Below are 133,826 nucleotides of genomic sequence, written 5' to 3'. Positions count from 1 at the left end.
ACCGCACACCCCACCAGCCAAGGTCTCCGCGCCGCCCCCGCGGGGGGGGGGGGGGTGCGGGCGGGCAGGCCCTGTCACGTGTCCAGAGCGTCGCGCGGGGGCGAGGGCGCGCGGGGGCGGCCGGGCGGGCCGTGTAGCTGCGCGGGAAGCGGCCCCGAGGCGCGGCGCTGCGAGGGCGGCGGCGGCTGCAGCTCCAGGGCGAGCGCGGGCGGCGGGAAGTCGCGCACCTGGCGGCGGTACTCCAGGAAGGTGCAGGCCTTGGTGGCCAGCGCCACCACGTTCTTGCCGACGAAGATGGCCGAGACGCGGCTGTCCCGGGACAGCGCCAGGCTGGCGGCGCGCGCCAGCACGGCCACCACGTTGACGGTGACGAGGCTGAGCACGGGGTAGAGCATCATCTTCTGCGGCGCGATGTGCTCGCCCTGCATGCTGACCTCGCTGAGCGCCACGCAGGGCAGCACGAGCAGCAGCATGTAGCAGTAGAAGAAGGTCAGGCCCTCGGCCCACAGCGGCAGCCCGGTGCGCGGCGGCTCCCACAGGCCGGCCTGCATGTCCAGCAGGTCCAGCAGGTCCAGCGCCACCCAGAAGAGGCGGCCGCGCAGGTCCTCGCGCTTGCGGAAGGTGCGCACGTACTCCATGCGGTCGAGCGCCACGAGCAGCAGGAAGAGGCCGGGCACGCACACCGACAGCAGCAGCGTCAGGGCCTTGCGCGCCACCGGGTCCCCCGCGCCGCGCCGCGCCGCCTTGTAGTTCTGGAAGATGAAGTAGAGCTTGATCTCCAGCACGAAGATGTACAGGAACCAGAGGATCATGGCGTAGCCGCGCTTGGCCGTGCGCACCTCGGCGCCCACCCACACGGCCACGTAGCGCAGCACCAGCAGGAAGCACACGTCGCCCACCAGCACGATGATGCACACGCCGATCTTGCGCGGGCCCTGGTTCTGCTGCACCAGGTAGGCGTCCATGACCGCCATGCTGCCCACGATCACCAGCGTGGTCAGGCACACGTGCCGCCGGTCCGGGGGCGGCAGCACCATGGTGGGCCGCCCGGACCCCGGCCTGGGGGCGCGCGGCCCCCGCGAAAGACGGGGCGAGGCCCGGCAGCGGCGGCGCTCAGCCCGCGGACATGGCGCCGCGGGGCCCGTCCAGCCGCCCCGAGGGCGCCACGGCTCCCGGACCGCGAGCTCGGAACCTGGGGAGACCAGAGATGAAAGGTCAGAGCGCGGCGGAGCGGCCTCCCCCCCGCCCCTCCCGCGCACCCGGTGGCTCGCGCGCGCGCCCAGGCGCGTCCCGGCCCCGGAGTCGGCCGCACGGCCACCAGGGGGCGCTGCAGCCCCACCGGACACCCGCGCTCTCCTTCCCGCCTCCGCCGGCCAAGGAACGGAACGGAAGTGGCTTCTCCACGCCGCGCGCGCGCGCGTCCCCGTGGCCCGGTGGTTCATCCCTGCCGAGCCCACGCCGCCATCCCTCCGGCCCTGGCGGCCTAGGCCCCACGCCTGAGGCCGTTCCCGCGGGGACCCGGGCGTCCTCTCTCCCCGCGCCGCGCCGGGCGGGCCTGCGCCCTTGGGGAGTGGGGAGGCCCAGGCCCCATCCTGAGAGCCGGGATTCTGACCCAGGACTGAGAGGCGTCCAAGTACAGAGGGTTCCATCCCGCAAGCCTCTCCAAGCCTCCCTGCCCGGCCCTGCATCCTCCCTGCCCGGCCGACTGGTCACCCGGGGCCCACCCTCCACGGGCATGAGGACCGTTCTCTGCGCTGCTCCCACCACGGCTGCACAGCCTTGGAGGCGGGCGTCCTGGCCGCAGCCCCTGCCCCTGCCCCTGCCCAGCGCACACCCCGCGGCCTGCGCACTGTGGAGCGGCCCCTGCACTCCCTCCCCTGCACCCCCTCCCCTGCACCTTCACGCAAGACTCAGGTTGGGGTCCGCAGCCCGGGGCCTCCCGCACCCCTGGCACCAGTTGCTGTGGCTGCGCTGGTCGGGGTCCCACACCGGGCGGAGGGTCGCAGCCCTGGGCCGGCTCACTCCCGGGGGACACGGAGGCCCGCGCGCCCTCACGCACCCACAGTCACTCGCAGACTCACTTCCCGCCGCGACCCTCGCCCCTCCCCTCCACGGCGCCCGGCCCAGGGCGCTGTTCACTGTCGTGTCTGGACAGGGACATAAAGTGTGATGCCACCCGTGCCTGGGGAGCAATGCTGGGCCTGCTCTGATGACCACGCGGCCCTCACTGATTGGGGGACCCCCCAGGGACCCCAGCACTCAGCTCACACCTGCAATAGAGGGTGCTGCTGCCTCCCCGCCGTCATGCGCCCCTGCTCCCCACCCAGACACACCCCTTCTGCTCCCAAGGCTGGGCGGACAAGCTTGGCCCAGGGAACCCCCCACACACACCAGGACCCCCTTTGGCTGCGGCGGCGGCGGCCTGGGCATCCCCCACCCCCCCGTTCAGCGGGGCCAACGAGCCAGAGCGGCACCCCGCCCCCCGCCCCCCGCTCCCGCACCGCTAACCCCTTCCCGCATCCACTCCCCCTGTCCCCCCGCACCCGAGCGGGACCCCATCCCCAGGCGAGCGCGCGGAGCCGGCCCGGTCCCTGCGCGCACAGCCCAGAAGGGCCTGAACCCCCCGCCGCTGGCCCGGCCCCCGCCCTCCCGCCCCGGCTGCCGCGTCGCCGGGTCCCACACGCCCTCCGCCCCGAACTCACAGCCGGCCCCGGGCCTCTCGCCCGCCAGCCCCGCGCTCTGCTCCCCGGCACCAGCCTCCGTGCCCACGAGGGGGGAACCAGGGCTGCGCCCCGACCGCCCCCACCAGACCGAGGTCCGAGGCGGGGCTGCGCCTCGCTGCTGCGCCCAGGCCTCCGCGCGCCCGCGCCCCACCGCCCCCGCCGCCGCCAGTGCGAGCGCCCGGCCCGGCTCCCGCCCGCCCGCACCTACCCGCCCCCGGTCCGACGCTGCGCCCCGCGGGCCCCGAGCCTCCGCCGGGACCAGGCGCCTCCTCCGCGGTCCGCTCCGCTGCGGCCCGGACCCCGCCCGAGGCCCCGCCCCGCGCCCCACGAGCCCGGCCGCCGCGGGGATGGGGTCCGGCGCCGTTGCCACGGCGACAGCACTGCGCAGCGGCAGCGCGGGCGGCACTGGGGAGCCGGACACCCCCGTCCACGCGCAGGCCCGGGACCCGCCTCACCCGCAGCCCTGACACGGCCGGAGGGGGCGTCTTGAAATCCCGCAGCAGCCCCAGCCCCGACCGCCCACACGGTGCCCCCCTCGCCCGCGTCAGCAGGCCCGTGGGAGCCCGTTCCGCTCGCGGAGCTGACCCCGCCGAGCCTCTGCAGGGGGCGCTCGGTGACCCCCCCATTGGGTTACGCACTGAGCTCCGTGACCCTTTCTGAGGTGCATCCGATGTGTGTTCAAGGGAGGGGTCTGTTGTGGGTACACTGTGGCCCCAAACAGACACGCCCCCGCCCCCCCCCCCGCCCCCGCGCGCGGGGCCTTCTTTGGAAAGACTGCTGACTCTTGAATAGCGCGGTTCCCCGTAAAGGAAGAATTTTTTAAATGTATTTTTATTGGTTTCAGAGAGGAAGGGAGAGGGAGAGAGAGAAACATCAATGACAAGAGAGGGTCTCTGATCAGCTGCCTCCTGCACCCCCACACGGGATCGGGCGCAACCCAGGCCTGTGCCCTGAATGGAACGGAGACCCGGCTCACGGGTCAGCGCTGGGCCGGCGGGCGGGCGGCGCCTACTGCTCTTGCAGGTATTCCTGAGTATTTCATTCTCCTCGATGCCGCTGTACATGGGAGCGTTCTCTGGGTCTCGGGGTCTCTGTGGCTCTTGTATCCTGCAGCCTTACTGAGCTCGCTGACTCCCCCTATCGCTGGGGTGCGGGATCCCGCACTGTGGCCTCTACATGGGATCCCGGGCCTGCGAATAGAGGTGTTTGGTTTCTTCCTGGTGCCTTGCAGGCCTGGCTCCTGCTCATCGCCCTGGCTGGGCCCTCGGTGCAGGGCCCAGTGGGAGTGGAGAGGGTGAGGCCCTGCCTTGAGCTGGTCTTGGGGGGAGGCGTTGAGTCCGGCTCCGCCCAGCATGCCGGGAGCTGCAGAGTGGGGCAGATTCCTTTCAGGTGGAGGAACTCCCCTTCTGGTCCACCAATTAACTTTAACTAAAGTAGCCCGGCCAGTGCATCACCCTATGAACCAGGAAGTCACAGGTTCGATTCCCAGTCAAGGGCACAGGCCCAGGTTGCAGGCTTGATCCCCAGTGTGGAGTTTACAGGAGGCAGCTGGTCAATGATTCTCTCGCATCACTGATGTTTCTATCTCTCTCTCCCTCTCCCTTCCTCTCTGAAATCAATAGAAATTTATTTTTTTTAAATAGCCCTAACCGGTTTGGCTCAGTGGATAGAGCGTCAGCCTGCGGACTCAAGGGTCCCAGGCTCAATTCCGGTCAAGGGACACATCCCCAGTAGGGGGTGTGCAGGAGGCAGCTGATGATGTTTCTCTCTCATCGATGTTTCTGACTCTCTATCCCTCTCCCTTCCTCTCTGTAAAAAATCAATAAAATATATTTTAAAAAAATAAAGGTGATTCAACAGGGAAACAATAGTATTTTCACCAATTAAACATCTAAGTGCAAAAAAATTATCTCCAACCTAAACCTTACATCTTTTACAAATATTAACGCAACATGGATGATGGATCTAAATGTAAACCTGTAGCCCTGGCCAGTGTGGCTCAGTTGGTTGGGCGTGGTCCTGGGCACTGCCAGACGCATCCCCCGCTTGTGGGCTCCATGGCCAGCAGGGGGCGTACAAGAGGCAGCCGATCTATGTTTCTCTCTCAACAATGTTTCGCTCCCTCTCCCTTCCTCTCTCTAAAATCAATAAAAATATTTTTAGAAAATAAATGTAAAACTATAAAACTTTTAGAAGAAAATATAAAAGAAAAGCTGCATGACCTGTGGCAAGGCAAAAAACGTTTGGGTTTTAAAATATATTTTTATTAATTTCAGAGAGGAAGGGAGAGAGAGCTAGAAACATCAATGATGAGAGAGAATCCTTGATCGGCTGCCTCCCGCACGCCCCGCACTGGGGACTGAACGTGCAACCGGGCCTGTGCCAGCACTGGGAATCGAAACGTGACCTCCTGGTTCATGGGTCGATGCTCAACCCCTGAGCTACGCCGGCCGGGCCAAAAAATATGTTTAGACGTGACACCAGAAGCACCATCCATAAAGATCCACTGATCCACTGGAGACATAATGGAAAACTTCTCTGTGAGAGAACGAAAGACAGGTCACAGAGCGGGAGACGGTGTACGCAGATCACACATTGGACACAAGACGCACAGAATATCCTATGTAATGCTCCTATATAATAAAAGGCTAATATGCAAATTGACCAAACAGCGGAACAACCGGTCTCTATGACGTACACTGACCACCAGGGGGCAGATGCTCAATGCAGGAGCTGCCCCCTGGTGGTCGGGTAGCGCCACTCAGCCAGAAGCCGGGCTCATGGCTGGCCTATGCAATGGTGGTGGCGGGAGCCTCTCCAGCCTCCGCAGCAGCGCTAAGGATGTCTGACTGCCTAATCCAGCGGTTCTCAACCTGTGGGTCGCGACCCCTTTGGCGGTCGAACGACCCTTCACAGGGGTCGCCTAAGACCATCCTGCATATCAGAGATTTACATGATGATTCATAACAGTAGCAACATGACAGTTATGAAGTAGCAACGAAAATAATTTTATGGTTGGGTCACCACATGAGGAACTGTATTTAAAGGGCCAGAAGGTTGAGAACCACTGGCCTAAGCCATCAGTCGGACATCCCCGAGGGCTCCTGGACTGGGAGAGGGCACAGGCTGGGCTGATGGATTCCTCCCCCCCCCGCCCCCCCAGTGCATAAATTTCCTGCACCGGCCCTCGAGTATTTTAAAAGCTCTTACAAAGTCTAAACTCTGTGAACAGACACTTCACCAAAGAGGATGGCAGGTCAGCACGCGAGGAGCTGGTCGACTTCGGAAAATGCAGGTTTTGCTGATGCGATACCTCCACACCCATGAAGACGCTGTGAGCCAGTAACTGTTGGGGGTTATGGGGACACGGGGTTCAGAGTAAGTTAGTAGATTTAAGCCCAAATGCGAGAGTGACTCCGGTAATTCCAAATCCATAGAGTGTCCATCGGAAGACAATGCAGTCTACTTCTATAAGGCATTTAACACAGGGGCACAGATTAATGTTTCTCTCTCTCCCCCTCCTCCCTCCCTACCTTCCACTCTCCAAAAAACCAATGGGAAAAATATCCTTGGGTGAGGATGAACCAAAAAAAAAAAAGGGAAGAGCCCTCGCCGTGTGGCTCAGTGGCTAGAGCGTCCGCCTGTGGACTGAAGGGTCCTGGGTTCGATTCTGGTCAAGGGCACAGGCCCGGGTTGCGGGCTCCATCCCCAGGAGCGGGTGTGCAGGAGGCAGCCAATCAATGATTCTCTCATCATGATGTTTCTATCTCCCTCCCTCTCCCTTCCTCTCTGAAATCAATAAACATGTTTTGTTTGCTTGTTTGTTTGTTTGTTTTAAGGGTGGCCTGGCCGCACTAGGCTCCGCAGGCAGTGGCCCGTAAGAAGGAGGCATTCTTTTTATTTATTTGTTCTTGGCGCCCGTGACCAGAATCGAACCTAGGGCCCTTGAGTCGACAGGCCGACACTCCATCCACTGAGCCAAACCAGTCGGGGCAATAAACATGTTTAATTTAAAAAAAAAAAAAAAAAAAAGGAAGGCCCTGACCGGTTTGGCTCAGCGGATAGAGCGTCGGCCTGTGGACTGAAAGGTCCCGGGTTCGATTCTGGTCAAGGGCATGTACCTTGGTTGCGGGCACATCCCCACTGGGAGATGTGCAGGAGGCAGCTGATCGATGTTTCTCTCTCATCGATGTTTCTAGCTCTCTGTCCCTCTCCCTTCCTCTCTGTAAAAAAATCAATAAAATACATTTTAAAATAAATAAATAAAATAAAATAAATTTTTAAAAAAAGGAAGAAAAGACTGAGGAACCTTCCAGATGGAAGGAGGCCAGGGGGAGGGGCACCAAGTGAGCACACGGCGGGGCTGGGCCGGAGCCTGGTCGTCCTGGGGTGGGGGGAGCTGCAGGGCCTGCGGTCAGACGGCCGCGTGGTCATTTCCTGGCTTTGGGGGCGGAGCTGAGGTGCCACAGGAGGAAGCCATGACCTGGGGACACCCGGGGTGAGGGTGCGGCGCAGTCCGTCTGCAGCTGGTTCTCCGAGGGCGAGAGGGCCCGTGCCAATCCGTATGAGCAGACGCCTGCTGCGTGTGCATCGCACGGTGTGCATGTCACATACATGTCACGAGTGGTGGGAGGGGATGCGACGTGAATGTCCACCGAGGACGTGGGAGCTGTGGGAACTTCCGCCGCTTTATTTGCAGTTATAATTATCTTCATTAATTTTTTTGTTGATCCTCACCCGAGATTTTTTTCCATTGATTTTTTTTTTTTAAGAAAGAGTGGAGCCCTGGCTGGTTTGGCTCAGTGGATAGAATGTGGGACTGAAGGGTGTTGCGGGATCCCCAGGAGGGGGCGTGCAGGAGGCAGCCGACCATGATGCTCTCTCATCACTGATGTTTCTTTCTCTCCCTCTCCCTTCCTCTCTAAAATCAATAAAAATATTTTTTTTAAAGAAAGAGTGGGAGGGAGGGAAAGAGAGAGACACACACATCGATTGGTTCCCTCCCACACACACCCTGACCAGGCCAGGAATCAAACCCCCACCCCAGGTATATGCCCTTGACCAGCAATTGAACCCGCGACCCTCAGTGCTCTAACCATTTAGCAGACTGGCCAGGGCTGCAATTATTTTTGAGTGAAAAAAATTTTTTTAAATTTTGTTTCATTGCTTAAAATATTACAAAGAGTAGTACATATGGCTCCTTTTTTTTTTCCCTTGACCTTCCCCCGGCCTCCCTTACCCCCCAGTGTCTTGTGTCCATTGGTTGTGCTTTATGCTAAACACAATTCTTTACATTAACAGGTTGAAGGGAAAGCATTAGCAGATGCAGAAAGCACTAATGGAATTCAGTAGCTGCTCACGACTTATTAAGAAAAGGGCCCTCGGTGGAGGGCAGTGTCTGTCTGACCCCATGCGGTCTTGGGAAGAGGAGGCGGGCAGATGCCCGTGGACACGGCGCTGGGCACAGTGCGGGTCTGAGTGACAGGTCACCCAGGCGGGAATGGCCAAAGGCGGTGGCGGGAACTGGCTCGCTGTCCCGAGAAACACGACTCCACGTGACGCCAGCTACAGCGGTGCCTCCAGCGGACGGAGGCCAGATGGTAAGGGGACGCAGGAGCCTGTGACCTGGAGAGGGAGGCGCCTCCTAAGGAAAGCGGCCTGCCCTGGCCGGGCGCCCGGTGGCAGGGCATCGGCCCATGAGCCGAAGGGTCTTGGGTTCGATTCCCCATCGAGGGCACGCAGGGTGTAGGTCTGTACTCCAGCCCTGGTGGGGCGTGTGCAGGAGGCAACCAATCGATGAGTCTCTCTGACATGGATGTTCCTCCCTCTCTCTCTCCTCCCTCCCTCCTACTCTCTCTAAAAATCAAAGGAAAAAATATCCTCAGCTGAGGATTAACCAAAAGGACGAAAAAGTTAATTGTGAAAACCAAGATGCAAAATAGCGATGAGCTCGATTAAAACAAAGCCTGCATTTCTGCTCCACAAGGGAAACCACAGCAGGTTTGTAACAGGATGACGATGGGGCATTTATGACTCGCAAACCGACGAGATCCTTATCTCGACTCCTCAGAGCCTGCAGAGCAGCGTCAGGGAGACCGCAGTCCCCGACACGTGACCACGGGTGTGAGGAGGCCGTTGGCAGGGAGGAAGCCCACAGCGCGAGGCTCAGGTGCGGGGACCAGAGACACGGCCCGCAGACCAGAGAGCACGAGGGAGGGGTGCGGCCGGGGTGGGCTGGCAGGTGCCCTGGGTCTGCCCCTGCGTGGACACCCCACGCCTGCGCCCACGGGGCCTCGAGAGAAGAGCCTGCAGGGCAGGGACCGGCTTTATCACAGTGCTCAGCGGGAAACACAAACACTGCAGGAGTTAGAGCCCCAGTTCCCAAAGTGTGTGCCAAGGCACCCCAGTGCTGGAAGCCGGTCCATCCTTGCCGTTTGACACAGTCGCTGCAGGGAAGAAACATCTGCACAGCATGTGTTCCAAGGGACCTGGTGTCTATGGCATACTGTTCTTAATATGTTTGCTCCCCTTCTTAGCGCTGTGTGTTCTAACCATGGCCACCTCCCTGGGAAAGGGATTAACAAGACTAGGGAAGGGAATAAATCAGTAAAACCCCCTAGTGTTACAGAAATACCGTGTACTACTTATGAGGAACTCAGACTAAGACTGTTGGCTATAAATTTAGGACTTGCTGGCCCACATCCCCAGGGGTCTACCCACCAGAGAAAGTACCAAAGCCTATGCCCCTGAAAACCCGCCGACGCAGGGCAGTCCCAGGGAAGACCACCAGCGAGGCTAAGAGGACAACCATCAAACAGTTAAAGAAACACCGCTGCAAACAATGCAGGCAGCTCCTTATCTAAAAATCTAATGCGAGCTGTGCAAGCAGAAAGACTTCAACTAAGTGCCAGGCAGGTAGTTAGTCACCAGAGCCAGGAACAATCACGCTTAAGTTACAGAACCTTTAGGCCACAGAATAGGAAAACCTCCCTCAGTTACTTCCTTGTAGCTTCACAGTGGAGCAGGAGATAGTGACCTTGGAATGGAGATAACAAACTAGCCCTTATAATGGAACACAGAGACTACCCTTTGGAATAGAATGTAGAAGCATAGACAACAGATAGGATTAAAATCAACAGAGCTAGATGGAGATAAGATTTTTAGCAAAGGTCAGATAAGAAACTATAAACATAAAACAAGGAACTGTAGAAGGCCAAAGGAGGACCCAAAACATACCATGATGTAACTATAGAGGCATGCTTATAGAATCGAGTAGTATAAATACAGCGGTAACAGGACAATGAAAAAGAACCTGACTATGCTGATCATCTGAATGCTGTCTCCGTGTCCTTCATTCTTCGCCTACGCTGTCCACACCTTTGGGAACCCCTGGACCGCGGGGGCTGGACCCCGGCACCCCAGGGTGCCATAGGGCCTTCTCAGGCACTTTAAGGCGTTTTGGATTTTCGAGGAAAACACCACAGTGCTGGCCTTGCTAGGGGCCTTGTGAATGATTGCACTGAGTTCTTTTCTTTCATTTTTTAAAATATATTTTATTGATTTCTTACAGAGAGGAAGGGAGAGGGATAGAGAGTTAGAAACATCGATGAGAGAGAAACATCGATCAGCTGCCTCCTGCACAGGCCCCACTGGGGATGTGCCCGCAACCAAGGTACATGCCCTTGACTGGAATCGAACCTGGGACCCTTGCATCTGCAGGCTGATGCTCTATCCACTGAGCCAAACCGGCTAGGGCTGGACTGAGTTCTGAGTTCCAATCCTGGGTTGCACTGCAAGGCTGCTGTCACAGGTGGCACAAGGTGACTCGGGCGGCAGCACCCTAGCTGACTGAGCTTGAGAAGGGGTGCAGGGCCAGACACTCTGTTAGTAAGGAAGTGCAGCTATCAGAGAATTAAGGGTTTCGTTGTTTTTTTCCCAATAATATGTGCTATTGTTGCTTTGTTTTTGTTTTTTTCCTGAACTGCTACCAGGTCATTAGGACCTAAATACTCAAGTTGTTGGCTCTGTAAACAGCTGTTAGGTGTGTGTTTTGGCCGAGGGCGCTGGGAAAAATTGCTGAGCAGCCACGACGCCGTGGAAGAGAGTGTGGGAGCCTCAGAGGTGGGCAGTGCCGGCCAAAGACCTCAGCCCACACCTGGCCCCTCCCCACCACACACCAGCACCCTGGGGACCACAGTGGTGCCATCACACGCACACCTGGCTCTTGGTCCAGACAGCCAGACCCCCAAACTAGAAAGGGAAGTCCACGCACCAGTCACAGCAGCAGAGACGTGGACACACCCGTGGGCACAAGCCACGGGTGAAGCAAACTGGCCCATCCACACAATGCACAGTGCTCAGCCTTTTTCAGTTCTTGTTATTCCTCACCCAACGATACGTTCCCATTGATTTAGAGAGTGGAGGGGAGAAGAGAAACATCGATTGGTGGTTTAGGACTTGTCCCCCTAACCAGGCCCGGGGATGGAGCCTGCAACTGGGGTACGTGCCCTTGACAGGAACCGAACCTGCGACCCTTCGGTCGGCAGGCCGATGTTCTATTCACTGAGCCAAGCTGGCTAGGGCAGGGGTTCTCAAACTTCTTAAACAGGGGGCCAGTTCAGCGTCCCGCAGACCGTTGGGAGGCCGGACTATAGTTTAAAAAAAAAAACAAACTATGAACAAATTCCTATGCACACTGCACATATCTTATTTTGAAGTAAAAAAACAAAACGGGAACAAATACAATATTTGTGTTTGCATGTGGCCCGCGGGCCGGAGTTTGAGGACCCCTGGGCTCGGGCATCACTCAGCCTTTAAAAGGGGACGATGCCCGGCCGGTGTGGCTGAGGTTGGGCGTTGACCTATGAACCAGGAGGCCACAGTTTGATTCCCGGTCAGGGCACAGGCCCAGGGTGCAGGCTCCATCCCCAGTGTGGGGCGTGCAGGAGGCAGCCAATCCATGGTTCTCCCTCTCTGAAATCAATAAAAATATACTTTTTTTAAAAAACAAAAAAAGACAGACATCTGACACCTGCCACAACACAGAGGGGCCGTGAGGACATCGTGCTGAATGAAACAAGCCAGACACGGGACGAGCACTGTGACCCACCCACGCGGGTCCCTGGAGGAGTCACACCCTGGAGACAGACGGTGGACGGTGGGGCTCAGCCGGGGGAGGGGTGACGGGGCAGGGCCCAGTTTGGGGAGAAGGGGTGCTCTGGATGACGGGGTTCACTCCATCAGGGGCCTGGGCGTCCGCACAAGCCCACGTGCGCCCACCCCTCGGTCCGATGCTGCCAGGGCGCTGGGCCCGACCCTGGTTGTCCCTGGTTACAGAAGGTAAACATTCTGACTCAGTTATCTGACTTCCCGTTTCCTCTCTGAGGTGCCCGCCCTGGGATTTTGCTCATTTTGTGTTTTGTCTGTTTTTCACAATGAGTGATAGTTCTCTGTTCTCCACACCAAGTCTATCAGCTAAAAAGCCACGAATAAATCCTCCCGCTCCGGCCGGTCTGCACGCTCTGTGGCCTGCGGATAGCAGCCTCCTCACAGACCAGCCCCACTTCCTGCAGGGCTGTCCCGCTGGTCTCGGCTGGCTGGGGGGCAGGTGTCAGCCCTGGGGTGGGGGCAGGTGTCAGCCCTGGGGTGGGGGCAGGTGTCAGCTCTGGGGGGGGGCAGGTGTCAGCTCTGGGGGGGGGCAGGTGTCAGCTCTGGGGTGGGGGCAGGTGTCAGCTCTGGGGGTGGGGGCAGGTGTCAGCTCTGGGGGGGGGGGGTGCTGGGTGCGGGTCCTGGGTCAGGCCTGTGAACTGTCACGTCACACGAAGCAGGGGCGGAGGCTGCCTGGAGCTGGGGGCAATGCGCTCGCGTGGCCCCTCGGAAGTAGTCAGACACGGCAGCCTGTGTGGGGACCGACCTGCCACCTGCCCACCTGGTGCCCGCGTGGAGAGCTGCTCAGACCTCAGAGCGGCAGGGCCCCTGGGCTCCGGTCACAGCAGCCCTCGGAGGAGCCGGCGCCGTGGGGACTGCGTCCCGGGCCGGGCCCCTCGCGGGTCACGATCGGCCACTAAAGTCACAGGACACGGGTGCCATGATGGAGTGTATTCCCCACAGGTCAGTTTGAGGAGTGACAGTCCCGTAACAATAACTCTCGTCTGGGTCCCTATGAACCAAGGTCGCAGGGCCCAGGCCGTCCTGGCCGATGGCAGCCCCCACGAGGCAGGGGTTTCAGGTGGAAGGGTCCCGCTGGGGTCAGGATGCCTCAGGGCACCAGTGACCTCACACCGTCAGAGGGCCCGGCTGAGCCAGCAGGGATGACAAGACCTGAGAGGGGCTGGGGGGGGGCGCTGAGGGACCAGAGGGAGGGTTCCAGGCCAGGAGGGCGGGCACAGGCCCAGGCACTCCCTGGGGTCCAGCCCCACAAGGACAAGGCCAGGGGTGGCTCCTGACAGGCCTGCTGGCCACCACCTGGTCGGCCAGGGACTGGCTGAGGAGCTGTTGCCCATGTTGTGGGTCCAGCATCCCCCCCACCCCCTCCCCACCCCCTCCCCCACCCCGGGCAGGCAGGAGAAGCTGATGAGACTAGGAGGGGGTGGGGCCAGAGGCCCAGGAGTGGCCTTGGACCTGAGCTGGCCAGTGGCAGCAGCAGGAGGTAGCCTACCCACCGGCCCTTCACCTGCCCAGCAGCAGGTGGGGATCTGGGATTCGACGGCCCTGGGAGGTGGGGGGCTGCTGGGGGACAGGGCTGAGGCTGCCTGCGTCTCCGGGGAGGGGTTCCAGCAGTGGCACGTCCCGCACACAGATGTCTCTTTGTCAGGGCCAGCAGCCTCAGGCACAAAGCCCCTCTGTCCACGGTGGCCTCCCCCTCACCCGGCGCTGCCCCCGCCCCAGCTCCCATGCGCCTCCGCAAACACCAGGCGCAGGCCCCGCCCCAGCTCCCATGGCCCCCACAAACACCAGGCGCAGGCCCAGCCCAGGTGGCATGGCAGCCAGGATGAGGGACAGCAGACAGCCAGGGGGCGCCCAGGGCAATGCCTGCCCCCAGGGCCCTGGCACCACCCGGGCTACAGGCCACACCTGTCGCTCCAACGCCCGGCTCCTCTGGCCCCCACTGCCCAGGGTCCCTCCCCACCCGTGTCCAGACAGGGACGGCCGTTAGCTGGGCCTTGCAGGGAGGTCTCCGCTTCTGAGTCCTCGCTCGACCCACCAAGCCCACGGCCCCTGCGCTGGACGTGTCCTGACCCAGGCGGGGGGACGCCCATGCCGCTCCCACTACTGGTGCCGAGGGGCTGAGCTCTGTCCAAAGCAGGGAGGGGCCAGGGCCGGAGCCCAGGGTGCCGCTCCTCCGTGGGCCCCACGGCCACGCAGCAGGGCCTCAGCGTCTGGGCGGCGGGATCCAGATGAGGCCAGGCAGGGCTCCCGCCAGCCTGGCCAGCTGCTGCCGGCACTGCTCCTGGAGCTGGCACAGCATCTCCTCCAGGCAGGCCTCCCGGCTCCTCAGCACCCCGATCACCTCAGCAGCCCGCAGGCCCGGGCCCCCTGGCCCCCCAGCCTCGGTCCTCACCAGCCGGTGGGGCCTGTGGGGCTGGGCCCGGCCCCCACCTCGCGCCCAGGCCTGCCGCAGGGCTGCCAGCTCCCGGCCCACGGCCTCCTGTGCAGCCTGCCGAGCGGCGCTCCACTCCGGCCCCTGGCCTCCGACCTGCAAGGGGAGAAGCCGGTGACATGAGCGCCAAGAGCAGCCACAGCCCCGGGACACGGCTTCAGGGCCCTCGCACTCGGGGCCTGGCACGCCCCCAGGGGCCCCACGGCTCCCACGCGCCCTGATCCCACGGCTCCCAGGGAAGCAAGGCCAACCCCGCACCAGCTCCAAGGCCGGCCCTTCCGGGCCCTGCGTCACCCTCCCCCCACCCTGCACCCCGAGCAGCTGTGGGCTCCTGGCAACAGGGCAACAACCTGACCCCCCCAGTCCTGCAGGACCCACGCCCTCAGGGTCACCAGCTGCAGGCCCACCTCGCTCTCCCGGGTGGAGTCTGGGGGCACGACTTGGGGCCCATTTAGAGTTCAGACCCCCCCAGGACACACACCCCGGGGACACCCACCTCAGCCCCACCTGCCACTCCAGGGCAGCCCAGCCCCCGCCCCCCCCCCCCCCCCGTCCTGATTCCAAGAGGGGGAGGGGGAGGTGGGACTGGACAGAGGGACACTGGACTGAGGGTGCAGCCGGCTGAGGCCACCAGTGCTGGCGGGGAGGCTTCACCCATGGCCCCAGAGAACGCCCTGGCCCTGACCCCGGGGGTTCCCAGCAGGAAAGCATCAAGGGCCCTGAGCCAGGACAAGTGCCAGCCGTTCCTGTACAAATCCCCCGGCAGGTGTCAGCTGTCACCGCCTGGGGGGGGAGCGCCTGAACAGCAGCAAGACCCCCAGGCCCCTCGAGCCGGGCCCTCAGGCCACACTGAAGACTTTGGGGAAACCCGCCCACAGTTCAAGATGCCTCAGGTGCTGCCCCTCCCTGCCCACCAGCAGGTTGAACAGGCCCCTGGGACGGGAGCTGGGTGGGGCCCGCCAGTGCACCTCCTCCTCCTCCGTTGGAGTCTGACAACTGAGCACACCACCCACGCTCCGGAACCCACGTGAACTCCCGTGGTCTGTGAACGCGTGCCGGCAGCCCTGCGCCCTCACCCTGGCCGCCCAGGCCGCCCGCCGGGCTCCCACTGCCGCCTGGAGCTCCTCCTGCAGGGCCTGCAGCTCCCATGCCACCGGGCCCCATGCACCGGCCCTGCGCCCACGCCCTCGGAGACGGGGCGGGAACGTGGGCTGCGAGGCCTCCGGGGGGCAGGCCCCCAGGACCGTGTCCTGCAGAGAGAGACCCGAGTGAGGGCGGCACAGGCCTGGGCACCACACGCACAGCCCAGACCCAGCACCCAGCCGGGGGGGGGGGGGGGGGGTGCGGAGGCCCAGGCTACACAGCAAGCCGGGCAGCTACCAGCACCCAGGTGGCCTGCAAACCCGAGAAGTCAGCTCCCCCACAGCTGGCAGTGAGGGGACCACTGGACATTTGGAAGGAGCCCCAGGCACAGCACCGCGGGCCTCCCACTCCCCACGCCCTGGGTGGCTGTGGTCCAGGCCGGGAGGGAGGGAAGGAAAGAGGGAGGGAGGGAGGGAGGGAGGGAGGGAGGCGGCGGGTCTCAGGGTCCTGACCATCCACTGCCAGAAGACCAGCTCCCGCCGCCGCCACTCCAGCGCAGCCTCTAGGCGGGCGTTCTCGCTCTCCAGCCTCTGCAGCAGCTGCAGCGCAAACCAGAGAGCAGGCCACTCAGGCGTCCCCATCACCAGGCAATATGAGCCCGAGGTGCCAACACCATCAGCTGGGACACTGGGTGGTCTGCCTTAATCCCAGCACCTCCCTGGCCCCGCCCCTGTGGGCACAGAGCAGCGGGTTTGCATTCCTGCCCCGGGATGGCCCAGGGGTGGGAGAGGCCCCCCAACACAGGCAAGATGGCGAGCTTGGCAGACAGGAACAGGTCCCTCCCACCGCAAGCACCAGCCCTGACCTGCCGGCCGCCCTCCGGGTCCCTGAGCAGCTCCGTTTCGGCGACAGACAGGTGGCCGAGGCTGCGGTCGCCGTGGCAGCCACGGGTGTACGCGTGGATCTGGAACGAGCAGCACAGGGCCCGGCTGAGCAGGGCCCCTCAGGGCGTCTCACAGGTGAGGGGATGCACCTGCCAAGTCGGCCCCAGGCAGGACCGTCCTCCACTGCAGGGACCGCGCTGGCCCAGAGCCTGCAGAGCGAGGGGCCCTGGGCAGCTCCCCCACAGCCTCCCAACCCCACCCAGCTCCGGGGGCACAGGGGTGCAGAGGGCCACCTCTGCTTCCTTCCCTCCTCAGTTCGCCAAGTGCCAGGACCGTGTGGTGAGAGAAACAGCCTGTGGACGGGCTCGTGGTCCAGTGGGGCCGAAGGCGGGGCCCGGAGCAGCCTGTGTGGCCTGGGGGGCAGAGCGGGCTGCGCCGCCAGTGAGGCCGGAAGGTGGCCGTGCCCCCAGCTGCAGGAGTGGCTGGAGCCGAGGCCAGGCAAGAGGGAGTGAGGGGTCCCGGGGGGCCAGCCAAGCAGAAGACCCTGTGCTGGGATGGACATGCAGGCTGGAGGGGTCCCGCACCGAGGAGGGAGCCCAAGGCTACCTGCCCAGCCAACTCCCAGCCCAGAACTGGCACTGGACCTGTGGGGGACACCTGTGCCCACCGGCTGAGCCCTATCGGCCTTCAAGAACCTACAGGAGCTGCCCACCGCCCACCAGCCCACACCCAGGACACAGCGAGAGGGGCAGCTGCCCAGGCCGTGACTCCCCCAGGCCTAAGCCCGTGGCATTGCTCAGTGACACCAACCTGAGGCTTCTGGGAATCTCGGTGGACAGGACAGCCAAGCCCACCGGCTCCTGCCCCACCGGCTCCCTGCCCCACCGGCCCCCTGCCCCACCGGCCCCCCGCCCCACCGGCCCCCCGCCCCACCGGCTCCCAGTCCCACCGGCTCCCTGTCCCACCGGCTCCCTGCCCCACCGGCTCCCAGTCCCACCGGCTCCCCACCCCACCGGCTCCCAGTCCCACCGGCTCCCTGCCCCACCGGCTCCCAGTCCCACCGGCTCCCTGCCCCACCGGCTCCCAGTCCCACCGGCTCCCAGTCCCACCGGCTCCCAGTCCTACCGGCTCCCTGCCCCACCGGCTCCCTGCCCCACCGGCTCCCAGTCCTACCGGCTCCCCGCCCCACCGGCTCCCCGCCCCACCGGCTCCCCGCCCCACCGGCTCCCCGCCCCACAGGCTCCCCGCCCCACTGGCTCCTGCCCCACTGGCTCCCTGTCCCAGCCATGTCCAGCCCCACCTGCCCTAGGCCCCCTCCTGGAGCACCTGGAGCCCCAGGCTCAGGCTCCCCGCAGTGGCCAACCAGTGAGCCCCCCGGCCAGGCCCGGGAGGTCCTCATCAGCCAAAGGCCAAGGCCCCGCCCATGCAGGGCCTGGAGGGACAGGCCACAGGCAGGGAGAGGAGCCGGGCAGCCCGGAGCCGGGGGTAACTGCCCTGCGTGGACAGGCCTCCGGAGGCACTACCTTGCCCAGGAGGGCGCACTGCTCCTGCTGACTGGCCATCAAGTTTCGCCACCGAAATCGCAGCTTTCCCATCAGCCACTGCAGGCGGCGCACGTCCACAGGGCCGGCGGTGTCCACCCGCGGTGCAGGCTGGCCAGGGCTGGCCAGGGCCCCACACTGGAGAGGGAGCACAGGTCAGGCCCAGAAGGGGAACGAGAAAGGAGGCTGAGCGCCGTGGGGTCCCCAGGGTGCCAGGGGAAGAGCCAGGACCAGAGCCCGGGGGCACACTCCCTGCCCTGGAGGAGGGCGGGCAGAGGCGGGGCCCAGGGGCAGCCCTGCCTCTGTCCTCACCTGGGCAGCCAGGATGACAACACCGACCCCCCACACCGGGCTGTCCCCACAAGTCTGGCGGCCGCACCCGAGGTCTGGGCCACGGGTGGGAGGCTCACCCTCACCCCACACTCACCTCACACACAGGCATCTCGTCGCCCAGCCGCACGCGGGTCTGGGCCAGCAGCCGCTCGGGCAGGGGCTCCCGGGCCAGGAGCCAGGCGAGGGCCAGGAGCAGCTCGCGGCTGCCCTGGGACCCGTCCTCGGGGAGCCGAGCCAGCCCGAGCCGGGGGTAGCCCTGGGCGCGCAGCGCCGCCTTCACCCAGCGGGCCTGGGCCTCTGCGGGCAGGAGGCCAGCTCAGGGGGCGCCCGCTGCACCCCGGCCCTAAGGGACACCCCCACGACTCCCAAAATCAGCCTGGAGGGGCGGGGCTTAACCTGGGTGGAGAGGCGGGGCTTATTGGTGGGCGGGGGCTAAGTGGGACCTACGGGGCGGGGCTTGCGAGGGTGGGCGGGGCCAAAGCCTAAGGGGCGTGAACGCTTCCCCGAAAGCGGGTGCTACCTAGACAGGGCTCACACGGGATGGGCGTGGCGCGGGGCGTGGTTTACCCGAGTGGGCGGGGCCGTGACTCGTGGGTGGTGCCGAGCCCACCCGGGCGGGGCTGGAGGGGCGGGGCTTACCCGGGGCGCGCGAGGCCGAGGCGCGGTCAGCCCGCAGCAGCGAGAGCACGCGGAAGAGCAGCCGCCAGAGTGCGGGCGCCTGCGGGGACGGAGCGGGGCGGTCAGCAGGCCCGGGGCCTCCCAGCGTCCGCCCGGGGCCCCACCGGGCCTGGCCGCCTGCCCCGCGGGCCTCACCGCTTCCGGACGGTCGAACTTGGCGCGGCGGAAGATCTCGGGGCTGGGCCCGGCGGGCAGCGAGCGGCTCAGCGCGGCGATGGCCTCGGGCAGAGCCCCAGCCGCGTCCGCCAGGTGCCGCCGCCGCCCCATGCAGCCCGCGCGGGCCTTGAACGACCGCGCTCCGCCGCGGCGGGTGCCCGCGCCCAATCCCCGCGCCGGTGCCGCCTCTGCCGCTCCCGCGCCCAATCCCCGCGCGGGCCTGGCCACGCCCCCGGCCCCGGCCCAATGAGCGGCGGCCCCGGCGTGTGAGTGCCGTCCGTCCAGCCCGCTGCGGAGGCACTTCCGGCCCAGCTGAACCAATCGGCCTTCACAGCTCCCGGGGTCCGCTCTGTGCGGCCCAAAGCGGCCGCACCCGACCCCGCCGGCCCAGACCCCCATCAGCGCCTCCCCCGAGCGGTATCCTGGCCGCCGCCGCAGGGTCCGAGGCCGCGCTCGGGGCACCCCGGCCGCCGCGAGGGTCGCGCAAATGGGCAGCACCGACCTCCGCGGCGCCCTCTCGGGTCTGGCCGCCAGGGGGCGCTCGAGCCCGCAGCGCGCACCGGGACCGGGTGGCGGGGACGGGCCCTGGATACGCCGCCCCCCCCCCCGCAGCTCAGCCCCCCCGCGCCCCCCCCCGCAGCTCAGCCCCCCCCCCGCAGCTCAGCCCCCCCGCCCCCCCCCCGCAGCTCAGCCCCGCCGTGCTCGGGGCGGGTGGGGGGGGGGGCTCCGCCGGGAGGCCAGAGGCTCTCCCCGCAGATCCTCACGCCCAGCTTCCCGGCCCGGCCCGTACACCAGCCCCCTGTGTCCCGACCGCCAGCTCCCCCTCCCTCCCGCCCCCGAAGAGTCTTTGGAGGAACCTGGGAAAGCGGGTGGGCGGCCGCGTGTTCCCCCGACAGCCCGTCCCGGAGCCTGAGACGGTGCCCACGGACACGGAAGTCACCGCGGCTCTGTGCACCCGCAGCCCAGGCGGCCGGCTGTGCGGGAGCCCATCCCGGAGGCACTCGTGCTGCCCCGTCCGTGCACCGTCCGCACGTGTCCGGAAACGCGCGGGTGCAGGGACGGGGCGGGCGGCTGGGCCTGGAGGCCCGGGGCGGCGCACGAGGGAACTTTTGTGGACTGAGGCTGCAGCAGCCTGTGAACTGGTTACACGCCATTGAATGTGTGCAGGTGCCGTTTATGGCATGTAAGTGACACCTCAAAGCTGTAAATAAGACAGAGTGTGGGGGGGGAGGGGAGAGGAGAGAGAGAAGGAAGTCAGTCTTGACCCCCGCCAAACCCACAGAAACTGCGGACACGCCTGACCCCGTCTCCCTCCTAGTCCTCGCCTTTGCTCACCTGCCTCTCAGGCACAACCAGCTCTTCACCCCTGTGCCCCCATAACTGACCTCCTTCCCCAGCCTCCTCCTCAGGTGCCCTGGGTCCCCCGCCCTGGAACCCCCCTCCCCCCATTTACCAGCTCAGGGCGTGCGGCCTGCTCTCTGGCCCCCCATCAGTCCCGTCCCAGGTCCCAGGTCCAGCCTCAGCTCAGGCTGAGAACAGCACCGGCGTCCAGTCTGGCCCTGCCTTCTCGCTCCACAGCGGCCAGAGGCCTGGCTGACCGGCTCTCCCTGCAGGCCAGCGCTCTCCACACTCACCCCAAGTTGCCCCCTGGGGGACCTCTGCTGCCATCCAGCGATCCGTGTCCCGTCAGCTCGGGACACACTGTCCTGTGCCCCTGCTGCCCACTGTCCCAGCCCAGCCCACTCCGTCCGCTGAGAACCTCGCCTCAGCTGCCCCAGCCTCCCTAGCTCCCACCTCTGGGAATTCAGTGAGTCACTCCATCTTCCTTTTTTTTTTTTCTTAAATCCTCACCCAAGAATATTTTTTCATTGATTTTTAGAGAGAGTGGAAGAGAGAGAGACAGAGAAGCGTCAGTGTGAGAGAAACACATCAATTGGTTGCCTCCTGCACAAGCGCCAACCAGGGCCCGGATCGGGGAGGAGCCTGCGACCGAGGTACGTGCCCTTGGCCAGAATCCAGCCCGGACCCTTGGGTCATAGGCCAACGCTCTAACCACTGAGAACCAGCTACGGCCCGAGGCTATATTTTTATCGATTTTCAGAGGGAGGGAGAGAAACACATCTATCAGTTGCCTCCCATACATGTCCCGAGGGAGGATCGAACCCACAACCTAGGTACATACCCTGAGTGGGAATGAAACTAAACCTTTCGATGTCCGGGACGCTCCAACCAACTGAGCTGCCTGGCCAGGGCAAATCACCCGCCTGTCTGTCTCACACCCCTCACTGCGAGCTGCCTTTCAGCCCCGCCCGCCGCCCCCCCAGCCTGTTCGCCCCCCCAACCTGTCCGCCCCCAGCCTGTTGGCCCCCCAGCCTGTCCGCACCCCCCACACACACACCCCCTCCCCCGGCCTGTCCGCCCCCAGCCTGTCGGGCCAGGCCTGCAGGAGCCCCACCAAGGCCCTGGGGCAGCGGCCTCAGGCTGAGATCACCCCTCTGGCTCTCTCAGCAGAGAGGTCAGCAGAGACTCCGGAGGGAGGAGTGGCGGCTGCAGGCCGAAGGGGGAGTGGCGGGCTGGGGGGGGAGGCGGGGGGGGGGCAGGGGACGTGGGGAGGGCTCTGGGGTTGGCCAAGTCCCCAGCTGCGGCCGAACTGACATGGGAGTTTCCAAAAAGCCCCCAGTGGTCACTGCACAGCCAGTCCTCAAATGCCCCATTCGGCGGCGGCCACTGGGTAGTCCCGGGAACGAGGCCAGTGAGGGGCAGTGGTGTCCGGTGGGGAGATGAGTGAGGATGGGAACAGGGTTGGGTCAGCAAGAAGTGGGGAGGGCGGGCGAGGACACCCCACCACAGCTCCCCGAAGCTCAAAACCGGAACCAGCGCGAGCTCAGCTGACTCACCCTGCACTGGCCTCCCACTCCTGCCCCGGGGCCTGGTGTTCCCGCTGACCTGTTGGCTGCCCATGCCTTCCCCTCGCCCCATGGGGCTGGGCACCTTGGGGCCTGAGAGCTGGGCCCCATGGGGCTGCCCAGGGTGGCCAGCCACTCCCCGCAGAGGGCGCTGCAGCCTGCAGTGGCCCCTGCAGACCCCCCAGGGCACAGGGTGCCGCGTCAGGATCCCCCCCCCCCCCCAACAACAGGCACACACAGGCAGGCTTCCCGTTCGGGTTTATTGAGGGCGTGGGGTCTGTGGAGCCCCAGGAGTTACGGCTGGGCATCAGCCTGGAGGGGCAGCAGTCCAGGTCCAGGGGGCAGCCAGGGGTGGGGTCTCCACAACCTGCGGGGAGACAGGGGCAGAGGTAGGGGCAGGCTTCGCTCAGGACGGGGGGGTGGACGGGGGGTGGGCGGGGGGTGAAGGGCCATCCTGAGGGCTGGCTGGTCTGGGGATCAGGGTGGGGTGTACCTGGGTCTACTTGAAGGTGTGACTCTCAGCGCCACCTCGACCAAAGCCTACAGAGAAAACAGCGTGCAGGTGAGAGGTGGCCAGAGGCCTGGGCGGCTGGGTCCGGCGTGGGGGGCCCATGGGGCCTCGGGGAGCTTACCTTTGGGTCCGAACATGGCCGCGTAGCAGGGGTGGTTGCAGTAGGGCTTGCCTTCATGCTGCAGAGAGAGAGGCCATGAGGGGCTGTCCCCCCCCTTCTCCCCCACCCCTGCTGCCCTCAGGCCCCGCCTACCTCGGCATGGCCCCCCGAGGTCAGGGTCTTCCCGCACTTCTCACACTTGAGGCAGGGCCGGTGCCAGTCCTTCCCCAGGGACGTCACCCGCTCGGCTGCAAAAGGGCAGACAGGTTCCCCTGAGACGCTGCCCTGGGGCGCAGGGCGCACCCCTCCTCTCGCTCCCGCTCTCTGGCCACCTCCGCCCGGGCCCCACCCCAAGTCTCAATGGCCTTTGTGGGTTTTGTTTGTTTGTTTTTAAATATTTTTACTGATTTCAGAGAGGAAGGGAGAAGGAGAGACTCAATGATCAGATTCATTGATCAGCTGCCTCCTGCAGGCCCCCATTGGGGATGCAGCCCGAGGCCGACCTGTGGTGGCCTTGACGGGACCCTTCAGTTTGCAGGCCGATGCTCTATCCACTGAGCCACAGCGGCCAGGGCACGATGGCCTTTGGCCCTCCAGTCCCCGGGGTGCGGGTGCGTCCAGCCAAGCAGATGGGAGGGCGCTGGCCCTGGGCTGCGGGCGGGCCTGGGGGTCAGGAGGCCTGGCTGGGGCGGAGCCCTCAGACTCTGCACCCGCGGGGTGGGGCCTGCGGGGCGCCCTCTCCGTGGCCCCGCCGACTTCCCACTTCCTCCTGCGCCTCTCAGGGCGGGACCCGGCGGGTGGGACCCGGGCGCAGGGCGGGAAGGCGGCCCCCGCGGGGCCGCAGCGCCGGGGACAGCGCCCGGGGCGCGGGTTTCCGGGTCTGTTTTCACTCGGCGCGGGGCTGGGAGGGGCGGCCGGACCCCGCGATCCTTCTCCCCTCGGGGTCCCCGCCCAGGCTGCGCCCAGGAGGAGGAGGCAGGAGAAACCCGGACTAAAGATGGGGAGACCCGGAGGCGGGAGACGCAGGGCGTCTGCACACTCGGCGGCCGCGGACGGGGCGCTTTCCCGTGGCCGGGCTCGGGGGGGCCGCGGTGGGGGGCGGGGGCGCTCACCGAAGTACACCTCCTTCTGGCACTTGGGGCACTTGGGCATGGCGGCGGCGGCGCGGGCGGACGGACGGACGGCGGGAACCGGGAGGCGCGCGGACTGGGTGGGTCCCGCGGGGCGCTCGCCTTTCAGGGAACCTGGGACCCCGCCTCTGGGAGGTCCGCCCCTCGCGCCCCGCCCCCCAACTCTGGGCCGGGACCCAAGGACCTCGGCTCCAAGTCGGGGGGCGGAGAAAGGTCAGCCGGGCCCATCCCCACCTCCGGGCAGGCGCCGGGCTTGGCGGAGCGGACCGCTAGGCTCGGTGCGCGGGCGACCGTGGGGACCCCGGGGCCCAGCCCCACCCCTGGCCCCGGGCGGCGTCCGCCGAGTCCAGGATGTGCGCACGGGGCTCCCCACCGGCTGGAGCCCCAGGGGACGGGCGGGAGCGGGCGGGAGGGCTCACCTGTGAGAGGCCGGCAGGTGCGGCCACACCCCACTCCCTCCCAGTCCCTGGGGCAGAGGCTGGAGCCGCCGGGGAGCCCGCGGGGGGGGGGGGAGGGCGGGGAGGCCACCAGGAACTCCCCCAGGAACTCCCCCAGGCCTTCCCCACCCGGGCCCGCCCCTCCGCGGGACACCCACCCCCTGGGAATCCCATCGCGCAGTGGGGACGTCCCGGAGGGATTCGGAGAGGGAACTGCAGGGGGGCGGGTCCCCCCTTTCGGGAGACAGCACGGCTGGGCCCGGGGCTGGGGGGATGGTGGGCGCCCCACCTAGGCTGTCTCCAGAGTCCAGCCCCCGGGGTGGGGGTGGGGTGGGGGTGGGGGTGTCCTCTTCTCCGGGGAAGCGCCTAGGGGCGGGGCGCCCGAGTTCGCTGACCTGGACACGCTGGCCCACGCCTCCCCGTGCCAGGCAGAGACCTGGGGACCCGCCCACCCAGGGAATGGGGTGGGTCCAGGGGGCTGGGGCTGGGCCCGGGGTCCCCAGCCATCCTTGCACCGCCAGCGCCAGGGTGCAGGTGGGACACGGGGGACGCTCCCTGAAAATCCTCAACCCCGCTCCCGCCTTGTCACTCAGGCCCTCCCGGTCTGTGCTGGGGGAGGGGCTGTCCCCCCTGCTCCCAAGCGCCCGTGCCACACCCAGCTTCTTGGCTTCACCAGCCCTCCCCCCGCCTGCCCCAGCTTTCCCTCCCCTCTGCCTAGGGCTCCTCCCCGGGCCACCACCCCTACCAGCGTCCTCATCTCCCCTCAACACACCCATCCCCCAAAGCACATCATCCCTGGGCCCCTCTCCGCGTCCCTGTGGAGGGGACCACCTTCCCACAGGGCTCAGGGGCTCCTGGCCTCCCCCTCCCTGAAGCCCACCTGCCTGCCCCCAAGCCCTGCAGCCGGATCCTGGGAGCCCCCATCTCAACACCTCCACCCACCCCAGGAGCCCAGCTTGTATGAGGGTGGGAGCTCCCAGGGTTCATGGGTGATGGAGGCCACACCCCAGAGTCTCCTGTCTGTGAGGGTGCCACGCTAGACCCCATGCCCCATGGCCTGCGCCCCCACCTCTCTCAGCTGGCTCCCTCCTCCCCGGGACCCCCCCTCTGAGGCCGCCGTTCTGCCCCCTCTGGGGCTCTGTATTTAAAGGGCCAGAAGGTTGAGAACCACTGCTGTAGACGGAGCCGCCTGGCACCAAGGCCTCCGCCCAGCGCACCAGGGGGGCCGCTGCCTGGGATCTGCAGGTGGTGTGTGCAGCCTGTGTGCCCTGAGTGCTGTCATCTCCTGGCTCCGGATCCCCGAGCACAGGAGAAAGGAGGAGGCCAGTGGTCATGGGGGCAGGGCAGTGGGGGAGATGGGCTTCTGTCTCAGGCCCCGGGTCCTGGGACCCCTCAGTGGCTGGCTGTCCCCTGCCCTCGGGAGCAGGGTGCCTGCTCTGCCCTGGTGGGACCCCCAGTCTCCCGCCCGCCCACCCTCCCTGGTCTGCTCCTGCCACACGGGGGCCGCGGCCCTATCTGCCGGCACTTGGGCACCTCACTGTGGTCCCTGGAGCAAAGGCCACTGGCCGGACGCTCCCCGTGCTCCCGCCGCCCTGGGTGCCGCCCAGGCCTTCGCGGAGGCAGCGGCCGCGGAGCCACAGGGCGGGCCCTGAGTGCTGTCATCTCCTGGCTCCGGATCCCCGAGCACAGGAGGAAGGAGGAGGCCAGTGGTCATGGGGGCAGGGCAGGGGGGAGATGGGCTTCTGTCCCAGGCCACACAGGCTGCACACACCACCTGCAGGTCCCAGGAAGCGGCCTCCCTGGTGCGCTGGGGGAGGCCTTGGGCCAGGCGGCTCCGTCTACAGCAGTGGTTCTCAACCCTCTGGCCCTTTAAAGACAGTTCCTCATGTTGTGACCTGACCATAACATTATTTTCGTTGCTACTTCATAACTGTAATGTGGCTACTGTTATGAATCGTAGTGTAAGTATCTGATATGCAGGATGGTCTTAGGCGACCCCTGTGAAAGGGTCGTTCGATGAGAACCGCTGGTCTAGAGGGTCAGCCAGTGATGGGTGCGCGGACTTGTGCGGCCGCGTGTGTGTGTGTGTGTGTGTGTGTGTGTGTGTGTGTGTGTCCTTGTCTGTGGGCTCACCTGTGGCTGGGGGCACAGGCTCCTCTCAGACAACTTGGCTTCCCATATCTCTGCCCAGCCCACACCCCACCCACCCACCCACGCCCCAGCTCAGGGCAGGGGGGCAGTGCACCAGCGTCCGTCCTCCTCTCCCCTCCTCCCACTGCAACTCCAACCTCACCCTGTGTGGAAGCCCCCCCTTGAAAACCTGGGTGATGAGTCCTGCTGTTATTGCCGTTGCCATGGTCACAGGGCGGGAAACACAGGGGCAGGGGAGAGGGCCATGGCCTCGCCCTCTGGTTGGTACGCAGCGTGGTTTTTCCAACACTGGATTCACACACACACACACTCAGGGACACACACACACTCAGGGACACACACACACTCAGGGACACACACTCAGGGACACACAGGGACACACACACTCAGGGACACACACACACTCAGGGACACACACACACTCAGGGACACACACTCAGGGACACACAGGGACACACACACTCAGGGACACACACACACTCAGGGACACACACTCAGGGACACACACACACTCAGGGACACACACACACTCAGGGACACACACTCAGGGACACACAGGGACACACACACTCAGGGACACACACACACTCAGGGACACACACTCAGGGACACACAGGGACACACACACTCAGGGACACACACACACTCAGGGACACACACACACGCAGGGACACACAGGGATACACACACTCAGGGACACACACACACTCAGGGACAAACACTCAGGGACACACAGGGACACACACACTCAGGGACACACACACACTCAGGGACACACACACACACTCAGGACACCACTCAGGGACACACAGGGACACACACTCAGGGACACACACACACTCAGGGACACACACACACTCAGGGACACACACTCAGGGACACACACTCAGGGACACACAGGGACACACACACTCAGGGACACACGGGACACACACACTCAGGGACACACACACACTCAGGGCACACACTCAGGGACACACACACACTCAGGGACACACACTCAGGGACACACACTCAGGGACACACACACACTCAGGGACACACACACTCAGGGACACACACACTCAGGGACACACACTCAGGGACACACACACACACTCAGGGACACACACTCAGGGACACACAGGGACACACACTCAGGGACACACACACTCAGGGACACACACACACTCAGGGACACACACACACACTCAGGGACACACACACTCAGGGACACACACACACACTCAGGGACACACACACTCAGGGACACACACAAACTCAGGGACACACACACACTCAGGGACACACACACTCAGGGACACACACACACACACACACACACACACACACACACACGAGCCCTCCCAAAGCTTCATCCACAGGCTGGTGTGCCCCTCCAATTCCCCTGAGCCCCCAATCTTTCCCGCCTGCCCATGGAGTGGGGGGCCCCATACCAGCTCCGGGGGGCCGTGGTGGACAGCCCCTGCCTCCCCCAGACTCCATTTCCGTCTGAGGCGTGGCCTCTCGGCACCCCCCAGCCCTGGGCCCCACCAGGTGCAGGCCTCCTGCTTGTGCCAGGGTACCGGCCCAGGATGCAGTGGGGAGCGGTGCTGACCCGATCCACCTGGGTCCACTGGACGCAGGACCAGGGGCCAGTGCAGGGCCTTGTCAGGCCCTCCACCCCTGACCCCACTCTTTTGTGGGTGCTAGTGGCACATGTTGCAGGAACAAATGGAAGAACTGAACCCCCTCACATACCCCAAGGTGCGGCCCCAACTTGCCCGCCCAGTGCTCCCAGCAGCGGCCAGCAGGCCCCAGGGCCTTGTCTGCAGCATGAAGGACAGAGCGGCCAGGCTAGGACACAAAGCACCCAGCTGCGTGCCCCCGGCTGCTCCTGTGCCCAGAACACCAGCGCTGTGCCAGCACAGCAGGAGGGTACCGAGGGCCTGAGCTCTGGGGAGGCCAAAGCAGGGTCCTGGGTACAGAGCCAAGGCCGCCGCCACCTGCTCCCTTCCCTCTGCACCCCTCCCCATCCTCACAGGCCACTGAGGCTGGGCGGGGGCAGGCGGGAACCAGGCAGGACCTGCCTCCTGGAGGCCGCAGGCCTGGCGGCAGGGCTGGGCCAGTGACCTCTGAGGAATCCACACAGCAGCCGCCCACCCCACGGGGAAAGTTCTGCTCCTCAGGGCTGGGCAGCACGTGCTCCGGCCTCAGGCCTCACCCCCGAAGCCACGCCCAGCGCCCCGCCCTGGCCTCCAGGTCAGCTGCTCGGGCTGCTCGGTCCCAATGAGCCAGGGGTGTGGACAGGTGCAAGAATGTCCCCTGCTCTTGCACACACACAGGTGCCCTGAGCAGTCAATACGTGCCCAGGACGCAGAGCCTGGAGACCAGAGCAGCTCCTGCGGCTCCAGCCCTGCCGCCCCCCAGGCCTAGCCGAGTGAAGGACTCAGACATTCCCAGGGCCTATTTTCAGCAGCTTTTGTCTCCGGGGAACCCCTGTCTGCCCCAAGGTCTGGTCCCAGGGCAGGCCTGCTGGGCCCAACGCCCCTCTTGGCCCTGAGGCCTGGGGGAGGGGCAGACAGATGCCCTTTCCCAGAAAGGTTCTGCTGGGCCCACAGGGGAGAAAGGCTCCTCTCGGGAGGGCCTGGCATGCAGAGGGCGGGGGCGCTGCAGCCGTGAGCTCCCTCGGCCAGCCTGGGGTCCACAGAGAGGCCAGAGGGGCCCTCCCCACAGCGCAGCTGAGCCTGGTTCCAGGAATCTGCGTGCTGGAGCCAAAGCCCATGCAAAACTGCCTCGAATTCCACCCACACCAGGCCAGCTGCTGGGCCTGCTGGTGGGCCCCGAGCCCACCCCACAGCCAGGCCGGCCTGGGAAAATGTGCTGCCCACACCTGGCCCTGGAACCATCAGCCCGCGCCCGACCTCGCCCCCAGGGGCCCTGGCACTCAGCCCCGGGCCACAGCCAATGGGCAGCTGGTGCTCAGACCCAGGGCAGAGCACCCCACCCCCCACCCACCCTCCTAAGAAGTTCAGGGAGTCCAGTCTGAGCTGCATGGGGTCCACAAGGAGCAGGGGCGGGCTGCCCAGAGAATTGGGGGCCTCAGGGAACTGGGGTAGTGGGGGCACCCGCCAGAGGGCCCCACCAGCCCAGGTCAGAGGTAGGGGGTGCGGCAGGGACCTAGAGGGGCCCGGCCAGGAGTCATGGGAAAGCTGGACCAGTGGGAGGTGGGGGGCGGTTGGGGCGCAGGACGGTGAAGGAGGTCAGGTGTTGTGCGCAGCCCTGGGGTTTGGGGGTACAGCAAGGTGGTGGTCAGATGGCATTTCAGGGCCGCCTCGCTGGCTGAGCAGGGGTCAGGGGTCGTGCATCGCTTATTTTTTTTATTTTTTTATTTTTTAATATATTTTATTGATTTTTTACAGAGAGGAAGGGAGAGAGATAGAGAGTCAGAAACATCGATGAGAGAGAAACATCGATCAGCTGCCTCCTGCACATCTCCTACTGGGGATATGCCCGAAACCCAGGCACATGCCCTTGACCGGAATCGAACCTGGGACCTTTCAGTCCGCAGGCCGACGCTCTATCCACTGAGCCAAACCGGTTTCGGCATCGTTTATTTTTGTAAATATATTTTTATTTCAGGGAGGAAGGGAGAGGGAGAGATAGAAACATCAATGATGAGAGAGACTATTGATCCGGATCAGCCCACAACCCCGGCATGTGCCCTAACCAGGAATGGAACCGGAGAGCCTTCAGTCCGCAGGCCTGCGCTCTACCCACTGAGCCAACCGGCGGGGGCACGTCCCCTGCCTCTTGCGGATGCGGCCAGGGCTTCGGGAGCCGGAGGAGGAAGCACCTGTCTCGCTGGGGGGCCCCGTCCCCCACCTACGCGCCAGGGAAGCCTCGCCAAGCCCCACAGTAGCGGCCCCGCCCCGGTTTCCATAACAACCCCTTGGAAACAAATACGGCGGCGCGTCATCCTCCGCCCGCAGGAAACGGGGCGCGCCCTCCTTGGCCAGACGGTGGGGGCGGGAGTGCTCCGCGTTCAGGCGACCACTGCCCCCCCTCCCACGCGGGGCTGGGCGGGCCTTCCGTGCACGTGGGTCCCGCCACCCCCCTCCCCGCCCCGCCCCCAGTTTGGGGCCCGGCGCGCCCGGCACCGCGTCTCCTCCCGCATAGTTTCCATGCAGGCTCCCGAGGGAGGGCCCGGCTGCGCCCCCGCCGCCCCCCGCCGCCAGCGCAGGAATTTCCCATCGGACACCGGGAGCCGCCCCGGGCCGCGGCGGGGGCGCTCGGGGAGTCGGTTCTCCCTGGGGCGCTGGGACGGGGAGGGGCGGTGCCCGCCCCTCGAGCGCGCGTCGGCGTCCCTACCTGTCCGGCCCTGCCGGGGTGGGGCCGGGGTTACCTGCCCTCCCCCCCCCCCCGCCCTTCACCCCTGGCCGCACCCCCGGCTCCGGCCAGGTGGGGGGGACGCTGGGCGCCCGGCGGGGCCGGGCCTTACCGGACATCGGAGCCCGTCGCTCCGCCCCCAGGGACACGGATGGCTGCCCGTCGGACAAAGGGCCTGGCATCAGGTTCAGCCTGAGCCGCGAACTGGGTGGGCGGGGAGGGGCCGGTGTCCAGGGCCAGGGTGCGGGGCACAGGAGGGGCGGCCGTCCGCGGCTCGGAGATGACCAGACCCAGACGCCCAGGCCTCCGCGGAGGGAGAGGCACCTGGGGGCCGGTGCTGGGGGCCGGGGGGCCGGGGAGGTCTGCGCGGTCCCTGCCCCTGGGCGCCCTGGGGCAGGGAAGGCGCGCCCTCTGGCGGGGTGCCCAGGAGCTGCAGCTACAGGGAAATGTGCCGCCAGGAGCGGGCTCCTCGGAGCTCCCAGGGGGTCCGGTTGAAATGGGGAGAGCATTGCAGCCCCCGCCTGGGGAGGCCTCAACCACGCCGCCACTACCGCAGCCACAGACTCGGGGACGCTGGCTGGGCACGCTCTTGGGCCACCACCAGCGCTGAGGCAGGCTGGCCGCCATGGTAACCAGGTTGCTAGCCCAGCCGATGAAAGCCACAGCAGAGGGGGCAGACTCGGGATTCCAGGCTCAGTCCGGGCTGAAGGCCCCCTCACGCCATCCACCCCTCTGCTCACCTGTCTCCCCACCCCCCAGACCCACGTGGCATACCTCCTGCCACTGTGCCCAGGCTGGCCCCTCCCGCACCCTGGGGTCTCTGATGGCCCCAGGCATCTCCTGACAGACGCCCAGCGCTGGCATTTCCCGGGGTCCAGGCTCAGCCCTAGGCTCCAGGGAGGTGACCTCAGCAATCAAGGCCCCTCTCCACTCCTGGACCCCACTCCCAGGAGGCCTCCCACCACCCTGTGTGGGCCCCACAGCTCAAAACAGCCTCCCTCCCGCCACCGCCAACCTTGGGAACAGGACCTGCTGCCCCAGAAGCCGGGCCAGGCTCGCCGGGAGCCCTCGTGGGTGGGACGGAGACGGGGCCCTGTGCTGCGCTCAGGTCCCTCCCACAGCCAGAAGCACGGCGCTGGTCCAGCGATCCTCAAACATTTTATTGAGCAAAAGTCTGCGTTGCGTGTGAGCCACGGGAGGGTGGTGGGCGGTGCCTGGGAGGAGCGTGGGAGACAGCAGAGGGCCCGTCCGGGGACACACGGGGCGTGGTGTGGCCGCCCGGCCAAGGGTGATAAATAACAGTGGGAGGCGTGGGCAGCAGGAGGGGGAGTGTGAGGCTCGCCCAGGCCCGTGGGGACACGCGGGGCCAGGAGACAGACATGAAGACACGTGGGTCGCACAGGCAGGGAGGCCCAAGGACACACAAGGGGGTCGCGGTGCGGGCACAGGCAGGCGCCTCTAGGGACATGGGTGGCGGCCTCTTCTGGAGAAGCCCGTGGGCGTCCTCCTCCCCCAACACGCAGGCCCCGGACTTGGGCCCGGACCAACTGAGGCAGGACTGGGCCGCTGGGCACGGTCCCCCCGGGGCCCAGCAGTGGGCCCTGGGCAGGCAGGATCCTAGGGCTGGGCTTTGCCCTCGGGGTCCCTGTCGTAGATGTAGCTGCCCACAGCTCCAGTGTTCACTCCTGTGGAGAACGGCCAAAAGGGGGTGCTGGGGGTGCGGAGGGGGGGGAGGGGGCCCGGGTTCCCCACCCGCCGGGCCACACTCACCCTTGGGTCCGAAGAGGATTCCGTAGCAGGGCTTGTGGCAGTAGGGCTGGCCATCGTGCTGGGGGCAGGAGGGGGTAAGGTGGGGGTCCCCCGACTCCCCTGTCCCCACCCGCTCTGGTGGCTTCCTCCTCACACACATCCCGGGGCCGAAAGCTCCCAAAGCCAGGACCAGCCCCCTGGCTCGGTGGCGGGGGCCGGGGCGGGCCGACAGCGCGATGCCACCGAGCCTCCGCGCTGGCCACCAGGGGGCAGGCCCCACCGCCAGGCGCGGCCCTCGGGTCGGAGCCCCGGGGCCCCACCGCGCGCTCCTCCCAGGCCCCTCCCCAACGCCTGCCCCCCCCTCCCGCATCCCCTCCCGGGCGCCCCTCCCAGGCCCCTCCCCAACGCCTGCCCCCCCCTCCCGCATCCCCTCCCGGGCGCCCCTCCCCGGCCCCTCCCCAACGCCTGCCCCCCCCCTCCCGCATCCCCTCCCGGGCGCCCCTCCCAGGCCCCTCCCCAACGCCTGCCCCCCCCCTCCCGCATCCCCTCCCGGGCGCCCCTCCCAGGCCCCTCCGTCCAGCCCGCTCCCCCCCACACATCCCCACCCGCGCGCCCCTCCCAGGCCCCTCCACAAAGCCCGGCCCCCCCCCCCCACATCCCCTCCCGGGCGCCCCTCTCAGGCTCCTCCCCAACGCCCGGCCCCCCCACATCCCCACCCGCGCGCCCCGCCCAGGACCCTCCCGTCCAGCCCGGCCCCCTGGGCGAGCCTGTGCGCGTCCCTCACCTCCGCGTGCCCGCCCGGGGTCAGCGTCTTCCCGCAGCGCTCACAGCGCAGGCACGGCCGGTGCCAGTCCTTGCCCAGAGAAGTCACCTTCTCGGCTGGGGAGGGGGAGAGGGTGACCCGAGGCCCTGGGCAGGCAGCTCCCCAGGCGGGCCCCTCCCCAGGCGAGGCGGGGCTGGGCGCTCACTCACCGAAGTAGACCCTCTTGTTGCAGCGAGGACACATGTTGGGCTCCCCAGTGAAGGTGGTGACGCTGGAGGCTGTGGGGGGAGGCGAGTCAGGGCTGCCAAGGGGCTCCCGAACCTCCCCCTCCACGCAGAGCCCGGCCCACCTTTGCTGGGCCCCTTTGGGGGGCCACTCGCCTTCCGCTCCTCCGCTCGGGCCACGGGCACCTCGATGGGGCCAGTGACCTGTGGGCCCTCTACAGCGGGCTTCTCGTAGATGTAGGAGCCGGCACCCCCGATGTTCACACCTGGGGGGAGGCAGGCACGGTGTGTGGGGGGGTGGCCCGTGCCCTCGCCCACCACCCAGGGCTCACACCGCACCCAGCTTCTCAGAAAATGGCCCTCAGCCCGGCCAGCGGGGCTGTGATTGAGCATCAACCTATGAACCAGGAGGTCACAGTTCGATTCCCGGTCAGGGCACGTGCCCGGGTTGCGGGCTCCATCCCTGGTGTGGGGTGTGCAGGAGGCAGCTGATCAATGATTCTCTCTCAACCTTGATGTTTCTATCTCTCTCCCTTCCTCTCTGAAATGAATAATAATATTTATTTATTTTTAAAATATTTTTTATTTATTTCAGAGAGAGGAAGGGAGAGATTGAAACACCAATGATGAGAGAGAATCATTGATTGGCTGCCTCCAGCATGTCCCTATCGTGGATTGAGCCCGCAACCAGGGCATGTGCCCTTGACCGGAACTGAACCCAAGAACCTTCAGTCTGCAGGCGGATGCTCTATCCACTGAGCCACACCGACCAGGGCAATAATAATATTTTTTTAAAAAAAAGAAAGAAAAGGCCGAAACCAGTTTGGCTCAGTGGATAGAGCGTCGGCCTGCGGACTGAAAGGTCCCAGGTTCGATTCCGGTCGGGGGCATGTACCTGGGTTGCGGGCACATCCCCAGTGGGAGATGTGCAGGAGGCAGCTGATCGATGTTTCTCTCTCATCGATGTTTCTAGCTCTCTCTCTCCCTTCCTCTCTGTAAAAAATCAATAAAATATGTTTAAAAAAAAAAAGAAAGAAAGAAAAGAAAATGGCTCTCTACGGCCCATCCTATTGGGGTCAGGACCCTCTCCCAGGGGGCACCGTGAGCTGGGACAGTCCTGGAAAGGGCCCCCCAGGCCCCCCACACACACCCTCTCCCCGGCAGCCAGAGCAGAGCCAGCGGGGTGGCCACCTGGGCTCACCTTTGGGTCCGAACAGCGTGGCATAGCAGGGCTTGTGGCAGAACGGCTTCCCGTCATGCTAGGTGGAGGGCATGGGGCACGGGGTGAGGGCGGTGCCTGGGCCCACTGACCCCCGACCCGCGCGGGGGGAGAGCCATGTGGCCCCAGCCCAGCCCCAGAGGGAGGCTCACCTCGGCATGGCCCCCGGGCGTCAGCGTCTTGCTGCAGCGCTCACACTTCAGGCAGAACTTGTGCCAGTCCTTGCCCAGCGAGCTCACCTTCTCAGCTGGGGGGACAGGAGGTCAGAGCCCGCCATGCACCCCCTCTCCTCCTCAGGGCCCACGCTGTCCCCCTGGTCTGGGTGGCCCTCACTGCCCCAGGGCTGTGAGCTGGAGGGTCATCAGTAACCCCAGCATCACACCTGCCTCACCGTCTCCCTCACACACATCCCTGACCAGCCCCGAACCCCCAGTCAGGCTCCGGTGGAGCTGGCAGAGGCCCCGGTCTGGGGGAGAGGCCCTGAGCCTCCAGACCCCTGTGGGGAGGCCAGTTCCACCCCCAGGAGGGACCGAGGGACAGGAGCCTGCCTGTCTGCACTTGGCCCTGAGCGTCCCCACCCACTGCCTCCAGCTGCTGCTGTGGAGCCCGGGGTCTGGGACCAGCTGCTGAGGGTCGGCCGGCCCCCTCCCCATCCCCCCACACGGTGCTGGGGCTGCTTGGCCATCTCCTAACGAAGGGAAGTGGGGGGCTCTCCAGGGTGCATGGCAGGAAAAGGGCCGAGGAGAGGGCAGGAAGAAAGGCCGGGGAGCAGCCGGAATTCCGGGTGGGGGCAGGCGGCCAGCAGCTCTGTCCGCCTCACACAGAGGTGTTGCTGGGCCGGGCCTCCCCTAGGGTCCCTCAGTCCCCCACCAGGGCAAGGCGGGAGCTCGGGAGCCCAAGGCTGTTCGGACGGTGCCAGCCGAGTCCTCGCCCGTTCCCCTGGCCAGGTCAGGGTCACCACCGCCACCTGCACCTGGGGTTCTGGGACGTGGCCACTCAGGGCAGGGGATGACCCTTAGACCCAGGGACAGGTCAACAGCCGCACATTGCTGGCCGAGCTGGGGAGACAGACTTCACGGGGCCTATGGCTTGGAAAGGAACGGCCACCCCACCTGGCCGCACCATTGTTGGGGACACAAAGGCACAGTATCCCCGTCCCACTCTGCTCACACTCAGGTGTCGGCTACTGAGGAGAGGGTGCTGGGGCGCAGCCTGCTGGGCGGTGGGCAGGATCCCGCCCCCCCTCCGCCGCCAGCGCCTCCGGCCAGGACAGCCGCCAGCGGGTCTGAGCGCCTTTGTTTCCTGCTAGGAGCCCAGCCGCCCAGGCTGGCAGCGCATTTTTCCGCCTCATCTACAGGACTGTCCACCCAGCGGGAGGGCAGCTGGGGGCAAACCTGGCAGCAGGGTGGGCAGGAGGACCCGGGGGCTGTCTCCTGCCCTGCACCCCCGGCAGGAGCCCTCGCTGGGGTGGACCGAGGGCTGAGGGCTCCTGGGAGGCGGCGGCGGCAGGAAGCCCCTCGGCTCCCGGCCAGGCCAGCGGCTCTCCAGGCCAAATCCGGTCCCTCCCTCTGGGAACAGCAAACAACCGCTGGCCGCCGCCTCCTCCGGCCCCGGGCCGTCAGCAGGGAGGCCAGGAGGCTTCCCTCACTCGGCCTGTCCCCACCCTGGCCCCTGACCACTGCTCCAGGGTGACCAGGAAAGGGGCCCTTGTCTGTCCCCACCCGTCTGGCCATCCTGCCTTCTGGCCAGGTCTCCCCTCTTCGCAGGCGGGTGGGAGGGGCGGAGCGGGGATGGGAGAGCGCCAACCCCCGCCCCTCTGCCCGCTTCTGTCCTGGGCTGTTCTGACCGGGGGGCGGTCAGGGGAACTCGCTCGTGCCCCGCTCCGCCCGTGGGGAAGTCCTGGGGGACTCGCACCAAGGAAGCAGGTTGGGACACGCGGGGGAAGAGGCCAAGGCCGCCCCCGCGTGGCCCGAGTCCAGAGCGAGCCCGGATCTGCCCCGGCCCAGCGTGGGCTGAGGCCAGAGTGAGGGTGGGGGTTCTCTGGGGCCACGCCGGCCGGGCCATGTCATGTGTGCGCGGGTGGGCGAAGCGGGGTGCGCGGGAAAGGTCCCAGAAAGTCGGAGAGCGAGGGAGGCGCTCCGAGCACGGGGCCCGCCTGACCCGCGCTCCGCTCGGCGCCTCCCGAGACCGCGACGCGCCCGGGACCCGGGACGCTCCCCCAACTCCGGCCTCATCCCGGGGGCCACGCGCGCCCGCGCCCCACCCCCCACCGGCCGTTTCTGGGTCCGGGCGTGGCCGCCCCCACCCCGGCTCAGCTCCAGCCCCGGCCGCACCCGAACGGGCCGCGCGGCGGATCCGACGGGGGCCGCGCATCCCAGGGCGGCGGCCGGGCGCACGGGGCTCCGCGGGGCGGCGCGGGCTGCAGCCGAGGCTGCGCGGGGCGGGCCGGGCGCGGCCGGGCCGGGCACTCACCAAAGTACACGGTCTTGTCGCACTTGGGGCACTTGGAGGCCATGGTCGTCGGTGCACCCGGTCGGCTCGCGCCCTCGGCCCGCGCCCGTCTCCGCGTCGCCGCCGCCGCCTTGGCCGCCCCGCCCGCCCCGCCCGCCCCGCCCGCCGGGCTGTCCGCGCGCCCATTGGCTCCGCGGCCGGGGCGGGGCGTCGGGATCCCGCCCCCCGGGCTCCGTAGCCTGGAGTGGGGGCGCTGCCGGGGCGGGGGTGCACCTGCCAGGCGACGGGCCGGGGGCGGCTGGACCTGCCTGGCGCCCCCCGGCCCCGCGCACGAGGCGGCCTCTGCCTTGGTCTGACCGCGCCTTGCCTGTTTCCATGGCAACGTCGGGGCTGCGGGGCGGGGCGGGGCGGGGCGGGACAGGGAGTGCGCGGCCCCCTCGGTTGGGGGCGTCCGGGCCAGCGGGGCCTGGGTCCGGAAGGGCGTCCACTGGTCAAGCAGACGGACGCCCGACGGCAGGCCCGCCCGCCACACCCGGCCCAGGCGCCCGGGCTCCCCCAGAGGACCCCACCCCCACCCTGTCGCGCGCCCCTCATCCCTTTGTTGCTCGGTTTCTATAGCAACGGCCGCGCGGCGGGATCCGAGCCGAATTCCTGGCGGGTCGGCCACGCGGCCCAAGACCGCCCCCCCCCCGCGCCCCGCCCCACACCGTCCGTGGTGCCGAGGGCGCAGCGGGTGGAGGGCAGGGCGCCCGCCGCTTCCAAAAACAGCGCGAGAGAAGCTGCTGGAAGGGGCGGGGAGGGGGCGGCCGGCGCCGGGGCTCGCGGGGCTGGCTGGGGCGGAAGGTGTTCTATGCCCTCCAGGGGGTGGTAGGGGCGGACAGGGGGGGAGATGGGGAGCGCGGGGAGGGGCGCCCCACTCCGCTGGAGCCCGGCCGGCGCATCCCTCTCCTGGACCCACCAGCAGGGCCCAGAGCCTCCCACCTCCAGCCTCTTGGCCTCAGAGCGTCATGGAGGGGGAGGCGGGGGTGTGGGGGGGCGACTAGGGCCCTGCAGCCCTCCCCCTACAGGGGCTGCCGGCCACGCCCACCTACCCGCGCCCACCCGAGCCTGCAGGATCTACCCTAACCCCGCCGCACTCCCACCTGGGGGGACCTGGAGGACCCTCCGCCCTCCTCTCGGGGGCTCCCCTCACCATAGGCCCTTGTCTGGGCCCCCAGCCCCAGCTGAGCCTCAACCTGTCGGGCGGACAGACCCCTCCAGGCCCAGGTGACAGGACCAGCACCCCTCACCCACTCTCCTCTGCCGAAGACTGGGGCGGGGCCTGGCGCCATCCCTCACCAGTGGAGTGGAGGAGCAGCCAGTGTCCCCAACCTCCCGAACCCAGGGTTCCTGGCACCCTGCCCTGGCCAGCTCCTTGGGGTGGCTACCCCCCCCCCCCCCCCGCCCCTGCACACTCACACCCTACAGCCACTGAAACACAAGATTCCCCGGAGCCTGACCGACCAGCCTGACCAGCCCCCTCCGGGCCCGGCTCTGGCGCCGAGCCAGCCCAGGCAGAGGCGGGCAGGAGGCCTCGGTCCCTTCCTGGACAGGGTGGCCAGCTGTGGGGCTCACCCAGGTCACTCATTCTCAGCCTGCTCCTTGCTCAGGCCGGTTCAGGTGTCCCTGAATAATTTAATTCCTGGCCCGGTGCCCGCCAAGTGGCAGTTACCATGCCCCCGGCCAGGCTCCCTCCCTCCTGCCACTCCACCTCTGACAGTGGCAGGACTGACCGCTGTGGAGGCGGCCTGGCCCGCACAGGTGTCTGGGGGGAGGTCCCGGGCCCAGCCCTGCCTGGAGAGAGAACAGGGTGGGTCCAAGGAATGGCATCTGGCCCTGGCCAGGTGCCCTGGAGAGCACGGGACAGTGCCCTGCCCCCAGCCACAGCCCCAGGCCCCAGATCTCAGGCTCCCTCCTGCCCCAGGGCTATTCTGGACCTGGTGGGCAGGGTCACTGACCCATGGACACAGAGCAACAGCGTCCACCTGAGGCCACTGAGGGTGACAGGGACCAGGGAGGCTCCAAGTGAGCAGGCAGGGCCCTGAGGTGGCGGGGCCAGGCGTGGGGGCAGATCCCTCCCCTGGGGCCACAGTGGCATGGCATCCACCGGATCACCAGTCTTCCTGTGCCCCGTCGTCCTGGCAACATTGGCAGATGACATCAGGATCCTGGAGCTCCGTCTGCGGCACCCAGGCTGGGCTCCCCAAGGGTGTGGGGGGCTCGGCAGGCAGGGCCCCGTGGGGACCACTCTAGTCGGCATGAGATGGCCTTGGCCCCGGGGCGACAGGGCAGCAGCCCGTGCAGGGTCTCCAAGGATGGCGCACTCGGCCCTTGCTCCCCAGTGTGTGCCCACTCCCCACTCCTGGGCGGGGGTGGGGGGGTGGGGGGGTGGTACACCTCAGGGCCTGTCTGCCCAGCAGGAAGGGTAGGGGCCACATTGCTCAGGCCTGGGCGGCAGCAGGCAGGGAGGACGCCCTGAGCCTCAGGAGGGAAGGGGGGCTGGGGGGCCAGAGGGCAGGGCCTGGGCAGAGCCTCCCCCTCCCCCGGGGAAGCTCTCAAGGTCACCTTCTGGTCTGCATCCTGGGCAGCGGGGGCTGTGGGGGCAGGGCTGCAGGTTGGAGTGGGCCGGGGTGCTGAGCCGTCCTGCGACACCCCGGCCTGTCACCCGCCTTCCCTCACAGGTTGTCAGAAGGAGGCCCGGTGCCCCTTATCTCCCCAGCAGTGAGCAGTGGCTTCTATTTCCAGCCCCTGCCGAGATGTGCATGCCTCACGGGGAGGCTGGGGAGCGGAGGCGGGGCTCAGGCGGGAGGAGGGAGTCCGTCTGTGTCCCTCCCTCAGCCCCCTCCGGGCTGGGCTGGCGGCCGCAGGTGGGTGGGTGCGGGGGATGCCCAAGGTAGGGTTTCTGAGACGCCCTTGCTGAAATCTGAGTGAATTCCCATGAGGAAACCACACCCGCTGGGGTGGCCCCGGCTCCGTGGCGACAGCTGGGCAGGGCTCTGCCAGGAGCAGGACGGCGGGCCGGCCACCCCAGCTGTGCTGGCTGCCCCACGGCCACGGTGGATGGGGCCCTGGCCACCCACCCTGCCTCAGACAGTGTCCACTCCGCCGTGAGGGCCCGGAGCCCCACCGGCCCTCTTCCCAGCCCCTCGGGAGGGTGGTGGGCTGGGCCAGGCCCTGAAGGAGGCAGGTGTGGGCCGAGGTGAGGGAGGGAGGCCAGGAAAGCCAAGGGCCACATGCTGCTCCCCGGGGCTCCTGGGGGGGGTGGTCCTCTGGGCCTAGAGCCACCCACAGCGCACCGGGTGACCCGCCCGGCCAGCAGGCCCCGCCCGGCCTGTCCCCCCCCACCCCCCGCCCGGCCTGTCCCTCCTGGGCCGGCTCCTCCGAGGTGCCGGGGTGGGGGTGGGGGTGGGGGCTGGGGCTCGGACAGGGAGCGGAATAGAGACAAAAGACATAAGAAGGCCTACTTGTTTTTTTTCTTTTTTATGAGTTTTTTTTCCTTTGTTTTTTTTAATATGAAAATTACTTGAAAAGACAAGGGGCGGCCCGCCAGGCAGCTCGGCCGCCGGCTGCGCCGGCCCTGACGTTCCAGGTGTAAGGTACAGAGCTTAAGTTCATCTACAAAAAAGTAATAAAAATAAAATTTAAAACGGCACCTTCAACAGAACACAACAGGACTCCGGCCGCCGGGCCCCACGGGGTGGTGTGGGCGCTGGGCGGCCCCTCGCTCCGCTCCGGCCGAAAAGGAACACAAAGCTAAGATCGGCGCCCGCCGCCGGGAGTCAGCGTCGCCCCCACGCGGCCGGGCAGTGCCCCGCGGGGCGGGCGCCTTCTCTGCGGGTGGGGGCGGGAGGGCACTACCAAAACCGGGCGGGCGGTGGGCGCAGGCGGGGTGGGCCGTGGTCGGCGCCGGGCGCGGCGGGCAGGGCGGGCCGTGGTTGGCGCCGGGCGCGGCGGGCAGGGCGGCTAGTCCTCAATGACGATGGGCTCGTCGTTGACGGGCGCGGGCGGGGGCGGCCGCAGCGGCAGGGCCTGGCTCTGGCGCAAGGCGATGGGCTTGTAGGGCCTGCGGGCCGCGCGCTTGGTCTCCGAGGACGAGAGCAGCTTGCGGATTTTCCTGTGAGTGCAGAGCACCCGCGTGAGGAGGACGCATGCCTACCCCCCCAACCCCCCGCCTCCGCCCGTGTGGCCGGGGCCCCACCTGGTCTCCTCGGTGGCCATGTAGAACACGTCGTCAGGGGCGTCGATCCAGTTCATCCGCCGCCGCTTCACGGGGGGCAGGGAGCCCCCCCGGATGAGGCGCACTTTGGTGGGGTATGACTTCCCATTGAGCAGGAGGTTCCGGCTTGGTCCCTGGCCAAGGGGAGGTGTGAGGGGTGTCCCTGGGCCTCCACCCTGCACCCCCTGCCTGCCCTCCACGGGTCCCACTGGACCTCCTCCCCAAGCCCAGGGCCATGAGCACACGTGTGCCCTCCTCTTACCATGTGCCTGGTCTGTCCGTGGTTCGTCAGGCCTGACAAGAGGGGGACAGAACATGAGGCACGTGGTGCACTCACACTCTGGGCACCCTCGGCCTGCCTGTGGAGAGGCCACCAGGGCCCCCCCCCCCGCCCCCCGACAGCCCACACCCAGCGGGGCCTGGGACAGGCGCCTCAGCTGCCCTGGGTCTGGCCCAGCCAGCGGCCCCCCAGCTCCCGGGCTCCGAGGGCGTCAGCCTCAGAACCATAGCCCCGGCCCACACGCAGGCCGCGCCGCTGACTCAGCTGGCAGAGGAGGCCTGGCTACTGTGACCGGGCCCGCCCAGCACAGCTGCCCTCACAGATGGCCACTCCTCGGCCAGCATGCTCAGACCCCAGGTGGCCGGCTGCCCTCACGGACCCCAGGCTGGGGGGCTGGCGCCGCGAGCTCCCGCCAGGAGTCAGGACAGGCGCCGGCCCGGCTGCACCGAGGCCCGGCTGCACATGCATGTTGGTGAGAACCTGAGCCAAGTCAGGGCCACACCACCTCCCTGTGCCCATGTGAGGGCGTGTGTGTGTGTGTGTGAGCGCTCCCGTGTGTGAGCGCTCCCGTGTGTGAGCGTGCCCATGCGTGTCCCTGCATGAGTGTCAGTGTGTGTGTGTGTGAGCGTACCCGTGTGTGAGCGTGCCCATGCGTGTCCCTGCATGAGTGTCAGTGTGTGTGTGTGTGAGCGTACCCGTGTGTGAGCGTGCCCATGCGTGTCCCTGCATGAGTGTCAGTGTGTGTGTGTGTGAGCGTGTCCGTGTGTGAGGGTGCCCATGCGTGTCCCTGCATGAGTGTCAGTGTGTGTGTGTGTGAGCGTGTCCCTGCATGAGTGTCAGTGTGTGTGTGTGTGAGCGTGTCCGTGTATGAGTGTCAGTGTGTGTGTGTGTGAGCGCTCCCGTGTGTGAGCGCTCCCGTGTGTGAGCGCTCCCGTGTGTGAGCGTGCCCATGCGTGTCCCTGCATGAGTGTCAGTGTGTGTGTGTGTGAGCGTGTCCGTGTATGAGTGTCAGTGTGTGTGTGTGTGAGCGTGTCCGTGTATGAGTGTCAGTGTGTGTGTGTGTGAGCGTGTCTGTGTGAGCGTGTGCATGTGTATGAATGTCTGTGTGTGTCCGTGTGAGTGTGCCCATGTGTCCGTGTGTATGAATGTCCCTGTGTGACCGTGTCCACGTGTGAGTGCGCCCATGTGTCCGTGTGTATGAATGTCCCTGTGTGACCGTGTCCACGTGTGAGTGCGCCCACGTGAGAGCGGGGCCCCGGCGCTACTTACCCAGGTAAGTGCCTACCAAAAGGGCCGGGTTGCGGAGAGAAGAAAACACGGAGCGTTAGCGCGGGCGCGTGCCCGGGGGAGGCGGGGAGGCGGGGAGGAGGGGAGGAGGGCGCGTGCCCGGGGGAGGCGGGGAGGCGGGGAGGCGGGGAGGAGGGGAGGCGGGCGCGTGCCCGGGGGAGGCGGGGAGGCGGGCGCGTGCCCGGGGGAGGCGGGGAGGAGGGGAGGAGGGCGCGTGCCCGGGGGAGGCGGGGAGGCGGGGAGGAGGGGAGGAGGGCGCGTGCCCGGGGGAGGCGGGGAGGCGGGGAGGCGGGCGCGTGCCCGGGGGAGGCGGGGAGGCGGGCGCGTGCCCGGGGGAGGCGGGGAGGCGGGCGTGTGCCCGGGGGAGGCGGGGAGGCGGGGAGGCGGGCGCGTGCCCGGGGGAGGCGGGGAGGCGGGGAGGCGGGCGCGTGCCCGGGGGAGGCGGGGAGGCGGGGAGGCGGGGAGGCGGGGGCGTGCCCGGGGGAGGCGGGGAGGCGGGGAGGCGGGGAGGCGGGGAGGCGGGCGCAGAGTGAGGGGCAGGAGTGAGTGAGTGAAGGTCCCAGGTGGGGCTGGCCCTGCCCAGCGCTCAGGACCACACGCTCGACAGACGACACGGAAGCACCCCATTTTGGAAAAACCCACAAGTGCACACGGACTCCACGCGCCTGCGTGTTAATCGCTTTCATGAAAGGAGCCCGAAGCCCAGGGCGCCTGCTGACGGCCCCTGCGCCCGCGCTGCGGGCTTCCCCGGGGTCCCGGGGTCCCTCGAGCCACAGGGGCACTGGGGGGCCAGGGCGGCGACCCCACAGGGCATGCCCGCTGGGGCTCCCAGGTGCAGTGGGGAGGTGTGCCCAGGAGACGGCTGGCTGGCGGCCCCCACGCCAGCCCCGCCAGGCCCACGCCCCACACCCCACAGTGCTGAGCCTGGTCCCCCCCACTGCCTGGCTGGCCCCCAGAGCACCAGCCGCCCTCCAGCCAGGCCGGCCCAAGGTGCCAGGGTGCCATTGACTGCCCATCCCAGGGGCTGGCAGGAGCTCAGGACACGTTCCCCGAATCCTCCCTTTCCTCGTGGCTCCGTCCACCCTGTGTGGCTGCTGCTGCGGGCCGACCCGACCTGGGCTGGCCCGCTCCCCAGGGCAGGTGTCCCCAGCCCAGGCTGACGGCCCCACAGCCCTTGATGCCCTCCTCCAACTGAGGGGCAAAGGAAGGGCCTAGAGCCCGCAGGCAGGACCTGGACCTCCAAGAGCCCCTCCTGAAGCCACTGCCAACCCCACGCATGGTGAGAGGACCCCACGCGGCCTTCTTCCCGTCCCCAAGCTCAGTCCCCTTCCCCTGAGGGCACTGAGCCCCGGTGCCCACCTGAGCCTGGCAGCCCTCCCTGGCCACGCCAACCACACCCACAGCTCCGTCCATCACCCCCCCAGGCAGGGCGCACGCGAGCTGCAGGCACAACACGGCGACCACGAGAGCAGAGGCTGAGGGCATGCGGCAGTCACAGTGCGATGCAGACAGCGCAGCGGGCAGCGGGGCGCCAGGGCGACGCGCGAGGACAGTCCCTGGACCAGGCGCCGGCTGGAGGAGGGATGGCCCGAGGGCAGAGGCCCTGGGCCCGGAGTGGGCACCTGGGCCGCTGAAGCCCTGAAGCACTGAGCTCTTTGCCAAGTGGCAAGTAAAGTGGGGGCGCCGCGGCCTGGCCCACGTGGACTGCCCCACGGACGTGCCCTGAGCCCCGGCCACGCCACCACGCGAGCAGACACACAGCTCCGCGCAGCGGCCACCAGGCCTTACCCCTACTGGGCATCAAGAGGCGCTTCTTCATGTTGCCTGGCAGCGCCCGACGGCAGGGGAGAGAGGGAGAGAGAGCACGGTCAGCGGCGGGCAGGGCACAGGCGGGGCTGGGCTGCAGGCTGCGCTGGCCGCGCCCCCAGGCCCGCTGGCCACGCCCCCAGGCCCGCTGGCCACGCCCCCAGGCCCGCTGGCCACGCTGGCCGCCCGCGGGACTCACCGTCCACGCCGTTGTGCTGCTCGTAGCTCCTCTTGCCCAGGATGGTGGGCGAGCCGTTGTTGATGACGGGGGCCGACTTGGCGGGGGTGAGGCCGCTGAGCACCCCAGACACGCTCTTCACAGGGTGGGGCTGGGGGGGGCGGGGGTGGGTCTCTGTGGGAGCGACAGCAGGAAGCGTGTGAAGGTGGGGACGGCTGGGCCATGCCCATGGGGAGGACCCACCACCACACCCACATCCAGGCCGGTCCCCGCACCCCAGCCCAGCCGACTGGCGGACCAGGGCCAGGAGCACGGACTGCAGACAGAGACATAAGCCAGCAGGCCCGTCAGAGGCCTCCGCATCCAGGCCACCGGGGCTGCTGGCAGTGGGCTGGCCGCCGGCCAGAGGATGAATTAATGGCCCCAAGGCCGGGCCCAGGACGTGCCCCCCCAACTGCCGACTCTCAGGAGCTGCCTCCTCCCACAGGATGGGCGAGGCCGGGCAGGGCCACAACCCCAGAGAGCCACGGTGCCAAGCCACTCGGCCTGAGTGGGCACTTAGCTCACCGCTCCGGAATGTCCTTCATGGGCAGAAAGTCACCTCCACTGACTCAGGGGCCCCCGAGCCGGCCAAGCGCGAGCCCTGCCGCCCCCTGAGGCCCTGGCCCGGCCCCCTGTGGGCACGAAGCTGGACGGAGGCGCCGGCTGAGGTGCTCGGGGTCCCCAGGCCAGGAAGGCCCTCCCTGTGCAGCTGCACATACCCCACCCAGCACGCCTGCCCTCGGGGACCTCCTCCCCTAGGCGGCCACAGAAGATGCCACCCTGGCTCGGGCACCCAGGAGCAGCTGGGGGAGGGGAAGGGGGGTGCAGGGCAGGCTCACCAAGATACCGGAGCACGGCTTCCAGGGGCTTCCGCACGGCCTGCTTCAGCACCAGCGGGCTCTGCGAGGCTTCAGGCAGCCGAGCCGTGCCTGTGGGGCCAGCAGTGTGGGCGCCATGCGGGGTGTGTGTGTGTGTGTGTGTGTGTGTGCGTGTGAGCGTGCTTAGGACAGCACACCCCGCCCACACCCCTCTGCACACACACACACCCCTGCACACACCCCTGCACACACACACCGTCCTGCACACACACCCCTGCACACCCTCCTGCACACAAACACACCCTCCTATACACACACCCTCCTGCACACCCTTCGGCACACACACCCTCCTATACACACACCCTTGCACACACACACACACCCTCCTGCACGCACACCCCTGCACACACACACCCTCCTGCACACACACCCCTGCACACACACACCCTCCTGCACACAAACACACCCTCCTATACACACACCCTCCTGCACACCCTTCGGCACACACACCCTCCTATACACACACCCTTGCACACACACACACACCCTCCTGCACACACCCCTGCACCCACACCCTCCTATACACACACCCCTGCACACACACACACACCCCTCCTGCACACACACACCTCTCCTGCACGCAAACACACACACACCCTCCTGCACACACACACACGCCCCTCCTGCACGCAAACACACACACACCCTCCTGCACACACACACACACACACACACACACACGCCCCTCCTGCGCGCACCCCCTCCTGCAGGGTGGGCAGAGCCGGCGGGCGCACTCACACTCGGCCTTGATGGCCGCGCTGTTGATGGGCAGGCAGGGGTGCCGGGCGGCGTGCCAGGGGCGCAGGATCTCTCGGCACAGGCGGCGGGCGATGCGCGTGAGCTTGGTGGTGTGCAGGTAGAAGGCCTGCCGCGTCTTCATGGCGAACTTGGGGCTCCCGCTGCTCCGGGCTGGGATGCCGTGGGGGCTCTGCGGAAGGGGGCGCGCCGCCCCGACACAGCGCCATGACCGCGGGCCGGCCGCCCGGCGCGCGCGGGGCGGGGAGGGGCCCACTTACCATGTTGCTGCGGTTTGGTCCCGGCCTCTCTCCGTCTAAGCGGGTTGGCATTTTCAAGCCACCGTATTTCTTCCAATACGTCCAACAAGACGCGCAGAGGCGACACTGCATGTTAGGGGGACCCCAAGAATACCACTGGTAAGACTGGGCGGCTACGGACAACAAAGTTGAAATAGACGGATCCTTAAGCAGAACCAGTGACGGCAGAGGGCACCACACCGCGGCCGCCCGCCCGCCGCACCGCGCCTGCGTGTCCCCGCGTCCCCGGGCGGAGGGCTCCCTGGCGGCGTGCAGCCCCCGCCCCCAGGCCGGCTCGGTCCGACGGGGCGGGGCGGGCGTCCTGCGGAGGCGGGGCTCGCCGGCCGGGACTTACTGTAACAGCTCTCGCAGGCCCGGCCGGCCCCGGGGGTCTGGCCTGGAGCCCCCGCGCCGTTCACCACGCCCGCCTTGACGTTGTTCACGCTGATCTGGTTCGGGTTTGGCTTGTTACTTAGGGGAGGAAGAGAGGGGGCGCGGGCGCCGCCGTCAGGGCGCAGCTCCTCGGGGCCGGGCTCCCCGGCGCCGCCCATCCTCTGGTCCGGGTGCGAGCTTTCTCGCCCGCGTCCTGAAGGGCTCCGTGGAGGCTCAGGCCCTGGTCTACACGCCAGCTCTGCCGGCCTGGCGCTCGGCTCAGCCTGGAGGTGGACCCGGCCTGGGCAGCGTGCCACCTGGGAGGCCGAGGGAGAGCCAGGGCGGGGCCACCCCCACCAGGCACCTGGGCCCTCGACGGCCCCCCTGTGCCCACCCGGCCGAGGGCGGGGCGGGGGCCGAGCACTTACTAGTTGGGGATATAAACTTGCTTTAACTTGCTCTCTGCTTCGGCGGCTTTCAAGCGTTTCTTAAAACAAAACAGAGCGTCAGTGAGGCCAGCAGGCGGCCAGCGAGGTGCTGCCCGGAGGGAGCGGAGCTCCGGTGTCACCCCCACTGCCTGCCTTGTGGGGGTCACCCCAGAGCCCCTCAGGTTCTGCCACACGGAACCATGGTGCCCTGGGATGCTTATGTCCGAGGTCCCCAGCCCACCTGTGCACGTGCCTGTCCGAGGTCCCCCAGCCCACCTGTGCACGCGTCTGTCCGAGGTCCCCAGCCCACCTGTGCACGCGTCTGTCCGTGGTCCCCCAGCCCACCTGTGCACGTGTCTGTCCGAGGTCCCCAGCCCACCTGTGCACGCGTCTGTCCGTGGTCCCCAGCCCACCTGTGCCGTGTCTGTCCGAGGTCCCCAGCCCACCTGTGCACGCGTCTGTCCGTGGTCCCCCAGCCCACCTGTGCACGCGTCTGTCCGAGGTCCCCCAGCCCACCTGTGCACGTGTCTGTCCGAGGTCCCCAGCCCACCTGTGCACGCGTCTGTCCGTGGTCCCCCAGCCCACCTGTGCACGCGTCTGTCCGAGGTCCCCAGCCCACCTGTGCACGCGTCTGTCCGTGGTCCCCCAGCCCACCTGTGCACGTGTCTGTCCGAGGTCCGCCAGCCCACCTGTGCACGTGTCTGTCCGTGGTCCCCAGCCCACCTGTGCATGTGTCTGTCCGTGGTCCCCCAGCCCACCTGTGCATGTGTCTGTCCGTGGCCCCCAGCCCACCTGCTGCACATATCTGTCGGTGGTCTTCCACATGTAGTAATACTCGATGATGCTGGTAAGTGACTTCCAGGGCAGCTGGGGAGAGAAGGGCACTTGAGGAGGCCCCGTGCGCCCCAGGACACCGCCGGGAGCAGCCCCCCATTTCTAAACACACTTCTCCTCTAGGTCATGGCTCTGCCTGAGCCCCGACCCCTGGGCCAGCTCCTGGCCGAGGACGTCAGACCCACATCCCGCTGGTGAGCGTGCAGCTTCGCCAACGCAACTGCTGAACGCGCCGTGCGCCCGCGCTCAGCTCACGCCGGGCGCCCAGAGCTTCTCCCCGGAACGCCTGGTGCCCGGGCTCGTGGCGCCATCACAGGCCAGGCCCTGTGACCACGCAGGGCACCAGGCCTGGGCCCCGACTCAGCTCCGACTGCCGCCTCAGAGCGAGGCTCAGACCCGCCTGCATGGTGCCACCGGACCTGTCACAGGGGATCGGCGTGTCTGCAGGACGGGGTGCCACGGCCCGGCCCCCGAGGCTGCCGCTCGCCCCGCACACCCTGCTCTGGCCGAGCCCTCCGCCCCGTGCGAGCCGGCCGCCCCTCTAACTCTGCTTGTGGCCCGACAGGTGCTGCTCACTTGGCTCAGCGTTCTAGTCGCGTCTACCTCGCGGGCCGTCCGAGACGTGGACGTCAGCCACGTGCCCGCCACGCTCCTGGCCCGCCCGTGCCGCCCTCTCTGGGCTGCGGCCCCGCCGCCCCCTTGGTCGTTCCCCTGCCTCTGGCCCTCGGGATGGGCCGCCTGCCACCCATGGGCTCCTGGTCACCCCCCCTCCCCCCGCACAGACACAGCCGAGAGCGACCCCAGGCCCCTCGTCCTCCTTTCTGAGGGCAAGTGTTTCAGGAGACGGGGCGGGAGGGCCCGAGGGTGCTGGCCCACGTGAGGACAAGCCCCATGCTCCCGGGTACACACCCTGAAGGGACACATGTGGAGGACACAGCAAGGGGAGGTCAGCTGGTTAAAAACAACAAGCAGCCCGGCCGGCGTGGCTCAGGGGCTGAGCGTCGATCGACCTAGGAACCAGGAGGTCCCGGGTTCGATTCCGGGTCAGGGCACAGGCCCGGATAGTAGGCTCGATCCCCAGTGTGGGGCGTGCAGGAGGCAGCCGATCCATGGTCCTCTCTCATCACTGATGCTTCTATCTCTTTCCCTCTCCCTCCCTCTCTGAGATCAATAAAAATCTACTAAAAAAGAGAAAGATGGTGAGGACTGTGACACCCAGCCCTGACCCTCGCCCCGGGCGCGCGAGGAGCCGTGACAGCAGGGACGCGCCTGCGGGGCTGAGTGCACTCACGAAGTCCTGCTGGATGTCGGTGAAGTCCTTCCCGTACTTCTCCAGCGCCTCCTCGAACAGGCTGGCCTCCGAGGCCGACCACTCCTCCATCTCGTCCCGGCACAGCACGGGCCCGCCCTGCGGCACCAGCGCCGAGATGGCCTTGGCGACGTCGTACACGCTCCTGTGCAGCGTGTCCATGGCGTGGAACTGCGGCGAGACGCAGGGTCACTCGCCGGGCCTCCCACACCCCTGTGCCCACCCAAGGACCCACGGGGACCCCCCCCCGACAGAAGACAAGGAGAGAGCCCTGGGGGGGCTCAGGAGTGAGCGGGCAGTGATGAGGGTGGGGATGGGCTGGCCAGCCCTGGGCGGGGGGTCACACCAGCATGGGGAGCCCCGGTGGGCGATGGACCTAATTCTCGCTGCCACACCCCTCCCCCAGCTGGTGCAATGACTCCAGGGAGAGAGCACCCGGGCAGGGCAGATGCTACAGCCATGGGGTGGGGGGCAGAGAGCTGTCATGTCCACTGGTGGGAGGGTGTGTGTGTGAGTCTATGTGAGAGTGAGTCTGTATGTCTGTGTGAGCGTGCATGTGTGTCTGTGTAAGTGTGAGCATAAGTGTGAGCGTGCATGTGTGTGTATGTCTGTGCATGTGTGAGTGTGTGCGAGTATGAGTGAGTGTGCATGCGTCTGTCTTTGTGTGTGTGTGTGTGAATGTCTCTGTGTGTATGTGCGTGAGTGTGCATGTGGGTAAGTGTGTGATTGAGTGTGTGCATGTGTGCGTCTGTATGAGTGTGCACGTGTGTGTCTATGGGTATGTCTGTGTGTGCATGTGTGTCTCTGTGTGTCTGTGTGTGCATGAGTGTGTCTGTGTGAGAGTATCTGTGTCTGTGTGTGCATGTGCGTGTGAATGTCTCTGTGTCTGTGTGTGTTTGTGCGTGTGTGCAAGTGTGTCTGTGTATGTGAGTACGTGCGAGTGTGTGCAAATATGCATGTGTCTGTGTGAGTGTGAATGTCTGTGTGTCTGTGTGCACGTGCGCGAGTGTGTGCGCGCGCGCCAGTGTGTATGTGTGAGTGTGCATGTGTGTCTGTGAATGTCTGTGTCTGTGTGTGTGTGTGTGTGTGAGTGCGTGTGTGTGAGTGTGAATGTGTCTGCATGCACGCGCGAGTGTGTGCACGCAAGTGTGTATGAGTGTGCACGTGTGTCTGTGTGGATGTCTGTGTCCGTGTGTGTGTGAGTGTGCATGTGTGGGTATGTGTATGTGTGAATGTCTGTATGTGTCTCTGTGTGAGTGTGTATGTGCGAGTGTGCATGTGTGTGTGTGAGTGTGTGAATGCTTGTATGTGTCTGTGTGTGAGTGTGTATGTGTAAGTGTGCGTGTGTACATGTGGATGTGAGCGAGGGACCAGGTGTGAGGACGTGTGGGCCCCGGGCAGGGGCCCCTCCCACGGCGGGTGCTGGCCTGCAGGTGCCCTGGGTGGTGGTGCCTGGCCTCAGCTGCCCGCCGGAGCGCACTCACCAGGGTGATGTCCCGCGAGGCGGCCGCGGCGCTCATGTGCAGGCTGGGCTGCCGGACGGAGCTGCTGCAGTCGAGGGCCCGGGCGAAGGTGCCCACGGAGCTGGGGGAGGAGAGAGCTGACCCCGGGCCGGCTGGCGGGCCGGCTGGCAGGACGGCGCCAGGACAACCTGGGCACAACGGCTGGCACAGGAGTGGCCCAGGGACAGGAAGGAGTGGCACCCACTGGAGACGCCCTCGCACGGGGGCCCCTGCGGGACAGACCCCCGCCCACCCGCCCGGGGCCGGGCAGCGCGCTCACCGGGCCACCACCAGGAACTGGTCGATCTGCTTGTCCACGAGCGGGTTGTGGGCCTCCCACACCTTGGTCTCCAGCTTGGACTGGTCGCGGCCGTCCTCCTCGCCTGCGGGAAGAAGCGCCTGAGACCATGCTGCGAGGAGACCGGGGCTGCCCGATGCCTTCTGGGGCCGAGGCCTGCCTGCCCCGTGGGGACCACGTGACGGGAGGTGGCACAGCCTGACCACACGGGACACAGACCCGTGTGTGTGAGGCAGAAGGGACGGCGCTGCCACCACACCGCCTGCCGTCAGCCTGGCTGAGCGACTCCTACACCCGACCACATGGCAGGCAGACGACACACCAACCATCAGGAAGGGCATGTGTGTGCACGCGTGAACGTGCATGCAATCATGTGTGTGTAGAGGTGTAGAGCATGTGTGTGTATGAGCGTGACCATGTGCATGTGTGTGAACATGTGTGCAGGGTGTGTCTGTGTGTGACTATGTGTGAGTGTATATGTACGACTGTATGTGTGTGCCTGTCTGTGTAGGTGTGTGGCATGTGCGCACATGTAAGTGTGTCGGTGTGCGTGTGTGAGGCACATGCAAAAGTGTGCGGGAGGCAAGACCTCACAGAAATGAGACATCACGGCCATGGGAGGAAACGAGAGGCCGCGGCCTCACAAAGGTCACTCAGGAAGGGCTGGGCAGCTTCCCGTGGACGCCAAGGGCACCCTCGCTGGGATGTCCATTGGGAGGAGCCGGCCGAGGGCAGGCAGAGACCCCGGGGTCACACAGTGCAAGCCCGTCCTGAGAGCCCCGGGCAGGGGATGGGCAGGCAGGACCTGGCCGGCAGCGTGTGCACCCGGCCCCAGGGTGCCAGGCCCAGCGTGGGAGACGCTCCGATACGAGCAGGTGTCCCTGCTGCGCCGCCCGGGGCTCAGCCAACAGTCCTATGTCACTGCCAACACGGAAATGTTCCTCTGGCAGAAACGACAGCCGGGGGGGTGACGGGAGAGGAGGTGACGGTGGCCACAGCAGCAGCCATTTTCAGAGACGGGGAAACAGAGGGGCCAGCCCCCCGGCTGCAGGCGGCTGTGGGAGGCGGCCTTGACCGAGCTTGGCCTGTCCCAGCTCAAAGGGGCCCCGGCCTGGTGCCCGCAGGAGGGACGCAGGCTGCCCGTGTGCGGCCACCACTTTCCTTTCCATGTTTTTATTGGTTTTTTCAGAGAGAGGAAGGGAGAGGGAGAGGGAGAGAACATCAGCGACGAGAGAATCACGGTCGGCTGCCTCCTGCACGCCCTCCACTGGGGATGAGCCTGCAATCCTGGCAGGTGCCCTGACCAGGAACCGACTCAGCCACCTCCTGGTTCATAGGCCGACGCGCCCGAGCCCGCTGGCGCCCACCTTCCCTCAGCAGGTCCGTGATGTCCGCCTGGTACCGGTTGCCCACACGAATCTCCCCCTTGTCGGCCAGCAGCGTCTTCTGCTGCGGGTCGTAGACCAGGGAGTAGAAGAAGAAGTCCTGGAAGACAGCGCCGGCCGTGAGCACCCGGCCTGGGCCTCGCTCAGCCCCGCGAGGAGCGGCGACGACCGACGCCAGCCCCTGAGTGGCGGCTGGCTGGCGGGCACCGAGCGCGCCCTCCCCCTGCAGCAGGTGGGGAGGTCTCCTGGGAGCGTAAACAGCAGCCCAAACCCCAGGCCGCGGGTCTGACAGGTTCTGGGCACGGCGACGCGAAGACGCTGTTTTTCCTGCGGTCGTCACAGGAGACGCACACGCCAAGTCACAGAGCGCCCTGGACGCAGCCGAGCTGTGGGTGCAGCCGCCGCCCGCCCGCCCGCCCCGCCCGCCTCTGGCTGCCCCGCGCACACGCAGCCGCCTGCCGTCCACACCGCTGCGCCCACCCCCGTGCTCCCTGGAAGTGCCTGTGGCTGAGCCACAAGCGGGCGGCCAGGCCCGGCTCCTTGCCCACTGCCCACCCTGCAGCCTCCCCTCCCCTCCCTGAGGGCTTTCCCAGTCCCTGCTGTCCCCCGAAATTAACCAGCCCCTCGGTGTCACGCCTCCCAGAGGCCCGAGCGCCCTTCTGGGCAGAGTCCTGTTCACTACAGGCCCCTGCCCACCAAGACCCCAGCCCCCAGGACCCCGCCCCCAGGACCCCCGCCCCCCAGGACCCCCGCCCCCAGGACCCCCGCTTCCCAGGACCCCACCCCCCAGGACCCCCACCCCCAGGACCCCCACCCCCCAGAACCCCCGCTTCCCAGGACCCCCACCCCCAGGACCCCCACCCCCCAGAACCCCCGCTTCCCAGGACCCCCGCCCCCCAGGACCCCCACCCCCCAGGATCCCCGCTTCCCAGGACCGCCAGCCCAGGCTGAGAGGGGACATGTGAGTGACCCTGGCCTGGGGGCCCGGCTGTGAGCAGGGAAGGCTGCCAGTCACAGGGCCTCGGGGCACCCCTCTCCCCGCTTCCTGAGCCCAGGTGCCTCCATGCGGCTAGGCCCCGCACACGCACAGCGCATCTTGCTCCCGGCAGTCTCCCCGCCCTTGGCCTGTGGCTCCACGAGGGGGCGCCCCACACCCACGGCCGTGCCCGGCTCCATAGGCGAGAGGTCACCCAGAGCTGCCACGCGGGCCCCTGTGGACCGGCTGCAGACTGCCTGCCGGCGGCTCAGGACTCGGCTCGGCCAGTCCCTGCTGGCGGCTCCCCAGGTTCCTGACTGCGACCCGTCAGGCCCCGGCACAGCCCCTGGCCGCCCCCCAGGACCGCTGTCTCCGCCATCCGCCGTCACCGCCCCCCAAGCCCAGGGAGCCCCGCGAGGCCGGCTCTGTGGGGGCTGGACGTGCCCAGCGCTGCCCTGCACGTGACCTGCCCTCTGGGCCGCCACTGACCCATGGGCCTTGGCACCCGCCCTGCCAGGGGCAGCTCTCACGGGGACAGCTGTGCCCCGCTGAGGGGAGGGGGGCAGCCTCCAACACAAGCGCCCCGGCTCCTGCCCGAGGGACGAGGCTGGGCCCTCAGCCCGAGCCCACAGCTGCGCTGACGTGTTTGATTTTATAAACTCAGAGGCCCTCTCGCCACCGGGCAACAGGGCTCCGGTCACCACAGGCCCAGCCCTGCCCACCCCAGGCCCTCAGGTGGAGGTGCAGCGGGGGTGGGGGTGGGGGTTGCCCGAGACAGGGGAGCTGCAGGGCCAGGGAGGGGAGGGCTGGGCCCCAAGCCTGGGAGAAGCAGCCCCCTCCCCCGCAGTGGCCCTCACCTCCCGCTCCAGGTAGGACTTGAGCGACTCGGTCTCGTTGAGCAGAGTGACGCTGCACTTCCCCCTGCGGAGACAGGGGTGTCGGGAGGGCTGCCCGCCCGTGCCTGCCCCCTCCTGGTGCCCCCCCCCGGGCCCCCCCCCCCCCCCCCCCCCCCCCCCCCCCCCGGCTACCTGATGTGGGTGGCGGGCAGCGACTCCAGCTGCCGCGAGAGGAACAGCTCCCGGTGCCGCAGCTGGTGCCTGAGCTTCTCGGGCAGGTCCACCATCTCGGGGTTCTCCATCTCCTCCTCCATCTCCCCTGCAGCCGGGCGTCAGCGGGTCCCACACCTGGTCCGGCACCAGCGGGGCCGCAGCCCCCAGCCCAGCCCAGCCCAGCCCAGCCGAGGGCCCTACCTTCCTCGCCGTCAGCCCCGGACCCGGTTTTGTAGCAGACAGACAGGGCTGGAGGACAGACAGGTGGGGCAGGGTTAGCGCTGCCCACGGGCTGCGGGCACAGGGAGGCCTCCGCGTGGGCACCCAGCACACAAGGCCGGGGTGGGGTGCCCCTGAGGGCACGATGCGGGGCTGTGGGACGCCAAGGCAGGGCTGCCTGCCGGCCCCTCCCCACCCTGCGGGCCCAGGCCCCCGAGGAGGGGTGTGGGAGGAGGGGTGTGGGAGGAGGGGTGTGGGAGGAGGGGTGTGGAGCCGGGTTTCCAGCTGTGGCCCCTCCCCCAGGGCTGGCGGTGACTCTGGCTTTGACCTGGGTCCCCGGCCTCTGCTGCCCCCCAGTGGTGGCCGCAGGGAATCCCAGAGCCCCCTCAGTCGGTGGCGGGCGGGGGCTGGGGAGGCGGCTGCCCCAGGCAGTGCCCACACTCAGGCCTCCGCACCGCCCTGCCCATCCCTGGGCCACACAAGCACCCACTGGGCGCGGCACCTGCGTCACGGGGACACCGCCAGGCACTCGGTGGCCAGAGACCACGGAAGGTGGTACCAAACCGCACCGAGGCCCAGCCCAGGGCCTCCTCCCACCGGCTGCGGGCAGGGTCCCGGCCGTAACCACGTGCAGCCCCGGGACACGACGGACTCGCGACACGCGTGCAGGCCGAAGGCCAGGTGGCCCCGCCCCGTGTCGGGGACCAGGGACAGTCACGTCCGGGTCCCTGGGAGACGGTGGCCCCAGGAAACCCGCCCACAGCACGTGTGGGCCCGAGACACGCGGAGGCCAGGGCAGATCTGCCTCTGGGGGAAGCAGGTGCCCGGCCCACTGTCCGAGGTCGTGGCCGGGCCCTGAGCCGGGTAAGTCCCTGGAGTCAGGTGGGTGTGAGTGTAAACATCTAGAACACTCCGAGAGCCCTGGCTGGTGTGGCTCAGTGGATAGAGCGTCAGCCTGCGGACTGGAGGGTCCCGGGTTCGATTCCGGTCAGGGGCACATGCCTGGGTTGTGGGCTCGATCCCCAGTAGGGGACATGCAGGAGGCAGCTGATCGATGATTCTCTCTCATCATTGATGTTTCTATCTCCCTCTCCCTCTCCCTTCCTCTCTGAAATCAATAAAAATATATTTAAAAATAAAAAAATAAAACTCAGCAAGTGAGCAGGGCTCTCCATGAGTATAAACATGAGCGGCCCCAACCCCACTTCCACCCAAGGCCCCCCTGCATCCCCCTGCACCCAGGGCCCCACCCCCCTGCACCCAGGGCCCCCCCTGCACCAGGGCACCCCCCTGCACCCAGGGCCCCACTCCCCTGCACCAGGGCCCCCCCCTGCACCCAGGGCCCCACCCCCCTGCACCAGGGCCCCCCCCTGCACCCAGGGCCCCACTCCCCTGCACCAGGGCCCCCCCTGCACCAGGGCCCCCCCCTGCAGGCAGTGACACTCCCCTCCCCGGGACGAGCACGGACCGGGACCGCTCTCTGGAGTGGGCGGGGGAAGGGCATGCGCAGGGAGACCCCCCCGCCGCCGCCTGGGCCACACACTGCGGGACCCGGGGTGACAGCCGCGCAGCACCCCAGGCCACAGCTGCCGAAGGAGGGGGCCGTCCAGGGGGGGCAGGGGCACTCACTGGCGTGCTTGTCGGCCAGCGCGATGAGCGTGCTGGAGATGTCCCGCCTCCGGTAGAAGCACACCACCTTGGCCTCCACGTTCCCGTTGGCCGTCTGCAGCAGCAAGGGCGGCGGGGTCACCGGGCAGCTCTGCCCCCTCCTCCCTCCACGGACCCCCGCCTCCCCCCCCAGCCCCCTGCGTCCCCTCCCCCCGCCCCCTTCTCCTCCCCCCAGGGGACCTGGCTTCCGAGTTCCTCCCGCAGGCCCTTCTAGGGGCCAGAGCCTGATTGACCCCCGGCCGCCAGAAAGGTCAGCCATGACCAGGGGTCAGCCAGAGCTGCTCTGCCTTCTGGCTGAGGATCCACCTGCCCTGGCAGCTCCGAGGCGCCGGTGAGGGACGGGGGGGGGGCGGGGGGCCGGCAAGGGACAGGGGGCCGCTGACCGGTGAGGGACGGGGGGCCAAGGGACGGGGGGCCGCTGGCAGCTGTCCACCCAGCACCACCCCAGGCACCGGGCAGGGATGCGGGGGATCCGAGAGGCGGCCCGGGGCCCGTGGCGCCCGCCCAGCGCCGGGCAGAGCCGCTGTGGACACTCAGCACAGGGAACACGGAGGGCGAGGCAGGTCGCCGGGCAGGTGACCTCACAGGAGGACAGAGCTTTTCCGACCGACAGGAACAGAGGACGTTTTTCATGAAAACGCAGGCTCCCTCCACAGCCCCACCCCGCAGGGTCCCCGCGACAGCGCTCCCCACGCGGAGCGCACCGTGGCGAGGGGGCGGAGCGCACCGTGGCGAGGGGGCGTGTGCCCGCGTCTCCTCCACAGACCGGCCTCAGCAGGGGGGCCCCGAGCGCCGGGGAGCGCGAACCGGCTGCTTTGCCAGCACCTGCCGCCGCCAGCGTCTGGGACGCGCAGAGCCGGGGGGTGGGGGTGGGGGAGGCGGTGTGGGGGGTGGTGGCTGAGGGCACCCCCCCAGGCGCTCCCTCTATGTGACGCACTCGGCCCCATGTGCCCCGTGTCCCCGTCCCCAGCTGCGCCCGGGCACCTGCAGGGCCCGCCTGTCCCACTCGGGCGAGGAGGCCAGACATGGCAGCTGCCCTCCGGCTCCTTCCCGTGCGCTGCCCGTCCTCGCACCTCGGCCCTCCCGGAGCTGGGCTCCCACGGGCGCGGGGACAGCGGGATGGCCGGGGGGGCCCCTCGCCTGCGTCCTGAGCCCCGGGAGCCAGCGCGGGCGGCAGCGCTCCACGGGCCGGTCCTGAGGCCGCCCACGCTGCCCAGTGAGACCGGGGAGCAGGCTGAGTGGGGTCCCCGGCCCATGGGGTCGGCTGCCTGTCTCCTCTGCTTTCGTCCTTCGCTGAGGCCCGCACAGCCCGTCTTCAAGCCTAAGGTTCCTGCAATCTGGCTTCTGCTTCCAGGACGCGTCTCCTGCGACTGCTGCTGGGCAGGGCCGCCACCCAGGCCCCTGGGGAGCTCGCCCGCCCGCCCGCCCGCGGCCCCCCTCCTCCCCTCTCCTCCCGGGCCCCCCCCCCCCCGGCCCTCTCAGGGCCTCTCCTGGCGTCCGGAGGGGTCTGGGAGCTGCCCGGTGCCAGCCTGGCCGAGCTCTGCCCGGGCGGCGGCCCCTCCCCGCCCCCAGGGCCTGGCCGCGCCCCAGCCTGATGTCCCCGCGCTCAGGCCTCAGCCCCTCCTTCCCTTTTCCTCCCAAACAGCCGTTTCTCTAGTTTGTGAAGATCCGGTTCTCTCAGGACCACAATGTAAATGCAACCCGGGTCCGACCCAAGTTCGGAGGAGAAGACAAGAGCCCAGCATCCTGGGGGCCTGCCGTCCCGCCGTCAGCCCCGTCCCGCGGGAGGCCGGCGCCCCGGTTTCCTCCAGGACCTCCCTGGGGGGCTTCCTGCTGCTCCGGCCCCACGCTGCCGCCCCCCCACCCCGTGCCCCCCCTGCGGGACCCCGCCCGTGTGCAGCTCCCCGGGTGTCCCTGCCTGTCCCTGACCGGGCGCCTGTGCCCCTCGGGATGTGGTTTGGGGGGACGGGCAGGCAGACAGGGGCCAGGCCCCCGCCCGACAGTCCCCGCCCGACTCGGCTCAGAGGCGGGGGCGGCTTCTGTCTCATCGGTGAGAGTCGCCCCAGGGAAGGGTGCACCCCCTCCCCGCAGGGCCGGGCCACGCACACACTCATTCCCACACACGCATACGTGCACACACAGCACACACAACATACACACGTGCGCACACTACCTTGTTGAGCTCCTCGATCCTCCGGATCAGGTAGGGGTTGCTGGAGGAGTTCTCGAAGTAGACGTAGTCTGCAAACAGCACAGAGAACGTCACCTGCTGCACGGCCCCAGTCACGGCCCGCATCCCCCCCATGTCACAGCCCCCACCCCCCAGGTCACGGCCCCCCACCCCCCCATGTCACGGCCCCCCACCCCCCATGTCACAGCCCCCCATGTCACAGCCCCCACCCCCATGTCACAGCCCCCTACCCCCCCATGTCACAGCCCCCACCCCCCCATGTCACAGCCCCCATCCCCCCCAGGTCACAGCCCCCACCCCCCAGGTCACGGCCCCCCACCCCCCCATGTCACAGCCCCCCCAGGTCACGGCCCCCACCCCCCACATCACAGCCCCCACCCCCCCAGGTCACAGCCCCCTACTCCAGAGCCCTATCCCCCACATGGCTCACACCCTCAGATCTGGAACAGGAGGGAAGGGAGGAGGTGAAGGCCCCCAGCCACCGCAGCAGGCGAGGCCCCTCACCATCCTGTAGGCCCGGGTCCCGCCCGCACAGCTCACAGCCAATGGCCGAGTGAGAGGCTCACCTTCGCTGGAACCGGGGTGACGCCTCGATCCGCCCAAGTGCCAACACCGGGCCCCACTCGGCAAACTAACGACGAAGGCCCAGCCCAGCCCTGAGCACACGATGTCCCCGCGGGCTGCCTGGACCCCGTGGAGGGGCCCCAGCCGTGACCATGAACCTGCGGACGTGCACCTGGAGGACACACCTTGGGCCCACCTGCCGGGCCACTAAGATCGGCTCCTGGGCAGACGGGCTCCCCGCCCAGATCTGCGGGCGGCTGTCTAGGTGCCAGAGACTTTCCGACCTCGGGCCCCAGGGCAGCTGGAGCTGGTGAGCGCCCCAGGGCTCACCCGTGGGCTTTCACGTCGTGCAGCTCAGGTCTCAGTAAAGTGGTTTTATAAAGTCTCAGCCCGACCGAGCACCAAAGCTTTCACTCCAAGGACCTAGAGAGAGCCAGGTAACCCCGAAATAACGATCCACACTGCCCCGAACGGAACACGCCCGCGCTCCCCACAGCGGGGACCCAGGCCAGCCGCCAGACCTGCGGCGAGCCCAGCGTGGCCCTGGCTCCGGACGGGCTGGCAGACCCCGCGGCCTCCGCAGGCGGCGAGGGCACGAGAAAGGGCTTCGTGCCCACAAACCCGGCAGCTCGGACGAGACGGGCCATCGCTTCAAAGACGCACGGCCAGGCTCCCGCGGGAAGACCAGGCGACCCGCAGGGACCGAAACCTCCCCACGCCACCCGGAGCGCGCACCCTCGGCCCAGAGGGCGCATCCCAGCAACTCCAGCTCAACATTCCGGAAAGCAGAGGGGACCGTCCCCAGCAGGCCGCCCGCCAAAGCCGCTGCCGGTGGGCGGCTCACAGGCCCCCACCCTCTCACCAGCCGCAGAGCCACTGGGTCAGTGGGACCCAGGCTGCTCCAACACGGAGAGCCATGTCCACAGGGCACAGCGACCAGCCTCAAAGGGCAGGAGGTAAGACAGCGCCGCCCACGTCCTCTACAACAACCCACAGAATAAGCCTGATATGCGAGTGCCCCAGCTTTCACCAGTCGCTATGACACGCACTGACCACCAGGGGGCAGACCCTCCCGCTAGTACAGCGGTTCTCCACCTTCCTGACGCCGCGGCCCTTTCATACGGCTCCTCATGCTGTGGTGACCCGACCATAAAGTTATTTTTGTTGCTACTTCATCACTGTCATGTTGCTCCTGTTATGAATCGTCATGTAAGTATCTGATATGCGGGATGTATTTTCATTGTTACAAATTGGACATAATGAAAGCATAGTGATTCATCACAAAAACAATATGTAATTACATATGTGATTTCCGATGGTCTTAGGCGACCCCTGTGAAAGGGTCGTTCAACCCCCAAAGGGGTCGCCACCCCCAGGTTGAGAACCGATGGACTAGTAGGTTAGCCTGCTGCTGGGCCAATTGGGACTGAGACGGGCAGACACGCCCTGGAGCCCTCCGGCGGCCCCGCCGCCTGGCCTGTGCCCTCTCGCAATCTGGGACCCCTTGGGGGATGTCGGAGAGCCGGTTCCAGCCCGATCCCTGCAGGCCAGGCCGAGGGACCCGCCGGTGCACGAATCTGTGCACCAGGCCTCTAGCTCCTGATAAAAACTTTCTTTTTCTTGCCCCGGCTGGTTTGGTTGTGGAGAGAGCGTCGGCCCGTGGACTGAAGGGAGGGCCCTGGGTTCAATTCTGGGCATGTGCCTCGGCTGGCGACTCTCACATCCCTGTCTCTGCCCACACCTTCAACTCTCTCCAAAAATCACTGGGAGCATCCTCAGGGGGGATTGACAGCAAAAATGCATGTTGTGTTGTTTTGGTTTTTTGGTTAATCCTTGCCCAAGGATATTCTGTCCATGGGTTTTTAGAGATGGAAGGGAGGGAAGAGGAGGAGGAGGAGGAGGAGGAGGAGGAGGAGGAGGAGGAGGAGGAGGAGGAGGAGGAGGGACACATCGACTGGTTGCCTCTGTTCCCACCCCAACCAGGGCCCGGGATCGACCTGCACCCCAGGTGCGTCCCCTTGATCGGGAATCAAACCCGTGACCTTCAGCATGCGGGCCAGGGCTCCCGATAAAAACTCCTAAGCAAACGGGGTCACAGGAAACTTGAACGCGGTGAGGGGCCTCGGGGAACACCCACCGCCTCTCAGCAGGAACACACGCTCCGGGTCCGCAGGCCGCCCCGCCCCCACCGGTGCCTCCCACGCGTGCGCTCAGCACGTGTCTGCAGTGCCGGCCACGGCTGCTCCAGGAACACGGAACACCCCCATCAACTTCACGAAGGTCCAGCGGTCATTCAAGACCCAGCGTCCGCCCTGGCCCTGGGCGCAGCCGGCCGGTGCGATCCGCGGCGAGAGGGGCAGCAGGAGGCGGCGCCAATCCATGTTTCTCTCCCTTCCTCCAGGTAACAGTCCAGCTGTGTGTGCGCGCGTGCGTGCGTGTGTGCGTGCCAAGCAGAATTTTATTCAGACGAAAGGCTCTGCGAATGATTATTTATTTACATTGATTTATTGTGAGGGTATTACAGATGCCCCCATCCCACCCTGCTCCTGCCCCACCATAAACTATTCTTATTTTTCACTTTATTAATCCTCACCTGAGGCTATTTTTCCCATTGATTTTTAAAAATATGTTATTATTGCCCTGGCTGGTTTGGCTCAGTGGATAGAGAGTCGACCTGTGGACTGAAGGGTCCCGGGTTCGATTCTGGTCGAGGGCACATGCCCGGGTTGCAGGTTCGGACCCTGGTGGAGGGTGTGCAGGAGGCAGCCGACCAATGATTCTCTCTCATCATTGATGTTTCTATTTCTCTCTACCTCTCCCTTCCTCTCTGAGGTCAATAAAAATATGTTTTAAAAAAGAAAAGAAAAATACCCCCGCTGGTTTGGCTCAGTGGATAGAGCGTCAGCCTGTGGACCGAAGGGTCCCGGGTTCGATTCCAGTCCCAGGCCCTGGTCAGGGCTCCTGCAGGAGGCAACCAATCAATGTGTCTCTCTCACATCGATGTTTCTCTCTGTCTTTCCCTCTCTTCCACTCTCTACAAATCAATGGAAAAATATCCTTGGGTGAGAATTAAAAATAATAATAATAAAAAGTAGCCCTGCCAAAACCGGTTTGGCTCAGTGGATAGAGCGTCGGCCTGCGGACCGAAAGGTCTCGGGTTCGATTCCGGTCAAGGGCATGTACCTGGCTTGCGGGCACATCCCCAGTAGGAGATGTGCAGGAGGCAGCTGATCGATGTTTCTCTCTCATCGATGTTTCTAACTCTCTATCTCTCTCCCTTCCTCTCTGTAAAGAATCAATAAAATATATTAAAAAAAAAAAAAAAAAAAAAAAAAAAAAAAAAAAAAAGTAGCCCTGACCGGTGTGGCTCAGTGGATAGAGTATCCGCCTGCGGACTGGGGGGTCCCGGGTTCGATTCCGGCCAAGGGCATGTACCTGGGTTGCGGGCACATCCCCAGTGGGAGGTGTGCGGGAGGCAGCTGATCGATGTTTCTCTCTCATCGATGTTTCTAACTCTCTCTCCTTTCCTCTCTGTAAAAAAATCAATAAAATATATTAATAATAAGTAAAAAATAGGTTTTATTGATTTTGAGAGAGAGAGAGAGAGAGAGAGAGAGAGAGAGAGAGAGAGAAACATCAATGATGAGAGAGGACATTGACCAGCTGCCTCCCACATGCCCCCCACTGGGGATGGAGCCCACAACCTGGACACGTGCCCTGACCGGGAATCAACCCTGACCTCCTGGTTCATAGGGTGATGCTCAACCACTGAGCCACACCAGCCGGGCCCTGCCTCTTTAAAATTATATATATACACACATTAATTTCAGAGCTTCGATCTATGAACCAGGAGGTCATGGTTCGATTTCCCATTAGGGCACATGCGGGTTCTGGGCTTGAGCCCCATTAGGGGGCGAGCAGGAGGCACCTAATGGATGATTCTCATCATTGATGTTTCTCTCTCTCTCTTTAAAATCAATAAAAAATATATATTTTCTTAAAATCTACATTCCTTTAAAAAAAAAAGGCAAAACCGCAAACCATAGAAATTCTCCAAGAAAACAGGACAGGACCCTTGTGACCTTAGGCACCTTCTGTAGACGCGCAAACCACAAGGCACAGAAGCTGCAGAGCACGGCCTGGGCAAGTGCATGGAGGGCCTCACACTCAACACAACACACCACCAGCAGCTGGGAGACACGGGGAAGGGGACCCCCGCGCTGCTGGGAGACGCGGGGGAAGGGGACCCTCGCGCTGCTGGGAGACGCCGGGGAAGGGGACCCCCGCGCTGCTGGGAGACGCCGGGGAAGGGGACCCCTGCGCTGCTGGGAGACCCGGGGAAGGGGACCCCCGCGCTGCTGGGAGACGCGGGGGAAGGGGACCCCCGCGCTGCTGGGAGACGCCGGGGAAGGGGACCCCCGCGCTGCTGGGAGACGAGGGGGAAGGGGACCCCCGCGCTGCTGGGAGACGCCGGGGAAGGGGACCCCCGCGCTGCTGGGAGACGAGGGGGAAGGGGACCCCCGCGCTGCTGGGAGACGAGGGGGAAGGGGACCCCCGCGCTGCTGGGAGACGAGGGGGAAGGGGACCCCAGTGCTGGGAGACGCGGGGGAAGGGGACCCCAGTGCTGGGAGACGCGGGGAAGGGGACCCCCGCGCTGCTGGGAGACGAGGGGGAAGGGGACCCCCGCGCTGCTGGCGGAATGCAGATGGCGCGGCCGTTACTCAGGAAATTAAACGTGGAGCTGCTTCATGACCCAGCAATTCCACGTCCGGGAATTTATCCAAAGAAACCCAAACACTAACTCGGAAGACTGTGCGCACCCATGTTCACTGCAGTGTCATTGACAACAGCCGGGGCTTGGGAGCCGCCCACGGCCCAGCAATTCGCCAGGGGATGGAAGATGTGGTACAAACCCACGTGGAATACGACTCGGCCGTCAAAAAGGTGAGCCCGGCCAGCGTGGCCCAGGGGCTGAGCACCAACCCATGAGCCCGGAGGTCGCGGTCGGATCCCTGGCACAGCGCGGGCTGCGGGCCAGTGCGGGCGTGCGGGAGGCAGCCCATCGGTGATGTTCCTCTCTCATCAATGTTTCTATTTCTCGATCCCTCGCCCTTCCCCTCTCTCTCTAAAAAAATCACTAAAAAGGTATTTTAAAAAGTAAACAATTCCATCTTAAAAAAGAATGAGATCTTGTCATCTGCGACAGGAATGGCGCTAGCCCAGCGGGTCCCAGCGGGGCACGCCCCCAGAGGGGCCCTGCGATTCTAACGGGGCCATGGAGGACCGCCCTCGACAGTGAGCCTTCTGCCTTTCCTGTGGTTCTCGGGGCCCAAGCAGCCTGTGGACACAGACTGTGACAGATCTACGCCTCTGAGCTCCCTAAGACATGTTCTGAAGCTTTATTTGCTATTTTTTCACATCACTTCATATTTTTTTTTAACGGTTTCTTAGTGATTTCTTCTTCGGGACTTAACTATCCTTTCGCCCTTTTATTTTTCTCTTTCATGGGTGCCGTGCTCTGTGGAAGCTTGTTTAGACCAAGTTCCTGGCCTTTCAGGCTTCTCCACGTGAACAGGAAATAATAAGAATAATAAGAATTCTATGTCACAAGGCGGGGGGGGGGGGGGGGGGCACCAGGATTTTAGAGGTGCTTGGTGGGGGCCCTGACCGGTTGGGCTCAGTGGATTGAGCGTCGGCCTGCGGACTGGGGGGTCCCAGGTTTGGTTCTGGTCAGGGGCATGTACCTGGGTTGCGGGCACATCCCCAGTGGGGGCGGGGGGGGGGGGGTGCAGGAGGCAGCTGATCGATGTTTCTCTCTCATCGATGTTTCTAACTCTCTATCCCTCTCCCTTCCTCTCTGTAAAAAATCAATAAAATATATTTAAAAAAAAATGCGTAGGTGGGGTTTGGCCAAAAGAAGGTTGGGGACCACTGCCCTAGAAGGTACTATGCCAAGTGAAATGAATTAGAGGAAGAAAAATACTGTACGATCTTACACGTGGAATCCAATGAGCAAAATTAACAAACAAAACAAAAGAGTTATAAACAGCACAGACTGATGGGACTGGGTGGAAAGGGATTGAGAGGTAGATTGGGGTGACAGAAGAGTCCCAGGGTCTAACGCACGGCCGGGGAACCAGTCAGTGACACTGTAATAACCACGTACATGCAGGTGGCGCTGGAGACATCGGGGTCACTTGATAAACTGTACTAGTGCCCCGGTGCATGGAGCCGTGCACATTGAAAGGAAATGAATTAGAAGGTGGCCGGAGGGGCAGGACTGGGCAAGACGGGCCAGACATGCCCTGGAGCCAAGGTCCCTCCCAGCGTCTGTGGAGTGAGCGGGGTCCCTCGGCCTGGCCTGCAGGGATGGGGCCAAAACCGGCTCCCCGACATCCCCCGAGGGGTCCCGGAGTGTGAGAGGGCGCTCTGTAAACTTGCTGTCGTACAGGGTGTGGAATGCAAATGCAAGTGAGCAGTAAACCAGATTCGGGCCGACAGTGCCCCAGCAACAACATAACCCACGGCCGAAGGTGGAATCGCACAGCCCCGTGAGGAATCGGGCTCCCTCCTCTCTGGTTTCAGGGTGCGTCACCCTAGAACCACAGCTGCCAAGTCACTGCAGCTCGGCAGCTCCTGTGTTGAGTGTCTGCGCCCTCGTGGTCAGTGCGCGTCACAGCGACCGGCGGATGGTAGGAGGGATGCTTAGCATATTAGCCTTTTACATAGACTAGAGGCCTGGTGCATGAAATTCAAGCACAGGTAGGGTCCCTAGGCCTGGCTGCCAGGCCGATCAGGGTCTTCCAGCTGCCAGCCAGGGCCTCCCCTCTCCCGCTGCCAGCCGGGGCCTTCCTTCGTTCCACACCGACCCCTGGTGGTCAGCACACATCATAGCAAGAGATCAAACTCCCGGTCGAACTCCCATGGGGACAATTTGCATATTAGGCTTTTATATAGAGAGATATATAGATAACCACTATGTTGATACAAAATAATACAAAATAACATCACCTGCGAATGTAAAAAGGGAGGGAAGAAGGAAAGAAGGAAAGAAAATTACCCAATTTTAAAAAACAGGCCAGAGATCTGTGCAGACGCTTGACCAAGGACACATGGCCGGCAAATACAAACACATTAGCCCTGCCGGCCGCGTGGCTCAGTGGCCGAGTGTCGACCTAGGAACCAGGAGGTCACAGTTCGATTCCCAGTCAGGGCACATGCCCAGTTGTGGGCTCGATCCCCCGTGTGGGGCGTGCGGGAGGCAGCAAAACAAAACAAAAAAACAAACAAAAACACATGAGCCTGGGCTGGTGGCTCAGCCTGTTGGTGCGTCGTCCGTCCATCCGTCCGTCCATCCGTCCGTCCGTATGCCCAAAGGCTGCAGGCTGGACTCCTGGTCAGGGCACAGGCCTAAGCTGTGGGTTCAGTCCTGGGGTGGGGGGAGACACATGTATGCCAGGCAGCCTAGCAACACTTCCCTACACACTGATGCTTCTACCCCTTGCTCTCTAAAAACAAAAACAAAACAAAAATATCCTCAGTGAGGATTTAAAAAATAAAAACACAGGCGAAGACACCCCACGCCACTTACCACCAGGGCGATGGACGTGGCCGGTGGTGATGCCCGCACACCTGGCAGGACGCTGCGCCGAAAGAAGCCGACCAGGCCCAGACGTGACGGGCGGGACCCTCTCAGACAAACCACCCGCGGCACAAGACGCGAGATCCCGCGTCCACGTGAGAACGGACCGCTCAAAGCTGCACCCAAAGCTGCACCCAAAGCTGCACCCAAAGCTGCACCGGGCTGTGGGCTCCTGGGGAGTCAGGCCAGGAGGTGGGGCCCAGGGGGGTCACCGGTCCCTCACGTCAAATCGCTCCCTGCGCCTGGCCCGGCTGCGTGGCTCCGGGTGGAGCTTCGACCTAGGAGCCAGGAGGTCAGGGTTTGATCCCGTCAGGGCACAGGCCCGGGTTGTGGGCTCCATCCCGGGGTGTGTGTGTGTGTGGGGGGGGGGGCGCGTGCAGGAGGCCGCCAACCAGAGCTCCTCTCATCACTGCTGTTTCTCTCCCTCTCCCTCCCTCTCTGAGATCAATTAAAAAATAGATATAAAAAAGCACTCCTGCCAAAGCCGGTTTGGCTCAGCGGATAGAGCGTCGGCCTGCGGACTGAAAGGTCCCAGGTTCAATTCCGGTCAAGGGCATGTACCTGGGTTGCAGGCACTTCCCCAGTGGGGGATGTGCAGGAGGCAGCTGATCGATGTTTCTCTCTCATCGATGTTTCTAACTCTCTGTCTCTCTCCCTTCCTCTCTGTAAAAAATCAATAAAATATATTAAAAAAAAAAAAAAAAAATATTAAGCCTTTAAAAAAAAAAAAAAAAAAAAAGCGCTCCCGACCCGGGCACGGATCCCCACGGGACAGGAGCCGGCGCAGCCTGGACACTCAGCCTCCAGAACCCGACACATCCCCTTGTTTGTGAGCCACGAGGCCACGGCGCTGCCACGCCAGCCCGGGCGCTGACGGCACCCGCATGTCCACGCTGCACGGACGCCGGCCCCGGGAGGAAGGGGCCGCGGGGCGGTGGGAGCCGGGTTCCCAAGGCGCGTGCGTGCCGTTCCCCAACGGGGCCCAGGCCAGCGGGTGGCGGAGCGGGCAGCGCTCACAGGCCCTCCAGGCCGCGGACCGGACCCCCAGCTCCGAAGCGATGCGGTTAAGCAGGGGAGCGGGCCCTCCGAAGGCTCCCCTCCTGCGGCAGGCGGGGCCACACAGGGGGCCGGGCACAGCGCCCCTCCCGGGAGGAGGACCGAGGCCCACCCGCCCCAGAAACCGGGGCTTGCGGGGGGCCCTGGCGCACACGGGGAGAGCAGGCGGCGTCCTATGGGCATCTGAGGAGCCCAGCCCAGGACCCAGCGCCGGCAGCCACCCATCAGGCCCTCCCCACGGGCCACACCCCAACATGGGCAGCTGCCCCCAGCCAGAGTCCCCCCAACCCCAGCCACTGTGAAGACGCAGCAGCACCCGAGTCCCGGAAGGCTGTGCCAGCCCCACCTGCCGCGGGCTCACCCTGCCCTCTGGGGCGCCCACCCTGTCCACGGTCAGGGCACTGAGGAAGGCCATGCAGGGTGCAGGGGCGCCTGGACCCTAAGGGTCCTGCCCGGGGACACGCTCCCCACCCCTGACGGCCGCTTCTTTTTCTAATCCAGGAGCTGAAGGGCCACTCTTCCCATCAAGGCCCGGCGGCTCCGTGGCCGCGGCTCCGTGGCTCCGTGGCCGCAGCCTCCCTGCAGGCCAGTTCTAAGCCGGGGATTCACGTACACAAACGCCTCACCTGGTCCAAAGTTTAAAATAAAACGAAAGCGGCGTCTGTGAGAGCGGCAGGGACTGACGTAGGAGAGCAACAGGGCACAGTCCACCGTGGGGAGCGCCAGCGCCGGCCGCCCGCCCGCGGGAGGGTCTCCCGTCACTTTCTCGGGTGTATTTTTAAAAGAACAAACCACCCCACGGAACGGGTGTCCGTTTCCTGGGACAGAAGGAAAAAGGAAACCGGAGGGAAAAGGCGACGGCGACAGGCCCGTGGCCGCCCTGCAGCCCGCGGAGCCCCTGCCCCTGCCCCTGCCCCCCATCCGGGCCCCCCCGCCCCGCACACGGGCACCGCTGCAGCTGGCGGAGCCCCTGCCCCTGCCCTTGCCCCCCGTCCAGGCCCCCCCGCCCCGCACATGGGACGCTCCCTCGGACAGAGGCCTCTGTCCATGGCCAGGTCACTCCCCTGGGGAGACCAGGCCCTGTCCCCTCGCAGGCGGACCCACCGCACCCAGCTGGTCGGGGGCACAAAGCTGCAGCCACGCCTTCGCCCCCCAGGCCCTCCCCACCCCCCCGCCCGTCCCAGGCCACTGGCTTCTGCCAGAGGTTTTTCGCGTTTATTGGGGCCACACAGTCTTAGGATGTGATGCCCAGAAGCTGTTTAGCTGAAACTCAAATCTAGCCGGTGCCCCTGCTCCCTGCAGAAGCCGGCTCCTTCGGAAAAGGCTCTGTTCTCAGGGTCCCGCGGTGCCCCAGGCCAGAGTCCACTCGGGACGGAGCGGTCGGGCCTCCAACGCCCCTCCGCCGGCGAGATGCACTTCCCACAGGATGCTCACCTGCCGGCACCCTGCCCGCCGTGACCCGGCCCGGCCAGCACCCAGGGGGCCCGCCGTGACCCGGCCCGGCCAGCACCCAGGGGGCCCGCCGTGACCCGGCCCGGCCAGCACCCAGGGGGCCCGCTCAGAAACCCGCTACAGGCAGGGGCTCCCACAGGGAGCGGCAGGGACCCCAGGACCCCTCAGAGGGGGGCATGCAGACCTGGGACTGGCCAGTCCCCCCTGGAGGAGCCGTCCACACCCCGGGAAACCGAGGCACAGGAGGATCTGGGGGTGGTCAGGCCCCCACCGAGTTCTCAGCCAGAGAGACCCACAGGCCAGGGCCGCAGCCCACGCGAGGGGAGACCCTGAGTCCCCCTGCACCCCCCTCCCCGCAGGCACAGGCAGCTTCGGGCCCAGCACCCTGCCCTCCGGGGCCTCAGCGCCTCCCCCGGGGCTGGCTGCTCCTTCACTGACTCAACACGCAGGGCCAGGCTGGGGGTGGGAGGGGGGCACCGGCCAGAGGGGGTTCTGGCTGGAGATGGGGGGGCAGGTGGGCCGCAGGGGGTGGGCTGGGGCCCCAGGACCTTGTCACGTGGGCAGGAGCCAGGGGGGCCTCAGGCCAGGCTGGGGGGTCCCCGGGAGGTGCCTAGGATGTCGTGGCGGGGGGGGGGGGGCGGGGGGGGGCAGGATGGGGGAGCCCTGTGGCCAGCGCTGCGGATAGCAGAGGCCCCGGGGTCGGGGCGGGGGCTGTGATGGGGTTCCCTGGGGCGGGGCGAGGAGCACCCTGGGGATGACACTCCTGCCTCCCCCCAAAGGGGGACAGGCCCCCATCCGGCAGGTGCCACGTTCGCCCACCGCCCAAGGCCCCGCTGGACGGAGAGCGTGACCCCGAAACCCAGGGGTGGGCGGCCTGGGGCGGGGTGACGCGGAGAACACGAGGCTGGGCCCCCGCCGACACCCCGGCACCGGGCACCTCCTCCCGCCAGGCCGGGGCCCCGAGCCGGTCCTGGCCCCGCAGCGGGAGCGGCCCCCCGGCTCCGCCAAGCGCCCCCTCGGGGCTGGGGCGCCGGAAGGAAGCAGCGAAAGTTCGGGGCCTCCGGGGCCGGGGCGGGGACCCCGAGGCGCCGCTGGCGGAGCCCGGCCTGGCGGCCCATCGCAGGCCGCTCCCCGCCCCCCGCGCCGCGGCCACGGGGACCCCAGACCGCGGCCCCGGAGGCGGGCCACGTGCTCCCGCGGGGACCGGCCGGGGGGCCAGGCCCGGCCCGAGGATGCTCGGCGCCCCCGCCGCCCCCGCCGCCCCCGCGGCCACGCAGGCGCCCCAACAGGTGGGCCGCGCGCCCCGCACCCGCGCGGATGGGGAGGCGCCGGGGGCGGCGGGGCGCGGGCCGGGGCCTTACCTCCGACCCGGTACATGTTGGCGGCCATGTCCGGCGGCGGCGGGGCCGCGGGCAGCGCGGGCGGCGGGGCCGGGAAAATGGAGGCGCGGGCGGCGGGCGGGGGCGCGGGGCGGGCGGGCGGTTTAAAGGGGCCGCTGCCGCCGCCGCCGCCGCGGAGGCCGCGCAGGGACCGAGGCCGCGGGCGGGAGAGGAAGAGGCGGGGCCGCGCGGGGGAGGGGCATGGTTCCCGCCGCCTCCGGGCTCGGGCCTCCCCCTCCCGGTCCAGGCCGCTCCCCGTGCCCGGTGCCCCCTGTGCCCGCTCCCCCCTGTGCCCGGCGCCCCCCGTGCCCAGGTCCCTCCTGTGCCCAGATCCCCCCTGTGCCCAAGTCCCCCCTGTGCCAGGTCCCCCCTGTGCCCAGATCCCCCCGTGCCCAGGTCCCCCCTGTGCCAGGTCCCCCCTGTGCCCAGATCCCCCCGTGCCCAAGTCCCCCCTGTGCCAGGTCCCCCCTGTGCCCAGATCCCCCCGTGCCCAGGTCCCCCCTGTGCCAGGTCCCCCCTGTGCCCAGATCCCCCCGTGCCCAGGTCCCCCCTGTGCCAGGTCCCCCCTGTGCCCAGGTCCCCCCTGTGCCAGGTCCCCCCTGTGCCCAGATCCCCCCTGTGCCCGGTCCCCCCTGTGCCCGGCGCCCCCCGTGCCCAGATCCCCCCTGTGCCCAGATCCCCCCTGTGCCCAAGTCCCCCCTGTGCCAGGTCCCCCCTGTGCCCAGATCCCCCCGTGCCCAGGTCCCCCCTGTGCCAGGTCCCCCCTGTGCCCAGATCCCCCTGTGCCCAGATCCCCCCTGTGCCCAGATCCCCCCTGTGCCCGGTCCCCCCTGTGCCCAGATCCCCCTGTGCCCAGGTCCCTCCTGAGCCCAGATCCCCCCTGTGCCCGGTCCCCCCTGTGCCCAGATCCCCCTGTGCCCGGTCCCCTCTGTGCCCAGATCCCCCCTGTGCCCAGATCCCCCCGTGCCCAGGTCCCCCCTGTGCCAGGTCCCCCCTGTGCCCAGATCCCCCTGTGCCCAGATCCCCCCTGTGCCCAGATCCCCCCTGTGCCCGGTCCCCCCTGTGCCCAGATCCCCCTGTGCCCAGGTCCCTCCTGAGCCCAGATCCCCCCTGTGCCCGGTCCCCCCTGTGCCCAGATCCCCCTGTGCCCGGTCCCCCCTGTGCCCAGATCCCCCTGTGCCAGGTCCCCCTCGTGCCCAGATCCCCCTGTGCCAGGTCCCCCCTGTGCCCAGATCCCCTTGTGCCCAGATCCCCCCTGTGCCAGGTCCCCCCTGTGCCCAGATCCCCCCTGTGCCCGGTCCCCCCTGTGCCCAGATCCCCCTGTGCCCAGGTCCCCCCTGTGCCCAGGTCCCTCCTGAGCCTAGATCCCCCCTGTGCCAGGTCCCCCCTGTGCCCAGATCCCCCTGTGCCCGGTCCCCCCTGTGCCCAGATCCCCCTGTGCCAGGTCCCCCTCGTGCCCAGATCCCCCTGTGCCAGGTCCCCCCTGTGCCCAGATCCCCTTGTGCCCAGATCCCCCCTGTGCCAGGTCCCCCCTGTGCCCAGATCCCCCCTGTGCCCGGTCCCCCCTGTGCCCAGATCCCCCTGTGCCCAGATCCCCCCTGTGCCCAGGTCCCTCCTGAGCCCAGATCCCCCCTGTGCCAGGTCCCCCCTGTGCCCAGGTCCCTCCTGAGCCCAGATCCCCCCCTGTGCCCGGTCCCCCCTGTGCCCAGATCCCCCTGTGCCCGATCCCCCCTGTGCCCGGGTTCTGAGGCTCCCAGGGGAAAGCTGGAGGCAGAGGGGTGGCGCCCCCTGCACTGCTGGGAGCGAGGGACTGGTGCAGGGTGGGTGGGGTTTGCTCTGAGCAAGACCCCGGGTTCCTGCCCCATTTACTCAGATGGAGGGGGTCTGGGCTGGAGGAGGGACGGGGTCCAGTTGGAGGAACATGGAGTGGGAGCTTGGAGACCCCAGCTGTGTGCAGGGCTGGGAGTGGCGGCCCCTGGCACAGGCCCCTGGAGGCATGGCGAGGAGGGCGGGGCCCAGAGCGCCTGTGAGTAGAAGCCCAGGGTCCCAGGAGGGCCCGCCACAGCCCAGGGGTGCCGAGGGGGCGGGACCAGAGTTGTGATTGATGGGGGATATTGAGGGGTGAGGGGTGGGGGTGAGGGACAGGGGGAATGCTCCCCTCCGGCCCTGGGGGCTCCTCGCAGTGTGGCCTGCGTCGCGGGGAGATGGATGCTGCAGCGCAGGGTCTCCTACCAACACCCAGCATGCGACCAGCCCACAAGTGCCAGCAGCTGTGGGGACGAGCACCCAGCACCCCGTGCCCCCGAGACAGGAGGCTGCGCCGGGCACAGCACCCACCGCCAGGGAGGAAGCCCACAGTCTCCCTCCACCCAGGGAGGTGGCCAAGGCCCACGTTCGCGGCAGGGCCCGGGGTCTGAGGGAAGCCCCCCAAGTTCCAAGTCTCCCCAGGAGAGAGAAGGCGGGGCTCCTGCCGGGTCCACTCCTCCAGGCGATGCCAGGCCTGCCACCTGCTCCTCCGTGTCAGAGCCGGGCAAAGGGTCGGATTCACCGATTAGCCGCAGAGCAGACCCGGTCTGGGCGGAATGACCTATGAAGGCCACCCCTGCAGTTCAACAGACGCGGGAAGAGGCGGGCGTGAGGCTGGGAGACCTCGCAGAGGGCACCCTGGGCATCAGGAGCCCCGAGGTGCTCAACCACCAGCGGAGGAGATGGCGGGGAGAGGGGGTGCGGTGACACAAGCCCCTCCTGGCACAGGGATCTCGGGGCGCTGCCTGCAGGTCAGGAGGTGGAGGGCCCAAGGGTCTGTCCCCTGGTGGGCGAGCAGGCAGGCCCAGGGATGCTGGCTTTGCTGCTGGGGGCTCTGAGGGCCGGGCTGGCCTTCGTTCAGAGGGTGGGCCCGGCGGAGGGTGGAGGCCGAGTCGGCACTGGGGCCGAGGAGAGGCTCGTGGCGCAGACGCCCTGCAAGGCAGATCCAGGGCTCCCAGGAGCCCGAGAGCCTGCGGGCATGACCCACGGAGACCTGCCCATGGGCACCTCCCAGACAGGTACCAGCTGCTGGGCTGGCCAGTCACAGCCCCTTTGGAGCCTGAACAGGAGTCTGGGCAACGCAAAGCTAAGGCCCCTGGGAGCAGGAAGGCCTCCAGAAAACACCTTTAACCCTAGAACCGCCCTCGGCCCCCCCCCCCCCCCCCCCGCCCATGAAGGTCTTTAAAAATACAAAAGCCATTAGCATAACCAATGGGCACAGACAGACACTGGGGCAGTGGGGGCCTGCCCTGGGGTGGGAGTGGCGGGTGGGGGGAATAATTCGGGAAAAGGAGACGTGTGATACTTTGAACAATAAAATATGGTAAAATATATATATATGTTTTTCCTATATAATAAATATATATATATAATAAATATATAATCCTATATAATAAAGAGGTAATATGCAAATTAACCCTCACACCCTCACAAGATGGCTGCCTGTGACCAGGCTGGCAGGGGGGTTAGTGAGGGATGACCAAATGACTGAACAGCAGGCTGCATGAGGCAACCAGGCTGGTGGGGGGGCGGGTGTGCAGTTGGGGGCGACCAGGCTGGCACCAGGGAACAGTTAGAGGTGGCCAGGCAGGCAGGCAGGTCAGCGATTAGGAGCCAGTGGTCCAGGATACCAGTCCCCTAAGGGGTCCCAGACATCCCCCAAGGGGTCCCAGATTGGAGAGGGTGCAGGCTGGGCTGAGGGGACCCGCCCCCCCCCCATGCACCAATTTCGTGCACTGGGCCTCTGGTGTATATATAAAAGCCAAGCTTAAATCCAGCCTCTGAGGCTACAGCCACCACCGACCCTGAGGGGCAGAGCGGGGGGCGGGGGGGGGGGGGTGAGCTGGCACAGGGGCCTCCAGGGCACAGGGACCCGGGGGTTTCAGGCGGGGGCACAGGGGGGCAGGACAGCCAGCTCCTACTGCTCAAACCAAGGGACACCGTCCCGTCTTGGTCTCATGGTTTCTAAACAGTCTTGGAGGATCGTTTCAACTTGGGGTGAAGCAGCACCCACCTCGCCCCACAGCCCTGTCCCCCTCAGGACTAACTGTCATTTGGAAGTGGCGTCTCCACGAGTCCCCGCCCCCACCCCGGCCTTAGAAACGGCCGAGGGACCTTGCCCAGCGCGGCAGCGGCCATCTTGGCGATGAAATCGTGGGCAACATTTTAAAAACTTTTTGCCCGGCTGGCGTGGCTCAGTGGTTGAGCATCGACCTATGAATCAGGTCACAGGTTTGATTCCCGGTCGGGGCACATGCCGGGGATGTGGGCTCCCTCCCCAGTGGGGGGCGTGCAGCAGGCGGCCGATCCATGATTCTCTTCATTGATGCTTCTCTCCCTCCCTCTCCTTTCCTCTGAAAGCAACAAAAAGGTACTTTTTTAAAACACACACACTTGGTTGTAGCTTGTTGAATAGTGAGTGCGCTTGCAACCAAAGCAGTCATTGTTCTGAGGGGGCAGTGGCTGGGCTGGGCCTGGGCCGAGGGGCTCCCCTTCCTGCTTGGGTGTGTCCAGTGGCCTCCGACCCTTCTCCACACAGGCCTGACTCACGGCACAGGCGGTGCCAGAGCACCAGGGGGCCGCCCGGGAGCCTGTCCTCCTGCCCTGGGTGTCGGGGAGCCTGAGCGCATTGCTCCGGGGGGAACAGCAGCGCCGCGGCCGTTTAGAGGGACGAGTGCAGAGCCCAAAGCAGTGTCTGCCGGCAGCGTGACGGGTGGCGTCCTAGCAGGACTGATGCTGTCCGCCCGTCGGCCGGGGAGCCCTGGGGGCACCCAGCAAGGGCACGGTTGGCACCTGGGGTCGGTCCCTCTGGGCTGTGGGTGTCCTGTGCGCTGGGATGTGAGCCCCCGGGTGCCAGGAGCCCTGGGAAGACAGCCCCTCCCCGATGTCCACGCCTTCCCACCGTAACTGCTCGGTCTCACGGCGAGGGGTGAAGGCTGCTCCCCGAAGACCCTAAAACAGTATCCCGGGTGCCAGCAGCCGGACAGTCCCATGGTCCCTAAAAGGAGAGGGGGCAGGAGGGAGAAGTGAGGCGGGAAGGGGGTCAGATGACATGCTGCTGACCTGGGAGATGGCGGAGGGACCCTGAGCCCAGGGATGCAGGCAGTTCCAGAAGCTGGACGGGCCAGGAGTGGATGTCCCCTGGCACCTCTGGGAAGGAAGGCAGCCTGGCCCACACCTGCCCAGCCCACCCAGGGGGCCTGCCTGGACCTGTGGGGAGCCACAGGGAGTGACCAAGGCAGCAGCGCTCTGCGGGGACGGGGAGGACGGGGAGGACGGTAAGGATGGGGACGGTGAGGACGGGGAGGACGGAGAGGACGGTGAGGACGGAGAGGACGGTGAGGACGGGGAGGACAGGGAGGAAGGGGAGGACGGGGAGGACGGGGAGGACAGGGAGGATGGGGAGGAAGAGGAGGACGGGGAGGACAGGGAGGACGGGGAGGACGAGGAGGAAGGGGACGGGGAGGACGGGGAGGACAGGGAGGACGGGGATGGACGGGGAGGTCGGGGACAGGGAGGACGGGGATGGGGACGGGGAGGACGGGGATGGGGAGGACAGAGAGGACGGGGAGGACAGGGAGGAAGGGGAGGAAGGGGAGGATGGGGAGGACGGGGATGGGGAGGACAGGGATGGGGACGGGGAGGACGAGGATGGGGAGGACGGAGAGGACGGGGAGGACAGGGAGGAAGGGGAGGATGGGGAGGACGGGGACAGGGAGGACAGGGATGGGGACGGGGAGGACGAGGATGGGGAGGATGGAGAGGACGGGGAGGACAGGGAGGAAGGGGAGGACGGGGAGGACGGGGAGGACAGGGAGGAAGGGGAGGACGGAGAGGACGGGGAGGACGGAGAGGACGGGGAGGACGGGGAGGAAGGGGAGGACGGAGAGGACGGGGAGGAAGGGGAGGACGGAGAGGACGGGGAGGACAGGGAGGAAGGGGAGGACGGGGAGGACAGGGAGGATGGGAGGACGGAGAGGACGGGGAGGACAGAGAGGACGGGGAGGACAGGGAGGAAGGGGAGGACGGAGAGGACGGGGAGGACAGGGAGGAAGGGGAGGACGGAGAGGACAGGGAGGACAGGGAGGAAGGGGAGGACGGGGAGGACAGGGAGGATGGGAGGACGGAGAGGACGGGGAGGACAGAGAGGACGGGGAGGACAGGGAGGAAGGGGAGGACGGAGAGGACGGGGAGGACGGGGAGGATGGGGAGGAAGAGGAGGACGGGGAGGACAGGGAGGAAGAGGAGGACGGGGGGACAGGGAGGACGGGGAGGACGAGGAGGAAGGGGACGGGGAGGACAGGGATGGGGACGGGGAGGACGGGGAGGATAAGGATGGGGACGGGGAGGATAAGGAAGGGGATGGGGAGGTCGGGGACGGGGAGAACAGGGAGGACGGGGATGGACGGGGAGGTCGGGGACAGGGAGGACGGGGATGGGGACGGGGAGGACAGGGATGGAGGATGGGGAGGACAGGGAGGATGGGGACGGGGATGGAGGACGGAAAGGACGCGGGCTTCCCAGTGGAGGTGGTGCTCCAGGCCTCAACCCTGAACCCCAGGTCTTTGCCACAGCAGTGGGGGTGCCAGGGCCACCTGACACCCAGCTCCCGGGGGAGACCTCATGCAGAGGCCCGAGACCACGCGGAGGGCGGAGGGCAGAGGGCGGAGGCAGGTGGCCCTCCCAGCCTCATGAGACCATGGAGAGGGCAGTGTGAGCCAGTGGACCCCGGGGCCTCGTGTGACACCTGTGGAGCCTTAGAGCCACTCGGCCCCGGACTGTCACCCGCTCAGACCTGCTGATGGGGATGCGGGCACAGGGCCATCGTCCCGCCCGCCCCGCCCGGCCCTCCTCACCCACCCCCTTATCATCGGGGTCTCTGAGCGGGAGGCCATCATGTCCTCCAAAGCCCTGCCCAGCCCTCTCCCCCATCAGAACCCCCCCGTCCCTGTGGCCTCCCCCCACCAGACCCCCCCTCCCCCCGTCCCTGTGGCCTCCCCCCATCAGAACCCGCCCCCCCCCCCGTCCCTGTGGCCTCCCCCCAGGGTCTGAGGAATGCCGTCCTGGAACATATTTAATTATTTAATTTCAGGGGAACCAGAGAGAACCAGCGAGCCCAGCAGTAGGCAGGGCACGTAGGTGGGGCGGGGGGGGGCGGTGCAGGGCTGGCCCGGGCCCCTGGGGTGTGGAGGGCCCCCTGAAAGGCCTGGTGGGCTCAGGAGGGCGGGCACCCAGAGGCCCAGGCTGAGGTCATGTTGTGCCAGAAAGGCGAGCTGCGGGTCAGGAAGGCGTGGAAGGCGTGGGTAGACTCGGTCGACCGGGGCGGGTGGAAGATGAGCACATCCCTGTCCACGTCCTCAGACACCAGTCGCGCCACGATTTGCAGGATGTCCTGTGGGGGCGTGGGGGCGCAGGGTCGGGGCACAGGGTCAGGGGCGCGGGGTCAGGGGCTGTGGGGTCAGGGGCGCGGGGTCAGGGGCCTGGGGTCAAGGGCTGTGGCTGTCAGGGGCGTGGGGTCAGGGGCGCGGGGTCAAGGGCTGTGGGGTCGGGGGCGCGGGGTCAGGGGAGTGGGGTCGGGGGCACAGGGTCAGGGGCGTGGGGTCAGGGGCGTGGGGGTGGGGGCACAGGGTCAGGGGCGCGGGGTCAGGGGCGGGGTCAGGGGCGTGGGGTCAAGGGCGCGGGGTCAGGGGCAGGGTGAGGCTGGGCAGGGGCGTCCGTGCCCCCCCCCTGCGCACCTGGCCGTGGGAGCCGGGGCGGCCCTGCCTGGTGTCCTGCAGGGCCCGCTGCCTGCGCTCCTCGATGCTGAGGCTCCAGTGGCGGGAGGGGCGCTTGCTCTCCAGGGGTTCGCTCACCTGAGGGGACAGAGGTCCCTGGACCCGCAGAACCCCCGCGCCCCTGCGGGGGATGCCGAGCCCCTGGGGCCCGGCCCGGCTCCCACCACCCAGGCCAGGACGCCCGCCGCCCGCTGGGCTGTGTGCAGGACCCAGGCGGGAAGCCCGAGGGGGGCCAGGCCTGGGGGCTGGTGCGGAGGCGGCACTGAGCCCCCACCTGGGGCCTGAGAACAGCAGCCCCAATGCTGTGGCCTCAGGGAAGGCGGGCCCAGCCCTGGCCGGGGTGGCTCAGTGGATAGAGCACCCGACTGTGGACCGAAGGGTCCCGGGTTCGATTCCGGTCAAGGGCACAGGCCTGGGTTGAGGGCTCCATCCCCAGTGGGGGGCGTGCAGGAGGCAGCCGATCCATGATTCTCTCTCATCATGGATGTTTCTCTCTCTCCTCCCCTCCCTTCTCTGAAATCAATAAAAGTATAAAAACAAAGAAATGTAACAGAAATGGACCTGCACTGGATTCGCTACTGGGGGATCTGGCAGGTTTCAGACATCAGCCCCCCGGGCAGGGCCTGCTGCGGTCACCCCAGAGCCGTCCGTGGCGGCCGCGGGGAGCCTGCAGCGCGGCCCATGAACGGATCCTTCCTCCCGCGGCCCGCCTGCCGGTCGCTCTCACTGGATTTAAACGGTGACGCTCGCATGGTGGTCGTGCACCGTCCTCCTCTTACGAGTGGGTTTGTCTGGGGAGACAACATACCAGCGGCGAACGGCGGCCCCTGCGTCTTTCTCTCCGTGCTTAGAGCTCACTTCGCTCCCTGGTTGGTGCACAGGCCCTGCCATCGTCACGGAGACGCTCCACTTCCCTGCCTGGCCCGAGTCAGAGGAAGGCGCCAGTGAGGCCCACTCAGAACCGCCCGTCCCGTCCCCCCCCCCCCCCCCCCCCCCCGTTCAGCTTCAACGGGGGATGGGGGACTGGGGGAGGTGAGGAATAGGTGGAGGGGCAGAGGAGGGAAACATTATGTCAACAATAAAAAAATTAATTAATTTTTAAAAAGACAACAGGTGTTCAGTTTTGTTTTTAAGGAAATAAACTGGAATTTACTAGCATTCTTCTTCATCACCCATTGAGGCAAATTGTGTGGTCTTCCTCCTTTTGTCCATCGGAGCATTTTTTTTTTCTTTTCTTATATTTTTGGCAAAATTCAAACTCTCCATCCCATTGGAGCATTTTACAAATTTCCAAATTCCTTCCTCCTCGGGACACATATGCACCTTCATTTGCTCAGTAGATTCTCTGAGCGCATCTGTGCTGCCCCCTCCCCGGCCCTGACAGAGCCCTGGTTCCCTGGTTCTGGGGAGCCACGCGGGATTGGAGCACACCGTCTCTGGGTGCGGCTGATGGACTTCCGCAGGGCGTTCTGTGCCAGCGTGAGCTGGGCCCATGGTTGCCCTCCTTCACCTTTGCCCTCTCCTCCTCACGGGCCAGTGGCTGGGCAGCTCAGACCGCATGGGCGGGGATGACTGCTTTCCTAACTGCCTGGGGTGCCTGCCCACACATCACTGAGGGGGGCTCTGTGGCTGCTGTGGAATGTCCTTGGTGCCCTGGCAGGAGGCTCAGTGGGTCAGAGCATCATCCCAATGCGCACAGGTTGCGGGTTCGATCTCTGGTCAGGGCACATACAGGCAGCAACCAAAGATGCATGAACAGGGAGCCACACACGAAGTCCCTCCCCCCCCGCCCCTCTCTCACCCTTGGGTGAGGATTAACAAAACAAACAAACAAAAAGCCCAGCCCAGCTCCCCTCCGCCCGGCTCCCACGTCTGCTCTCACCTGAGTGCACACCTCTAGAGGCCACGTGCCTGTCCTGTGTCTGGCTCACTTCGCTCAGCTAACGTCCCCACGGCCCATCCGAGTGGGAGCCAGGCAGGGCGTTGTCCGTGGGGCGGATGGCACGCGCACAGGTGGACACTGGTGGCCGGCACCTTTGGGATGTGTGAAGGGGCTGCCGTGGACACGGGTTTGCCAACGTCTGCCGCGTCTCTGCTTCCTGGCCTTCCACGTCTCCACATCATCACCCACTCGCTCGCCCGTCTGGTGAGTGCCGGCAGCCCTCCTAGCAGCTGCGGGGCGTCCCTGGGGTCTGACTTGCACGGCCCTACGACTGACGGTGTGGACACCTCCTCGCACACCTGACCGTTGTATGTCTTTCGAGAAATGTCTCTTCAGGTCCTTTGCCTGTTTTGGCCTCAGATTACTGCTTACTGTCGTTGCGTTTGAGGAATCCTCCGTGCATTCTGGATCCCAGGCCCTTAGCAGATGTGTGACTCGCAAACAGGTCCTCCCTCCCAGGAGCTGACTGCACTCGGTGACCGTGTCCTGTGGTGGTCGTAAGTTTTTCGTTTTGGTGCAGTCCATCCAACGCATCTGTTTTTCCTTTTGCTGCCTGTGTGGTTGGTGCCACGTCCGAGAAGCCACTGCCGACCCCAAGGGCACGACGCTTCTCCCAGGACCGTCCGCCCTGAGCTCGTCCACTTCTGTCTTCCTTGCGCTTGGAGTTCCTTTCCGCCCGACGTCACCCATCCTGTGCTGGAGGGCGTCCAGGGCTCCTGGCACCACCGGCTGTGAAGTCTGGCCTTTCCCCGACAGGAGCTGTGGCTGCCGGCAGATCTGCTGCTCTTTAGCCGCCAACGTGTCCCTTTTCTTTCGTGGTTTCTGGTCCCTGAGGCTCGGCTGGGAGGGCCGCCCCCACGGCAGGGTTTCTTCTCGTCCTTGTAGGGCGTCACATCTCACTGAGGCTGCCCTGGTTCCCAGTGAGAGGCGGGCTACCACGCGCCCAACGCCGCTTAGGGACGTCTCCTGCCCCACCCACACTGCGCCTCTGTCGGTATTTTGGTCAATGTCTTGATTTTCTTTTCTTTTTTTTAAGGAGTGATTTAAAAAAATTCTTTATTGTTGAAAATGTTACATATGTCTCCTTCCCCCCCACCCCGCCCTCACCCCCCGGCTGTCTGTGTCCATTGGTTATGCTTACATGCATGCCTAGAAGTCCTTCGGTTGATCTCTTAAACCTCCCCTCCCCCTGCCTTCCCTCTGAGGTTGGACGGTCTGTTCGATGCTGCTCTGCCTCTGTATCTATTTGTGTTCATCAGTTTACGTTGTTCATTATATTCCACAAATGAGTGAGCTCACGTGATACTTGTCTTTCTCCGACTGGCTTATTTTGCTTAGCATAATGCTCCCCAGGGCCATCCGTGCTGCTGCAAATGGTAAGAGTTCCTTCTCTTTTACGGCAGCGTAGTATCCCATTGTATAGACGTACCACGGTTTTCTAATCCACTCATCTGCTAAGTGGGGCACTTAGGCTGTTTCCAAATCTTAGCTCTTGTACATTGTGCTGCTATGAACAGAGGGGTGCATATGTCCTTTCTGATTGGTGTTTCTGATTTCTTGGGATATAGTCCTAGAAGTGGGATTACTGGGTCCAATGGGAGTTCCATTTTTAATTTCTTGAGGAAACTCCACACTGTCTTCCACAGTGGTTGCACCAGTCTGCATTCCCACCAGCAGTGCAAGAGGGTTCCTTTTTCTCCCCATCCTCGCCAGCACTTGTGTTTGTTGATTTGTTGATGGTAGCCATTCTGACAGGTGTGAGGTATAGGAGTGATTTTTTTAAAATATATTTTTTTATTGATTTCAGAGAGGAAGGGAGAGGAAGAGAGAGATAGAAACATCAATGAGGAGAGAGAATCATTGATCAGCTGCCTCCTGCTCATCCCCTACTGGGGATTGAGCCTGCAACCTGGGCACGTGCCCTTGACCAGAATCAACCTGAAACCGTTCAGTCCACAGGCCGGTGCTCTATCCACTGAGCCCACCGGCCAGGCCATGTCTCCATTTCCTGTTCCGTCCTGCTGCTCATGCATCAGATGCCAGGGCCCCTGCTTTCAAAACGGAGCTCTGAGCTCTGACTGCCTCTCCGCTAGGGCTGAACCTATTCTCATTTTCCCATTGGAGCACTTTGCCGTATTGGAAAAGAAAAGTTTTAGCATTTTCACCACTAATGGCACTGAAATGGCGGGCCTGGGAGAACCCTCCGTGCCGGGTCCACTAATGACACTGAAATGGCGGGCCTGGGAGAACCCTCCGTGCCGGGTCCACTAATGACACTGAAATGGCGGGCCTGGGAGAACCCTCCGTGCCGGGTCCACTAATGACACTGAAATGGCGGGCATGGGAGAACCCTCCGTGCCGGGTCCACTAATGACACTGAAATGGCGGGCCTGGGAGAACCCTCCGTGCCAGGTCCGCCTGCTGGGAAACCACGTCTCTTCCTGCCCCGTCCTGGGCCGTGCTGTGGGGGGTTCACAGCTCGCTCGATGGCAGCCTGCTTCCTGTGAAGGTGGCCCGCTGTCCGGCGGCCTTTCCCGGGCATGTTCTCCGAGAGCCTGCTGCTCAGGCCCGTCAAGGCTGCTGATTCCCGGGTCGCCACCCGCTTCCGGCCTGGTCTGTGGACGGACGCCCCTGCTCTGACCAGCAGCCGCAGGTCCCCCAGGGTGCTGTGCGGCCACCGCCCCCGGGCTCACAATCCTCCCCCAGCTCCCGGCCAGCTGCATGGGCCCACTGCTCCCCAGGGCGAGGCTGACAGGGGTGGCGACACCTGCAGCAGGCCCTGCCCGCCTGGCACAGCCATGGTTCTGATTCGTCCTTCCTAGGGGTTTAGTCCCCTCGCATAGAAGCTTCCTCCCGGTGCCGGCTGAGTCCCACTCAGAGGGACCGGATCAGCAGGGCAGGGGGCGGGGCCCGTTTCTGCTGAGTGCCACCCGCCCGCTCTGCCCAGCCTGTGCCCCCACCAGAACGCGGCCTGTTCTGTCCTGGGGGTCCTCGCCTCCTCAGAGCCCTCTGGCCCGGTCAGCTGGCCCCACCGCCGCGGGAGCCTGAGGCCTGCAGACCCCGCGGAGGCCTCCGCCGGAGGGTGCTGCCGTCCGTGAGCACATGTCCCCACCCTGGGGCCCTGGGCGCCCACGTGAACCTTGCAGGTCAGGCGGCTCCCTTGGGACCTGGGCTGGAAAGGGACAGGACAAAGGGAAGGATGGGGATGACTTATACTCGTCAGGCTCGGGCTCCCTGGAGGGGATGCCTGACCAGGGGCCAGCGCGGGAAGATCTGGAGGAACGGCAGGCGAGGGGCCAGGAGGAAGGCCACCAGGCAGGACAGGCAGGGAGCGTGGACGTCCCTCAAGGGCTGGAAGCAGTGGGAGGAGGAGGCCAGGCGACAGGGGAGGGATGAGCAGCATGCGGGAGACACTGCGGGGACTCCCGACCCCAAGCCACGCTCTGGGAGCCTGCAAACAGGGGTCTGCACCCCTTCGGGGTCTGTCCGACCCCTCTCCTCGGAGCCACCCCCCCTGGGCCTTTCTATCCTGCTCTCCCGGCCTCAGCCCCCCTGCCACTCCCACAGCCCCGCCTTCCTCTTGGATCTGCAGACACGGCGTGGGGAGGGGTCACCCTGACCAAGAGCTGCCAGGCTCCCCCTGGGCTCCGCGGAAGCCCCGTCCGCCCACGGGTGGCACGCTGTGCACTTCCATCTGGCTTGCCAGGCCTGGGAAGTCGGCCGAGGGCCCCCCCCACCCCCGTAGGTGGAGGACCTGGCTAGGAGGGCACGCGGCGGCCTCAGCGGGCAGCTGGGGAGCCCGCTCTCTCTTTTCCCAGTGACTGTTAATTTTCTGTTTTGGGTGGGGTTTCTGTATCCTCATTTCCCATTGGTTGTTAGAGTGGAAGGGAGGGGGAAAGAGAGAGACACATCCAGCGGTTGCCTCCTGCAGGCACCCCAACCAGAGCTGGGGATGGAACCTGACACTCAGGTACATGCCCTTGACCGGAATCAAACCCGGGAACCCTCCAGTCCGCACGCCCGCACCCTGTCCACTGAACCACACTGGCCAGGCCGCCTGCCGCCTCTTTACACGCCGGGCGGCCTGGACCTCACGGGCATCTGAGCTGACCTGTCTGCGGACTCAGCTCTTGGGGTGCCCACTTGGACCCACAGGCACCTGTGCACCTGGCTCGTCCAGGCTTCGACCCTGACACGGGGCCACACAGAATTCCGGGGTGGCAGCTGCCGTGTGGGAACCAGCGGCTGTGGGGGGCACACAGGCGGCTCCAGGGTGAGGGCGCTGTGAGGACTGGAGCAGGCCCTCCCTGGTCTCAGATGCCCCCTCCCAGGTGCCCGGTGGAGGCAGGCGGGCGGCCTGCAGCTCTGGGGGCTGTGGGAGGAGGCCAGTCCTGTGCCCAGCCCCACCCCTGTGCTGGGCCGTTCAGCCGTGCCCACCCTTGCACACCGATCCGCCACCCCGGCCAGCCCTCGCCGTGTGTGTGTGTGTGTGTGTGTGTGTGTGTGTGTGTGTGTGTCTCGGGGGGGCGGTGGGGGAGGGTGGGGGGGTGGGGGAGGGTGGGGGGGGGCAGGCCCTGGCTTACCCAGTCCTGAGTCTCCAGCATCTGCTGGCGGCCGCTCTGTGCGCTGGGCTGGCTCTGGGCGTCAGGCCGACTGGGCAGGCGCTCAGGGGGCAGCGGGGGTCCCGGCTTCTGGGGGGCGCCCCCCAGCAGATGCTTCCCGCTCATGCTCAGGCTCATGCTCATGCTCGCTGGCAGCCGGCGGCAGGTCCCCGGGGCTCCCCGCAGGCGGAGGTCAGGCTCCGGGGCTCCCCCCAGACGGAGGTCAGGACGGGGCTCCCCGCCCCCCGCAGACGGAGGTCAGGCTCCGGGGCTCCCCGCCCCCCGCAGACGGAGGTCAGGCTCCGGGGCTCCCCACAGACAGAGGTCAGGCGCCGGGGCTCCCCGCCCCCCGCAGACGGAGGTCAGGCTCCGGGGCTCCCCGCCCCCCGCAGACGGAGGTCAGGCTCCGGGGCTCCCCACAGACAGAGGTCAGGCTCCGGGGCTCCCCGCCCCCCGCAGACGGAGGTCAGGCTGCGGGGCTCACTGTCCCCCGCAGACGGAGGTCAGGCTCCCAGGCTCCGGGGCTCCCTGTCCCCGTGGCCCGGCCTCAGGCGCTGACACTCCACAGCGGACCCACGGGTCCCGGGGCCTCAGCTCCGGCCGCCACCTGCTCCTCATCGGTCCCCAGGCAGAGCCCCACTGCCCCCCGCAGGCTCCCCGGGACCCCCACCTCTGCTCAGGCTCCGGCCCCTTGGGTGGGACTGAGGGTCCCGCCCGCCTCAGCCCCTGTGACCTCACCTCCACGTGGCAGAACCGCACCCCGGCCCAGAGGGATCCGAGGGGGGAGGGGGCAGGACACCCAGGGAGACTGGGAGGGGGCCTGGGGGTGCGCTGGTCAGGGGAGAGCAGATGGGGTTACAGCGGTCAGCAGGAGGGGGTACACTGGGGGGCCAAGGTGGGGCAGGGGCGGGGCACACTGAGGTACAGTGGTGGGGAGGGCGGGTCATACTGGGGTACAGAGATGGGCAGGGGCGGGGTACACTCGGGTATGGAGGTGGGGGAGGGGCGGGGCGCACTGGGGTACGGGGTGGGGGAGGGGTGACACTGGGGTACGGGGTGGGGGAGGGGTGACACTGGGGTACGAGTGGGGGAGGGGTGACACTGGGGTACGGGTGGGGGAGGGGTGACACTGGGGTACGGGGTGGGGGAAGGGGAAGGGCGGGGCGCACGGTGCTGGGAGGTCGAAGGGCAGAGGCGGGGCCCACGGAATTCGGAAGCCTGAGAGGAGGAGCGGAGCGACTTCCGCTTCAGGTCCCGCCCCGCCGTTTCCGCTTCCGGCCCGTGCGCGCCTGCGCCCTGGAGCCCGCCCTCCCCGCGGCCCTGGCGGCGGGGGGCGGCGGGGGGCGGCGGGGTCTGGGGCTCCGGCTGTTCGTGCCGCCTCCGCACCCGCGAGCGGACGATTCTGTCCCCAAAAGGCCCTGAAGGAGCCCCGTGTCCCTTAAACAGCAGCAGCGACGCCCCCCCGCCCCCCGGCCGCGTCGCCCTCCCGCCCCCCGAGGCCGAGAAGCGGGTGGTCAGCAGCCGGCCCTTCAGGGCGGGTGGCGGTCTGGCCACGAGCCCGTCCGTCCGTCCGGGGCCCGGCCCCAGCGGGAGTCTGGTCCGCGCCGGGGTGACCGCGCAGCGAGGCCGGCCCGGGCCCGGCGCCCCGGCCTCCGGGAGCCCCCCTCGCCCAGCGGCCTCCCCGGGCTTGACCCCGGGCCGAGGGGCCGCAGGAGGGGGCGGTGGGGCTGGAAACCGCCGCTCCTCACCCCCTGCCCGCCCCGCGCTCCCATGGCCGGGCCTCGCTCCCTCCCGGGGGCGGGCTGTGCGCACACTGTCCTCGGCGGATCGTGGGGACCAGGGGTCCGCACCCCCTCCGGGCCCAGCGACGGCGGGCGGGCTCTGCAGGCCCCCCCCCAGGGTACCGGACACAGCTGTTGGGGGGCAAGGGGCGGGGGAGGATGCTCCGGGGTGGACGGGACGGCCGCTTGGCCACTTCCACCAAAGCCAGCCGAGGCCAGAAGCCGAGGGCGGCCACCTGCACCGGCTTCCTCCCCGCCGGGCAGCGACCAGGCCCCGGCACCAGCGGTGGGGGTGGGGGGCGCAGGGCCGCTGGGGTGGAGCCCGGGCAGGGGCTGCCCTGGGCTGTGGGCCCCGCGGCCGGCACCCTCACCCGGTTCTGCCCGGTCCGCCTCAGGCCCTGGTCCCTGCACCGTCCGGAGGTGTGTGGGGCGGAGGCGCTCTCTGGGGCCTCGGCCCAGCATTCTGCCACCGGCTCCCAGGCCTGGCTCCCCCACGGCCATGCCTGTGTCCTGTCTGCCCGCAGCCCCAAAGCCCTCGGCTGGACTCAGATCCTGAGCGGCCTCCGGGGAGAAGGGAGGGAGGCAGCGGTGAGAACGCTGGCCATCTCCCGCCCCAGGAGGGACCCCTGCTGGTGAGGCCCTGCATTTGGCACTGGCTGGGCACAGCTGCATGGCTCTCCGCCTCAGGAAACCGGCCCACAGCCTCCGGGGGGGGGGGGGGGGGGCTGCCAGGGCCGGGAGGGTGCTGGCGGCGTGGGAAGGTGTAGGTGGGCTGCCAACTAGGACAGGACCCAAACCCTAACTCTGAGGTGCTCCACGCAGGGGGTCCCCTGGCTGTCCCCACAGCTCCCACGGTGCCCAGCCACCCCGCCCGCGCTTCCACAGGCCACCCCAGGGCCGCTGTACCCCCACCCCGCCCCCCAGCCAGCAGGTGGGGCTGGGGGTGGAGGGAGGAGAAAACCACCGCGTGCCCAGTCTGGGGCAGGGACAACTCCCGGACGGGTGTCTCAGGAGCCACCCAGGGAGCGAGGGAGCGGGTCGCGGAGGCGGGGGTGGCTGGGCAGGGCAGGGGCTGCTGGTGGTGCCCAGCCCTGGCCCCGGGACGTGAGAAGAGCGATGGACTTGTTTGGCAGCCACATTGTAACATGTATTTAAAAGCATTAAAAACAGCTGCTGCTGTGAGACCCCCGCTGCCCGTGGGGCTGGCGTTTGTTGGGACCACGAGTGGGTGGTGCGGGCCCAGGGCTGGCGGGCTGCCCCTGGGTTCTGCTCAGGATGCCGCCAGTGGGGGCCAGCCCTTGGCCTCTGGCCGCTCAGCTCTGAGTCCTGGGCGCAGGCTGAGCCGGCTCCACGGGAAGCAGAGTCCTGGCTTCCAGGAAGGGCAGATGGAGAAGGGAGAACCCTTCTCGCTGGGAGTGTTAGGGATCCTGAGGCCAAAACTCACTTTCCATGATTCTCCTGCTCAGCACTGCCCGCCTGACCTCCCGCCCGCCAGGGCGTCTGGTTAATAAGCAGAGCAGTTGGGGGCTCCCAGTGGGGGCCACCCCGTTAGTTTCCAGGTTGTAGCACAATCGCACTTAAGACGGTTTGGGCTGTGTTTCCAGGGTCTGTCTCTGTCGTAAACTGAAATGTTAACAGAATAGCAGCTGGGCCTCCCGGGCTCGGCCACGCAGGGCGAGGGCAGGGCTAGAAGGTGGACTTGGAGTGTCCGAAGATGCAGATGGGGAAGTGCTTGACGTGGGAGGACCACTGGGCCGCCAGCTGGAAGAACTTCACGTCGTTCCACTCCACGCCGTCAATGAGGACTGCGGGGACAAGACCGCCTGACCCGCCTGCCATGGGCCAGCAGCGCGCCCACCCCTCCAGCCGGGGCCTGACCCCCGCCAGAGACCCCCCAGGCTCTCGGGGGACGAGGACCTGCTGGCCAGGCCTTTCTGCCGCCTGCCCTCTGAGCCACCCGTGGCCACCTCTCCCTGGCACAGGGCCGCTGGTCCTCACACCTGCCGCCCCAGCAGGGTCTGCAGATGGGTGGGAGGCATCCTCCGGTGGAACCAATCAGGGCAGAAGGCAGCGTTCTCAACCCCCAGGGCCACCAGCACGAGCCGAGCCCACGAACGGGGGCCCCCCCGAGCGCCCTCTGTCCCAGGCAGAGCACCCAGGGCTCCACTCCCGCCTCTTCGGAGGAGCGGAGGGTCGCGGAGCCACTGCTCAGAACTGGAAAAGCCGTCGCACACGCAGGGCCTCAAACGAGACCAAAGCCCGGCTCGGGCAACAGGCGTTTCACAGCAAAGCGAGGGCACCGCGGAGGGGGACGTGGAAAGCTGCCAGCTCTGCGGGCTGCCTTCCCGTTCCAGACAGAACCGGGGCCCTGGGTCAAGGGCCGGGCGGGCCGGGAGGACAGGAGGCCGCGCTCACCCCGCAGCATGTTCTGCTGGTGCTTGGCTGTGCAGATGAGCCGGCTGATGCCCTCGATGCACTGGCTTTTGGACTCCACGTCCTTGTCCTTGGTCTTCTTGGGCAGAAACATCACTAGGAGGAGAAGGGGCCGTGCTGACCTGCTGCTTCCTCGGGGCCTGGGGAAGCCGGGGACCCCGCCGCCCCGGGCACGTGGAAGGGCCGATGGCGCCCCCCCCACGGCAGCCGCCGCTCACCCTTCTTGTTCTTCTCCTTGGTGACCACGGTCATGGACATGGTGGGCGTGGCCGTGGCCTCGCCACTGCTGGGCAGCCTGCTGACCTGGAGAGACCGGAAGGTGCACTTGAGCGTGTTTTTGGCGGAAGGCACGTCTTTCTTCTCCGCATCTCTCTTCCTGTCTGTGGGCTGGGCTGCCGTCCAGTAATCCACCTGCAGCCCCATCAGCTCGGCGCCGACGCCCTGGCTGGGGAAGCAGAGGGAGGCTCACCGTCCGGCCGCCGTGGGACAGCGCACCCGTGGCTGCTGCCGGCGGGAGGTGCCTCGTCACAGCTGTAGCCCCATGGAGCCGGGGCAGCCGTGACCTCAGGGCCCATGCGGCGAGAGGCCCCCAGGGCCCGCACAAGTGTTGCCAGTGTGAGTTCTGCTCACAAGACCCGAGGGGCTGCTGACCTCCCCCTCACCTCCCGTGAGGTGGTCCCCAGAACCCCGCCTGTGGACAGGGCATCCTGTGTTCTCACTTTGCGTGGTCCTGTCCCCGATGAAGCTGTCTGTCTCCTGAGCGAGCCCAGGACCTGCGCCCACCCCTACGACCCGGCATCCTTGTCCACGCCCCCCCCAGACCCTCAGTTCCCGCACCGGGGCAGCCAGCGCTCTCTGATCCGAGCTGCGCGGTGTCAGGCGTGAGGGGAGTGGACAGGAGCCAGGCGGACAGCACGTCCAGGGGCGGGTGGGGTGGCCGCCTTTACCTGGGGGAGGACAGGCCCCCACTCACTGACGGGGAGGAAGGGGGGGTGGGCGAGGCCTCCTTGGCAGCGGGAGATGTGGACGGCGGGGTAGACGAAAGCACGCTGGAGCCTGTGGGGGCCGCGTCATCCGAGTCTCCTTTGGGGAGGAGTTAGGGGACAGTGCTGAGCCCGGAGCAGCCTGGGGCTGTGCCAGGCCGCGGCAGGGAGGTGGGGCGGCCCTGTGGATGGGGTGTGCGTGGGAGGCGGGACGGGGCCTGGGAGCTACCAGGCCTCCCTGGCATGTCGGGTGGAGGGGGCCACCCAAGGTGCGCGAAGCCGTACAGGGACCACGAGGGGGACCTCCCTCCCCGAGGCGGCTGTGCCCTCAGGCCTCAGAGAGGCTGGTGGGGGGGGGTACCTGACGTGGCCGAGGATGGTTCCACGATTCCCACCTTCACCACCTGGAAATCAACAGGCACGCTGGCAGCAGGGGGGGTGCGGGGCTCCCCAGCCCGGCTCCCAGCCCCTCCTGGCCGTGGGCCGAGCCCAGCGCAGGGCAGCATGGCCCGGCTGTCGGCAGTGGCGCGGTGCCGCCAGGACCCTCGTCACGGAGGCGTTGGGGAGGCAGCGGCAGCACACAGCGGGCACCTGCGCTCCCAGGAGGCCCACGGCTGCAGGGCCCTGGCTGGCCACGAGCTGCGGCCAGAGCTCAGGACGATGGCCTCTGTGGGAGCCTCTTGGCCCTGCCTGCCAGCCCGCCCTCAGCCAACCAGCCGCCTGTGAGCGCCAGGCCACGGCGGAGGGCAGGATGGGTGCGAGGGAGCCCCGCCCGCTCAGGCAGAGCCCAGGGCTGCTGGGGCGCCTGGCTCAGGGGGCGCTGCTTCAGAGCCCCGGGCGGCCAGGCCCGAGCGGACGTGCGGCGGCTGCTTAAAGCGACCGCGGGGCCGCGTCCTGCGGAGGGGCTAGCGGCTGCACTGACCGCGGGCAGGCCCGTTCCCGCAGCAGGTCCCGGGCGGTGCCCTGGACTGAGGCCCCGAGGGAGGCCCGTCGCCGGGCTGCCTCCGGCTCTCAGGGCGATGCTCCAGGGAGGCCACGCCGTGGACGACGGGCTGTGAAACTCAGGGCAGCAGAGGGAGAGCAGCTGGCTGGCCCGGCGCCACCCTTCCTCCCGGCTCGGGGAGGGGGAGGACTGCCGGCTCACAGGCCACAGGCCGGGCCCGATGCGCCTGCACCAGGACGTGTGAGCCTGCCAGTCACCTAGACGTGAGGTCACGAGCTTTAAGACAGGAGGGATTCAAAGGCTCAGACTGGCGAAGGTTCTGGAAAAATCCACTTAACGCAAAACCAGACCGACACAATCTACCACTGCCACGCAGTGCCCCAGCCAGAGCCAGGACGCGAGAACCCTGGGCAGGGCCCCCCACAGCACAACTCACCCCCACGAAGGGAATGAACTTCTGCGAGGACTCCTCGTCGGGGCTGCGGGAGGAAAGGCACGGCTCAGGGGAGGCGACGCCCGCCCGCCCGCCCGCCCGCCCACCCACCCGCCCGCCAGGCCCAGGGGGCGCGCCCGCAGAAGGGAGCACAGCTGGGGGGCCGCGTTCCACCGGGCAAACTACGGCCGGATCCGGCCCGTTTGAAATGAATAAAACTAAAAAAAAAAAAAAAAAAAAAAAAAGACCGTCCCCTTTTATGTAATGATGTTTACTTTGAATTTATATGAGTTCACACAAACACTCCATCCATGCTTTTGTTCCGGCCTCCGGTCCAGTTTAAGAACCCATTGTGGCCCCTCGAGTCAAAAAGTTTGCCCACCCCTGGCTTAGCCTCACCGGAGGCTGTTTTGATTTTTAGAGAGAGAGGAGACGAGAAAAACATCGACGCGAGAGACACATCGACTGGCTGCCGCCCACGTGCTGCTGACCAGGGCCGGGGGCCTGCAACGGAGGTACATGCCCTTGACTGGAATTAAACCCGGGACCCTCAGTCAGCAGACCAACGCTCTACCCACTGAGCCACACCGGCCAGGGCCAGCCCCAAGGGAACATCTGGGCCTCCGTGGCAATTGGGGCAGGTTCTCCCCCGGATGGGCGGGGAAAGGTGGTGCCAACCAGAGGGGCGGCGGGGGCGGGGCTGTGCCCAGGCCTGGCCTGGCGAGGGTCACACACCACGTGCCAACACAGGGACCTCACGGGTGGCCACAGCCAGACCGAGCTCTCGGTCGAGCTGCTGCGTGACGGCGGGCAGCGGGGCTTTGCGTAGGCCAGGCTCTGCACAGGCCCCGGGAGCTGCGTTTCCCACCCCTCCCGTCCCCCAGGCCCGGAGGCTGCTGGGGAGCCCTCGGCAGCAGCTGCCTGGCCACCGGCCGGGGCTGGGCCGAGGGCTCTCAGGGGCCAGGCTTGGGGCCCAGAAGTGGGGGAGGCGGGTCTCCTCCCTGGCCTTCGGGAGGTCACACCAAGGTCGGCCCGGGCCTGTCTCCAGGGCCTCGGGACGGCGGTGCCTCCTGCCTCCTCCTGCGGGGGGTGTCCCCCTGGCTGAGGTCCAGCTCTGGCCACTGTCCCAGCTGATCCTCTGCCTCCTTCCCCCAAACCCGGGAGCCTCAGGGCAGGTACAGGGTTGGCCGTGGTGCCCACATGGCCTGTGGGTGTCACCAGGTGTAGGGCTGCCTGCCCGCACTGAGGACCAGGGCCTCCCCCCTAGCCACCAGGCCACCCCTGCACAACACCCAGAACATGCTGGGTTAAGGAGGCTACAGTCGGTCCGTCCCGTCGGAAAGGACCAACTCGGCCGTCACTGCTCTGAAGGGGACACGGGAAAGAAAAGGCCCCGCTTCTCCACTTTCAACAGCAAAGCCCAAGCCCTGGGCCCAGCGGCTTCTGCATCCAAGGCGGGCGGACGGGTGGCCTCGGGCTCCGGCCAGTGCCCAGCGGGCTCCGGCCACAGGCCACCTGCCTCGGCAAGCCAGTCCCCCAACCCTCCCCTCGAGCGGCCCTCAGGGAGGCAGACGGCTGGGGACCCACAACACGGATGCTGCCGGACCGATTCTCAAAGCCAAGCCACGTCTCTGGCCATGCAGACATCAGCCCCCGACACGGCCGGCGGGACAGGGGTGACACGGGCTGCCACGGAGACCCTCAACCTGTCCTTGGGCGGCCACCGCTCTGCTCAGCGAGGCCGTAGGTCAGGATGGGCACCGCACCCTGTGCCTGAGCTGCTGGGTGCACACAGCAGGCATCGCCTCAGGGCCTTCCTGGCAGATGCTCTCGAGGCTGGGGCTGGAGAGGGGCCAGGAGGGCTGTGCCCACCGTCCCGGCAGAGGCTGACCTGCAGGCCTCCAAGACCTGCACGCAGGTGGCCGGCAGGCGGGGCCTTGCTGGGCTCCATCCAGGGCTTTTGGAGCCCCCCACCCCTGGGCACCAGTGTCACCCCTGTAACACGGAGGCAGGGTGGCAGGCACGGGGGAGGGACAGGGTCCCCCAAAACCCTGGTTTGCTGCTCAGACCAGCCAACTGGGGGAGACGAGAAGCTGGCCCAGGCTGCAGGGTCCTCGCGCCCAGTGAGCAGGAAGCAGCCGCCACAGCCCCGGGACGGGGGAGGGGGGTCGGCGGGCACCACGCTGGTCTTTCTCGAGCCCCTAAGGCGTGTTTAGCAGGACGGTCCTGGGGGCTAAGATCCTCCTCCTGGGGCACCTGGACCGACAACCCTGCGATCCTGCGGGGCTCTCCCAGGAGGGCGCCTGCCGGCCAGGGGAGGGCACCAAGGGCGCGGCAGCAGGAGGAGGTGAGCCTGGGCAGGGCCTTCGGGACGCACCCACTTGCTGACATGCTAAACACCCCTAAAGACCAGCCTGGGGCAGGGGGGCAGACCCAGAGACAGCGGTACCTGAGGGTAAAGTCAAAATGGAAGTTCTTTTTCCTTTTCAGAAAGCCGCCAGGAGAGAAGACACGGACACGTTATTACGCACACAGCCCGGGCCAGCCAGGTCCCGCAAAGGCACGGCAGGCTGCCCGCCCCCTCGCGGCGCAGAGGGCTTTGCTGTGGTCAGCTGCACAGCTGGCGCTGCTCACCTCCCAGCGAGCGGGGAGCCCCGGACCCAGGCTCCCCGAGGACCCGGCCCGAGGCTGGGCCCAGCAGGGGCCGCTCAGGCCCCTAACCCCCAGGCTGGCTGTGCACTCGGCTCCCCGCACCCAGGCCCGGCTCCCGCCGCTGACCGCCTGCCCAGGGAGGGCACGCTGCTCTCCCGGCCGGGGTGCCGGCTGCTGGTGGAGCAGTGACAGCCGCTCTTGCAGCTTTTCATGAGGAATTGGAGCACACGGCACAGAAGCCCCACCAGCCTGCCGAGCGCCCTGGCCAGGGAGGGTCCTGCTGTGGAGGCCGGGCGGCCGGACCCGGCCCAGCCCGTGGACCAGGGGGCTTGTCCCCGAGGAGCCGGGACGCGGGGGTCTGAGTGGGGGGGTGCCCTCACGCCTGCCCTCACCCCCCGGGCGGGCCCTCCAGGCACCTCTTCTGCTTGTACGTGAGCATGGCCTCGGCGATGGGCAGCTGGTGGGCGCAGTTGGCCCCCGCGATGTACTGTGTGATCCTCGACACGATGTCCAGCGTGTCCTGCACTGCACGAGGCCACACGGGGTCGTGAGGGCTGAGGCCTGTGCTGGGCCCATTCACTGCCTGCTTCCCGAGGCCCCTGCGCCCTGCCCCCTCGTGGGTCCTTGCTGCCCTCGCCACATCCTGAAGGGCTGACCCCCCGGGTCCCAGGCCCTGCCTCTCCCAGCCCAGCGCACGGTCACCAAGCGCGGGGCTCGCAGGGTCTGGCAGAGCGAGTGTCCTGGCTGGGCCCTGCCTGCTCACACCCTCCCGTCCCGGCACCCAGGGGTGGTGGGCTGAGCAAGGTGGGTGCAGTGGGGTCTTGTCTGGGGCGACGCCAGCCCGGCCGGCAGGGGCGTGCACCCCGCCTCACCAGCGCTCTGGGCCTCCAGCCTGTTGAACAGGTCGCGCCAGGCCGGGTCCTGGAAGAAGTTGCTGTAGCGCGAGTCCACGGAACCCAGGTACCTGGCCACGGGGTGGGAGCCTGCGGGGAAGCGTCAGCGTCCGGCCCGGTCCACAGCGCTGCGCACTGAGGCAGGGCTGTTCCCGGGCGCCCGGAGGGGTCCCCCAGGGCTCGCCACCCCCGTGACTGACAGGGCCAGGGGTTCCACCAGCCAAGCCCCGCGCTGCGCTTCTGACAACAGAGCCCGAGCCCGCACCCAGCCTCCGGGCGAGGGCGCCGCTCACCCAGCGGGATGACCAGGAAGCGCATGTAGCCCAGCCAGTCGGGCGTCTTGTGGGACAGCTGCTCCACGAAGAGCCGCAGCACAGCGCTGAGGTAGTGCTGCGCCCCCGCCACCGCGATCTTCACGGGCGTCGGGGGCTGGGAATTGCAGTTGCAGCTGGGGGGGGCGGGACAGAGGGGCGGACACCTCAGGGCCGTCCTCACGGGGACTGCCGTGCCCCCCAAGCCCCAGGCCCCCCGAGGCCACACCTGGCCCGGCACCCCCACCCGGATCCGCCCGCAGCCCCCGGGACCCCCAGGCCGGGCCGGTACAGGGACCCCAAGGTGGCGCGGCGGCGATGGGGGACTCACTATCTCTGTATCCGCGAGACGATGGTGCTGAAGGCGGCCTGCACATCGGCCGCGGAGCAGGTGCACACCACTGGCAGCGTGTGCCGCTGCAGGACGTCCGACAGGAACTGGGGACAAGGGCGACGGTGGGCCTCGGGCCGCCCCCCACCCCACCCCCAGGGCGGACACCGGCCCACCTGCCCCTGCCAGTCGGAGGTGTTGACGAGGATGATGTTCTCGGGCAGCTGGTCGTCGGAGACGAGGATGTGGTTGAGCTGATCGTACACGGTCTTCCTGGGGATCTGGAGACACGGCCCGTCCACACTGGGCGGAGCGGTGACCCCACAGCGACCCCCTCACCCCCCGCCGGCAGCACCCAGAAGTGGGCAGCACTCAACTCTGGGCAGAGGCCACCGGGCAAACGGCACGCAGGGCCCTCAGAGCCCAGGGGCCGGGCTGCGGGGCGGGCGGGCAGAGGGGACGATGGGGCACCCACCTGCAGGTGGCTGCGTGTGTCCGGGCAGCGCTCGCTGTCCAGGCTGTTGGCCCGCTCGCTCTGCGGCCGCGCGGGCTGCCGCTCCTTCAGGGACGTGCTCCGGCCCCGGCGGCCGGCCTGCTTGGCCTCAGACCTGGGACGACAGGCCGGTTGGCCCAGGTGCTCACGGCCCAGCGCTCCTGGAGCCTCACATGGGCTCAAAGGGTGCGCTCCTCCCACACGCGCCCAGCAGAGCCGACGGCGCCTCGCATGGGCACCAGCCTGGCGGGCGATGGGGCCACCAAGACCTTCCCGCCTGGAGCAGGCAGCCAGCCGCCCTGAGACCCGCGGACCTGGCACAGCTGGAGCCGGGGGTGTCGGGGCCAGTGTGGGCCTCCGGGCGCTGCCGGAAGTCTGCGCTTCCTGAATCTCATCACAGCCGGCGGCTGCGGGGTGTCCACCCCCAGGGCAGGGCCCTCCCACACGACGGCTCCCGGCGGTCCGTCACCTGGTGGAGGGGATGACGAGGGACTCGGTCTTGGTGATGCGCCCGCTGGGCGGCAGCCTCTCGGTGAACACGTCCAGGGCGGAGGTCTCGGGCTCCGGGCTGTCTTGGGGCGCTGCCGGCTGCTCCCCGGGGGCGGGCGTGTTCTGCAGGAGGAACACGCTGCTGGAAAGGCGCGCGCGCCGGGGTCCCTGGCGTGGGGGGTGTGTTCAGGCCTCCTGCAGGCTGGCTTCCTGGGGCGCTGAGCCAAGCCCACCGACCTCCCATTTGTGCTCCTGGTCCTGGCACCACAGGGAAGCCAGCGCCACACCCCCCAGCGGCCCCGAGCCGCTCCGGGCAGGCCCACAGCCAGGCGGGCACACCCTGTCTGCAGAGACGGGCCCGCAGTGGCCCTGGCGGCCTGAGCAGAGGGCTGTGGTCTGTGCTCCAGCAACGGGTGAACTGTGTCTGCTTACGTGGGCCACTGGCTCTGAGACGCTGTCGCTGGGCTGCTTGCCCCCCGGGGCCCATGTCTTCTCGGGCACGTCGGCCTGTGAGGAGAGGGAACCGGTGGGGCCGGGCTCCGAGGTGCCCGGGAGACAGGCTGGGCTTTCGGGGGTGTGGGCTCAGGGCAGTCACCTGGCCGGGCGAGGAGCTGGGCCACACGAGAGCCAGCACCTGAGCGCTGGGTTCCGGCTTCGGTGTGTAAGTGACCCAGCAGCGACAATGGGGTCGGACCGGCCCCCCGCCGCCGGCCGGTGGGGAGCGCGGCCGCCGCCCAGCACTTGCCCAGCACTTACCGGACTGGGAGGCTCCTTCTGGCTTCGGGCGCTGTGGACGCTCCCGACCTCCGTCTGTGAGCTGGAGTGCGACAGGCCTTCGAAGTAGGGCCTAGTGAGGGCGGGGTTACTGTCCAGGACCCTCCGCACCTAAGGGCACAGCACCGCCCCTGGAGGGACCCTGGGGCAGAGCAGCTCCCCAGAGGCCCCGTCCAGAACCACCTCACGAGGGAGGACACGGGCGGCCGGCAGCCCGAGCCCCGCTCCACTGAGATGGACGGTGTCCCTGAAAACCACCACCCCGCCGGCTCGCAGGGACAGGACAGCACAGAGGGCGCCGTCGGAGACGCAGCCATAGGCTGGTCCGCAGGCAGAGGCGTGTGGAGGTGGAGGGCCTTACAGGTTCTTGGGCACAGAGGGCAGTTCACACTGGAATGATGGGCGGGACTTCTAGCGCCTGGTGACTAAGCCACGTGGGGACATGGACCAGCGAGGGCGGGATCACTCGCTGCACGGCAGGCAGGGAGGGGCCTGGGACGGCCACACCTCACCCTGGAGTGTGCCCTCTCCTCCGGCTGCCCTCCTGTGAGGGCACCTTGCCTGGCCGCCAGCACCCTGGGAGCACCCACAGCCAGCCTCACAGCCCCCACCGCCTCCTGCAGGCAACATCCCCCGGAATCCAGCTTTCCAAGTGTGACCTAACCCGGCTGTTCCCCGGGACCTGTGGGCTCCATGCGTGCTGTCCCCCCCACGCTGGCCCACGCTTGAGCGCCCCCCTTCCTCCCCAGCCCCTCCCCCCACCTCGTCCGGTCCCCCCGCGCACCGGAGCTTGGGCTTAGGGGTGCTAAGGACGCTGTCGTCATCCTCTAGGTCGGGGCCACTGTCGCTGGGGTTCTCCATGTCCAAGGTGTCGTACAGTAGGTCCAGGTCCTCCGCCTCGGGGACGCGCTCTGCGGGGTCCTGCTCCGAGTCCAGGACCTGCAGCGAGGACAGAGGTGTGAGGTGGCCCAGGCTTGGGGAGGGTGGTCGCAGGGCAAAGGGCAGAGGGCACAGAGCCACAGGTGCCCCTCCCTCCAGCTGCTCCACTGCCCAATCGCCCCAGGCACTGGGCGATCAGGGACCCGCGGATGGAGGCTCCTTTGCAGCGTGGACGGCTGACCAGGGTGCAGGCTGGCGCAGGCGTGTGCTCTGCATAGCCACCACCCCCTTGGGGTGCAGGAGGCTCCCACGAGGCCCGCCTCTCCCGGGCCCTGCGTCAGGCCCAGCGGGCGGAGCCCTGCAGCCGTGTCTGCCGCCAGCGGACCCTTCCACGGCCAGCTGCGCCGTGGCACGGAGAACCCGTTAGCCCATCCTGGTGATGGCGTGGGGCGTGCCAGCATCTCTACACGCAGCTGCGGGATGGGGGCCGGTCTTCGTGTGCATGTCACCCTCATGGGCAAACCCCAGGCTGGGCGGGCGCTGTATCCCCATGTCCTGTGTCCCCGCCCTCCGCGTGCTGGGCCACCTGCCGTCTCCGTGGCTGGGTCTGCGTTCCGAGGCCAGGACGCCAGGCACCTCTCCACAGGTCCTGGGTCCGCGTGCACTTTCTCTGAAGAAAATGCCGGTCAGCCCGTTGCCAAACAGCTCCTCGGGCAGGTGACCTCGTGGCAGCGTCTTTCCGAGTTGCCCTGCTGTGTTCTGAGTGCGCGTCACGGACGTGACTTGCAAAAACGTTCTATTTCACGGGCTGGTTCACGTCTTTCTTTTTGATTTGAGAGAGAGAAGCATCGACCTGCCGTCCACTTGTGCGTCCCACGTACTCACTGGTGACTCTCGTACGTGCCCTGCGTGGGGTCACACCCACAGCCCTGGTGCCTGCGGATGACGCTCTGACGCTGAGCCACCGCCGGCGCGGTGTTTCTCTGGTCTCACCCCGACAGGCCGCGCCCGACGTGCTCTCAGCAGGAGTTTCGTCGTCTCAGCCCCTACACTCAGGTCCTCCGTCCACCTTGCGCTGGCTTCAGTGCAGGTGTGGGGGTGCCGGCGTGGGGGTGCCGGCATGGGGGTGCCGGCGTGGGGGTGCCGGCATGGGGGGGCCGGTGTGGGGGCACATGGACGTCCAGCTGCCTGCTCCTTGAGCTGTGAGAGCCGTTTCCCCAAATGGCCCTAGGGAATCAGCACCCCGAATGGGACCTGCTCCTGAACTCCAACCTGTGCTCCCCTGACGGCCCCGCAGCCTGGCCCCCGACCCCCAGCCCTGAGGCGGCTCCCTGATTCTCAGCTCTGAGGATGGTCATGAGGTCAGAGGGCACGAGTCCTCTGACTGCTTCCTCCACGGCTGCGTTTGCTCTGGGCCCCTGCATCTCCAGGGGAGTCTGAGGACACCTGGTCAACTCCTGCGAAGAGGCGGCTGGGGTGTGACCGACAGGATGGCTGGCGGGCTGTGGGGAGACTACGCGGGGCTGGGCCCTGTGACGGCCACATGGACTGGGCTCAGGCACGCACGCCCCGCCCCTAGGTCTGGTCCTCGAGTGAAAATTCAAGAAACAAAGCAGGGGGTCTCCTTGGGCCTCGGCTGCAGCCTGAGGGGTCCCCACCCCACCCGCCCCGCAGACAAAGCACTGAGGTGTGACCAGTGGGGAGAGTGGGCAGGGCGACGGGGCGGAGGGGGAGGGGGCTCGCTCACCTCCTCGGACACCTTGAACCGGCGCAGCAGCGCCACGACTTTCTGCTTGAAGTTCTGTTGCTGCGAGAGGACAGCAGACTCAGACCCGTGGGCCGGACGGGCACGCCCCGAGTGAGGCTCACACCCGCGCCACCTGTGCCCGCGGACGTGCTCTCCAGAGCTCAGCAGCAGGGGCTTCCGCCACGGGCACCTCAACCCCCCTGCCGCTCCCCCCCAGCACCTCCATGGCTCTCCCAGCGCCCACGCAGGTGTGGCTGCGGCCACTGCCCGTCCTGAGGGGCCCCTGGCTGGACTCGGTGGGCTGGCCGGTGCGTGCACAGCCCTGGCTGCTCTCAGCGCCCCCTGGTGGGGGGCAGCCCTACACAAGGAGGCCCCCCCAGCTCCCCATCCACAGCTGGGGGGCAGCTGCGCCGGGGACTGGGACCAGTGGGACCTTCAGCGACATGTGGAGCCAGGAGGCCGACAGCCCTGCCAATCCCCTCTGGGCAGCCGGGGGCCCCCACGTGACGCGCCTGCCGGGGGAGCTGGCTCACAAAGCACCACGCACACCCCGCCAGGCCACGGCCACGGCCACGCGTGGCCACTCCCACGTTCACACGTCTCTAGGAGACGTGTGCCCCGAGGCCCGGCACCGCCGCCTCACTTCCCGACCCTCCTGGGGCTCCGTCCCCCCGCCTGGCCCCGCCCCCTTCCCCAACGTCAGGAAAGCCGTGTCCACCGACCCTGGTCATGGACGCCGCTCTTACTATCGAGCGCCGCTGCTTCTTGGGCTTCCCCACGTCGAAGTCGTCCTCGTCCAGGTCCTGCAGGGACAGGGGCTGAGGCCAGGCGGCCGGTGCAGGCCCCCCACGGGGCCGCCTCCCAGGTGCCCCTGCGCCTGGCGATGCCCCCGGGTGGGCGCCTAGCCCCCACCCCCGCCGCCCGCACCGCAGCTGGGGGTCCTGCTGGGGCCCCGCCCGCGTGGCCGCTACCTGCCCCTGCGCCGCGTCGTCGCTGGCCTCCTGCTCGGAGGAGAAGCTCTCGTCCTCCTCCTCGGAGTAGTTGTCTGCGAACAGAGCACGGAGGCCGGGGCCTCGGATTCCGCCCGGTGTCCTGGGGGGGGGGGGGGGGGGCTGCGCTTCTCCACCCCCACGTGCCCCCTCCAACCCTCTGGGGACCCCCGCGGCCCTTCCTGTCCAGCACAGGTCTCAGCCAGCATCTCAGGCTGGACTGGGCCCCCCGCCTGCCCCCTCACCCCACGGGGACAATGGCCCTAACAGGGATGGTGGTGACAGGCCATGCGAGGACCTGTGCCCAGACCCGGAAGGCACCTCGATCAACCCCATGACTTCTGCTTACGGACGATGCCACGGCCTCCGCGGGCAGGGCTGGGAGGCCCACAGCCATCCCGGGAGGACGGCCAGGGTGGCAGGAGGCAGGGAAGGGGTCCCTGGCAGATGCACTCACCCGTGGACTTGGCCTTGGGGCCGGCCTGCATGGCGCTGTCCTCGTGGTCGATGGGCTGGCTGGACAGGGAGAAGATCCAGATCTCGGCCACCTTGGCGGAGGCCTCCTTGACGCTGCTGCACAGGCTCAGCACCTGGCCACCCTCGGGCGGGCGCTGCATCACCTGGGGCGGCACCGTGCCAGCAGGGAGAGGATGAGAGAGGACACGGGGCTGGGGGAGGGGCCAGGAGGGAGGACACGGGGCTGGGGGAGGGGCCAGGAGGGAGGACACGGGGCTGGGGGAGGGGCCGGGCCAGGAGGGAGGACACGGGGCTGGGGGAGGGGCCAGGAGGGAGGACACGGGGCTGGGGGAGGGGCCAGGAGGGAGGACACGGGGCTGGGGGAGGGGCCAGGAGGGAGGACACGGGGCTGGGGGAGGGGCCAGGAGGGAGGACACGGGGCTGGGGGAGGGGCCAGGAGGGAGGACACGGGGCTGGGGGAGGGGCCAGGAGGGAGCATGCTGGGCCCAGCTGGGTGGCCGGCACCAGGCTCAGCCACCAGGGCCTGAAGGCTCAGGGAGGAGGGTCCCCAGCTCGGCCGCCCAGAAGCACACGGTGTGGACAGCAGCTCCCACACGAGCACCAACTCACAGGCTGTGCCTGCAGGTACGTGAGGGCCATGGAGACCAGCCACTGCGGTGGCCCTGCCGGGGCGGCACACCCACGGCACCCGAGCAGGCCCCGTGGCCCCCCGGACCCCCCGGGCCCAGGCCGCAGCTCCCACAGGTCCCCCAGCACAGGTGGCGGCAGGGAGTGGCTCCATCCGGGCGTATCCCGTTTCCTCACCAGGGAACCCCTCCAACTCTACGCCCCGGCCACCCTGACACCACGCCGCCCGCCAGGGCCGCCCACGCGCTGCAGCGCCCTCGGGACAAGGGCCCGGGGGGGACGGGGCGGCCCTGGCGGGGACACTTCCTGGAGGCACAGGCCACACCCACTCCAGGCGGAAGCTGCCCAGCCGGGCGCCTCACCTCGGCCATGTGGATGGCGCCCGCGGCCAGCGTCTTGTAGCCCAGGATGGTCCGGTTCTTGTAGCGCTTCCTCCGCTGCAGCATGATCTGCAGCTTGTTGCCTTCCCTCTTCAGGAAGTGGGGGTACTGTGGGAGGGGCCACGCTGCGGTCCACACCCCCACCTGCCAGGGCTCATGGCCCCCAGGTCATGGGGTCGCGCGGAGGTCACTGCCGCTCACCCCGACACTAGGAACAGCTACTAGCGGGCAGATGTGCGGCTGCTGAGGGCATGGGGGGCCACCGCCACCAGCACCTTCTCCCCCAGGGCAGGCGGCCGGGCGTCCCGGGCCCCCACGTGCTGCAGCGGGTGGGGGTTCAGGACCCCAGAGCACGTGTGTCAGAGGAAAATGCTCACAGGCCTCCTTAAAGCTCACAAATGAAAACCAATCCCAAAAGTTGGGGGATGGGCCTGACGGGGGGGGGGATGGGGGGGGCGGGATGCTCAGGCAGTTGGAATGTCTCATTGCAAAGACAGGCCTCAGGTTCGATTCTGGTCAGGACACATCCCAGGCTGCAGGTCCCACCCCGTCAGGCCCGTGCGGGAGGCAACAATCGTCGTCTCGCTCTCACATCAATGCTTCCCACGCTCTCTCCCTCTCCCTTCCTCTCTCGAAAAATCAATTTAAAAAAGCACGTCCTTGGGTAACGAACAAAACAGTGGGTGGCTGGGTGGGGTCAGCCTGCGGACTGAGGGTCCCAGATTCAGTTCCGCACGTGCCCAGGGTGCGGGCTCCATCCCCAGCACAGCGTGCGGGAGGCAGCCGGTCGATGATTCTCTCTCATCGTGGATGTTCCTCCCTCTCCCTCTCCCGTCCGCTCTGACATCAATAAGAATGTATTTTAGCCGAAACCGGTGTGGCTCAGTGGATAGAGCGTCGGCCTGCGGACTGAGGGGTCCCAGGTTCGATTCCGGTCGAGGGCATGTGCCTGGGTTGCGGGCACATCCCCAGTGGGAGATGTGCAGGAGGCGGCTGATCGATGTTTCTCTCCCATCGATGTTTCTAACTCTCTAGCTCTCTCCCTTCCTCTCTGTAAAAAATCAATAAAATATATTTAAAAAAAAAAAAAAAAGAATGTATTTTAAAACCCACAGCGGGCAGGGGACTGTCCTGCACTGACTCCGTGTGCTCATTTGTTGTTGTTAAGCTTCACCCACAGATGCGTTTCACTGCTTTAAAAAAATATGTTTTTATTGATTTCAGAGAGGAAGAGAGAGAGATAGAGAAACATCGATGATGAGAATCATTGATCGCCTGCCTCCTGCACGCCCCCTTCTGAGGACCGAGCCCGCAACCCGCGCAGGCGCCCTTGACGGAATCGAACCCAGGACCCTTCAGTCCGCAGGCCAACGCTCTACCCACTGAGCCACACCAGCTATGGCTCTACTGCTTTTTAGAGAGAGTGGAAAGGAGGGAGGGGAAGAGAGAGAGAAACACTGACTAAGAGACACATCGACTGGTTGCCTCCTGCAGGAGCCCCGACCGGGGGCGGGGAGAGAACCCACAGCCCAGGTACAAGCCCTTGACCAGGAATCGAACCTGTAACCCTTTGGTGTGTGGGCTGGCGCTTTACCCAAAGCAACACTGGCCAGGGCTGTGCATGTATTTTTAAAAAAGGATGGAGTGTACACTTCGTAAATTATACTCCAACAAACCTGCCCCTCCCCCAGAGAACACCAACACGGAACCCAGATGTGCCGTGGGCGTCAGAGCGGGTCCGCGGCCGCCCGGCAGAGCCAGGCCCAGGGCGGGAGGTGGCTCTCGGGGTCTCCCTGTCTCCCTCACGCAGTGAGAGGAGCTGCAGTGGACGCGAGATGGGCCGGCGGGAAGGGGCTCAATGGGACGGCCCGCTGGAGCCCGGGCTGGGCCCATACGGCCAGAGGCACGCAGGCGGGACCCTGCCCTGCGGGCCAGGTCGGGCCGGTCAGGACTCCACAGAGTCCAGGGGCGTCTGTTTCCTCTGGGGTGTCCAGGGTGAGCCGAGCCACACGCACGGCCCACGGCAAAGGGTCTGCACTCGCACCCTGAGCTCCCAGGTGCTCCTCCCCGCCTGCTCCAAACAGGAGAACGACCGTCCAGCACCCCCAGGGGGACGGCCTGCAGCCTCCCCACACTCCAGGCACCTGGAGGCCCACCTGCAGCGAGAAGGTCAGTGCCAGGTCCGTCTCCACTTGTCCACTGGGGGGCAGCACAATCTCGTGGGACCGCAGGACGCGCTTGGAGCCCTGGGCGGGAAGACAGCGTGTGTTCAGCGTCTCGGGGAGGGGACCCTCTGCCCACACCAGCCACCGCGGCCACGCCCCTCCTCCTCACGCAGGACCGAGCCCGGGCTGGGGAGCGGGTCCCAGCTCCCAAGGGCCGTGCGGGAACATTGGTCTTCGGCCCTCGCGTCCCCTGGGCATCTGCCTCAGGACCGAGAAGTCAGGAGGGACACCCACAGCCACGAAGGGGCCCTCCTGACACCTGTCACCTATTCCCCTGCCGGGATGCTGAGGGCCGCGTGAGCACGAGGGCCCCAGAGTGAGAGGGGAGAGCCGCTGGGCCGGGCCCTGGGGGGGGCGGGGGGGGGCAGGCACAGGGTGCGAGCACAGGGAGAGTCAGCTGCCCTGGGGGAGGCCCATCTGCTCTCTCAGGGGACAGGATGCGCCCCAGGAGGGTCCCAGCTGGAGCATCAGGACTGCCTTCTGGGCAACCGCCCGGCCGAGGCTCCCTGCTCCCGGCACACACTCGCGCCTGCTGCCCACGGAGCCGCCCGCTCCAGCCCGAGTGGGGGGTGTTCTGCAGCCCAGGACGGGGGGCGGGTAGGGAGAACTCGCCTGCATCTTCACAGCAATCACCACCGAGATGAGCTCCTTCTCCAGCTCCTTGAAGACCACCAGCTTCTTCAAGGTCAGGCTGCACAACCTGCAAGGGCACAGGCAGGCTCAGCAGTGCCCGCGCCCACCCCACCTCCGCCTGGGCGGTGCCCGCCCCCTCCCCCCACCTGGGTGGTGCCCACGCCCCCCCCGCCTGGGCGGTGCCCGTGCCCCCCCCACCTGAGTGGTGCCCACCCCCTCCCCCCACCTGGGTGGTGCCCGCGCCCCCCAACACCTGGGCGGTGCCCGCCCCCTCCCCCCGCCTGGGTGGTGCCCGCGCCCTCCCATGCACCTCAAGCCCAGAAAGGCCCCAGCCACAGCTGGACCACCACCCTCCGCCCTTGGCCTCCAGCTCCACAGTCACCATGGCAGACGGGCCACCAAGTCTCCCAGGAGCCCCAGCCCAGGACCCCCTTTGGGTCCCCGCAAGTGGTGAGCACCCCAGGCAGTCAGCCAGGCGCCCTCTCCGAGGGTCCCGGAGGTGACTGGGTGAGGGTCTGTGGGCAGGCAGGAGACCGGGCTGCCAGTGCCCCCGCTGTGAGGGCGCCAGCCTCCCACCCGAGGCCCCGCCCATCTGTCAGGGCCCCGCCCACTGGCTGGGAGCCTTCCTTGACCCACCAGCTTCACCTCCACCCTCTGTTCTGGGCAACACCGAGTCAGAAGGATGGTGCCCACCCTGAGGGAGGCCTGAGGGACAGGCCTGCACGCCCACCCGCCTCTCGGCAGGGTCTGCACTGACCGGCGGGTGCTGTCCCAGGAGGCCCACTTCCCAGGAAGCCCCCGCACCGGCTGGGTCCCCAGCGCACCGGCCAGGACAGGAGAGTGAGGGTGTGTGCAGCCCACGTCCAAGTGCAGGGGCCAGGCCGCAGGCCTCTCGCGCTCACAGCAGCCCTGGCGCGCTCTCCCACCCGGTCGTCAGCCTGACCGAGTCCCAGCGCCCGTGTCCCAGTCGGGACACCCAGGCTTCCCGCCCGCAGAGCCTCACTCGGTCCCCATGGTGGCACCTGAACCCCAGGAGCAGGGCAGAGGCCTGACATGCCGGGCCACGGGCACAGTGCCTGCTGGCACCAGAGTGGCGCAAGGCTGTGGGGCTACGAGGGGAAAAGGACCGAGGGGGAGCGGACGGAAGGGGTTAGTGCCACCAGGACAGGCCCCGCCTGGGCCACAAAACCACGTGAGCACGTTTAAGGCACTGGGTCAGCCGGAGGGAACGGTCCCCACTGGCACGGCGGCCGGGAAGCTCCTGGGACCCTCGCGACCCACAGGCCACAGTGACAGGCAGCAGGTGCTGTGGCCCGTCCGGGAGCTCGTGGGCACCGCCAGGCAGAGCCGGGGGCACCACACCTGAGCCCCGGGAGAAAGGCCTCAACCCGCCCTGAGGACACGAGGAAAGCGCCCGTCAGACCCACGGGGAAGGCGGAGACCAGGAGCGGGAACCAACCCAAAAGCCGGTTCCTGGGGAAGGTTCCGCCGACGAAGGAAGAAGAGAAGCTGGGCACAGGGGAGGGCTGCCCGCACGGCGCGGACACGGTGGGTGAGCACAGCCTGAGACGCCCGTGCACGAGCTCGGAGAACCTGGCCACAGGCGCCCACGCCCCCCCGGGACGAAGACACCGTCTGAACAGCCGCGCCCACTAAGGTGAGTTGACAGCTAGAAACCGTCCGCAGGAGAGACCCAGGCAAACTGACCCAGAGGCTAAGGAAGAAACGGCACCAGCTCTACGTCAGATCTTCCAGAAAATAAGACCCAGGGAGCCGGAGCCCCTGGCGGAGGGAGCAGCGGGCCGCTCAGCACCGCACACAGCGGGCACGGCCCCACACGGACCCTCCCAGCAGCGGCCTGGCGAGGCCCCGGGGCCACACGGCGTGTCCAGGGACACCGGGCTGGCTCCCCGTCAGAAATCAATCATCGCCAGTCGCCAGGCCGGGTCAGGAAGACCTAACCCTCCTCGACGGAGCCAGAAACACCTGACCAAGGCCACATCCCCGTGCAACAGACGGAGCCCGCTGAGCCGACAGCGCGCAGGGCCCAGGGGGAGGGAGGGCGGCGCTTCTTGCCAGGGACCCTGCGCCCCGAGCGTCTCCTGGACCAGTGAGCTCGGCAGACCCTACAAGCGCAGCACAGGATCAGCAGCGCCGTTCCACAGCAGCAGCTAGCACCTGGAAGCCAGCTTTTAAAACATTGTGCACACTAGGGAAGCTCAGTGTGTTTTTTTTATTTGAGAGAGGAAGGGAGAGGGAGAGATAGAGACATCCATGACGAGAGAGAATCATCGATCGGCTGCCTCCTGTGCGCCCCACACTGGGGATCGAGCCCGCAACCCAGGCCTGTGCCCTGACCCGAATCGAACCCTGACCTCCTGGTTCATGGGTCGACCCTCAGCCACTGAGCCACGCTGGCCGGGAAGGAAGATGATGTTTAAATTCCGTTTACAGTGGCTCCAAAGCAAAAAAGGAAAAACCTAAATCTAACAAGAACCAGGGCAGGATCTGAGCTGAAAGCTGCGAGGTCAGCGGCCGCAGTGAGCGAGGAGGGGCCTGGCCGGCCGGCCGGTCCAACGCAACTGCAGGGCCCGCAGCAGGCCTTTCCCACCGGCCTCCACATGCTGCGTTTAAACTCCTGGGACCGGCAAAGCACCCGAATGCGGGGACACTGAGAGGAGCGGGGCCAGGCGGGCCCTCCACTCCCGCCCCCACCTCCGCCTGCAGAGGTGCTGTGAGCCGCGGCCAGGTGCACGGGCAATGGAAATGGGAGCTGGATAAATTCAGCTTCTTCCAAGTAAAGCTCTGCTCTGTGGAAAGCACGCGCAGAGCGGGAGAAAAAGGTGCAAGTCCCAGCTGACGGCACTTCGTCCAGAACAGACGGAGAACGGTCAGAACCAACAGTGAGAGTCAGCAGCCCGCAGCACAGCCGCTCGGCGCCAGGGGACGAGGGGCGAGTGAAAGGCAAGGGGCTGGACGTACAGGCTGGTGGTCACAGAACAGTGGCCGGGGTGTAAGCCGAGGGGAGGAAACAGGGCGAGAAGAGCGTAACAGCCGGCGGCCTGGCTCGGAGGCTGAGCGTCAACCCAGGAGCCAAGAGGTCGCAGTGTGGGTGCCGGTCGGGGCACAGGCCCGGTTGAGGCTTGATCCCCAGTGGGGGGCGTGCAGGAGGCTGCCGCTGATGGTGCTCCTCTCCCATCGATGTTTCTTTTTTTTTTTTTTATAAATATATTTTATTGATTTTTTACAGAGAGAAGGGAGAGAGATAGAGAGTCAGAAACATCGATGAGAGAGAAACCCAGGCACATGCCCTTGACCGGAATCGAACCTGGGACCTTTCAGTCCGCAGGCCGACGCTCTATCCACTGAGCCAAACCGGTCTCGGCCGATGTTTCTTTTTTTATTCATCCTCACTGGAGGGTATTTTCCCATTCATTTCAGAGAGGACGGAAGAGAGAGGGAAAGACAGAGAAACATCCAGGTGAGAGAGACACGTCGATTGGCTGCCTCCTGCACGAGCCCCAACCAGGGCCCAGGCCAGAGAGAAGCCTGCAACCGAGGTATGTGCCCTTGACCGGAATCGAACCCGGGACCCCTCAGTCACAGGCCAACGCTCTATCCACTGAGCCACACCGGCCAGGGCTCTCATCAATGTTTCTCTCTCTCCCTCTCTCTGAAAATCAATGGAAACATATTAAACACTGTCACGACTCTGCATGCCAGGTGGGCACTTGGCAAGGCCTGTGCCCATGGAACCGCCACGCTGCGCACCTGAAGCTCCCGCGGTAACACGGAACGTAACTGTAATTGGAAACTTCCTTTAATTAAAAAAGGAAGCGGGCAGAGACTTGGACACGTCGTAGAAGACACTGGGAGGGGACCATGAGCTGTGTGCATCGTCATCACCAGCCAGGAGCGCAGGCCACACCACGAGGGCCGCACAGCCTCTGCGGGACCCCAACCCAACGCCCGAGGTGGGAGGCGGAGCTCTGTGTCAGGTGGCATCAGCATCTGGCCATGCCCTGCACCTGCCGTTTAAAAAGTCCTTTTCCAGACGTTAGAGAAGCCACGGACCTAAGTGTACCTCAACCCATCGCCAACGCGCTGCAGCAAGGCCCTCCAGGCCGAGTAACACCCACGTGTGGCCCTCGCTGGTGTGGCTCAGTGGACAGGGCGTCGGCCTGTGGACTGCAGGGTCCCGGATTCGATGCCAGTCGAGGGTACATGCTCCGGCTGTGGGCTCGACCCCAGGTAGGGGGCGTGCAGGAGGCAGCTGATCCATGATTCTCTCTCAGCACTGATGTTTCTCTCTCTCTCCCTCTCCCTTCCTCTCTGAAATCAATAAATTAAAAATAGAACTTATTCACATATTTAAAAAAATAACTTCCCAAACAGGGCTCCAACCACTCAGAGAGCAAGCAGGGCGGTCCTGCCCAACTGCACCCCAGGCCCTCTGTGCGCCCAGGACAATGGTGCCTTCACCTCACTCACTCACTCACTCATTCATTCACTCACTCACTCATTCACTCTCTCATTCACTCCCTCACTCATTCATTCACTCACTCACTCACTCACTCATTCGTTCTCTTGCTCGCTCACAAGCTGGGCTGACTTGGGCAGGCAGTGCCACTAACTCCTCCAAGGCCTGAAACGTGGGCATCTCCACAAGCAAAGCCAGAGACAGCGCAGGGCGGACGCAGGGCCGTGCAGACCGAGGCGGGCGTCCGAGGACACAGGCTCTTAGGGAAGCACAGGGGGACGAGACCACAACTCGGAAGGCCGCAGAGGTGCGTCCCCCCGCGCGGCCGGGCCCCTGCTGCGGCGGCCACACAGGGTCCGCATGGGACACAGCACCGCTCGCCTGCCGGCTGGTGTCCTGGGGCCTAGCACCATCCCTGTCCCCTTTTCTTAAAACTTGTCATTGTTGTGGCAGATACACGTGACAAAGCGGACCCTGTGGGCCATGTGGCAGACACACGTGACAAAGCGGACCCTGTGGGCCATGTGGCAGACACACGTGACAAAGTGGACCCTGTGGGCCGTGTGCAGGGACAAGTCAGTGGCAGGCAGGACCTCTGCCTGTGAAGCAGCCACTACCTCCAACTCCAGCACATCTCCCGCCCGCAGGGACACCCGGCCTTGGCCACCGCCCTCGCGTTCCTGGCCCCGGCAGGCACCCCACTGCACTGCCCTTGTCCCGGGGACCCCCCAGCCGGGGCCTCTGCTCTGGCCTCCTCCCCAGGGTGGTTTCCAGATTCACCCGTGCTGGGTGTCAGCCCTCGACCCGTGTACAGGGAGCCGCTCCACGCCGGCAGAGCCATGTGCTCAGCACTGGTCCCCCAATGGTGCGGGGTATGGGGGGCATCTCCAGGCTGTGTGTGGGGCCATGGTGCGTAGGGCTGTGTGACCGGCCGAGGCCAGGCTTTGTTCTGAAAGAGTGATTTGTGGGGCCCCATGGTGACCCTCTGTAGTCCCCGGCATTGCCAGCTGGAGGCACCGGGGTCCCCGTGGCAGCGTTGGGCACGGAGGAGCGCGTTGATGGGTTTTTGGAAAATGCAGCCGGCTGGGCAGGCGGGCCCTGTAGAACGCTGACTCCCGCCGCGGCCCTCCAGGCCCACGGGACACGGGACACGGGACACAGGACACGGGACACGGGCCAGGCCTCTGCGGTCCCAAACGTGCTGACTGTGTCTGTAGGAGGGAGAACTGAGGGGCCTTTTGTTTCTGGGCTGACCCGTCGGTGCCATCGCGTGTCTGTCTCAGTGGGCGCTGGGCTCTGCAGTGGCAGCTGGCCAGGGGGCCCACACCCCGTCCGCCTCCAGGGAGAGGATGGGGCACTCCGGTCCTGCTCGGCTCTGGGGGGGCCCGCCGGCGGCCCTGAGGCGGCTGTGCAGAGTGAGGCTCCAGCCTGCCCGCAGGCCGCGCTGGTCACCTCTCCCGGGCTGGCCACTGCCACGCGTGCTGGCCCAGCGCAGCCTTCTCTGGTGTCTGGGCCTTATCTGGACACACTGCCTCCTGCTGATCAGGAGAGGTCAGAGGTGCCTCTCCGCGCCCACGGCCAGCACGCGCCTGCAGGAGGCAGGGGCAGTCGGGGCTTCGTCTGGGGAGGCTGGGACTCCTCGGAAGGGGTGGCGGGGAGAGGGGCTGGGGTCCGTGCCCACCTCCGCCCAGCAGAGGCCAACCCCACAGGCGACAGGGCACAGGAGGAGGTGGAGCCAGGCCTGGGGGGAGGGGCAGTATGGCCAGCGGACGGAGCAGCGGTGCCCGCCAGCAGCAGACCACCTGGCCCTGCAGAGCGCTGCCTGTCCGTGGGGCGGCTCCCAGGGCTGTGCGGACAACGTGGGACACACGCACCCACCTCAGCTCTGGGCCGCCACTCTGGCCCCAGCCATCGGGGGGCCCGCCCGCAGGCCTGCATCCTGCGCCTGGGTGACTCAGAGGCCCGGGGTCACCCCTGCCCCTCTGCCTCCAGCCCACAGCCAGGCCGCGGCGCACCTCACCAACACCGCAGGGAACCCCACACTGTCCCGGGCCGGCGAAGCCCTGCCCAGGGCTTTCCTGTGAGTGAGGGTCCCCCACGCCCCACGCGGGGCTGTATTTAGCAGTGACGCGCAGGCCCGGCTAGGAAGCTGGGTGAAGGGCAGCAGCGGGCACAGGAAGCAGAGATTCAGGTTGGGAGCCCCAAGAGCACCCAGGTGGGGCCACATGATCTCCCTGCGTGACCTGCGGCCTGGACCTGCTACCAAAGCCCCAGGGACGAAGCGATGGCCCCAGGGTGTCGCGTGTGAATGCTGGCGCCACCCACGCCCATCACACCTGAGACGCTGGACACGGCCCCCCAGGTCAGGGACACAGGGGCCCTGTCCCTCCTGGCCCCCTCCCCTCCACTCGCTGTGCCGCCCTCTCACCCCTGCCACTCCTGCTCCACTCATTCTGCTGAGAAACCGGTGATGGGGGCAGCAGCTCCGGCCTCGCTTCGCCCTGCTCCCCCTCTCCCGCAGCCACTGCCTCCCGGCCCTCCTCACTGCCTCTCCCTGGGCCACAGCCCAGCAGGCTCCACGCAGCACCAATAAAACTCCTGGGGTCCCAATAATGGGGTCCATGGTCCCCACAGCCTCGGCCCAGCAGCAGGCCCTCCGGAAGCCTGGCCCTGACCCCAGCTGTTGGGCCTCCTCAGCCTCTGACCACGTGTGCCATGGAGCCCGGCTCCCGTGTGCCAGGCTCCCGGGGAACAGGGCCACACCGAGGCGGGGCAGCGGCCACTTCCCACCACCCCCATGGGCCAGCGGTCACCTCCTGGGCCCCGGCCTCTCACCCTGAAGCCAGGATTGTGCCGGGGGCTGTCCACCCGCTGGTGGCTGAGCCGGGTGGGGACCCTGCCTCGGTCCATCCTCTCGGGGAAGGTCTGTGGGGCTGGCGCCTCCTCTCCCGGTGCTGAGTGCCTCCCTCGGCCTCGCCAGGCTCTCAGGGCGCAGATTCCCGCCCCGGGAATTCCGTCAGGCTGTCCCTCCCCGGACCCGCAGGCTCACTTCCAAGGAGGGTGCACTGGCCCCGCCAGGCACCGGGGCTGCGGGTCGGGGAGGATGCTGCAGGTGTGCACCCAGCTGCGCCCCAAAGGGGTCGTCTGGCCCTCGCCAGCCAGGTGAGGAGCCAGGTGAAGAGCCTGGGAGAGCTCAGGCCTGGGGGACAGAGGCTGCGGCCACTGGCCGAGCACCGATGACCCTGAGGACGCCAGGCCCCTGGTGTGCGGCCCTTCAGAGGCAGGGCCCGCGGAGCACCCCACCTCCCCTAGAGCTCCTGGGCCAGTGCCCCCCCGGCCAGAGGCCAGGCCAGTCCTCAGGCTGGTGCCGGCGGCACGGCAGCCGCGGGGAGAGCGCACGGCCTGGTTCCGGGGCTTCTGTCCAGGACGGGGAGGCGACAGCTGCCAGGGAGCAAATCTTTTGTTAACCCTCAGCTGAGGCTGCTTTCCCATTGGTTGTTAGAGCCGGGGGTGGGGGGGCAGAGAGGGAAAGAGAGAACCATCCATGTGAGGGAGGGCAGCGACTGGTTGCCTCTCGCAGGCACCCCAGTCGGACTGGCAATCACACCTGCAACCCAGGCACGTGCCCTTGACCAGGAACCAAACCCACAGCCTTGGGTGGGCGGCGACAGTCTAACCACTGAGCACAGGGCCAGGCCCGGGAGCACACGCTGAAGGACAAACACGTGCCAGGCGGGCACGGGCTCGAGGCCAGAGGGGGTCTGGACAGGCCGTGCCAGGCTGGGCCACCAGAGCCCCTGCCAACCACAAGCGCATCTCGGCCGCCCACCGCGCCCGCCCTGCGCCTCCTCCCGTCCAGGCCCAGCACTGGGAGCCTGGGGAGGCCAGCCCGGGACTGGGGCCCACAGGAGAGGAACAGCCACTCTGCGCCCCCCTAGGTCAGGGCCGTGCGGAGCGGGGGTGGGGGTGGGAGTGGCGGGTGGACATGACCCCACTCCTGCTGCTTGGACAGCCAGAAGGGACTGAGCGGGAGGAGGGCCGTGGGCTGCTCCGAGGGCCACCCGGCCACGCCTCTTTCCAGGCCTCTCCCCGGTGCTGTGGGATCTCCCACCCGCATTGCTGCCCCTGCCCTGGCTCCAGGGCCCGCGCTCTGCCCGCCGGCTTCTCCACGGAGAGGCAGCGCCGGCACAGGGCACCCAGTGCAGGCCCCGAGTCAGTGGGCAGCTGAGGTGGCAGCTGTCCCCACCCCGTGTCCTCTGCGGTGGTGACAGGGAAGGAGAGTCTGTCAGCCGGGGCCAAAGTGCTGAGTGTGCCCTAGGCCGGGACGGGGGGGCGGGGGGGGCGTTTGCGAGCAGTCGGTCAGTGCCTTTCCCAGGGACTGCTCTCAGGAGGCGGCCAGGAGAGAGGGAACCAGGGTGGGCATCTCTCTCCCAGTGGACCCAGGCCAGGGCCCAGGACAGGCACGAGGACCCGCCAGACTCACAGACGACGGACAACGACCTTCCCGGACGCCTGAGCTGCGCAGGTGCTGAGCCCAGCAGAACCCGCTCCGACCTGGTTCCTAGTAACAGCCTGACCCTCGAGGAGGGGCCAGAGGCCGTGCTGCTCTGGACCCCAGGCAGGTCCCACCCGCCCCCCCCCCCCCCGCGGAGCAACAGGGGGAGGGGGAGGGGCAGACACAGGAGACGCCCCAGCCCTGCCCCTGCCCAGACCCCAAGGCCACAGCCTCACATCCCTGCAGGTCCTGCGAACAGCGCCTCCCTCGCTGGGTCGCGGCCGCCACCCCGCAGCCCCCGCAGCACCAGGAGAAAGACGCCCCCGCTCCAGCGTCTCCCACCACCCTCTCTGCCTGTTTACCACGCTCCCCGGGTACAGGACCTGCGGCTGCAGCCTGAGCTCCATGGGTAGGAACCCCCGGGCAGCGGGCACCGTGTGGGCAGCGTGCCTGCCTCGCCGGAGTGGACGAGGGTCGGTGTTCGCTGGAGAGGCCTAGACACACACAGTGCAGTGACCAGGAGCTCAGTCCGTCCAGACGGCCGCTCTCGCTGTGTGTCACACCCTTCACAGTCCGCCCGGACGGAGGACACCACGCCACCCCAGGCAGGAGGAACCGGCTCTCAACCCGGGCACGCACGTTCAGGGCCTCCCCGCAGAGCCGTCTGGCACCGACTGAGCACATGCTCCCCTCCGGCACCGGGAGCCCATGGACACGGACAGACGCAGGAGCCAGCCCGGGGGGGAGGGGCTGCCACAGCCTGGGTCCCAGCAGGAGTCCCACTTCACGCACCACAAGGGCACACCCGCCAGGCACCCGCACAGCGGTGGGCAAGTGGGCGGCAGCTATGGCCAGGCGCCCGGAGGCCCAGTCCACAGGCCGTGCGCCCCTAAGTCAGCTTCCTCAGTCTCTCCTGGATGCAGCGCCCCCTCCCAGGGGTTGCCAGGCTGCACCCAGCTCAATCCCTGCCACCCCCACCCATCCACTCGCTCCTGCAGGCAGCCAGCCCAACCTCAGTCCAGCACCATCCTCCCAACACACACCCTAGAAATAGATCAGCGACTTCCCCAAACTTAAGCGAGCCCACATCCTGAGCACGGCATCTTCGCTCAATGACAGGCCCGGCGGCCAGCAGCTCCTCCGCCCAGGCTCTGGGCAGGACTGGGGCCCGCCCGCCCCTCCACGGAGCCGCCCCCCGCAGCAGCGCCTCGCCCAGGCCACATGGGAGGGGCTACGTGGGCCGGTGTTCTGGAAGTGGGGAGACAGAGAACGGGGCAGGCACAGCCGCAGAAAGAGGCCGAGAACTTTCCAGAATAATGGCGGGCGGAGAAGCCACAGAGTCAACAACGGGAAAGTAGCTTGAAAACCCCCTGCATTTGGAAACGAAGAAACGGAAACATCCCGTCAGGTTAAAGAAAGGATAACGGGAGAAAGCACAGATAAGGTAACGGGTGACAGACACGTGCCAGCAGTGAGGGACCCACGCTTCCCGGCGGTGAACGTGGTGGGCCGGCCGCCCTGGCTCCGTGGCTGAGCGTCGACCTGTGAACCAGGAGGTCAGGGTTCGATTCCCCGTCGGCACAGGCCCGGGTCATGGGCTCGACCCCCAGTGTGGGGCGTGCAGGAGGCAGCCGGTCCACAACTCCTTCTCATCATTGATGCTCTCTCTCCCTCTCTCCCTCTCCCAAATCAATGAAAAATGTGTATTTTTTTAAAAAAGTGTTTGATTGCATTCAACACCCCCTCGCAATGAGCAGAGCGTGAAGCCTGAGGAGCAGCCATCACAGCCACGGGAGAGCTAAGACCGAGGGGACGACGGCCGGGATGGCAGCAGCTGGTGGCTGGGCCACGGTGCCGCCACGTCAGGAAACGGGCCATTTCTCACGGAGCTGACACTGCCCGCCGGCCGCCGGCCAGCTGTTCCGGAGAAGAGAGAGGACACAGCCCCGCAGCCTGTGCCCCGTGGTCCCAGCAGTTTGAACACAATGGCCCGACCTGGAAGCAGCCCAAACGCCCACCTCCCGCCGCAGGTTTAAAGGGAGCTCGGCAGGCGCCTTCAGCGGCCACAGTGGCCGCAGGACGAGGCCAGGCCCGGAGCTGAGGTCCTGGAACTGGGGGGTGGGGGAGACACACCCCTGCAGGGGTGCTGAGCCGAGATGCAGACCTCTGGCTGGTGGGGTGGCCGCTGGGCACCCAGCTGTCACAATGCATTTCCAGCTGAAGATCTGAGTGTAAACCGAACCTCTGTGACGCCCTCGGACAGGCCAAGGGACGGACAAGGAGGCCCCAGGGGAGCGCGGGAGCACCTGGCTGGTGTGGCTTAGTGAGTGTCGCCCCGCGCACCAAAACGGTGCAGGTTTGGCTGCTGGTCAGGGTACATGCCTACGTTGCGGGTTCGATTCCTGTCGGGGCACAAGCAGGAGGCAACTGATGGGTCTTTCTCTCCCAAATCAGTGTTTCTCTCTCTCTTTCTCCCTTTCTCTCTTAAAAAATCAATAAAATCATATATATTTTTTAAACGTAGCTCTGGCCCTAGCTGGTGTGGCTCAGTGGACACAGCGTCAGCCTGCGGACTGAAGGGTCCCAGATTCAACCGGTCAAGGGCACATGCCCAGGTTGTGGGCTTAATCCCCACTAAAGGGTGTGCAGGAGGCAGCTGATCAATGATTCTCATCACTGATGTTCCTATCTCTCCCTTCCTCTCTGAAATCAATAAAAATATATTTTTTAAAAAATGTAGGGAAACAGTAGCATGTGAACAGATGTCCAAGCCCAGAAACTAACCATCAACACGGGAACCTCAGCAGGGGAAGGGCAACGGGCTATCCAAGGTGACCAGGCTCTGCTGGGGCCGGGGGGGGGGGGGGCGTTGCAGGGGGAGGGGGAGGAGCGCTGTGTCACCACAAGGGAATCCACGAACCCACCACCGCCCTCACCGCCACCACCGCAGCCACCACCGCCACTGTCACCGCCACCGCCCTCACCGCCACCACCGCAGCCACCACCGCCACTGCCACCGCCACCGCCACCACCACCACTGCCGCCGCCGCCGCCGCCACAGCCACCGCCGCCGCCACCGCCGCCGCCGCCGCCACGGCCGCCACCACCACAGCCACTGCCGCCGCCGCCGCCGCCGCCACCGCCACAGCCGCCGCCACAGCCGCCGCCGCCGCCACCACAGCCGCCGCCACGGCCGTCACCGCCACAGCCGCCGCCGCCGCCGCCGCAGCCGCCGCCGCCGCCACCACCGCAGCCACCGCCGCCGCAGCCACCACCCGAGAGGATGAGCAGGAAAGAGACGAGGCCGGCCCAGCAGCAGCATGGGCCGCACACGGCCAAGGACACCGGTCGGAAGAGGGGGCCCCAACAAACCCAGGCAAAGGCCTCCTAGCCCCAAGGAAGCTGCTGAGACGAAGCGGAGGAGGGGAAACGGGCAGAAGAAAGGGGAGGAATTTCCCTGACGAGGATGCACAGGTGCCTGCATCAGAGAGACGCAAATGAAAACCACGATACCATTTCACACCTACCAGTTGGCAAAAATTCAGCCAGGCAGAGTTGGCAAGAAGGCCGGAGGGGGCCGGCGCTGGCACAGCGCACTGGGAAGCTGCCTGAGAGTAACACTGGGCACCCCCCCCAAACCCCACTGCCAGCATGTGCGCACGGCGGGCCTGCCACCCACAGGCGACACACGCAGGGGCAGGGGCAGGGGCAGGGGCAGGGGCGGGGGCGGGACAGAAGGCTGACAGCAGCCCAAACCGGAAACAAGCCAAAGGTCCCGATGGCAGAGGAGCACCTGCTGTCTGATGGGGTCACCCCAGAGGGACAGACATCGGACGGACGCCACTCAGAAACGTAGAGTTCGGGCAAAATCGAGAGCAGAGAAAATCTGACCCCTTTCCCATAAGGCCCCGCGGAGCACAGCTCAGCCCAGCATGGCGAGGACGCGCGCTCGGGACAGGGAGGGGCCGCGGCAGAGGGGCGTCCCCTGCAGTAGGCCACCTACTCTGACCACCCTGAGGGCGGCTCCCCGACACCCGTGCCTCCAGCCCAGACCCCACACCCCCGCACACAGGTCAAGTGGGCTCCTACTGCAGCTCCGGGGGGACAGCCCCCCACGCCGCACCAGCCTCTCCTGCACCCTCCCCCCCCCACCCCCACCCCGCAAAGGCCCAGGTACGACTCTGTGGTCTGTCATGGAGCCCGGGAAGCTGCTGGAGACGCGGCCAGGCAGGCTGCGCTCTGCACGGAGTCTGGGGACACGTGGCCAGGAGGAGGCGAGCATGGACGAGGAGAGCATAAAAGGCCCAGGGGTGCTGGTGACCAGGCAGAGGGGCAGGCAGGAGAAGCCAGGGGGTGGGGAGGGTCCAGGATGACCCCTGGCTGTAGGTCCCAGCGCTGGGGCAACTTCCAAGACAGGAAAAGGAGAGGCGTCCAGGCCGGGGAGAAACTCCGGAGTTGGCTTCGAGGCCCACCCTGTCCACTAGCACAGCCGGGCCCTGCGCTCTAGGGGGTGGGGGAGCCCTCTGCACCCCCATCGCCTCACTCTGCAAGACCCACTGAGTGGAAGACACCAGCCGCGTCCTGGGCCTGGATGGCACTCCGGAGCTCCCCCAGTAGGTCCCCCCCGCCCCCCAAACGCTCCTCCCCGCGGCCCCTGCAGCCCGCTGGCCATTCCAGAGCCAGCCCTGGTGCAAGCGCTTGTCTCCCCACCAGCCTGGAGTTTCATCAGCAGGAGCCACCATCAGGGGGAAACGGCAGAGCTGACGCTGAAACGGAGGAGCTGGGAGCGGAGTGGAGTGGGGCTGGCCACAGCGCCGGCCCGCGGACAAGCCTGGTCCAGCTGTGACCACTGGGCGAGGGGCTTCCCCCAGGTGGGACGGGAGTGTCTTTTGCGACGGGAACCTAACCGCAGGCTGCAAAGGGCAGGGACATGTCCAGGCAGCCGGCTCCAGATTACCAGGCACAGTGCAAGTGGGGGGGGGGGGGGCCCCCGACCCCAGGACCGCGGCGGATGAAGGATGTGCTGGTGAAGGCACACGATCGCGGCCCCAGGTCTGGGTGTCCTCTGGACAGGGTGCCCTGGGGGTCACTCGCAGGCCACTCAGACCTCACAGTGCGGCTGAATGTAAAAGGAATCCGTGGTACCCGGTGGGGAGGAGACGGCCTGGGTCAGCTCCTCCAGCGCCCACCCCATCCCTGGGCGCCCACCAGGTGAGCGCCCCGGACAGCCTGCGAGACGGCCCTGGGGTGCCTCGCAGGGACGCGTGTGTCCACAAAGGGGCGCAGACGCCCCGGCCCGCGCGCCAGGTCCCGGGAGTTCCCAGACGGAGGTCCCGGGCGGAGGCCCCGGTGGCCGGCAGGTGCGCGCGGGAACAAAGCGCGGGCAGGGCGGCGGCGTACCTGGGCACGCAGCTGGGGCTGGAGCCGTCCACCTCCCAGGTGGCGAACAGGTTCATGGGCACCGGCGTGTTGAGGGCGGCGGGCGCGCCGGCCAGGCCCAGGCGGCCCCGCTCGGCCATGGCGCCGGCCCCCCGCTCCTCGGCGGTCTGGAGCTGCGGCCGGGCCGCGGACGCGCGGCGGCGGGCGGCGGGCGGGCCGGGGCGGAGGGCGGTGGCGCGGTCACATGGCGGTTGGGCGGCTGGGACGGCCGGGCGGGCGGCGGACGGGCCCGCGGGCGGCGACCAAGTGCAGCCGCCCCGCCCCGCTTCGCGCGCCCCCGCCGGCGGGACCGCGCCGCGCGCCCCCGGGGCTGAGACCGCGCGCCGCAGGCGCCGCCGATTGGCTAGGCGGGCGCGCGCTCGCACCTCAGGCCCAATCACGGCCCGCGGGCGCCCCCCGGAAGTGAGGTGAGCGCACACCCGCCCCGCCGGCGCCGCGCGAGGACCCCACCCGCCCCCGCGGGAGCGCGCGCCCGCGCCTGCGCACAGGCCCCGCCCCACGCCCCGCCCCGCCCCGCCCCCCGGGAGCGGCGGATGGGCCGAGCGGGACTGGGGTCCTCCCGCGGGGGCGCCCACCGAGCGCGCTTCCCGGACCTAGGGCTGGGCAGCCCCCCCCACCCCCCTCGGAGCAGTCGCCGTCCCCAGGCACCAGCCCGGGTTCTGCGCGTCCCGGAGCCCGCCGTGCCCTCCTGTCCCGTCTCTCCCACGAACCCCCAGACTGCCGGGCCCCTCCGGTCCCCCACGAGGCCTGGCGGGCGGCGGGGGGACGCGGAGCAGCTGGAGGACCTGGGTCGCCCGCCCACAGCCCCGCCCCCGGAGGGGTTTCCGCGTGCGGAGCCCTGGGGCACCCCCGCTCCCGCTCGGGAGGTGGAACTGAGCCCCATGAATCCCCTCCGGTTCCTTTTGCGCCGGAGCCGCCTCATTATCCAGCGGCGCCCTTTCTGCGTGTTTCACCGAAGACGAGAGAAATGTCTGGGTGCAGGGCAGGCCTGGCCGGGGGGTCCCCAGTGAACTTGGGGACCCAGGCTAGCAGGGGGCGGTGGGCGGCGCTGCCACCCAGCCCGCAGGTCGGGCAGGGGAAAGGTCCCGGAACCGACAGCTGGGTCTGGGGGCCGAGGAGTCCCCTCCCCCAGCCCTGGCGGGTCTGGTCAGTGGCCAGGGGCTGAGATTTGGGGAGAGCTCCCCGAATCACACCGCTGCTCTTCTCCCCGCCCTGTGCGTCCTGTGGTCTCCAATAGTTCTGCTGAAATGAACCAAATCCACGTGCTCCCACGGCCCCCAGGGCCCCTGCCGTCCTCCCCCGCCACCCCCCCTCAAGGACCCCCCTCGGGCCTCCAGCTGTAACCCGCTATCTGGAGCGGAAAACAGCTGCGGCTGCTCCAAGCCAAGGGCGAGAACAAGAGGAGCTTGTCTCCCACGTGTGCCTGCCCTTTGGGGGCGCAGCTGACAGCCTGGGGGGCTGTGCCGCTCGGCCAGCTGACGGGGTGTTGTCTTACAGGGCTGCTCCTGCCCCTGGCACCTGTGGGTCTTGTACCTACGAGACGGGGCGTTCAGGGGGAGGGTGGCAGCCCCTGGTGCCGTGGGTGACAGCGGGAGACACACACCCATCGACAGACAGCACGGGCAGATGAATGGGCCGCCTGGCGCTGTGTCTGTGTCGCCAGCGTCGCCCCCTGGCAAGGAGGACAACAACTGGGGGTCACGTGAGGAAGTCGGGGTGACTAAGCCGTGCACACGGGGGCCTGACACCCCCGTGGAGCTGGGGGGCTCCTCCGCACCAGGCACCCTTGGGAGCCTGTCCCGGCCGCAGCTGCCTGGTCCCATCCCCATTTGACTGTTGGGGAAACAGGCCCAGGAGGTTAGGCACCTGCCACAGGGAGGAGCCAGGGAGGTGGCGGCACACAGTCCGGCCCAGCTCCCCCCCCCCCCGCCCCCCCCGCCCAGGCCACCACGACGGTGAAAACGCTTAAACTCTTGCCTGGCTGGTGTGGCTCAGTGGCTGAGCCTGAACCCATGACTCAGGAGGTCGAGGTTCAATTCCCGGCCAGGCCTGGGTGGTAGGGGCCATGCAGGAGCAGCCGATCCATGATTCTCTCTCATCATTGGTGTTTTTCTCTCTCTCCCTCTCCCTTCCTCACTCTGAAATCAACAAAAACACATTTCAAAAGAATTAAATAAATGATAAACCCTGGGCGAGGCGGGGACGCAGACACAGAGACACGTGTTCACGCTGTGCTGGGACTCCACGTTTGTGTGTGTGTGTGTGTGTGTTTGTTTGTTTCAGCTGGGACCATGTGGGCACCAACATGGTGGTGGTGAGGTTGGGGCCCTCTCTTTTCCAAACGCCCCACGCGGACAGACGCCGCTCTGGTGGCCGGAGGTGTGTTTTTGGCCGGAACCTCTTGCATGCCTGGTCACCTTCTGAGTTTGAAAGTGACTGTGTTCATCCTCCTCTGGTGGACGGGGGTCCCAGGCGGGTGCCGTGGCGGCAGGACACCCTCCCGGTGAGCCTGGCATGGGTGACACCCCCCGAATGCGTGGGGCACACCTGGTCCTTCTGGTGGCTGTTTCTTTAAAGCAGGAACTTACTTCAAGAGGAACCCCCTGGCCCTAGCTGGTTTGGCTCAGTGGATAGAGCGTCAGACTGCGGACTGAAGGGTCCAACGTTCGATTCCGATCAAGGGCATATACCCAGGTTGCGGGCTTGATCCCCAGTAAGGGGCGTGCAGGGGGCAGCCAATCAACAATTCTCTCTCATCATTGATGTTTCTAACTCTCCCTCTCCCTTCCTCTCTGATCAATAAAAATATTTAAAAAAAAAAAAAAAAAAGAGGAACCCCTTGGACAACGGGGTGGCTGGGTGTGGTTGGGCTGGAAGCCAGAGGGGAGTGCTATCCAGAGCCCTGAGGTCCCAGGAGAGCACCTTGAAAGCCTTTGCTCAGGGGTCCGTGTGCCCCTTTCCAGCCGTGTTTTTACGAGTAAATGAATTAAAGCCTCAGATTTCCCGTGGGGTTGTGCAGGGCAGAGCCCACCTGCACAGTCAGGGTCACGACTCTGATCCTGCAGGTGCTGTGGATCCCCAAGGGGAGGAGACACTGTTTCCACGGCAGGAAGTGCGTCCCCAGCTGGTCTGGCTCAGTGGATAGAGCACCGGCCTGTGGATTAAAGGGTCCTGGGTTCCATTCTGGTGAAGGGCACGTACCTCAGTTGCAGGCTCCGGGCCCAGGTCCGGGGCATGCGGGAGGCAACCAATCGATGTGTCTCTCTCATATTGGTGTTTCTCTGTCTCTCCCTCTCCCTTCCGCTTTCTCTAAAAATCAATGGGAAAGAAATATCCTCAGGTGAGGCTAAAAAGAAAGAAGGAAGAGGAGGGGGAGGTGTGGACAGAGGCGGAGGTCGGGAGGGGGAGGCAGGTGGGATGGGTTTGGGAGGAAGAGTCAGCAGGCTGGCAGCTAGAATGGGTGAGAGTGTGAAGTGAAGAGGGTGTGCCACTGGCTGTGAGGGACAATGGGGAGGTGAAAGGGGAAAGGGGAAAGGGTGAGGCACGCCCTACCAGGGGCAGGGGACGATGTCTTTAATGGGCATGTGAATAATCATACTGACAGGGGACACGGGTGGCACCGCCCACTGGAGGCAGGTATGGGGAGACTGGGAGGAGGGGGCAGCATGCGGGGCCTCCTCACAGCTGTGACTCACAGGCCTGGCCAGCACAGGAGGCGGGGCCGCCGGGGAGCCGGGAGACGGGGTAGCAGGAGTGGTCGGTCTGTGCGCGTCTTTCGAATGAATGAGGGAGGCCTCCCCAAGGAGATGCTGAGCCAGAGGCGGGGCACCCACCACTCCCACCAGCAGCGGGCGGTAAGTCAGGTGCAAGACAAAACACCTGGGAGCAAACGCAAGCCGTTAGGAAGTGTTAAATCCCTCCCTAGGTTTCTCACTCTTCTCCCCTGTACCTGAGCTACGATTTTTAAAAAATGTATATATTTTTATTGATGTCAGAGAGGAAGGGAGAGGGAGAGAGAGGTAGAAACATCAACGATGAGAGGGACTCATTCATCGGCTGCCTCCTGCACGCCCCGCACTTGGGATCGAGCCTGAAACCCAGGCAGGTGCCCTGACCGGGAATCGAACCGTAGCTCCTGGTTCACAGGTCGATGCTCAACCACTGAGCCACCCTGGCGGGCTCAGCTGTGATTTTCATCCAAGTGCTAATTTGGAAACGGTCCACGAGTTCTCAGATGTTTACAGAAAACCGAGCACATGAACTGGACGCGCTTACAACAGAGGACGAGGAAGGGCCGCGTCTGCTATGAGGTGGGAGTCACCACGTCCCGGTAGCGGGCGGTGCTGAGGGCGCGTGGTGCGAGCTGCCAGGCCACCGTGAGGGGGAGGACAGGTTACCCCAGAACATGGTATTGGGACACAGGTTCGACTTCTTTTTCTTTAAAGATTTAAAAAAAAAATTGATTTTGAGAGAGAGAGGAAGGGAGAGGGAGAAAGAGCAACCCATGTGAGAGCAAACCATCGTCAGCTGCCTCCTGCCCCCTCCCTACCGGGGACCGAGCCCCCAACCCAGGCCAAGTGCTGGACCGGACCGGGAATCGAACTGGAAACTTTCTGGTTCATGGGACGACGCCCAGCCACACCAGCCAGGGCTAGACTTTTTTCTTTCTTTTTTTTTTTTTTTAGCTGAACCTTTACTTCACTCCTTATACCAAAATAAATTCCAGATGGAGCAGAAATGTAATCATGAAATATGAAACTATAAAATCTCTAAAAGTTAGAAAAATCGTTTCTCATCTTGGACGAGGAGGCCCCGGGTCAGCAAAACTGGGGGAAACGGCCACAGACATAAAAGACTGGCTTTTAAGGCAGAATGACTCTTACACGCCAACAATCAGAAAAACCTGCAAAAGACACGACCCCGCATTGCACATCCACTATTACATATCAAATTAGAAATTACCATCCAATAAAAAAACAACGGCAGTAAGCACACAGCCCTCCCTAACGGTTTTAGGACATTTACGATGCTCTGTGCCCTTGAGGTCTTCCCGCCTGTGGTGTCTGCATGGGGGGCTCCGCACGCAGGGACCGCACTGGCAGCTGGAGGCTGGCCCGGGTGGGAGTATTTGCACCACGGAAATTGGCCAACGAAGCGCCGCTTGATTTACTGTTCTGTTTATGGACACACTTCTCAAGGGCAAGACCCAGGGGGCTCATCGCAGGAGAACTTGGCTCTCGGACTCCTGCCGGCTGCCTCTGACCCTGCAGTGGGCGCCGTGAGTGTTAGCGTCTCTGGGTGTTTATCTCCTGCAAACAAACCCTTTCGGGGCCAGGAAAGTGGTTTTTTTAAAAAGCACTGAACGCAGTTCCCTTTCCCGGAACAAAGCACAGAGGCTCTGAAACAAAGAAGGGCAGAGGCAGCACAGTTGTGTAGTGGTTTATCCCTCCCTTAGCCTGTGGGGCAGTGCCCTCCGCCCTCCCTGGCCCCTCCCCCCAACACACACTCCCCGAGGTACAGCTGCATCCAACCGCGCAAGTTCAAATCCCCACCAGGGAGCCGGCTCCGCTCCCCAAGGCCTAAGCTGACGGCACATGGATGGGGAGCGAGGCGGGCACCCCAGGCTCAGCCGCCCAGACTCCACGTCTTCACAGACAGTAGCCTCTGTCTGCCACCAGGTCCACCGCCAGCTCATCCTAATTTTGGGTCAGCCAGTGGCTCAGCTGTATTTCTGGGTCGTAGCTGTGTGGTTCCACATGGAGCAGCGTTTGGTTTTGGTTTTTGTTGTGTTTAATATTTTTTTTCCTTTATTTCAGAGAGGAAGGGAGAGGAAGAGAGAGATAGAAACATCAATGATGACAGAGAATCATTGGTCAGCTGCCTCCTGCACGCTCCCTACTGGGGATCGAGCCCACAATTTGGGCATGTGTCCTCGACCAGAATCCAACCCGGGATCCTTCAGTCCACAGGCTGACGCTCTATCCACGGAGCCAAACGGGCTAGGGCTGGCTGTTATCGCTTTTTAATTTGACAATCTAAGGAAAAGACATCAGTGCCCCTGACTAAATAGACAGGTATTGCGTGTTTAAAAATTTGGGGGGGACACAGGCTGGAAATGGCTGACGTAGCCGTGGCCGATGCGGCTTGGTTGGTTGGGCACCGAAAGGTTGCTGGTTCGATTCCCCAGTCAGGGCACATGCCCTGGCTTCTGGTTCAGTGCCTGGGAGAGGGCGTGCAGGAGGCCGCTGACAGATCCATGTTTTTTTCTCTCTCTCTCTCCCTCTCCTTTCTATCTCTCTAGAAATCAATAAAAACTCTTCTTTTAAAAAGTATTTTTTTATTGATTTCAGAGAGGAAGGGAGAGATAGGAACATCAATGAGGAGAGAGAATCATTGATCGGCTGCATCTTGCACGCCCCCTTTAGGGGATGGACCTCCTGGTTCATAGGTCAACACTCAACCACTAAGCACACCAGCTGGGCAATAAAAACTCTTTTTTAAAAAAAAAAAACAGAAGAGGAGATGCTGACATAGGCCAGTACAGGCTGACGCGGGCCTCGGGTCAGAACACCGTGCACCTCGCGGCTGGCCTGCGCCCTGCTCCTCCCCCGTGCAGGTGAGGCTCAGGGTGGCACTCCAAGGGCTGGGACCCGGAGCAGCCCTCGGCCTGCCGATCCTGCAGGAGGAATCGGGAAGGCCCGCAGGGATGTGGGGACAGGTGAGTGCAGCATTGCAAGCAGCAAAATGTAAGCAAAGGGATGCCCGACGGCAGAAGATGAGCCGATGGCACACCCACCCGCGGAGCACGGGATTGCCGGAGCGAGTCGCAGCCGGGCCAGTCTCCCTGTGAGTGGCTGTGTGACACCCGGGCTCAGGAAGAATGTGCTGAGGAGGGGCCTCGAGCTCCCCCAGCCGCGGTGAGCCCGGAACAAGGGGCACCTTTGTGTTGGATACGTCTCTGTGCTTCCCACGACGGAAATGGTGTTGCAATGAGCCAGCCCACGAGCGCAATGTTGGAAGAGAGAGAAGAGGAGCAACAGAAACCAGCAGAGGACGCTCGCGGGGAGTCACCGCGCAGACGCCCGTGGCCAGTCCAACCTCAGTGCTGTTCACACGGACGTGGACACGGACGCGGTTCCTGGCTTTCCTGGGGTTTCCTCTCTTTGTATTTACTTACTTCTTTTATTGGTTTAAGAGAGGAAGGGAGAGGGAGAGAGAGAGAAACGTCAATGATGAGGGAGAATCATGGACCGGCTGCCTCCTGCACGCCCCACCCTGGGGATGGAGCCTGAAACCCGGGCAGGTGCCCTGATGGGGAATCGAACCGTGACCCCCTGGTTCGTGGGTCGACGCTCAACCACTGAGCCACATCTTACAATTCGCAGAAGTGATTCTGGTCACCTTCCGTCAACAGAGGGAAGTGGTGCCCGAAGGCGGGCCGTGCGCTGGCACCAGAGGAGGTGGGAGGGTTGCGCACTTTCGGGTCCTCGGAGATGGGGCCGCAGGGCACTTTTCAAAGATTTGCGTCCGCTGTGAGGGGCACAGACAGGGATTCTGGTCACAGGTGGGAAGGCCATGGGGTCTGGGCCCACGCCCAGGACTGGCCTGGCTGGTGCTGTGAGGTGGAGAGGGAGGGGGCAAGGGCCGCTGGGCAGGTGGCCTCGCAGGACTTGGCCGCCACTTGGGTTTGGGAGGAGGAGCAGAGAGGAGTGGAAACCAGCTCCGGTGCAGAGACTGCCATTCCTCGGGAGAGAGAAAATTCCGCAGGGGAGCCCGGCCGGTCTGGCTCAGGGGTTGAGCCTGGACCTGTGAACCAGGTCAGGGCACAGGCCCGGGTTGCAGGCTCCATCCCCAGTCGGGGGGCGTGCAGGAGGCAGCTGATCAGTGATTCTCTCATCATTGATGTTTCTATCTCTCTCTCCCTCTCCCTTCCTCTCTGATCAATAAAAATATATTAAAAAAAGAGAAAATTCTGAAGGGGAGACTAAGAACAGAAAGCAACACACACACACAAACAGGAGTGTGTCAGTGCGGCGGGCAGTGTGGGGACTTGGCTGTTAAACAACCAAGTCCCACAGGAAACTTCCAGGCACTGCAAAGAGTGAGATTCACCCTGACATCTCCCACCTTACAAACTAGAAGGGAAAATTAAGCCCTAATTAGGCCCTGGGTGGTTGCTCAGTGGTTAGAGAGTCAGACTGCACACTGAAGGGTTGCGGGTTTGATTCCCAGTCAAGGGCACCTACCTGGGTTGCAGGTTTCATCCCTCGCCCCAGTGGGGTGCATGCAGAGGCAACCAATTGACGTGTGTCTCTCACATCGATGTTTCTCTCCCCCTCCCTCCCTCCCTTTCACCCTGTCTGAAAATCAATGGAAAAAATATCTTCGGGTGAGGATTATCAAAAAGCAAAAACCCTCATTAGGCAGAAGGAAAAACATGATAAAATCAGAATGGAAATCAGTGAAAGAGGAATCAGGAAAAAGAAGGAAACCAATAGTCCTGGCTGCTTTGGCTCAGTGGGTAAAGTGTCGGCACATGGATCAAAGGGTCACAGGTTCGATTCCCAGTCAAGGGCAGGTACCTGGCTGCAGGTTTGATCCCTGGTCCTGGTCAGCCCTGGTCCTGGTCAGGGCACGTGCAGGAGGCAACCAATTGATGTGTGTCTCTCATATCGATGTTTCTCTCTCTTTCTCTCTCTCTCTAAAGATCAATGGGGAAAATATCCTCAGGTGAGGATTTAAAAAAAAAAGAAGTAGAAAAACAAATAAACCAAATACGGTTCTTTAAAAAAATAATATATATATATGTGTATATATATATAATTGATTTCAGAGAAGGGAGAGGGAGAGAGAGACAAAAACATCAATGATGAGAGAGAACTGGATTCGAACCTGGGACCCTTCAGGCTGTAGACTGATGCTCTATCTATTGACCCAAACCATCTAGGAAAGTCAGTAGAATGGATAATCTTCTAGGCTGATGGGGAAAATAAAGAGACAAGACAAAAATGACCGATGTTCGCAACGTGAGTGTGAGAGGGACGGGAGGAGCATTTAGCTCATTTGATAAGCTTTATGTGCGTTTATCCAATAACCTTTGGGTCCAAGGAGAATTCAAAGGGGAAACTTATAAATTATACATTTTAATCCGTGCAGTTTTTGTGTGTCGGTGAGGCCTCAATAAAGTTGTTTAAATAAAACCACAAGCCCGGCTGGTGTGGCTCAGTGGTTGAGCATTGACCTATGAACCAGGAGGTCACGGTTCGATCCCGGCCAGGGCACAGGCCCGGGTTGCGGGCTCCATCCCCAGTGGGGGGCGTGCGGGAGGCGGCCGGTCCATGATTCTCTCTCATCATGGATGTTTCTCTCTCTCTCCCTCTCCCTTCCGCTCTGAAATCAATAAGAATAAATAAAAATATTAAAACAAACAAACAAGCACCCAGAGGGCAGCATGGAGGGAAAGGGGAAAAGACAGAGGGGGAGGCGTTGGGGATGTGGGGAGCACCTAGCACAGGCGCCCTCGGAACCCCGGGAGAGGAGCGGAGAGAGCCGTGCAGAAGCCACACAACCAGCGTGAGTAACAGAAAGTCACGTAGGAACATCCTAGCCAGACTGCTGAAAGTAGAAGTTTTAAAAGCATCCAGGGGGGAAAAAAGGTACATTATCTTCAAAGTGCAATAAAACGACACAATGAAGTGATGGAAGCAAGAGGGCAGTGGAATGGGGTCTTTAAAGTGCCCAAGACATTGGCCGCCCGCCTCGGGCTCTGTCCTAGGCCACTCCCGCCCCTCCCCTCCCTCCAGCCGCCCAGCTGCTCCCACCGACGCCCCGGCCTCCCAAGGCAGCTGGGGAGCTTGGCCATGCCACACTCGGATGCCGGTCCAGCTCCCCACACCCTCTCTTACCGTCCTCATCCCGGTGGCACCTCTTGGCACTGTGGGCTTCGGTAGCTCCCCAGCCCCCTCCAACCCCCCACCGCCCACCCCCTCCCAGCGTGGCTCCCTGCTCCCCACAAATCCCTGCCTGCATTGCTGCAGGGCCACCGGCGTGGTGCCCACCTGGTGCTCCTCTTGAGTTTTCCTTATTTATTTCCTTATTTATTTAATATGTTTTCACTGATTTCAGAGAGAGAAAGGGAGCGATAGAAACATCAATGATGATCATCATCAATCGCCGGCCTCCTGCGCACCCCCTACTGGGGATGGAGCCTGCAACCCGGGCATGTGCCCTTTCCTTGGCTGAGAATCGAACACTGATCTCCTGGTTCATGGTTCGAGGTTCAACCACTGAGCCACCCAGCCGGGCCTCCGTTGTCCTTTAGAATGTTCTCGCGTGTAGTGGAGTATCTCTTCCCTCGACTTCAGGACCAGCTCATCGAGTTCTCCGAAAATCTCGTTGTCCTACGATGGGAATTGAATCGACTTTACCGCTGAGTCGTGGGGAGTTCCTGTATTTACAACTTTGCCAGTTTTCTGATTTAGTTTAAGCTCCCGTCAGCTCCTATGGCTAAGATTCAAAGTCTTTAAAAAATGCAGCCTTGCACGTTTCTTTTTAGGGTTATTCCCAGGGCGGTCAAGGGTGTTGGGACCCCTGAGAATGGCCAGCGTGGGTGGGGGGACACGACATGTAACTGTCACGGGTGACCGCAGGTGGCGGAGTCCTGTGGGGACAGACAACAGGGACCGGGGCGCATGGGGGTGCAGGGACGCGACAGGAACAGCTCGCGGAGCCCGGGAGAGCCATGCGGCCGCGGCCAGCACAGATGCTCCGCTTGTCAAAGCCCGTCCGGGGCCCCGCCCACCACTCTGGCCCCGCCCCTGGACCCGCCCACAGCTCCCGGTCCAGTCACCGGCCGCGCTCACCACTAACGGCTCGCCCACCGCTTCAGGCTCCCCAGGCCACGCCCACCTCTCTGGTCCCGCCACGGGCCCCGCCTCCCTCCAGATTCCCTTCCAGTCACGGGCCGCGGTCACACCCAGGCCCCGCCCACCACTCTGGTCCCGCCCCGGGCCCCGCCTCCAGATCACCGTCCAGTCACAGGCCGCGCTCCCACCCAGGCCCCGCCCCTCCTCCCGAGGCCGTCGCGCCGCCGCGAGGCCTGCTAGTTCGCGGTGTTTGGACGGTGGCCGCGCTGGGGCTCCGAGGTCGCGGGTTCGAGTCGTCGCGTCTCCTCAGTCTTGGCGCCAGTGCCGGTCTCCGTCCTGCAGGCGCGGCAGTTGCTGACGGTGCGGCGAATCTGCCGCTGCGGATCGGCGGGCGCGGCGGCGGAAGAAGCCTCGCGAGAGTCTGAGCACGGGCGCAGCGGCGGGAGCGGCGGGTCGAGCGGCGGGTGAGCGGCGGGCCGAGCGGCGGGAGCGGCGGGCCGGGCCCGCGGAGCCGCCGGCATGACGGGCCGCGTGTGCCGCGGCTGCGGCGGCACTGACATCGAGCTGGATGCCGCGCGCGGCGACGCCGTGTGCACCGGCTGCGGCTCGGTGCTCGAGGACAACATCATCGTGTCCGAGGTGCAGTTCGTGGAGAACAGCGGCGGCGGCTCGTCGGCCGTGGGCCAGTTCGTGTCGCTGGACGGTAGGTCCGGGACCGGGCCGGGGCGGGGGGAGCCGCGAGCTCTGCGGCGCGATCTGGGGGTCGTAACGGAATTTCCAACCCGGGGGGCGGGGCGTCCGCCCCGAGACCACCGCGCGCCCCCGCGGGCTCCGCTGGGAGCCGGCCCCGCGTGGACTCAGGCCCCGGCCGCCGAGGCCGCCGCGGTGTCGCCCTCCCACCCCCGGGCCACCGCGGAGCGCGCCCGCCCCCTGTCGTGCCCGCGTCGGGGACCGGATGGACGGTTCGCCACCCCGGGGAGGCGTCTGTCCCCGCGGGGGGCCTCGGAGGCTCGCCCAGGCGGTGGCGCTGCCGGCGCTGGGTCTGGCTGGGCAGCGCCCGTCGGGTCCCGGGCACCGCTGGTGGCAGGAAACTAAGCCGGGCGCCGGGGTGGGTGCTGCGAATGGGGCTGCCGACAGCATCTTGGCGGGTTCCTGCGGGCGGACGGTTCTCTCCCCGCGGTGCTTCCCAGGGGCGGGGTGGCGGGGTGGCGGGCAGCTGCTCGCTCACTTCACGCACACTGACCCCCGGCTCCCGCACACCGACCCCGGCTCCCGCACACCGACACCCGGCTCCCGCACACCGACCCCGGCTCCCGCACACTGACGCCCGGCTCCCGCACACCGACTCCCGGCCCCCCCGCACACCGACCCCCGGCCCCCCGCACACCGACCCCCGGCTCCCGCACACCGACCCCTGGCTCCCCGCTCACTGACCCCCTTCTTACCGCACAACGACCCCCGGCTCCCGCACACCGACCCCCGGCTCCCCGCTCACTGACCCCCGTCTTACCGCACACTGACCCCCGGCTCCCGCACACCGACCCCCGGCTCCCGCACACCGACCCGCGGCCCCCCCCGCACACCGACCCCCCGCCCCCCGCACACCACCCCCGGCCCCCCGCACACCACCCCCGGCCCCCCGCACACCGACCCCCGGCTCCCGCACACCACCCCCGGCCCCCCGCACACCGACCCCCGGCTCCGGCACACCGACCCCCGGCCCCCCCGCACACCGACCCCTGGCCCCCCCGCCCACCGACCCCCGGCCCCCCCGCACACCGACCCCCGGCTCCCGCACACCACCCCCGGCCCCCCGCACACCGACCCCCGGCCCCCCGCACACCGACCCCCGGCTCCTGCACACCGACCCCCGGCTCCCGCACACCGACCCCCGGCTCCCCGCTCACTGACCCCCGTCTTACCGCACACCGACCCCCGGCTCCCGCACACCGACCCCCGGCTCCCGCACACCGACCCGCGGCCCCCCCGCACACCGATCCCCGGCCCCCCGCACACCACCCCCGGCCCCCCGCACACCGACCCCCGGCTCCCGCACACCACCCCCGGCCCCCCGCACACCGACCCCCGGCTCCGGCACACCGACCCCCGGCCCCCCCGCACACCGACACCGGCCCCCCGCACACCGACCCCCGGCTCCCGCACACCGACCCCCGGCTCCCGCACACTGACCCCCGGCCCCCCGCACACCGACCCCCGGCCCCCGCACACCGACCCCCGGCTCCCGCACACTGACCCCCGGCCCCCGCACACCGACCCCCGGCCCCCCCGCACACCGACACCGGCTCCCCGCACACTGACCCCCGGCTCCCGCACACTGACCCCCGGCTCCCGCACACCGACCCCTGGCCCCCGGCACACCGACCCCCAGCTCCCGCACACTGACCCCGGCTCCTGTGGCCGCACCAGCGGGGTGCCCCGGGGGAGAGCGCGTTTCCCCGACGCCTGGGATGTTCAGCAGCCGCCCACTCCGTCTGTCCGGCTCTTGGCTCATTCTCTGTGAATTTTTGTTGGTTTTCCTGCAGTTGAGCTTTGAACGGTCTTTACGAGTTCTGGTTAAAAACCCGCTGTTGGCCATGCGATTTGCAGAGCAGAAGGTTAACATCTTGACTAAAAGTTTCACT

At 66.2% G+C, this 133,826-nt stretch overlaps 9 protein-coding genes across 28 annotated transcripts in view; 1 reads left to right on the top strand and 8 right to left on the bottom strand.

Annotated features, from left to right (window-relative positions):
- Positions 1–1,067, bottom strand: part of TMEM121 (transmembrane protein 121) — a 1,370-nt gene extending 303 nt beyond the window's left edge. Inside the window, exon 1 of the mRNA XM_036306504.1 lies at positions 1–1,067. This exon is cut by the window's left edge and continues 303 nt beyond it. Coding sequence (XP_036162397.1) covers positions 75–1,037 — 963 coding nt within the window. The 5' untranslated portion in view covers positions 1,038–1,067 and the 3' untranslated portion in view covers positions 1–74.
- Positions 1,068–13,261: 12,194 nt separating this feature from the next.
- Positions 13,262–20,869, bottom strand: TEDC1 (tubulin epsilon and delta complex 1). 3 transcript variants are annotated; one of them, XM_036306502.1, is made up of 9 exons: positions 20,451–20,869; positions 19,855–20,198; positions 18,803–18,881; positions 18,258–18,460; positions 17,813–17,968; positions 16,271–16,369; positions 15,918–16,004; positions 15,399–15,572; positions 13,262–14,418 (listed from the first exon to the last, which is right to left on the bottom strand). In XM_036306502.1, exons 2-9 carry the CDS (start codon positions 20,149–20,151, stop codon positions 14,095–14,097), a joined length of 1,419 nt encoding a protein of 472 aa, XP_036162395.1. In that variant the 5' UTR covers positions 20,152–20,198; positions 20,451–20,869; the 3' UTR covers positions 13,262–14,094. The 3 variants fall into 3 exon arrangements, with proteins under 3 accessions (XP_036162395.1, XP_036162394.1, XP_036162393.1); XM_036306501.1 differs by lacking the exon at positions 20,451–20,869 and having other exon boundaries at positions 19,855–20,382; XM_036306500.1 differs by lacking the exons at positions 19,855–20,198; positions 20,451–20,869 and adding an exon at positions 18,977–19,582.
- Positions 20,870–22,144: 1,275 nt separating this feature from the next.
- Positions 22,145–23,776, bottom strand: CRIP1 (cysteine rich protein 1). The gene is made up of 5 exons (XM_036306431.1): positions 23,627–23,776; positions 22,668–22,762; positions 22,536–22,593; positions 22,397–22,443; positions 22,145–22,270 (listed from the first exon to the last, which is right to left on the bottom strand). Exons 1-4 carry the CDS (start codon positions 23,664–23,666, stop codon positions 22,403–22,405), a joined length of 234 nt encoding a protein of 77 aa, XP_036162324.1. The 5' UTR covers positions 23,667–23,776; the 3' UTR covers positions 22,145–22,270; positions 22,397–22,402.
- Positions 23,777–31,739: 7,963 nt separating this feature from the next.
- Positions 31,740–37,175, bottom strand: CRIP2 (cysteine rich protein 2). 3 transcript variants are annotated; one of them, XM_036306430.1, is made up of 8 exons: positions 37,028–37,175; positions 34,708–34,802; positions 34,538–34,595; positions 33,462–33,602; positions 33,322–33,390; positions 33,134–33,228; positions 32,371–32,428; positions 32,073–32,285 (listed from the first exon to the last, which is right to left on the bottom strand). In XM_036306430.1, exons 1-8 carry the CDS (start codon positions 37,068–37,070, stop codon positions 32,218–32,220), a joined length of 627 nt encoding a protein of 208 aa, XP_036162323.1. In that variant the 5' UTR covers positions 37,071–37,175; the 3' UTR covers positions 32,073–32,217. The 3 variants fall into 3 exon arrangements, with proteins under 3 accessions (XP_036162321.1, XP_036162322.1, XP_036162323.1); XM_036306428.1 differs by lacking the exon at positions 33,134–33,228 and having other exon boundaries at positions 31,740–32,285; XM_036306429.1 differs by lacking the exons at positions 33,134–33,228; positions 37,028–37,175 and adding an exon at positions 35,668–36,816 and having other exon boundaries at positions 31,740–32,285.
- A 3,333-nt stretch (positions 37,176–40,508) lies between these two features.
- MTA1 (metastasis associated 1) lies at positions 40,509–71,189 on the bottom strand. Of its 5 annotated transcripts, XM_036306415.1 has the most exons (22): positions 71,073–71,189; positions 58,980–59,047; positions 56,768–56,861; positions 55,121–55,168; positions 54,899–55,025; positions 54,728–54,791; positions 52,877–52,994; positions 51,492–51,594; positions 51,194–51,293; positions 49,692–49,880; positions 48,359–48,433; positions 47,567–47,625; positions 47,122–47,237; positions 46,749–46,900; positions 46,471–46,660; positions 45,694–45,783; positions 44,834–44,986; positions 44,617–44,652; positions 42,811–42,822; positions 41,524–41,555; positions 41,244–41,395; positions 40,509–41,159 (listed from the first exon to the last, which is right to left on the bottom strand). In XM_036306415.1, exons 1-22 carry the CDS (start codon positions 71,098–71,100, stop codon positions 41,009–41,011), a joined length of 2,157 nt encoding a protein of 718 aa, XP_036162308.1. In that variant the 5' UTR covers positions 71,101–71,189; the 3' UTR covers positions 40,509–41,008. The 5 variants fall into 5 exon arrangements, 4 of the variants coding, with proteins under 4 accessions (XP_036162308.1, XP_036162309.1, XP_036162310.1 ...); XM_036306416.1 differs by lacking the exon at positions 42,811–42,822; XM_036306417.1 differs by lacking the exons at positions 42,811–42,822; positions 44,617–44,652.
- A 4,284-nt stretch (positions 71,190–75,473) lies between these two features.
- On the bottom strand, positions 75,474–76,821 carry LOC118655014 (vegetative cell wall protein gp1-like; the record flags this gene model as incomplete). Its single annotated transcript, XM_036306341.1, has 2 exons — positions 75,474–76,446; positions 76,742–76,821. Coding segments are annotated over 2 exons (459 nt in total), but the record flags the coding sequence as incomplete, so codon positions are not given.
- A 1,367-nt stretch (positions 76,822–78,188) lies between these two features.
- TEX22 (testis expressed 22) lies at positions 78,189–86,342 on the bottom strand. Its single transcript, XM_036306503.1, has 3 exons — positions 85,415–86,342; positions 78,851–78,967; positions 78,189–78,507 (listed from the first exon to the last, which is right to left on the bottom strand). Exons 1-3 carry the CDS (start codon positions 85,574–85,576, stop codon positions 78,331–78,333), a joined length of 456 nt encoding a protein of 151 aa, XP_036162396.1. The 5' UTR covers positions 85,577–86,342; the 3' UTR covers positions 78,189–78,330.
- Positions 86,343–88,342: 2,000 nt separating this feature from the next.
- On the bottom strand, positions 88,343–120,511 carry PACS2 (phosphofurin acidic cluster sorting protein 2). 8 transcript variants are annotated; one of them, XM_036306419.1, is made up of 26 exons: positions 120,281–120,507; positions 105,885–105,972; positions 105,204–105,293; positions 103,030–103,155; positions 102,650–102,658; positions 102,021–102,183; positions 101,546–101,619; positions 101,297–101,377; positions 100,575–100,634; positions 98,733–98,887; positions 97,931–98,021; positions 97,607–97,681; positions 97,155–97,297; positions 96,668–96,800; positions 96,369–96,473; positions 96,193–96,299; positions 95,844–95,998; positions 95,530–95,640; positions 95,074–95,182; positions 94,455–94,487; positions 92,009–92,051; positions 90,991–91,033; positions 90,594–90,729; positions 89,865–90,091; positions 89,629–89,742; positions 88,343–89,018 (listed from the first exon to the last, which is right to left on the bottom strand). In XM_036306419.1, exons 1-26 carry the CDS (start codon positions 120,397–120,399, stop codon positions 88,900–88,902), a joined length of 2,709 nt encoding a protein of 902 aa, XP_036162312.1. In that variant the 5' UTR covers positions 120,400–120,507; the 3' UTR covers positions 88,343–88,899. The 8 variants fall into 8 exon arrangements, with proteins under 8 accessions (XP_036162312.1, XP_036162315.1, XP_036162314.1 ...); XM_036306422.1 differs by having other exon boundaries at positions 101,321–101,377; XM_036306421.1 differs by lacking the exon at positions 94,455–94,487 and having other exon boundaries at positions 95,050–95,182.
- A 10,880-nt stretch (positions 120,512–131,391) lies between these two features.
- The window catches only part of BRF1 (BRF1 RNA polymerase III transcription initiation factor subunit), a 46,724-nt gene continuing 44,289 nt past the window's right edge, over positions 131,392–133,826 (top strand). For all 5 annotated transcript variants that reach the window (XR_004967187.1, XR_004967186.1, XM_036306350.1 and 2 more), the window contains exon 1: positions 131,392–131,887. Coding sequence is in view for 3 of the 5 variants with exons in the window: in XM_036306350.1 (XP_036162243.1) it covers positions 131,704–131,887 (184 nt within the window). In the remaining 2 variants the exon portion in view is untranslated. The remainder of the gene's footprint in view (positions 131,888–133,826) is intronic.

Source organism: Myotis myotis, unplaced genomic scaffold (genome assembly GCF_014108235.1).
Source record: "Myotis myotis isolate mMyoMyo1 unplaced genomic scaffold, mMyoMyo1.p scaffold_m19_p_41, whole genome shotgun sequence".
In the NCBI taxonomy this organism is placed as follows: Eukaryota; Metazoa; Chordata; class Mammalia; order Chiroptera; family Vespertilionidae; genus Myotis; species Myotis myotis.
The sequence above is the reverse complement of the archived record's forward strand: the minus strand, read 5'-3'. Positions and strand labels throughout refer to the sequence as shown.

Coding starts and splice junctions, on each gene's coding strand:
- TEDC1 (XM_036306500.1), bottom strand. CDS start 19,396: ATGGGGGTCTGGGCCGGCGGGGTCGGGTGCGGCCGCTTTGGGCCGCAC. Junction 18,461..18,802: donor CTCGGCCTCGCGCGCCCCGG/GTAAGCCCCGCC, acceptor TCCTGCCCGCAG/AGGCCCAGGCCCGCTGGGTG. Junction 14,419..15,398: donor GGGCGGCCTGGGCGGCCAGG/GTGAGGGCGCAG, acceptor CTCCCCTTGCAG/GTCGGAGGCCAGGGGCCGGA.
- MTA1 (XM_036306415.1), bottom strand. CDS start 71,100: ATGGCCGCCAACATGTACCGGGTCGGAG. Junction 47,626..48,358: donor CCGACAGATATGTGCAGCAG/GTGGGCTGGGGG, acceptor TTTTGTTTTAAG/AAACGCTTGAAAGCCGCCGA. Junction 46,661..46,748: donor GACCAAACCGCAGCAACATG/GTAAGTGGGCCC, acceptor CCCCTTCCGCAG/AGCCCCCACGGCATCCCAGC.
- CRIP1 (XM_036306431.1), bottom strand. CDS start 23,666: ATGCCCAAGTGCCCCAAGTGCCAGAAGGAGGTGTACTTCG. Junction 22,763..23,626: donor CCAGAAGGAGGTGTACTTCG/GTGAGCGCCCCC, acceptor GCCCTTTTGCAG/CCGAGCGGGTGACGTCCCTG. Junction 22,594..22,667: donor CCTCGGGGGGCCATGCCGAG/GTAGGCGGGGCC, acceptor CTCTCTCTGCAG/CATGAAGGCAAGCCCTACTG.
- TEX22 (XM_036306503.1), bottom strand. CDS start 85,576: ATGAGCATGAGCCTGAGCATGAGCGGGAAGCATCTGCTGGGGGGCGCC. Junction 78,968..85,414: donor TGCTGGAGACTCAGGACTGG/GTAAGCCAGGGC, acceptor CTGTCCCCTCAG/GTGAGCGAACCCCTGGAGAG. Junction 78,508..78,850: donor GCCCCGGCTCCCACGGCCAG/GTGCGCAGGGGG, acceptor ACGCCCCCACAG/GACATCCTGCAAATCGTGGC.
- CRIP2 (XM_036306428.1), bottom strand. CDS start 37,070: ATGGCCTCCAAGTGCCCCAAGTGCGACAAGACCGTGTACTTTG. Junction 34,803..37,027: donor CGACAAGACCGTGTACTTTG/GTGAGTGCCCGG, acceptor CTGTCCCCCCAG/CTGAGAAGGTGAGCTCGCTG. Junction 34,596..34,707: donor CGCCCGGGGGCCATGCCGAG/GTGAGCCTCCCT, acceptor CCCTCCACCTAG/CATGACGGGAAGCCGTTCTG.
- PACS2 (XM_036306419.1), bottom strand. CDS start 120,399: ATGGCCGAGCGGGGCCGCCTGGGCCTGGCCGGCGCGCCCGCCGCCCTC. Junction 98,888..100,574: donor GGTTCAAGGTGTCCGAGGAG/GTGAGCGAGCCC, acceptor TCCTCGCTGCAG/GTCCTGGACTCGGAGCAGGA. Junction 97,682..97,930: donor AGAAGGAGCCTCCCAGTCCG/GTAAGTGCTGGG, acceptor CTCTCCTCACAG/GCCGACGTGCCCGAGAAGAC.